Consider the following 144179-nt stretch of genomic DNA (forward strand, 5'->3'; position numbering starts at 1 on the left):
ATTTCCCTTTTCTCACAACTTGGATACAACTTGTGAAACTTTTGACAAACTTTTTGCAGTTATTTCCCATATTCCCAGTTTTTAGCCCGCACTGACATTATCTCACCCCCTGGAGCATGTGAGGTTAAATTAACCACAAGATAGTATTAGAATAACTCCTGACTCCAAAATAAACACAGTCAAACTGATTTACATCCCATGTAATTGTTTTTCAAAGCTGTCCTTTTTTTCCCCCCAAAACATACTAAGGTTAAGGTCAAAGGGATAGAATTTCTTGAAACATGTGAAGATTTGATCAGGAATTGTTCACATGACTGTCATCATGGTGAAAGTAAATCCCGTATTTCTGGGTTCACTGGTGCAGCGGAGCCAATGTAGCCAGATCTGTCTGGCTGCCATGAAACATCAAGTAAATAGATATGCCAGTGCTGACCTGTTTGGGCATGAGGGCATGAGTTAGTCCAGCCTCCAGTGTAACCAGAAGACTTGGAGAAGAGACAACCTGTTTTAAAAACCGAGGCTAGAACAAATGAGGCAAGCAGACATTAACGAGCTGGTTAGGAATCACATCAAGGTGTCTGCAGTGAACAGGAGGACTTGCCTGCTTGAAGGGGCAGAGACGACCTTTTTTCCTCTGTTTCTTCATCATTCTACACTAGCAGCGTACTCTTATCTGTTCGTGTCACATTATATGCGATTCAAAAGACGTCCACTCAAAATGGATCCTGGCTGCATACTTTGGGGGTATTATTTTTGTTTCTCAATATGCCTCAGTGTGTTCGACAGGAAGATAAGGAGTAAAAGTGTCCTGCAGCCACATTTAAGGTGGAACACCTTCAGTTAGTCAGACACAGCACAAGTGGATTTGGGTTGCAAAGTAGCTTGCAGATGTGTGGCAGCTGTGGGCAGTCTAAAGCAGATTTAATAAGATGCCCTACAAGGAATTTTGCATGTGGTGGGAAAGAGTATGACTGGCACTGAGATCAGCTGACCTGCTGGGATTACAGCAAAGTTTGATTGATAATGATAATGCTTAATTTATTTACTATGAGTAGAAAGTAATGTTTAATGTCCTGAGCAACATATGCTGGAATCAACTGCAATGTATTTTCCCCTTGACTACACAGTGTAAACCACGTGCACGTGCTGCTCATCGTGTATGCGATCACGTTCTTCTTCTCTTATAACAATTTTACAGTTACAGTAATCAGAGTTAGCCCACGCTGCCTTTTTTTATATGGCAGCCTACAGTAGAGGTTTTAGATATGGGCGACACGGGCGGTTGCCCGGGGCGGCATCCTGGTGGGGGGCGGCATCACGGGCATCGGCAAAAAAATAATAATTGCTCGTACTCATGCTGCCCCGACGTCAGCCAGCGCATACTGGGAATGGTACAGGCACCGATCGGTTTCCTATCGCCCATTTGCTGGGAGTAAGGGCGCCCTCCGTTTGCGAGGTGCGCCTGCTGCTTGCGGCGCAGAGAGGAGAGGGCGGGGCGGCGGGGGATTCACTGGCTGGCTGGAGCAGCATCTAATAACCAACTCGCAAAATAAAACAAAATAAAAACAAAACAACAAACAGGAAAACACCAGACATCATGATACAGACTTATAATTTGCACCGATGTTTTTTCGAAATTCTATACGCAAAAAAAAGCGAGAGCCCTCGGTGCGCCTGCTCGCTGCTGAAGTCAAAGTAAACTTTATTGTCATCTCCGCCACAGACAGTCCAGCATATAGAGAGACGCGACGACGAGGCTCCAGCTACAGCAGTGCAAGGAAACAAACAATAAATATAAGAAGAGTAAGAAAATAAATATACACTTTAGGACTCGGGGTAAAGGATCAATAACAATTTAAAATGTATAATTTAGAGTTTGATGATTTAACGTCACACACAACCCGTGGAAAGAGCTTCATAATGATGTAAATCCAAGCCCATTATGTATTCACGGTCTCAATCCTGGGTTGTGTGAAATCCCAGAAGTAAACCTTAGACAAAGTGAATCTGTTGTTACGCCCCAGTCTAGGGGTACAGGAACGCAACATAAGTTTGAAAAGACTGCCCCGCCCTGGTTCCCAAAACCATACACAGAGGGAAACCAATTCCTTAGTGAATTGTGATTTATTCTCTACACTGCAAAAATGAAGTCAGGAGGAGGTGCTATCTAGAACCCTATGTGAAATCAAACATCAAACAAAAGACAAGCGCTACACCTAACTCCCTAACTGAAATAAACAGGAGAAAACAGTGCAAGGAAAAACAATCCGGCAGCTCACCCCTTCTGTTGCAGTGCTATTTACAATGAAAACTAATGTACACACTATATACAAAACTCAGAAAAGCCGCAAAAATCACAGGCACAAAAGTCTCAGGTTTTGGAGGCCAGGGTCAGGTCTGCTGCTGCTGTCAGTGGCTGCCCCGGGACAACTGCTGGTGAGGGATTTGAAGAAGATCACATGGCCAGGGGACCAATCAGCAGCCGTCAGCTCATCCACTCCGGGACCTGCAAAGACTTAAAGGCACAGACAACAACAGCCACCAAAACAGATTATGGACAGGGCCATAACACCCCCCTTCCCAAAACCAAACATCTCCCCTAAAGATGTTTGGCGCTTAGGGGTTCCGAAAACCACGTGACAGCACATCTGCCAGTACATTCTGTGTCCCTTTTTTGTGATGGATCTCCAGATTGAAATCCTGTACTAAGAGGGACCATCTCATCAGCCTTTGGTTACCCTGGAGCTTCATTTTTGCAGTGTAGAGAATAAATCACAATTCACTAAGAAATTGGTCTTCCCTCTGTGTATGGTTTTGGGGACCAGGGCGGGGGCAGTCTTTTCAAACTTATGTTGCGTTCCTGTACCCCTAGACTGGGGCGTAACATAAAGTGGGGGCTCGTCCTCTTTTTTCTTTTGCCATTCTTTTTGCTCATTGTGTTTTGTGGATTGTCTGCAGTTTTTGGTTGGCAGTTTTCTTGTAGTGTTGGGGGTGGTCTAGTCACAATGACTTTTGACGTGGATGATTTTGCACTACAACCCACCGTGGATAAGTTGGATCGATGCACAAAGGCGGATTTGTTGTTGGTGGCAGATTTGTTTAATGTTAGTGTGCCTTTACATGCTAAAAAGGCAGAAATTAAGCAGTGCCTGACAGCTCAGCTGGTGGATAAGGGGGTATTTGCGAAGTCGAAACCTCGGCCGGGTGAGGCGACTGGAGGTTTGGTGGTGGATGCGGGAGCAGAAGCTGCTGCAACCATCCCACAAGCTGCCAGTGGACGGGTGTCGCCAGGGGCGGAGGCTCCTGCTGCCATTCAGGTCCCAAACGTTAGCCCAGCCGGACAATCAACAGGATTGGTTACGGAGGATCTTGGGCTCTCCCTTCACCTGAAAGAGGTGGAGCTTGAGGCTAAAGCCAAAGAAGTTGAGCTTATGCATCTCCGCATAAGGGATATGGAGCTGGATCCTCCCCGACAACGCAATGTTACCTCTACCCCAGTGAGTAAAATTGTTCATTCTCCTCTGACCAATTTGATGCAAGCAAGAAAATTGCTTTAGTGCCACCTTTCAGAGAAAGTGAGGTTGACTCTTACTTTAATGCCTTTGAACGCATCGCAACCACTTTGAAATGGCCCAAGGATGTGTGGAGTTTGTTGCTGCAGTGTAAATTGGTGGGGAAAGCACAGGAAGTGTGTGCGAGCTTATCTATTGATGACAGCCTGGATTATGAAATTGTGAAATCCACTATTTTAAGGGCTTATGAGCTAGTTCCAGAGGCATATCGCCAGAGGTTTCGGTCATGTGAAAAATCTGCCAACCAAACACATGTAGAGTTTGCCAGGGAGAAGACTGTCTTGTTTGATAAGTGGTTAGCTGCAAGTAAAGTGAAGGACTTTCCTCAGCTAAGAGAATTGGTCCTGCTGGAAGAATTCAAAACGTGTCTTCCAGAGAATGTTGTTGTATATATCAATGAGCAAAAGGTGGATTCGTTGTCTAAAGCTGCTGTTCTCGCAGACGAGTTTGTGTTGACCCATCGCGTTACATTTTCAGCTGTGCGCCATGAATGTGCCCCGTTGTCTAAACCTGCGAGGAGTTTGAGGGTTTCTCCTAAGCGTCAAACGCGCCCTGATCAGGTCCCCATGACTGTCCGAGAATGCTTTTATTGCCATGATACTGGCCATCTCATTGCCAATTGTCCATCGCTCCGTCGCAAAGAGCAAACTCACACATTGAAAAAGCCAAAAAGTGTTGGTTTTGTTCAGTCGGTTTCTCCTCCTTATCCCGTCAGTGATGAACCAGGAAATGACAGTCTTGACAGCAGTTACCGACCTTTCATTTCACAAGGGTTCGTCTCACTGACTGGAATAGAGGAGGATTGCGTGCCGATTGTAATTTTGCGCGACACTGGGGCTGCCCAGTCTCTCATTTTAAAAAGACTGTCCCGCCCTGGTCCCCAAAACCATACACAGAGGGAAACCAATTTCTTAGTGAATTGTGATTTATTCTCTACACTGCAAAAATGAAGCTCCGGGGTGAACAAAGGCCAAAATAACAAACAAAACAAGCTAAGTCAGGAGGAGGTGCTATCTAGAACCTCAGTCAAACAAAAGACAAGCGCTACACCTAACTCCCTAACTGAAATAAACAGGAGAAAACAGTGCAAGGAAAAACAGAGGGCAGACTGTCAGCAGCAGGCTCGGAAACAAAAACAAAATCATCGATGGGGTTTTCAATTACTTCAGGGATCGGGAAAACTTTTCCATTGGCTAGATCATTCCCCAGAATCATAGTAACCCCCTGCACGGGCAAGCGAGCGCGCACCCCAACTGTTACCGGGCCCGAAACGAGAGGCGACTGTAGGAAGACTCTGTGCAGCGGAGCTCGTAACACACTCATTTTCACTCCCCACACGAGAGCATCAGCACCACAAAACGAGTTACTTGAAAAAGGCAACGCGCTTTCCAAAATGAGAGACTGGGCAGCCCCAGTGTCGCGCAAAATTACAATCCGGCAGCTCACCCCTTCTGTTGCAGTGCTATTTACAATGAAAACTAATGTACACACTATATACAAAACTCAGAAAAGCCGCAAAAATCACAGGCACAAAAGTCTCAGGTTTTGGAGGCCAGGGTCAGGTCTGCTGCTGCTGTCAGTGGCTGCCCCGGGACAACTGCTGGTGAGGGATTTGAAGAAGATCACATGGCCAGGGGACCAATCAGCAGCCGTCAGCTCATCCACTCCGGGACCTGCAAAGACTTAAAGGCACAGACAACAACAGCCACCAAAACAGATTATGGACAGGGCCATAACACTGTGAACTAAGGTGTAGGTCTGTTACACAGCAAAATCTCCAGTGTTAAATTAACACTTTTGACAGTGTTATATGTGTAAAAGTAACCTAGTCAGTTTTGAAGATTAACAAAGACTAACACTGAGCAGTGCTGATTTTCTAACACTGGAAAATAACTCAAAATGTTAGAAATATTCCAGTGTTACAAAATCAGCACTGCTCATTGTTAGTCTTTGTTAATCTTCAAAACTGACTAGGTTACTTTTACACATATAACACTGTCAAAAGTGTTAATTTAACACTCAACAGTGTTGTATTTAACACTCAGAGGTGTGGACCCATATAGACACTCTCTAGTGTTAATTTAACAGTGGAGATTTTGCTGTGTAGGTTATGTTGTGGTGATCCTCGGGTTGGGGGATTTGTGTTCATACTGGAGTGCAAAATTAAAACCAGTGGAAGATGGACAAGAAAAGACAAAAGTCAATCAAGCCATCAGGTGCTCCGTTTAGAAAAAAGAGAAAAAAGAGGAGGAGAAACGAGCAAAAGATGCAGGTAAGCAGATGTGTGATTGGATAATGGCAGGTCATCCTGAACCAATCAGAATCAGAATACTTTATTAATCCTTAAGGAAATGATGTGCGTTACAGTTGAAATGAAGAAGAAATGGTAAATTGCTGATTTGTCCTGTTCTCATTGTGTGATGAATTATGATGGCTGTTTGGTAGCTGTTTGCATACAATGCATACTCTCTCTCTCTTCATGTGTGTGTGTGTGTTTCTCTGGTGAATTTCGTCCACAATCCTTAATATGTTTTATGTGTGTGTATGTGTGTTGGGAGGGGGGGGGGGGGGGGGGGGGCAGAGGGAGTGTTCGCCCAGGGCGCCAAACAGGCTAGGACGGCCACTGGCAGCCTATTTGATCAGAGAACGTTCAGCCAATGAGATGGCTGCAGAGAAGCTTGCAGAGGTGGGGTTAGGGGCAAGCAAAAAAAAAATACGATTATCATCAGGTTATTGATATCATGAAGAGTTTTGGTATTGGAAATGCCTCATAAAGTATCAAAAGTTCAGTTCTCTAAAACTGAGGATGTCCCCACAGATTAATAGAAAAGGTCATGACTCTAAAGTCAGTTCTAACCCTAGAGTGAGGTCACAGAAGTTTAAAAAACCCTCATACATTTAAAGGCACACTACACCACTTAACAAGCAAGGTTTGATGAGTAAAGTTCTGGTATCCTATGAGACAAAGCACCACTTATTTGTGCCTGCACCCATGCAGTTCTGAATGTAGCTGCTAACAAACCCTGCTTGCATTACCTGATACCGAAGCTTCTAAATGAGGGAACCAACGGCTGTATTCATGGTGGCCATCTTTTATATCTAGTTTACAGTCTTGACTCAGGCACTTCGAACACTGCTTTAGGTTTAGGCCTGGCTTGACCCTTAGTTTTAGCCCATAAATTACCCACGGTCCCTGAATTTCACTTCAGCAAAATACAAAACACAATCACTTTTAATGGCAGCAATGGTTAGTCTGGACTTCCAGATGCTTTTCTTTCCAAGCTCCTTAGGCTGGGATGACCTGGATGACTGAGAACCCTCACAGACATTACACTGAGAATATTAAAAATTAGCGGAGTCATATTTTGTTAACAACAAGATAATGAGACAAAGACTGAAAGGAAATGACACAAAATTACATTATCACTGTATTACTCCCATTTATGTATTTGATACAGTCATGGTGAAACAGGAAGTAAAATTAGACAAATACAATAAAACAGTTTGAAATGTTAACTTTTTATGCCAGAACTGATTGTGCCACAATATGAGTCTTTACAGTCAAATGACCCGATGCTAAATGCAAAGCTAACACAGTACCTCCTGCTGCCATACCTGCCCCTCCCAGCCAGTCGATATTTGCTTTCCCTGGAAAACAGCATCACTGCTGAAAACAAACACCTTCAGGCTCTCGCTTCCCTGTAAACTGCAGCATTTTGCCAAGATTGTCATTTGGCTGTCTCAAAGTGACCTTGAAATCATACACACAAACAAACATGACAGCGGGAATTTGATTTCTTTATTTATTTAGCGAGATGAAATCGCTCAGCTTCCCGTCTCGTCTGCTCCTGCTGCTCTGTGAACAGCTACAAGTGGCTGAATCAAAAGCATCACTGCTGCTGAGCAGAGTGACAGTGAAGTGTATTTGTTTGACATGAACTGTGCTTGTTAAAGTAAATGGATTGTTTACTTCATTTCCATACATAGTGCATGGACAGCTGTTCCAGGCAGGTGTGAGGTAAATGTTTAAAACAGACCAGAAAACCTCTGCGACCTCAGACTGTGTTCAGAGTTGTGATGCAGCAGGCAGTTATGGTGTTCACAGTCAGTTCATTGTGGTTAACTTCCTCTTTTGGAGTTTAGTCACTGGTTATACTGCAAGCACTCAAAACTGAATCAGAGTACAAACTCAGAACCACATTTATTTGTATTACATTTATATTCTGTTGTAAATATTACATATATTTTGTCAGCTTCAAAGGTCACAGATATTATATAAATTATATGCTTTTCTTTTTAAAGCACCAAAATCTCTGACTGGCTTCATGTTTTTCAGAACGCAGACAGAACAGGAAGTAAATTGCATTATTTACTCGTTCTGTGGTTATTTTCATACTTTTGCCCAACAAAAAGCTTTGAGCCTGACACAAGGGACTTTTCTTTTTAAAAAGCTCTTCATCAGAAATCATTTTAATTGTAAGACATGCTTTTGTCTATTAAATGGCCTAAAATAGCAGAATTTTTTTTTTTCTTGTTTACATGGATATATCACACTCAAATGCTCATTCCACACCAGGAAACATGTTTGAATATTTTATTTTAAAGTTTACTGAACAATGGTCAAAATATGTCATGAGAAAAAAACACACGCTTGTATGCATACATAACAAAGAACTATTTACTCAGCCATAATTTATTAATTCACCATCTAATGCAACTAAAGGCTAAAAACGATAGTAGAATACAAAGAAAAAGTGCAAAAAGAAAGTATTGCATTACACTACACTATTGTGTTGCTGCATGAAGGTGTGCAGTCAGCTGTAAAAATCTGGAGGCTAAATACAGTGCTATGCATGACCCTGAAACCGGTCTGACTTAGTCTATCTAGCAGCACAAATGGGAAACACCTGCATGTACTTCACAGTTCACTGAATAGCAACACGCTGCAAAAAAAACTATTTTTATTTTAGTAGCAGTCAGTGCCATCTGCTTCGTCCGTAATAGTTCAAACTAAGAAGTTCAGTTCTATCTAATCCTGTCTTACTTTTCTGTTTCTACTCAATAAGAAAGAAAACTGGAAGTCGTGCATTTCAGCACCACGATGCTGTTTCCACAGACGTAAACATTTACATCCTACTTAGGGGCGATCGTGGCTCAAGAGTTGGGAGTTCGCCTTGTAATCGGAAGGTTGCCGGTTCGAGCCCCGGCTTGGACAGTCTCGGTCGTTGTGTCCTTGGGCAAGACACTTCACCCGTTGCCTACTAGTGGTGGTCAGAGGGCCCGGTGGCGCCAGTGTCCGGCAGCCTCGCCTCTGGCAGTGCGCCCCAGGGTGGCTGTGGCTACAATGTAGCTGCCATCACCAGTGTGTGAATGTGTGTGTGAATGGGTGGATGACAGGTTGTGTAAAGCGCTTTGGGGTCCTTAGGGACTAGAAAAGCGCTATACAAATACAGGCCATTTACTTACTGTTTTTTCCTGGAAATGAAAACGTGTAGAATTTTACATTGTAAACTAAACACCAAGCTCCAACTAAAATCCATACAAATCATATTAATAACAATACAAAGACAGAAAAGACAGAGAAAATGTTCAAAGTCACACTCTGAAACTACACGTGTGTCATGGCAGGTCCAACAAGTCCATTGTTGTCATTATTGTGTGTTGTTGGATCCTGTATGTGTGCAGTGAATGATGCAAAGTGTAGTTTAATGAGAACAGCTGATGCAAAGAGGTTTGAGGATGACAGAGGGGATAGTGTGGCTTTGTGACTGTTTATAAAGAGTTATTGGCTGTGGACAGCGGTGTGGACTCAGACAGCACAGGCCTCAAAGACTGAGTGAAACCAAAGGGGTGTGGGGGGGGGGTATGACTGAAACATGAAAGATGAAAAGAGTGAGCAGTGAGCAAAACAGAGAAAGTCAGCCACCTGTTCATGAACAGTTATTTGTCTTTGTCTCAGTTGTCAGTTCAGCCCATGGGCTGTTTCTCATCACTGATGCTATCTCTGCTCTTTAAAGACTTTGTTAATAAGCCTGTCCCCACGAATGTTGTGTAATATGAATGCAAAAACATACTGCAAAATGATATCTGCAAATTATTATTGATTATTGGCAATCACAACATTTCAGAGTGAAAATAAATCAATGTGATACAACAAGGAGCTGGGATCTAAAATGGGCGCAGCGTCCTTATTGTAACAGACAGATTTTCACCATCTTAGATTTTAAGAATATCACATTAGGCTCGTTTCTAAATGAGGAAATAAGTAGAACAAGGCATTGATGAAGAGCCTTTTATAAGAATAAAGGAAATGATGTTACTTAAGCAACTATGACTGCTCTGCTCTGTATTCCAACATTGTCTTTGTGTATGCACCTAAAACGGCTTTTTTCAAACTGAAGCCTGCACCAAGGCCTGGTATAAATTGAAATAAGGATTATTCTTACTAGTATTATCATTTTGAACTCTAGTAGTGTTCAGTAATTCTAACCAAGAAGACAAATATTGAGCCCACAGCATACAGTCTGGTGAAATAAATCAGTGGTTTTACAGGACTCTGTGTGCCTGTGAAACAGTAAGTGCACCCCTACTTCTTAGTAGGGAAAGTAGCCAGAAGCTGAGCACAGTGGCAGTTTGAACATGATGGCACAATCTTCTAGGAGTGGACATCTTAACACCCCATGTTAAATGTTAGCGTTTATGGTGGTGCCGGTTTTTATGAGACTGATATCCATATTTCAAGATTTCAAAATCCAACATTTTAGCCAATATTTCTTTTCTTTCAGGCATGTGGAATAAAGAGACATTTCCCCTGTTGTGTCTGGTTACTGATATGACAGTACATGTTAGATGGCGCCGGTGAGGTCGGCTGCCGTCACGACTGCTCCGACCACTTTTTCTTTGTCTTTGTTTTTTTAAGTTAGTTTTCAGCGTTTCTAAATCGGCAAAATCATCACCATTGGGTACATTAGGTATGACAGTGACACTCTTGTTTCTATTGGTATACAATGTACTCACAATTCGAAGTTTTTAACTCCGGATCCAAGCTGGCCGAGTGAGATCTCGAGGGAGAACAAAGGGAAGCGGCGGCGTCCTAGAGGGAAGCGAGCCGGCGTCAGGAACAGGCTGAGAGCTCGTGCACACCGCACACCTCTGCCTAGCATCCTGCTCGCCAACGTCCAGTCACTGGAGAACAAGCTTGACGACCTCAGGGCCAGGATAAAGTTCCAGAGAGACATTCGGGACTGCAATCTCCTCTGCTTCACCGAGACATGGCTGAACCCAGCGGTGCCGGACCACGCCATCCAGCCGGCCGAGTTCTTCTCGGTTCACCGCATGGACAGGACACGGGACTCGGGGAAGTCAAGGGGAGGCGGCGTGTGTTTAATGGTGAACAACAACTGGTGCAACAGTGCGAACGTTGTTCCTCTCACACGCTCCTGCACACCAAATCTGGAACTACTGTCCATCATGTGTCGTCCTTTTTATCTACCTCGGGAATTTACATCGGTCATTGTAAGTGCCGTTTATATTCCACCACAAGCGGACACGGTCACCGCCTTATGCGAGCTGCATGAGGCACTCACACAGCACCAGACACAACACCGGGACGCTGCGCTTATTGTGACGGGGGACTTTAATAGCGCCAACCTCAAACGCGCAGCGCCGAACTTTTATCAACACATCTCCTGCCCCACCAGGGGTGAAAGGACACTCGACCACTGCTACACTACGGTCAAGGACGGCTACAAGGCACAATCCCGCCCCCCGTTTGGCAAATCTGATCACGCCGCCATCTTCCTCATGCCAAAATACAAACAAAGGCTGAAACAGGAAGTTCCGGTTCAGAGGAAGGTCGCGCGCTGGACGGATCAATCGGTGGCCGCGTTACAGGACGCACTCGATGACGCAGACTGGGGCATGTTCAGAAACAGCTCCGATGATGATGTCAACGTGTTTACGGAAGCGGTTGTGGGATTCATCGGGAAACTAGCGGATGATACCGTGGAGACAAAGACTATCACAACGTTTCCCAACCAGAAGCCGTGGGTGGATAAAACCATCCGCGACGCTCTGAGATCCCGCACCGCTGCCTACAACACGGGACTCACGACGGGGGACATGGACCCGTACAAAGCCGCGTCATATAACGTGCGGAGGGCGGTGAAAGAGGCGAAGCAGCGCTACGGGAGGAAACTAGAGTCACAACTCCAACAGAGTGACTCTAGGAGCCTGTGGCGGGGACTAAGGACAATAACGGACTATAAAGCACCAACAACCGGTATGACGAACGCGGCCGTGACTCTGGCAGACGAGCTGAACACTTTCTATGCTCGCTTCGAGGCTGCAGCTAAGGACTCCAACGATGCTAGTGTTAGCGGCGCTAACGGCTGCAGACAGGAAGATACTGCCAGCACCGGAAACGTGCTCGTCATCTCCGAGCATGAAGTAAGGAGAGCCTTCAAGAGAGTGAACACCAGGAAAGCAGCAGGACCAGACGGCATCCCAGGTCGTATCCTCAGAGACTGCGCATACCAGCTAGCTCCTGTGTTCACTGAGATATTCAACATCTCTTTATCTCAGTCGGTGATCCCCACATGCTTCAAAGAGTCCATCATTGTTCCTGTCCCGAAGAAACCCCACCCTGCTTCTCTCAATGACTATCGCCCTGTAGCCCTCACCTCAGTAGTGATGAAGTGCTTTGAACGCCTGGTCAGAGACTTCATCATTTCTTCACTACCAGACACACTGGACCCACTACAGTTCGCTTACCGTCCAAATCGTTCCACAGACGATGCCATCTCTCATCTCCTCCACACATCACTCACTCACTTGGACACTAGAAGGGGGAATTATGTTAAAATGCTCTTCATAGACTACAGCTCTGCATTTAACACCATAATTCCCTCCACACTCACCACCAAGCTGGAGCATCTGGGACTCAGCTCATCTATGTGTCAGTGGATCTCCAACTTCCTAACTGGCAGACCACAGGCAGTAAGGATGGGCGGACATGTCTCAGCCTCCACCACTCTCAGCACTGGAGCCCCCCAGGGGTGTGTTCTGAGCCCCCTGCTGTACTCTTTGTACACATATGACTGTGTGGCCACTACCAGCTCCACCACCATCATCAAGTTTGCTGACGACACCGTCGTGGTGGGCCTGATCTCTGATAACAACGAGACGGCCTACCTGAAGGAGATTAGGAATCTGGAGAACTGGTGCCAGAGGAACAACCTCCTTCTAAACGTCAGTAAGACAAAGGAGCTGATAGTGGACTTCAGCACTAAGCAGGAGAGGAACTACCAGACCCCCGTCATCAACGAGTGCCCAGTGGAGAGAGTGGACAGCTTCAAATACCTCGGAGTTCACATCACGCAGGACCTGTCATGGTCCTGTCACATCAACACCGTGGTGAAAAAGGCCCGACAGCGTCTCTACCACCTCAGACGCTTGAGAGACTTCCAACTGCCCTCCAAGGTGCTCAGGAACTTTTACTCGTGCACCATAGAGAGCATCCTGACGGGAAACATCTTAACCTGGTTCGGGAACAGCACCATGCAGGACAGACGAGCTCTACAGAGGGTTGTGCGGTCAGCTGAGCGCACCATCCGCTCCGAGCTCCCTGACCTGCACTCAATCTACAGCAGGCGGTGCTGGACCAAGGCCAGGAAGATGGTGAAGGACCTCAGCCATCCCAACAACAGACTGTTCTCTCTGTTGAGGTCAGGAAAGCGATTCCGCTCCCTGAAGACCAACACAGAGAGACTGAGGAGGAGCTTCTTCCCGCAGGCGATACGGTCTCTCAATCACACCACCACACAGTACTGACCCACACATACAGTTCTTACACACACACTGGACTTTCTGGACTTTGGTTTTGCACAACACTGGTCACTATATTCTTCATTTCCGGTTAATACTTGTACAGCTGCTGTTATTGTGTATATATTTATTTATATTTAGATTCCTTCATACATTCTTATATAGTTCTATATTGTGTATTGTGTATTTTGTTGTACAGTTATTTTATTTTCAACTTTAATTTATATATTTTATCTTATTCTTCCCAGTTAAATTTACCCTTCATTCTAATTTGTGTTGTACAGTTATTTCATTTTTAACCTTAATTTATATTTTATTCCTTCCTAGTTAAATTTACCCTTTTTAATTTTTCATATTTATTTCCTATCTTATTCATAGCCTTTTCCTTTTTTGTTTTCTTTAGGTCACGAGCAGTTGTCCAAGCATTTCACTACATATCGTACTGTGTATGACTGTGTACGTGACAAATAAAAATTTGAATTTGAATTTGAATTTAAAAATGAATTTGTTTTAGAGTCACATAAGGACGACTCACTGATGACTTGTTCATTGTTGTGTGTGTGAGTTGCCACAGGGAGGTTGCACAGTGTCGTGTGCTGGAAAACTACAGAACACATCATCAACACAACACGGAAAATGAGCTCTGTGGGGAATTAGTGTTTACATACAGGTTTAAAAGGCTACTACAGCAAGATGCCACCACAATAGCTAACACTGCATGTTTGAGTTGACAGGCTTTTTCAGCAACACAGGCCCAGCGGGTTCTTAGTTAGGAGATGGCAATGGAGAAGCTCGGGCGGCATGGCTGGAGGCCCAGGTCAGCCGAGGGTTGTCAGATGGCCAGCAGCGGTGGCTGGGACTCCTGGAATCAGGCTAAAGACCCACTGGCTCTGGATTAAACAGCCAGCTCATGGCTCACAGGATCAGGTGTCCTCAGGACTCTGACACAAACTGGAGATTCTTGCTCAAAGAAGTCTGTGTTGCTGTTGTCATGATGTGTGGAGAGTAGAGCAAACAGAAATTATTCTCACATATAGTGACAAAGGACACGTGTAATACACAGGAGGCGAATCAGCTGGGGGAAAACAGGTGAACAGAATCAAGCCAACAAGACAGAGAAGAAGCTAAACACGCACACAAGACGAGAACTAAAGAACACCTGAGGATATAACCGCTAAACACAAACAGAAAACCAAACGAGGACTAAACATCGACGCATTTGGACCTAAACGAGAAATCAGACTAATGAAAACCACCAAACGTAAACAATGATCAAAAAATAATAACTCCAAAGTATTAGATGAGTTCAAAAGTTCAAAACACTGTGTCAAAAACCGCGGATCATGACATGCTTGATTGTTTACTATTGCAGTTAATAGCATTTATGAGTTGAAGGAACTTGGACTCATGATCTCATGCTCCTCTAAAAGCCTGTCTACCCCCTCTGTGATCTCAGAGCTGCCAAATCCTTTAAACTGCCGTGACCTGTTTCTCTGACCTCTCACGGCCCCAGCGGGTCTCCCTGAGTGCTCGGTTTTTTCCTGTGTGTGTTTATTAAAATTGCTATAAGCCTGCAGTAAAGTCATAGTATGGTAGATAGTACTGTGGTATTAGTATTAGCAATATAAACAGATTCCAGATAAGGTTAAAAGAAAGGGCTGTGGGTGTGTGGAATGATTTTGTGTGCATGTGTTGCGTTCCTGCTCTTCTTAACCTGTGTGTACATGCCAAGCCTTAAAGGGTCTGAAACATGCCTCCACCTGCAGAGCAAACATCTTTCACTGGGGTCTGTGGCTTCACTTTCACCTTTCATTCACTACCTCACTCTGTCACGGACACATAGCATGTACACATGCATGCGTGTGTGCAGAACAGGACAGTGTCACCTGTGCAGGGGATTTGAAATCCTGCAACAAACATGCTGCTTCAGGGAAAAGCCGCAGTGCTCCCGTCTCATTAATGCTTAAGCAGCTCGAGAAGGTGAAAGAATATCCACCAGCACATCAAAAGTTCATAAGGTCACAGCTGCATGAGAGGAGGGAACAGTGAATGTTGTCACTCGATGCCCCCCAAAGGCTGCTGAAGAAAAACATGAAGCACAAGTGGAAAGTCCCATGCTAGGTTAATATTTGCCTACTGAGTAATGACAGGCCTTACTTCCACTGAAACAATAAAAATGATTTCAGTAACTTTTGATAGTTGAGCCTTTGAATTATTCATGAATAGTTTTCCTCATCGTGAGCTGATATGCATTAGCAGCACGAACCAGCTCTGATAGGGGAGTTCCCACACGCGCAATTAAACAAAGAGCTTATTTACATGAACAAAGCTGCTTTGCCACTACAGCCAAACACTGATTATTACCTGAGCAGGTGTGTACAGGTCTGCTTAATACATATATACATTAGTGCTGTCAATAGATTTTTAAAAAATTAACTAATTAATCTCACAATTTTCTGTAATTAATTGCTATTAATCCCAATTACTTGATCAATAGCCTGGCTGTAATTACACTTTATATTTAAGCTTGTAACAGACATTAATGCAATATAATGAAATAAATGGAGAATAAAGAAAGAATCTATGCTTAATAGTTTTCTTTTAGCACAGGCTCTCCTGTGAAATACAACGTTTTTAAAAACCTCCATACTAATAGCTAAGTATGCACTAATATATAATATATATTTGTTCTCAAATTACAATTTTTAATAGGATTCATCACAGGGTTACTGGGGATTAATTTGGATTTTAATCACAATTAAATATAATTAATTTTTATTCTATATTAACCTCTTAAGCCCCAAGCCTAACTGATCTCCTGCCTTTTGCCCCCGTAGGAGATCAGTTAGGCTTGGAGCTTAAGAGGTTAATCGCATTTCATTTTGCATGAGCAAACAGACTCGAGAAAAAAGGGAAAATATACAAACTAAACATGTTTATTGAACATCTTGAACATTCATGTACAAACTCTGTAAGCATTTATCCACTCTCTCTCTGTCACTCTTGGGGAGGCTTCGAGTCCTTGAAACGAGGAACCAAAGCTTGTAAAGCGCCTGTTCTCAACGATATTAACACGTCTGCAGTTTGTTGCAATCCACTTGGCGTCAGTCAATATGTCCGAGGTCGACTTGGACATATTGCTCTGTGTGACGCGTTAGCCAAAGTGCTAGCAGCATCCCCGACTAACGTATGCTTCAAGTCCATGTGATATTTTAAGCTGGGAGTGCTTCCACAATGTGCATGAGACTTTATGTTGGTCGACTTGTTATTTAATTTCCCATCAAGAGGGCCAATGTGCGTTTAGCATCTTCCATATTGAGTTGACTGGTTCAGCTGCCCGTCACTACCAGATAGTGATGTGTGGGTCGCGAACGAAACGGCTCTTAGAGCCGGGTCTTTGAAGTGAACGACACGAGCCGCTCCTTATCGCGAGCCGTGGGTTGTTTTCTTTCTCTCTCTCTTTTTTCCCGCTTCACTCCACAGCGAGCCTTGTGCTTTACGCTGAGCAGAGGGGGGAGGGGCGGTAGTTACACTCAGTAGCACAGGAACAGAGCAGGAGGGAGAGAGAGAGAGAGCAGGGACAACAACGTCACATTAGAAAGGTATAGTAATCATCCACAACTATTTTCAGTTGCAGATGATAAAGGATTCAGAAAGTTTATTCATGCAGGCCCATATGACAGAGAATATGCATCTTCTTTTTGTTTTCATATTATAATTTATATTTAATTGTGTTGTGGTTTGTAGTGTTTTGTGTTGTTTCACTTTAAATTTGTTTAAAAGGAAAAAGCTGAAAATTTAATTAGTTAAAAGTTGAAATGTGAATAGTTGGTTTTTGTATTATATGATTTATTTATTACATTTTATGTGGAGTGAATAAATAAAAGTATATTTACGGTGGCCCCCAGAGACAAAGCACGTAAAAACTCCAAAACACGTACAAACACAACAGAAGTGCTCCAGGATGCTAGGGGGCAGTGTTGAGCTTTTGTTACCTCGTGGCTACACAAGCCAGCAAGTACCAACAACCGGATTTGGTGTGTGGTAGTAACAGGTAAATGAACTTTTTTTTTAAATTATTTGAATATATATGAGTGCTTGTGTATAAATACACAAACAATACACACATGCTTTCATGCTTTCAATTGTGTAATTTAAGTGATCTAGTAGCTCTGTTATGGAAGTTCAGTTCATGCTAGAAATGTGTTTTGGAGTTTGTACGTGTTTTGTCTCTAGGGGCCACCTCATATATTTATATATAAACATATATAAATAAAACCACTTTTTTTTTACGTTAGTAATTCCTTTTGTGCATAGTTTTATATTATTGTTAATAATAAATTAATTTTAGCAACAAAACAACCTGAAGAGCCGGTTCGGAGCCGAAAGAGTCGGTTCTCTAAAAAGAGCTGGAATCCCATCACTACTACCAGATCGACTACATTGATTTGCGCATGTGTGAAGGTAACTCTACTTGGACAAACTGCCCGAAATGCGTTGACAGAAACATTTCATGGATTTTGAGTCATTCTGCACTCCAGATGCGTTAATAGCGTTAAATGTTTTGTATCGCGTTACTTGTGATGACAGCTTAATCTCAAGTGTTTTGACAGCACTACATAGTTGATTCAATATCTGTAGTTATGTCCTTAACCAGCTGACTGAAGCCCAACCTGTCCTGTCCCTCCACAGCTCAGTCAACCAGAGGGGTTCCATCTCCTCCACCAATCCCAACCTCCACCCAAGCCTCCTGAGAACATCATCATCATTGTCTACTCCACTGTCAGCGAGCCAAATTCCAATTCGGTTCAGATTTAGTTTTTTAGCGCCAATTCACAACAGCAGTCGCCTCAATAAGTTTTATACTGTAAGGTAAAGAACCCACAGTGATGGAGCAAAACCCCAACAATCAAGTGACCCCCATGAGCAAGCACATGACACTGGGAAGGAATAACTAATAATAACAGGAAGACACCTCGAGTAGAACCAGGTTCAGGGTGAGGCGGCCCTTGGCTGAGGGTGAGGGGACAAGAAGGAAGACAAGAAAAAGAGAGCACAGACTAACAGAGAGAGACGACGAAAAATGTAATGACATTATAAAGATGTGGGGAGTAAAAAGAGGTGAGGGGGAAGTGCTCAGTGTATCACTCAAAGTCCTGGAGCTGTCTGATCCTATATCAAACTCACCTGATTTAGGGGAAGAACATTTGGGGACATCCAAACCTTGTGTCTTTAAGGCGTTTCTGAAGTTTAATGGATTTGTCTCTGGCCTTATAGATAAATAAAGCTGGGTTTTGTCTGCATAGCAATGATGATGTTGCCTCAGGCAAACATTTCAGTGATAATGTATCGTTCCCATCACAGAACAAAGTGGAACTCCATGACATGATGTGAAGTAATGTGACAGAAACCCTGAATGAGGCCCATGAGCTATAACTGTGTCCAGGTCTTTAAGAGAGTGGCTACACCTCCTCTGTAGTCCACGCTTTCTGACAGTTGCTGCAGCCAGGTTCCAGACAGGAAAGCTAAATCAATATTTTGATCAATTATTAAATCATTTATCACCCAGGACTTAAAGGACAGAGATCCGGTGTTTAGTAGCCCAGATTTACAACATTTGTTTTATTCACTTGTGTTTTCTTTCTTTGTAATTTTTCATCTTTAAACAGATTTTTTGCTCACATGAACCAGAATGATCCGCCCATGTTTTGCACTATCTTCCTTTGTGAGGAGTTCCACATTGTCCGCCAACCGAACCACTTTTCCAGCAAAATATTTGTATTTGATATGTGGGACATCTTAGAAGACATCAAGAACCCTCTTCTACTTTCTTCTGCCTCTGGTCTGGATATGTGAAAACAAAAGCACCTGTATGGGGTCTTGCCTAACACCTCAGCCTGTCACTTCAGTGTACCGTCAGTGCAAATATTGGCCTTAAGCTTCATAGATAATTATAAGATCCATAGAATTAACAGGACCAAAGAGAAAACATAAAGCGTTTCTTGCAATATCATATCTCAAAGTCATCAAGACGTCTCTTAATATGGCATCCATATTCAGGAAGTTATGGAACTTCCCTTTTCAGTTTCTGACCAGGAACATGTGCAGTTGTACCAGGTGTTTTTACAGTTTATCTTAGTTAAACATCAGCTTCCCTGAGAACTGCCTCGTCCTCTTACTCGCTGGCATGGATGGGGCAGACAAACAGGTTGTCATCACACTGCATGAACTTGTCCCACTATGTTATTATTAAAGAGGAAAATGGAGGGATGGGGGTGTGCAGTAGCTTGCATGATGCTGTGGGGTACTTAGCTTCAATATAAAAAGTGCATGACTTGCAGGTGAGGTCAGGTCATCTGAGGAAGAAGCACAACTTTAAGTTGAAAAAGAAGTTCAAAAACAGTTATTAAGAAATGTGTCAGGTTGTAACAAGCTCTGTGCTTTTTGTTAGAAAGACTGATTGTTGACTCATAATTACTCAGTGTTTGTGCTATATCCGCTCATTTTGAGTGAGAAGTTAAATTGTTCCAAAATGCTGTGTTGACCCAAAATATGACCTCTTCTCACTTCTTTTAATAACTAAACATAAAAGGGAAAAGTCATGTAGCAAGACTCTATGAACTCTCGTTTGCACTGTGTCACATTTAGATCAGTTGCTCATCTCATACATTCATATTTTCTCTTCAATCTAAAGAGATTATTCAACGTACCTCCTTACTGAGGCTTTCTGTGACTGATGTCAAATGAATAATCCCAAAAGACAATGTTGCGGTCACAATAGGCTGACTACACTAAAGCCTGAACCTCTTGGACATTTTCATTTAATTAGTGAAAGCAGGGGAAGCAGACAGTTAAAGGCTGCTGCAGCATCTTTTGGGATGCCTGTCAATCAAACTTGGAGCCTTCATAAAATCTGAATGTTGTTTTTTTTTTTTTTTAATTTAAGTAATGTCCCCTCACCTTTCCAACTGCTGGTTATGAAGGAGTGAAACAGCAACGCCTTTCTTCTATTATTAACACAGTGTCGGTGTTTTCCCCCGCAGGTTTTTCCCTGTTTCCTTGAACTTTGAACGTGACTTTTGCCTTGGGTGGTGTTATTTGTAAAAGAGCAGTTCCACATTCGATGTTTAGAACTTGCATAACATCTTGGGAAACTACAATCTCGGAAGTGAATAATGAGAAAATCATTTTCCTTTTAATTTATGCTTTAAGCGCAAAAGAGCAGCGATCTACAAGTCTGTTCAGTCTCACCAAAGAAAGGTGTCGCAAACTGAACGAGAGGTGAAAGCAATACTTTAAGCTGCAAGCAAAGTGCTCTCAGGCTGCACTGAAACTCATTTAATGAACACTACCTGCACCTTCACACAAGTGGCAACTTGCACAGTTTCTACAGTAGGAACCAAAGAAAAACGTGACTTAATGCTCTGCACACACAGACACACACAGACTGTCCTGCAGGTCATACAGGGTACACACAGGGTACACACAATAGTTCTTTTATTACTCAAGCATGTTACCACATTTGTTTGACTGATATCAGTTGAAACTTGTTGTTCTTTGTGTGGCTCTTTGAAGGCAAAGACACCATTTAACAATGAAGCCTTTTATCAGGTTCACATGTAGCAAGTAAACCATACGTTTATCAATGCAGAGACATCATCAGCAGTTAGGAGAGAAAACTCAAAGGTGATATAGAACAGAGAGAAGGATATCAGCATAGCATACAAAGCTTGACAAGAAAATATGCAGACAGGCAAAGGTTAGCAGCTCCCAAAGGCTCTTTATTCTAATCCACTGCTGCCACCTGTTGGTAAATCCTCGCACATACACGTTCTCTGAACAGGGACCATGCAGTGAGTAATAGGAACACTAGATGGCTGCAGACGACTAGGTTTTCAAAACACTATATACTATCGTTTTAAGGTTAGGCTTCATGAGAAGATGATGCAAGAGAGGCTGAAGGTTCAATGGAAGCAGGCAGTAAAGACATCATTTCATGGCGGCAGTCCACATGCTGCTGCAGTCAAGCAATCCTCAGATAGGGCGCGGGGGGGTGCTCAAAATTAACCGGGCTGAGTCACAACAACCCACATTCATCAAGAATCTAATATGGAATCACATCTATCTGTCAGCAGGTGGAGACAATGCAAAGCGCGCATGTTTTGATTGACAATGTTGCTGCTGAGGGGTTACTGCTGCTGCTGCTGATAGTGCTGGAGGGCGGGGCTGTGCTGGGCTGAAAAAGTCCATAGGAGAGATGGTAGCTGATTACAGTTTTTTGCAGTCGCTAACAAGCGTTTGTCCAAACAGTTGTCACATTTGCAAAACTCTAAACACAATTAGCACAGCATCGGTCTGTTGTGGCCATACCATTCACACATTTCATGTCGTGTTCACCCAATATGCAGTCAGTGAACACATTTCCACAATGCTTACATTTTCTTAACAGACAAGCTATACCTCCCAACAAAATTATGGACTGTTTTTGTAGTATCTACGAATGTTAACACACAACATCCCACAATAGCAAAAACAATATTCCAAACCTTAGATACAGTATAAAAACCTCTGCCTCTGCAATGATATCAGTACAAAAACAATATCAATATCAAAAATATATCTCAGCTGATAATAAACAAACAATTAAATAATTGACACACAGCTGATTTATGTTGGGTAAATTGGACCAACCACAGCTTCTTCCATTCTGGCTTAGACTCAGTGGGGTTTATAAGGCAAGACCTTGAGGAGTGATGTTTTTGGAAACAAAAAAAAGACAAACACTGTAATGTCTGGTCGAGGAAGAGTAAGAGCAAGGGGCCCAGGGAGAAGAGCAGGCCCAAGGAGAGGGCAAGGTAGAGGTGTAAGAATGCGTGGTGGTGGCATTCCAAGGGCTGCAAGAACAGTAGTCAGTGATGAAATTCGTGCCACTATCATTGACCATGTAATCAACCATGGTCTTTCACTAAGAGAGGCTGGTGAAAGAGTGCAGCCCAATTTGATGCGGTCAACGGTTGCCTCCATTATACGCATCTTTCAACAAACCAACAGGTAAGTATTGCACTTTACATGGATTGTTTCTATTCTCACTTGACATGTCAATATGGTCATACAGTAATGCATATGTTGAATTGTCTGTCTTTCTAAAGAATGCAACGTCTTCCACCCTCTGGGGGAAGATGAAAGCTCCTCAGTAATGATCAGGAGCTTGCCATTGTGGAAATGGTTACTGCAAATAATGCAATAAAACTGCGTGAAATTCAAACTAGAATTGTGGCGGACCATGAGATATTTGACAATATCGATAGAATCAGCCTCACAACCATTACGCGGACATTGTCCAAACACAGAGTGCGGATGAAGCAGCTCTACACTGTTCCCTTTGAGAGGAACAGTGAGAGGGTCAAGGAGCTACGACGACAATATGTCCAGGTATAGTGTATATTCAATCCAATGTCCAGTTCTATAAGCTTTGCACTTTGCAAGTAGGTAACCTACACAATACTAGGTTACAGTACAGTATGGTATACAGTAATAACATGACTTACATAAACTTTGTTTCAGAGAGTTATGGAATTGGAGGCCAACCAGGCCCCTCATGAATTCATATACATCGATGAGGCAGGATTCAATCTGGCCAAAAGGCGTCGACGTGGACGAAATGTAATTGGAAAAAGGGCCACAGTTGATGTGCCAGGACAGAGAGGGGCAAACATTACCATGTGTGCAGCAATTGCAAATGCAGGATTACTCCTTCACAGATGTCAGGTTGGACCCTATAATACAGAGCGCTTGCTTGCCTTTCTCAATGATCTCCACCAGCGCCTGGTTCCAGAGCAGGGTCAGGAGGGTGAAAACATGAGGACCTTTGTAATTACCTGGGACAATGTGGCTTTCCATCACTCGCAAGCAATAACAACATGGTTTGAAGTCCACCCAAGACTGGTAAGTCTCTTCCTTCCACCCTATTCACCTTTCCTCAACCCCATAGAGGAGTTCTTTTCTGCATGGAGGTGGAAGGTTTATGACCATCAGCCACATGACCAGATGTCCCTCCTTGAAGCCATGGATGCTGGCTCCAGGGACATCACAGTTGACGATTGCCAAGGGTGGATCCGACATACCAGGCGGTTTTATCCCAGGTGCATCGACTTGGATAACATCAGATGTGATGTTGATGAAAACATGTGGCCTAACCCTGAAGATCGCAGAGATTAGATGCAAATTTTTTGCCTTTTTTTAGCCCCCCTCCCCCTCCCCCCTTTTTATCTTGGCTTTTTGCTGTTGTTTTTTTGTTCAGAATGCTCTTGTGTGTTTCATGGATATTTTGTTCACTGTAAGCAATACTGTAAAACTTTCTCTGTCCTATCATACCGTGTTTCTACTGTACCTCCTGTAGTAAACAGTAGAGAAACAAAAACTTGTTTGCTTTTTACTGGAATGCTTTTGAATGTGAACATTACTGTACATGTGGACATACAGTTACCAACCAAGACATTTCTGGTGTCAAAATGGTGGATTGCATGTTTCGCATGCAAATACCTGTAAAACTGAAACATAAAAGTCTATGCAGTTTTTGTAATGTCAATACAGTTTTTTTCAATCGCTAACAAGCGCCTACCCATACTTCAGATACTTTTTCTAAACTCTTAACACAGACTCACACCTACAAAACACAATTGGCCAAATGGATAATTTTCTTCTCAAAAATACATTTTGTTAAATATATACTAACTCTTCATTTCAAAATAGAACACATCTTTCTCTGCACACACTAACTGTACAAAAACACTATAAATCTGACTCAAAATGAAATTAGTCTGTCAAAGAATAACACTTGTTTTCACTTCACAAGGTACATGCAGTCAATCAAAGTACACCAGGTTTCAAAATACTGGCTATTATTGACATTACAAAAACTGCATAGACTTTTATGTTTCAGTTTTACAGGTATTTGCATGCGAAACATGCAATCCACCATTTTGACACCAGAAATGTCTTGGTTGGTAACTGTATGTCCACATGTACAGTAATGTTCACATTCAAAAGCATTCCAGTAAAAAGCAAACAAGTTTTTGTTTCTTTACTGTTTACTACAGGAGGTACAGTAGAAACACGGTATGATAGGACAGAGAAAGTTTTACAGTATTGCTTACAGTGAACAAAATATCCATGAAACACACAAGAGCATTCTGAACAAAAAAACAACAGCAAAAAGCCAAGATAAAAAGGGGGGGAGGGGGGCTAAAAAAAGGCAAAAACTTTGCATCTAATCTCTGCGATCTTCAGGGTTAGGCCACATGTTTTCATCAACATCACATCTGATGTTATCCAAGTCGATGCACCTGGGATAGAACCGCCTGGTATGTCGGATCCACCCTTGGCAATCGTCAACTGTGATGTCCCTGGAGCCAGCATCCATGGCTTCGAGGAGGGACATCTGGTCATGTGGCTGATGGTCATAAACCTTCCACCTCCATGCAGAAAAGAACTCCTCTATGGGGTTGAGGAAAGGTGAATAGGGTGGAAGGAAGAGACTTACCAGTCTTGGGTGGACTTCAAACCATGTTGTTATTGCTTGCGAGTGATGGAAAGCCACATTGTCCCAGGTAATTACAAAGGTCCTCATGTTTTCACCCTCCTGACCCTGCTCTGGAACCAGGCGCTGGTGGAGATCATTGAGAAAGGCAAGCAAGCGCTCTGTATTATAGGGTCCAACCTGACATCTGTGAAGGAGTAATCCTGCATTTGCAATTGCTGCACACATGGTAATGTTTGCCCCTCTCTGTCCTGGCACATCAACTGTGGCCCTTTTTCCAATTACATTTCGTCCACGTCGACGCCTTTTGGCCAGATTGAATCCTGCCTCATCGATGTATATGAATTCATGAGGGGCCTGGTTGGCCTCCAATTCCATAACTCTCTGAAACAAAGTTTATGTAAGTCATGTTATTACTGTATACCATACTGTACTGTAACCTAGTATTGTGTAGGTTACCTACTTGCAAAGTGCAAAGCTTATAGAACTGGACATTGGATTGAATATACACTATACCTGGACATATTGTCGTCGTAGCTCCTTGACCCTCTCACTGTTCCTCTCAAAGGGAACAGTGTAGAGCTGCTTCATCCGCACTCTGTGTTTGGACAATGTCCGCGTAATGGTTGTGAGGCTGATTCTATCGATATTGTCAAATATCTCATGGTCCGCCACAATTCTAGTTTGAATTTCACGCAGTTTTATTGCATTATTTGCAGTAACCATTTCTACAATGGCAAGCTCCTGATCATTACTGAGGAGGTTTCCTCTTCCCCCAGAGGGTGGAAGACGTTGCATTCTTTAGAAAGACAAAAAATTCAACATATGCATTACTGTATGACCATATTGACATGTCAAGTGAGAATAGAAACAATCCATGTAAAGTGCAATACTTACCTGTTGGTTTGTTGAAAGATGCGTATAATGGAGGCAACCGTTGACCGCCTCAAATTGGGCTGCACTCTTTCACCAGCCTCTCTTAGTGAAAGACCATGGTTGATTACATGGTCAATGATAGTGGCACGAATTTCATCACTGACTACTGTTCTTGCAGCCCTTGGAATGCCACCACCACGCATTCTTACACCTCTACCTTGCCCTCTCCTTGGGCCTGCTCTTCTCCCTGGGCCCCTTGCTCTTACTCTTCCTCGACCAGAAATTACAGTGTTTGTCTTTTTTTTGTTTCCAAAAACATCACTCCTCAAGGTCTTGCCTTATAAACCCCACTGAGTCTAAGCCAGAATGGAAGAAGCTGTGGTTGGCCCAATTTACCCAACATAAATAAGCTGTGTGTCAATTATTTAATTGTTTGTTTATTATCAGCTGAGATATATTTTTGATATTGATATTGTTTTTGTACTGATATCATTGCAGAAGCAGAGGCTTTTATACTGTATCTAAGGTTTGGAATATTGTTTTTGCTATTGTGGGATGTTGTGTGTTAACATTCGTAGATACTACAAAAGCAGTCCATAATTTTGTTGGGAGGTATAGCTTGTCTGTTAAGAAAATGTAAGCATTGTGGAAATGTGTTCACTGACTGCATATTGGGTGAACACGACATGAAATGTGTGAATGGTATGGCCACAACAGACCGATGCTGTGCTAATTGTGTTTAGAGTTTTGCAAATGTGACAACTGTTTGGACAAACGCTTGTTAGCGACTGAAAAAAACTGTAATAGCCAGTATTTTGAAACAAGGTGTACTTTGATTGACTGCATGTACCTTGTGAGGTGAAAACAAGTGTTATTCTTTGACAGACTAATTTCATTTTGAGTCAGGTTTATAGTGTTTTTGTCATGTTAGTGTGTGCAGAGAAAGATGTGTTCTATTTTGTAATGAAGAGTTAATATATATTTAACAAAATGTATTTTTGAGAAGAAAATTATCCATTTGGCCAATTGTGTTTTGTAGGTGTGAGTCTGTGTTAAGAGTTTAGAAAAAGTATCTGAAGTATGGGTAGGCGCTTGTTAGCGATTGAAAAAAACTGTATTCCTAAATTTATCAGACACTTTTCTTATACCTTGATCGAACCAAAATTTAAAACCTGCATCCGCCCTACCAGGAAGAAAGCTGTTATTTCCAAATATCAGAGTAAACCGAGACAGTTGTAACATTTCTCCCAAGTAGTTGTGTGTTTCTAACCAGATCATTATAGTGTTTTTTAAAAAGGGGTTCTTAGTTTGCATATTTAGTGTCTTCCTGTCGGCTGAGTAAAGATATAAGTTAGGGTTCTGTGAAGGTTCTCAGTCATCCAGGTCATCGTAGTCAAAGGAGCTTGCAAAGAAAAGCGTCTGGACTTCTTTAAGTTACTTGAAGACGTTTCACCTCTCATCCAAGAAGCTTCTTCAGTTCTAAGGTCAAATGGTGGAGAGTCCCAGATTTAAACCTAGTGGGAGTTTCCCCCCACAGAGGGACAAAAAGACCCCCTGATCGCCTGAGACAAGGTGTGAAACTGGGTGTGGGTCCCAATCAGCCAGAGTTTCGGGTGTGTTCATTGTGAAACCTGGCCCCACCTTATCATGCGAATTCCTGAGGTCAGATGGCCCAGGATGTGAGTGGGCGTTAAGGCGTCTGGGAAGGATCTCAAAACTGGATTATAGATGGCAGAGAGTTGGTGTCGTAAACCCCGCCTCTGTTCAAAGATGGTCGCTCACAGTGCACATAGATGGCTTCTTTCACTCCTCTTTCAAACCATCTGTCCTCTCTGTCCAAAATGTGAACATTGGCATCCTCAAAGAGTGACCTTTGACCTTAAGATGCAGATGGACTGCTGAGTCTTGTCCTGTGGAGGTGGCTCTTCTGTGTTGTGCCATGCGCTTGTGAAGTGGCTGTTTGGTCTCTCCAATGTAGAGGTCTGAGCATTCCTCGCTGCACTGTACAGCATACACCACATTGTTAAGTTTGTGTTTTGGCGTTTGGTCTTTCGGGTGAACCAGTTTCTGTCTGAGTGTGTTGCTGGGTCTGAAATACACCGGGATGTCGTGCTTGGAGAAAACTCTCCTGAGTTTCTCTGATACACCGGCTACATAGGGGATGACAATGTTGTTGCGTCTGTCCTTCTTATCCTCCCTCGCTGGTGTCTGGTCTTCTTTTCTGTGCCTCTTTGCTGACTGTACGAACGCCCATTTAGGATAGCCGCAGGTTTTGAGTGCTTCCTTTACATGTGTGTGTTCCTTCTTTTTCCTTCAGGCTTAGAGGGAACATGTTCTGCCCGGTGGTGTAGGGTCCTGATTACTCCAAGTTTGTGTTCCAGAGGGTGATGGGAGTCAAAGAGGAGGTACTGGTCCGTGTGTGTGGGCTTCCGGTAAACTTCGATGTTGAGTTTGCCGTTCTCTTCAATGTGCACGGCGCAGTCCAGGAAAGGCAAACAGTCGTCCTTTGTGTCTTCCCTGGTGAACTTGATGTTTTTATCCACAGCGTTAATGTGCGCAGTGAAGGATTCCACTTCTTGTGTCTTGATTTTGACCCAGGTGTCGTCCACATATCTGTACCAGTGGCTGGGTACTCTTCCTTTGAAAGAGCCAAGAGCCTTCCTTTCCACTTCCTCCATGTAAAGGTTGGCTACAATAGGTGACACGGGGGAGCCCATGGCACAGCCATGTTTTTGTCTGTAAAAGCCTTCGTTGTACTTGAAATATGTAGTGGTGAGGCAGAGGTCTAACAGTGTGCAGATCTGATCGGGTGTGAAGTTGGTCCTGTCCTCCAAGGAGCTGTCTTCTTGTAGTCGTTTTCTGACAGTCTCCACGGCCTCCGTGGTGGGTATGCAAGTGAAGAGAGAGACTACATCAAAGGACACCATGGTTTCATCTGGATCCAGGGTAAGTTTCTGGACCTTGTCAGTGAAGTCGGTGGAGTTCTTGATGTGGTGTGGGGTGTTCCCCACGAGAGGAGCAAGGATGGTAGCAAGGTGTTTAGCAATGTTATAAGTGGCTGAGTTTATGCTACTGACTATGGGTCTGAGTGGGACAGCTTCCTTGTGGATTTTAGGAAGTCCGTAAATGCAGGGTATGGTATCCCCTGGGTAAAGGCGGTGATATGTAAGGCGGTCAATGATTTTGTCCTTTTCAAGGTCTTGAAGGCTTTGGCTACACCTTAGTTCACAGATTCACTTTGTCTAAGGTTTATTTCTGGGATTTCACACAACCCAGGATTCAAATCATGAATACATAATGGGCTTGGATTTACATCATTATGAATGAAATGTGCTCTATTTGGAAGCAGCCGCCCCCCTATCGACGGGTTGTGTGTGAGACTTTAAATCATCAAACAAAATATAAAATAAATATAAATATAATAAACGTGCACTGAAGCCACAAAATTTAGAAATACACAGTTGCAAAAACTTCAGTGACCAATTACCTTTCCTGAATGACATATGCAATGCAAAAAATAAGAGTATTGTCAATAGGGACCAATTCCCAGTTTTTACATAATCAAAATTATTCACAAAAGGCTTCAATAAACAGAAAATGTGTGCCGACAAGAGAGCAGTGCACAAACATGAAAAGATATTTGAGCTCGACGCTTTAATGGGTTTAACATGACTTAGTCAGCACTCCGCACCGTACAGGTAGTACAAGCACACCTGAAAACACTGACCAGCTAACAGCTTTAAGCATTTGGGCGCAACCTCGGTAGTTCACCGATTCACCTGTTGCAAACGTCCAAGTTTCTATCAAGTCTCATAAATCCATCGGCAAATTACCTAACTAGTCTTTTGAGTCTCCACATTCATAGATATTGACAATTTGTCTTTAAATGACAATATACTGGTAGGGTAGCTTAAAAGTCAAAACAAACAGTACTAAGAACGCATTTTGGACTTCTCTCGAATAAGTGAAAAAAACACTTACCTTCAGACTGATTAGCAGGTTCCGATCCAACTTTAATGTGTCCCATGTCAGTCCGTTTTAGGGAAAAAGTGTTAAGTGGTTTCATTTAATTTTGAGATACTCCCGCATGGACGAGCAATTTGGAGTCTAGCAGAGTTACCACGAATAGCATACGACCTTCAGATATAATCCAATCAACCTTGCATTTAACCCGATTGAACATCCAGTTACCTCTGACTACTTCTAAGTTGCACATGTTAACGGTCTCATCATCACTCTGTGCTGCAGCGAACTGTATCTGTGGCACAGAATAGTTGATGGCCATGTCGTTCTCCTGCTTTGCAGCTTTTTTTGAGTCTGAATTGCGGCTTAAACGTGCAAAACTAAGAGAAGCAGATCAATATTTTCTTCTTCTTGTTATTTAATGGTGGTTGGCAACCAGCGAAAGGAGCATTAACCACCTCGAGCAATATTTTCTATCCCCATTGTTGTTTTGAAAGTGAATACCCGACGTGTGCGTCATACGTCACGTTGTACGTCAGGTGAAGGTGTGGCGTCGGCTATCGCACCTGTCACATTACAAAGCTTTAAAAACGTAACCCGACACGCTAAACATGAACAAACATGAACAAACATATGACGACCAGAGGTCGTCATATATTAGGTCAGTTCACTGTAGTTAGGCAGAGGTGTCTTAAAAAGTACCACCTTATACAAAACAAATGAAGGTCCAGTATAAGAAAGAATAAGAAGAGAAAAAAGCAACATCCTGCTAAATGAAGTCATTTTTAAACATTACTCTAAATGTAGCCATTAGTTTTTGTTGCTGGCCATACAAAAAACAAGCATACTTCAATTATATTTCCCAAGTATACCTTACCTAGTACGTATACTAATAATGCTTCTTGGGACTATATTGGTCCCCGTTTTAGTACATAACAGTATTCTTGAAATGAACTTTTAGATGTACTTTTTGTTCACCATAATTGTACTAGCATAATGTCATAATGTCTACAAGGGTATAATTAAAATATACTCGACTCTATCACAATACTAACCTTACAAGTATACTATTAATTAATAGTATTACTAATGTTTCACATTGTTTGAATAAACAAATACATTTATTAATATATGAGGTTCCACTCAGTTCAAGGAATTAAATTTTAGTGTGGCTGCAACTTACTCCTTAAGTTAAAAATGATGCTGTATATTGTAGTTTATATGTTATACTGCTTTCACAGTGAATCACATTTTATAGTAACACACTCTGAATGAGGATTTAAGTAATTACTCTTAGATCTACAGTAGAAAACAACATAAATCCGGATGGTGTAATAGTATAATCTCAGTAACATCACCAATTGTTACATTTGCTGTATTTTACAGCTGTTTCCATGAGTACGGTGAGTTACCGTAAAAATAATGTAATCTCATGGAATTTTCATGCAAATTACAGTACCAAACTGCTAACATCCTTTAGAGTTTTTTACTGTTGATTTTGCAGTACTAAGCTATGGACATTACTGCAAAGGCTAACAGTGTGGGCAGCTCTCTGGGTGCTCAGCACCCCCAAAGCTCTGATCCTAGAAACGCCCCTGGGTATGAGGACCACTGTGGGTTAATCTTTGTAGTGATACTCACTCCTTTTTTTGTATTTAGACCTGGTTTAATTCTGGTATAGTTGAATATTTGTATATAATCCTCGCAGCTGTCAGACTCTATAACAGGGGTCACCAGCCTTTCTTAAAACTGAGAGGTAGATAAAACTGTGAACAGTTTGGTTCATCTTTAGTTACATGGTTCTATCTACACTGAAAAAAATGCAATAGGGTGGTTGTTGAATCTGCATAGAATTACTTCATATATCCAGCATGACTAATTTAAATTTCACATCTAAACATATTTTTGTCTTTTAATTTTCACATATTCTTTAAGAATATTCATTCTTTTAGAACAAATCATGTTGAAAAGAAACAAGTTAGTCGTGTTTTATCCTCAAGCTCCGCCCCCTGGAAAGGAAAAATCGGCTGCACTGTCCGCCATTTTTGTCTCTCGCTTTGGAAAATCTACTACCATCTGGAGTTTTACACTTGAAGGTAAATAGGATTTTAAAGCTAATGTGGCGAGACGAGGTTGGGATATAAAGTAAATACTCTTCAGTTTTAAAGAACGACAACGCCACCCTGGGAATTTCACCCAGAGAATACTGGAAATGACACTAAATCACCAAAAAGGCACTTAGGTTCGCTATACTCAATCCAGAGACGAGGTTCAATAATAAACAAATTGACAATTTATTGGTAATTATTTAAAACACCGAATAAAAACATAATCATAAATATTCAAATACAAATATGCTTAAAAAGGTATTCAGAGCTGAGGCTTACCAGTGGAGGGGCAGGGATGCCACACACAACTAAAGAAAGAAAACACACCAAAACACAAGTGCAACACACTATCACACACTCACACTAATAAACTAGACAAGGCAGGTGTGTACACTCAAGGGATCCCACCACCAAGGCACCCTAGTCTCCTCCACGTCGGCACTCCGCATCTGAATAAAAGAAACAAAGAAAATGTTAATATATTACAACAAACTAATGTGTAGCACCGGGGGATAACCCAACTGCAGGACCACACTGGTGATCTACAGCTAGAAAAAGGGCCTCCCACCAGTGGTGTAACAGAAAATCCAAACTACAAATCAAAAAGCAATAAAACAACATACAATCTGAATAAAACTCTAAAATCTGGAGCAAACGGAATCGCCGTACTGCTCCAACTTGCCGTCCACACGACGATAAGTTAACAGTCAATCAATATGCACGCCAGCTGACTCCGATAACCGGCATGCATATGGCCGTTGTCCACGCCGACGTCCACTGTAAAAGCTGACAGCAGCAGGGAAAGAATTCTCACAACGGGAACAGACGGTAAAAGCACAGCAAGGCAAAACAGCAGCACTTCAGTTCGCGTAGCTTGGCGCAAAACTAAGGCCCACACTTCCAAATAAGCCGGGTCACAGAACGTAAGCAGAATAGCTCAGAGGAGGCTTCTATAGCTACGACCAGCCGCGATGGGGGCTTCAGAAGAATAACCCGCAAATGATCTCCACCACACCGAGGGGAAGTCAGGTGACCAAAAAGGAGATCACAGGCAAGCGACGCAGAGACACTCAAATGGCCACTATTTATACCAGCGCCCCCTAATGGGCCAGGCTGAAAGTGGGTTGGACCGAGGGATAACATTCATCCTGCCACATTCTACCCCTCCTTCTTGCATCGTCGCCCCGACGATGAAAAGACACCCAGATTAGTCCCAAGGCCTAAAAAATGCAGAGACAGCATGTACCCTAAGCTCAGAAATAGAATCAGCAGCCCCTTGTGCCACCTCCCCTGTTGGTCTTGGGAGATGATGGATGTTTGAATGCTGGCCAGCTGTGGACCGGGTTGTTTTTCGCACCACCACATTTCTTGTATCAGAACTCGTAGAGGGAGCAGGAAGAGAGCTAGATGGAACTGGTGCTACACTCGGAGTAACTGTACAAGTGGCTGGGACATCGGAAGTTCGGTCTTCTGGCCGGAGCAACAACTCAGGGCTACTTGGAATCACTGCCACTGGGCTGTAAGATGGTGAAACATTTACTTGAGGAGCTCCTACGCTCAGGAATAACAGGTCACTGTCACTTGATGAGTCATGTCCTGGTTCTGGGGAGGATATTTCTGGGCCACGTGGGCTACTGCTTGGAGCAGGCCCTTCTGATGGTGTGGCTGCCGTTATCACAGCCTTCAACAAGGTACGATGAACATGCTTCACGCTGCTGGGATCATCTGCAGGTGCGATGGTATATACTACCCCACCTCCTTTAGGTGCCTTCAGGATTCTATATACCGCTGGTTTCCATCGATCTTGGATTTTACATCTCCCTCTTCCACTCAAATCGCGCAGGAACACCAACTGGCCGTCGTTCAATGGTGCCTCTTTCACCTTTTTGTCATGGTGCCTCTTGCTGCGGTCGGCAGCCAATTGCAATCGTTCCTTGGCTCCTTCATGTACAACCTGTAGCCGGGCTTGATGCTCCTGAATCCACTCGTGCACATCTCCACTGATGGGGTCCGGTACTCTGCCCAACAGAAAGTCCACTGGCAACCTGGGTTCTTGCCCAAACATCAATAAAAATGGAGTTTCCCCAGTAGCCTGATGGGGAGTGGTATTATAACAGTAGAGTAACTGGGGCAAACATACATTCCAGTCTCTTTTTCTGGACACTGGCAGGGTCCGCAACAAATTGTGCAAAGTCCTATTAAAACGTTCACACTGACCATTTCCAGCCGGATGATAAGGAGTAGTGTGGGACTTCTCGATACCATAAAACCTGCAGAGCTGCTGGATCAGGGAGCTTTCAAAGTTACGACCCTGATCGGAATGGATACGCGCTGGTACACCAAACTTCGAAAACCACTCAGTCACGAGAACCTGGGCCACTGTAGCAGCACATTGGTCACGAGTGGGGACAGCCAATGTATACTTGCTGAAAACATCAGTCATCACCAAAACGTTCTCCAGCCCATTCCGGGAAGGTTCGAGCAAGGTGTAATCAATGGCCAAGATTTCATTTGGTCGAGAAGCCAACAAATGTCCCATGAAACTTTGAGCTGCTGGTTGGGTGTCTTTTGCAACTTGGCAACGTTCGCATCTCTGACACCAACGAGCTACCTCAGCAGACATACCTGGCCAGTAGCACCGTGAGCGGAGAAGCGCTAGGGTCCTTTCCACACCTTGATGGCCGTGCTCCTGATGAACATGAGTCAACACCTGCTCAATTAGTGCACTAGGCAGCAAAAGCTGAAGTACCACCTCGGCACCGTCAGGGAGATGAACCTGACGATACAGAACTCCTTCCCTTTCAATCAGACGATCCCATTGTCGTAGCAGCACCAGAGCAAGTGGAGCAAGCTGCTGCCGCTCCTCAAAGCTGGGTCGCTGCTTCCGTCTCCAGAACACCAAGATCTCCTTTATCACTGGGTCGACCTGTTGGAGGGCATGAAGATCAGGAGTAGTGAGATGGGGCAAAACCGTAATGGCAGCTTGTGATACCTCAGCTGGTCCCAGCCGCAAGGCTTGTTGAAGAGGTCCAGGCAAGGCTGTACCAGGAACCATGGCTTTAATCTCCTGAGGATCAGGGGGATGCTGGCGAGATAAAGCGTCTGCGTTCTTATTACTCCTTCCTGACCTGTACTTTAAGTCGAAGTCGAACGAAGCGAGCTGAGCTGCCCAGCGCTGTTCAGTAGCCCCAAGTTTAGCAGAAGACAAGTGACTAAGAGGATTGTTGTCGGTGTAAACAATACACTTATGGCCCAACAAGTACTCTCTAAATTTCTCAGTCATGGCCCACTTAAGTGCCAAAAACTCCAGCTTCATTGAGCTATAATTTAGCATATTGCGCTCAGTGGGCCTCAAACCCCGACTGGCATAGGCTATTGGCCTCACCTTACCTCCCTGCTCCTGGGAAAGCACTGCCCCTAGGCCGGCATGGCTGGCATCCACTTCTAAAATAAAAGGCAAAGAGAAATCTGCATAAGCGAGCACTGGTGCTGTTGTCAGTTTAGTCTTTAATGCCTCAAAACTTTGAGCACACTCTGCAGTCCAGTTCTCCACGACACCATGCTCTGACCTCTTCTTTGATTTTCTGCCTCCCCACTCTGCCACCAGTCTATGCAGAGGTGCCGCCAACTTGGCAAAACCCTCCACAAAACGGCGATAATAGCTGGCAAACCCAAGGAAGGAGCGTAGTTCCGAAACAGTCTTAGGAGGCTGCCAGTTAGCCACCACTTCCACCTTGCTAGGGTCCGTAGAGACACCTTGATCGGAGATGACATGGCCTAGGTAGCGAACCTCCCGCTGGAAAAAGGCACATTTGGCAAGCTTGGCTTTTAAACCTTCCTGCTGAAGCCGACCTAGCACCACATCCAGCCGCTCAAGATGTTGCGATACTGTTGATGAAAAGATTACAATGTCATCAAGATAGAGAAGCAGAGACTGGCACTGTTGATCACCGAAAAGGCGTTGCATTAGTCTCTGGAAGGTGCTAGGGGCATTACAGAGCCCAAATGGCATTCGGTTCCATTCAAATAGGCCGAAAGGAGTACAGAAGGCAGTCTTGGGCCTATCCTCTTCCGTAACTGGGACCTGATTACAATGCGCGGCAGGGGGAATGCATCTTTCCTTGTCTTGTTGTTCAGTTGCCGATAATCAACACACATGCGCGGGCTGCCATCCTTCTTCTTAACGAGCACAATGGGAGAAGCATAGGGGCTGCTACTCTCTCTAATCACCTCGGCCCCTAACAACTGGTTAATATGCTCTTTCACAACCTCGTACTCTGAAGGGGGGATGCGCCTATAACGCTGCCGCACGGGGATATCGTCTAAGACTGGAATGTCATGGGAGATCAAGTTAGTGCAACCCAAATCAGTGTCATGAGCAGAAAAGACCGAGCTGTATTTCTTAAGGAGAGACCTCACCTGTGCCTGTTCCTCTGCTGACAGTTTAGACAAATCAATCCCTTCCATCTGATCCTGCACAGTAGGAGTGGCGGTGTGAGATGCCATTGTGGCTACGTTAGGGAGTACTTCTGTCACACCAGCGGGCAAACTGACCACATGAACATCTTCCAGGGTCCCTATAACGGTCCTAGGGTAAAGCAAGACCGCCGTAGTCCCTACATTAACAACTGGTATGTATGCAGTACCTCTAACCACTCGAACCAATGCAGGGGACGCTAAAAGTCCAGCAGGCAAGTTAACATCAGTAGGTTCAAATAACACAGTGGCACCTGAATATTGCTCAGAACAGGTGGCGGCCACTACTTTCATTACACCACCCGGAATGCAACATGCTCGCTTACCCCTCACTCTCACATGGCCAGACAAATCCAGTGGGGCTCTTATACTAACGTCATGGCACTTTTGCAGCGCCTGCACAAGGGGTTTAGGGGCCTCGGTGACAAAGCCCAAACTAAACAATGCTTCACCGTGTTGCCCAAAAAGCTCGTGGTAACACTTCCGAATGACATTCATCCCCAATACACCCGGAACCGTGGAAGGTCCTGCACCTGGAGGATCTTTAACGACCAACACGCCACACTGTGGAAGAAACTTGTCACAGAGCTCTACACTTAGCTCGATATAGCCAAGGTAAGGAATGGACAACCCATTAGCCGCTTTAAGCTGCAACCAATGACAAGCTTGGAGACGCTCTTGACCCCAGGACTCAAAATGCTGGCGGAAAAAACTTTCAGTAATGGTAGAGACCATGGACCCCGTATCAACCAAACAAGGTACTTTTATACCGCCCATGTCCACATCTATATGAGGACAGGATGAAATTAATTTCGAGACTGCCTCTGGACCATTAGAAACAACCCTTGAGCCAATAGACACCCCACCCGAACTGTGGCTCGGCAATACGGAGGGTGCTAGTTTTCCGAAGCCGTATTTAAAGGAGAGTGCCTGCGATTATGCAGAGGGGCCTGCGAAGGAGGCCGGGAACGAGGAACGCGTTCCCCATCACACTCCCGAGCAACATGTCCAGGTTGCTGACAACGACGGCATATAATGGAGTCGCCCCGTCCTGAGCGAGGCATTCGATGGGGGCCCTGCAATCGAGCAATGCTCTGAGTGAGCTGATTAAGTTGCTCCTGCTGGCGCTTTAACAATTCCTTCATCTCGCTCATCTCAGACAAATGGGTAGACTGAGCTATTCCTGAGGGACCGCTATGGACCCCATACTGAATGCCATAAACAGAAGGGACAGAACTGCTTCTATGCCTAACGCCACTAGGCAACCCTTCACGTTCCCACCTAATAGCTTCCCCTCTAATCTCCAGCAATGTCAGTGTGGGCTGCCTCCTTACTAACTGCTTTAACTCCCGCCGCAAGGTACTATCTAAGACCTGTTCAACAAATTGATCTCTTAATAAAACGTCAGCATTGGGCATGCCATTGGGGGCACTCGATTTAACTTTCTCCATAAGACCCAAGAGAGCGAGGGAAAACTCTTGCAGTGTCTCACTTTCCTGCTGTTTTCTAGAGAAGAAAGCTTCCTGCAATGCTACATAGGATTCTGAACAGCCATAAAGTTCTTGCAATATAGTAATTATCTTAGCAGGATCAGTCCTCTCTGCACTAGAGCGATATTTAATCTCCTCACGTGCTTCTCCTTCTAGGTGGTCAAACAGGAAAAATGCTTTATCAGCCAAAGACAAATGACGTGCTCTAGCACAACCTTCTAATTCCTCCAACCATTCATTCAACCCTATACCTGATTTTCCTCTAAACATAGGGCATTTTCTGTCACGGGGCACAAAAACTAGTCTCTCTGCTACAGAGACACCAGCCGTTGGGGGGTTCACAGATGATGCAGTTGAAGTAGAAGGTGTAGCACTAGTACCTGACCCAACAGCCCTCTCCTGACGCAGCCTCTCGTTGTCTGCTTTCAGCTGCGCGATCAAGTCCCTGAGTTCCTGTAACTCTTCCTCCATCTCTGTAACACAGCTGTGAAATCCCACACCAAAGTAGCTGCTGCTTTGCCTTTATTCTGTACAAAATAATATAAAAAAACAATTTACGTTACACCAAACAAAAAAAAGAAGAACACACGTCTCTGTTTTAAAGAGTATATCCTGCCGACAACGCCAAGTTTGTGGCGAGACGAGGTTGGGATATAAAGTAAATACTCTTCAGTTTTAAAGAACGACAACGCCACCCTGGGAATTTCACCCAGAGAATACTGGAAATGACACTAAATCACCAAAAAGGCACTTAGGTTCGCTATACTCAATCCAGAGACGAGGTTCAATAATAAACAAATTGACAATTTATTGGTAATTATTTAAAACACCGAATAAAAACATAATCATAAATATTCAAATACAAATATGCTTAAAAAGGTATTCAGAGCTGAGGCTTACCAGTGGAGGGGCAGGGATGCCACACACAACTAAAGAAAGAAAACACACCAAAACACAAGTGCAACACACTATCACACACTCACACTAATAAACTAGACAAGGCAGGTGTGTACACTCAAGGGATCCCACCACCAAGGCACCCTAGTCTCCTCCACGTCGGCACTCCGCATCTGAATAAAAGAAACAAAGAAAATGTTAATATATTACAACAAACTAATGTGTAGCACCGGGGGATAACCCAACTGCAGGACCACACTGGTGATCTACAGCTAGAAAAAGGGCCTCCCACCAGTGGTGTAACAGAAAATCCAAACTACAAATCAAAAAGCAATAAAACAACATACAATCTGAATAAAACTCTAAAATCTGGAGCAAACGGAATCGCCGTACTGCTCCAACTTGCCGTCCACACGACGATAAGTTAACAGTCAATCAATATGCACGCCAGCTGACTCCGATAACCGGCATGCATATGGCCGTTGTCCACGCCGACGTCCACTGTAAAAGCTGACAGCAGCAGGGAAAGAATTCTCACAACGGGAACAGACGGTAAAAGCACAGCAAGGCAAAACAGCAGCACTTCAGTTCGCGTAGCTTGGCGCAAAACTAAGGCCCACACTTCCAAATAAGCCGGGTCACAGAACGTAAGCAGAATAGCTCAGAGGAGGCTTCTATAGCTACGACCAGCCGCGATGGGGGCTTCAGAAGAATAACCCGCAAATGATCTCCACCACACCGAGGGGAAGTCAGGTGACCAAAAAGGAGATCACAGGCAAGCGACGCAGAGACACTCAAATGGCCACTATTTATACCAGCGCCCCCTAATGGGCCAGGCTGAAAGTGGGTTGGACCGAAGGATAACATTCATCCTGCCACACTAACACACCAGTGAGAAAGAGTGTAGACCCTTTATATATGTGGACTTTTACTGGGGTGTTGTTATTTTACAGGTATGTGGGCTGTTTATCGAAAACCATGAAAGGCCAATGTTAGGCTCCAGTTAGCTAATGGTAACCGAAATTATGCGATAAGCAAATTAGTAATTAACATATATAATGTGAGTTAATATTGTTTGTATATTCTTTCAGTCTAAATTAACAGACTATTACAAACTTGCATCGGTGTCTGTAGTAAGTGGTGGTACCTGCAGTGTCTTAACCATTAAACAAGCTAATGTAGGGCCGGGATATGACTAGTTTGTTGAAACATGTCTGCTGCCAATGTGACTGCTCACACACGGTAACATTACCAGCACATAGCCACTAGGGGTGCAACGATACACAAAATTCACGGTTCGGTTCGGTTCGATACTTTGGTGTCACGGTTCGATATTTTTTCGATACAAAAAAAATGTTCATGCCTTTTTAATTTGTCATTTATTAAAATTATAAATATATATTTTAACTCAAAAGTACAGTTTTTAAATTTAACCCTAACCCTTGTGCGTGTTTTTTATTTTGACAGCGAATGCGCACCTGCGGACCACTTATGTGCAGCCCTGGTTATTTAGCTCATCATATTGCAGCCACAGAAATTCTTTTGTCCATAAAACCATAAAGCTGCACTTTCTTTTTGCCTTATAGTCTGATTTGTCATAACTTCTCCGTTTTGTGGTAAGCTTTTCTTTGGCTGTCACTTCTTCACCCTGACCTGTCTTATTTGGCTCAGCAGAACTAAAATATATATCCTGCTGCTTTTACACACGCACTCACATAAGCTCAGCGATTCTCTGCGCGATCAACCTCTCACATGTTTAAGCTTGCTGCGGGAGATTTCACTTGTCATGTTTGCATAGTAAGCTAACAATTAATAAGACGATGTCAGAGGAATTGGTGCACAAATTATCATCACTCACAGATCAGTGCTGTCGCTCTCTATACACAGTTCGCACGATTGCAAAGTGAAAGCAAAAAAACAAGCGCAAATTCAAACGCGATTTCAATGTGTCACATATTGACAGTGGCTCACCGATGCCAATGACATAATTACCCAGCTACATTTCTGAAAGAATGCAAAAGCATTGACATATATTTTTCCTACAATAGCCCGACGGGCAGGGAAGAGATAGATTTTGGTAGCCCGACTGAAAAGATCGCTAGCCCCGGGACGTCGGGCTAGCGATATTGCGAGCCCTGTATCTGATTGAGGAATCACTCATCTTTGGAAAAGAGAGTTTATTACAGAGAAATGGCTCTTTCCAAAATAAAAGCTATACTATCCGCTTCTTCTGGGCTATATTCTCAGCAGCATATTAAACACATAAGGAGAATCATGTGCTAACAGCTGTCTAAATGACTCGGCTAAAGTTAGTAGCATGCTTGCTTGTTTTTTTTCTGCTTCAACTTGTCTTTGCACTAGGATGATGTCGGCGTAAATGTGCAGTCATATTCGTTGTGTTCCCACTAGTGCTTTCAGGTTAATCTCGTTGAAATGACCTTAACGCCACAACACGGCAAATCTCCGTTAACGAGCTACCGCCGATCGCCCCGTGCATGGGGCTAGATGGCCAACATGTTAACGAGCTAACTGCGCTAACACACTAGCTCCCACCCATGTAATTGAGCATTGCATGGCAAACATACTGTTTTACTTTAGTCCATGACTCGCTTACCTTCAGGGTCATACGTCACATGAAAACCAAAATAATTCCAAACGCCAGATCTGAATGCCCTGCGCTCTTCCTTCTGACGATGCTGTCTGTGTTGAGTGCTCAGTGAATCTGCGTTCGACTACTCCGCCTAGGCTGCACTGTCGAGCCTAGGCGGAGTAGTCGAACGCAGATTCACAGAGCGCTCAACACAGACAGCATCGTCAGAAGGAAAGTTGATAAAATAAATTAAAAATTTTGTATTGTTCGATACATATGCGTACCGAACCGAAAGCACTGTATCGAACGGTTCAATATCGATACGAATATCGTTGCACCCCTAATTGCCACAGCCGCTATAAACATGCTGAAAGGTCAATCTAGCTTCTGTAGTCAGCAGCTGGAAGACTCAACACAGACCCAAGATTCAGTGTAACGGTTATCTAAATGTTGTGTGTCCTGTTTGTAAGCCCAGAAAAAGAAATTAAATAAAATGACGACCTTGAGCTTCAAGCTAATGTAAGCGTAATGCTATAGCATAAAGCGACTAATGCAATGATGACGTTGTTAAGTTAGTAAAAATACAGTAAATATATCCAACATGAATCAGTTATATTTTTGGTCTAAACATAATTAAGTCTCACGCCTTTCACTTGTTTTAGAAGGATGTTCAGTCTTTTAAAACCAGTCATATCAAAATAACAGAAAATAGTTGTGTTTTCTGTTGAAACTCCACCCCCCAGGGTGTGTTCTGCGAGGGAAAATTCACTGTGGCGGTCCGCCATTTTTTGTCGTTGCTTCGTTTACGTTTGGTGCTGAGCTTTACTTTGTCGAGGTAAACTGAAAACTACATGTTTGAGAGGAAACGAAGAGAACATCCATTATATGGGGAAGTTTTTCTCATGAATTCCTGTTGAGCAACATAATGGAAAAAACAAGTCATTCCTTAAGTTAACTAACGATAATGCTAGCTTAAGCTGCAGGACAATATTATGTGCATTAGCTTTTTTTCAGTGTGTGCCCAGTCACATTCGCTTGTTTTTTCTCAGTGAATACAGACTAACAAACTCGTGTCCATTTAGTTAACTGGTTGTACCTAAAATGTTTTAGTTAAACAGTTAAATAAGCTAGTTTGCCATGGGGTGGGCTCTGTTGGGGGGGGGGGGGGGGGGGGTGAAGATTTGCATATGTTATCTCACATTCTGTAAGGTAAATTTTCTGGAAAGGTCAAATTAACTAATTTAACTAAGTATTAATGAAAGACCTTGATGTGTATATGACAATAATAGATGTAGTTTCTGGGTCATTTGGCAGAACTGCAAAATGGCCAGAAGGAGGCAACTGCTGTGGTTGCAAACAGGCTTTGGGTGGTATGGAAGTAAGGGCAACTATGGAACTGCTCAGCAACATGGGACCCATAGCTAATAAATAGTAACATGACAAAAAATAACAACTTTGTGTGGATGTAACCTTGTGAGATTTGAGATTTTGACAGCATTTTTATGTGACAACTTGTCTTTTTAGATAAATGCAGAGTTTAAGCGCATTACCACCATGCCACTGCAGTCCAGATTACTCTCGCAGATAGATGTGCTATCTGACAAACTCATAAAGGGCTTCAAAAGGCGAGGAGGACAAATAGGAAGAAGACTGCAGAACATTCTGGAGCCCACGGCCCAGGTAAGAAAAAAATAATTTGTGTATACACTTTAGGGAAAATAATAATTTAAACAAAATGCTGCTTGTCACTCTATGCCAGGAGTATGTTGAAAATCACCTGGGATTTTCACAATTTACCATGGGTGCGTTTTTTGTTTTTGTTTTTTCTTTTACCTGCATCAGAACGATGTGTGGAGTTCATAGTTGAACACCTCTCTATGCTCTGACAGTATTCTGCTTCTTTGCATGGAGATTTCACTTCATTACCTTTTTAAGCATTCTGAGGACTCAAATCACATGCTGTAATGAATCCATTTTTGTTCACCTAATGTGTTAATGTTAACATTTTTTGGAATAGTGACACAGATTAAAATAAGATTTGGTATAATGTTCTTTGACCAGTGTTCTGTTTAATTAAATTTTGGAATTCTGCATTTTCTAGGCCACAGATGAAGCCATTATCCAACGATCTAATAAGGAAACAACCATGGGAATTTACATCATAAAGTCAAGAGATGCCAATGGCAGCCCTGAGGACATCGGGATAGTCCTTGAAGGCCAGAGAGTCTGGCAGGATTTGGATAACTATACCCTAGCAGCTGCAATGCTGTTTGGACTAATGTACACTTTGAACCTCACCTACCCACTGGAAAAGTATACCTTCGAGGTATTATAGAAACTGGTTATGGAGCTCAAAAGGAACAGCCTTTCAAAGAAGGCCCAGGTTTTGTATGATTGAACAGTTTTCCAGTTATGATGTGGGAACAACATGTTTACCTCTTCGAATATGTACCATCCTTTCTTTTAAGCCAGCACTGGTAAAGTTGCAGTACATAGTGAAACTTATTTTTCTGGCACTTTTCAACTTGGGGCCTTTATTACTGCAGTTTTCACTTTTCAAGCCATGGTTTGTTTGTTTTTTTAATTCAAACTTTGAATGTCCATTTTTCTCAATGGAAATGGCGCCTTGCACCAATTTCACCAATTTGCAATTTTTTTCCCAAGGTGCACCACTACAAACAGATTGCATCGTGTAGTATTAGTGATTGTGATGTTTAGTGATAGAAGCAAGCCAATACTAATCAGTTTAGGTCTCTTGGTTGTGTGCCTGTGGGTTATAATGTTATTTTAAGTCTCTTCTTTGTGTCATTTTAATAATTACACCCCTGTTGCCATATTACCTTACCTTATGGTTCTTACATTTAAAAAACTATTTTTTACATAAGAGCGATGTCACAAGGCCCCACAATGTTGAATTCAGGTTACAGCAGATAACTTTGAGGAATGTTATGGAATGTTTTTCAAGAGATGCATTGTACAAATATGACTCATGTATATTTTGGAAGCCTGAATTGAAAGTCCATTGTTACAACTGTGTAGTATTTTCAAAAATACAGGTCATTGTTCAAAAATGTTTTGCTTATTTCTTTGATTGAGAGAAAGTGTACAGTACATACAGTAAGATCAGCCTTAATTTAGTTTTATTTATTGAACACTCAATTATATATTAGATTATATATTATATATTAGAAATTTGTTATAAAATAAAATAAGCTTACCAGCCCTCAAGTCAGGCCACGCCCCCAGGGCTGAAGGTGCCTGTAACTTGGCCACAGAAGAAAGGCGACACACACACACACACACCTGCCTACATACAGATGTGCACAGGGGCAGTGCAGACAACACACCAAATAATAATAATAATAATAATAACAACAACAACAACAACAGTCGTAGTCCCCACTGCCCACGGACCACGAGTCCCCAGAGTCGGGTCCGTGACACACCGTAGGGGTAAAAGTTGTTACCAATCAAATTATGATATGTTAAAGTTAAAACAAAACAACTGTTTTAGATATGATCTAATATACATTTTGTAGTTATCCTTATAATTACAAAATGTTTCATGTAAGATTTAAGTTTTGTGATTTAAATCTGACATCACCAAAGTATTTTGGAATTTGAATAATGTATTTTGTAACTGCAGTACACATGGGACTGTCTAGTGGAGACTTCATGGCTGTGCCTTCACCTGGAGACTGGCGGTCCATCACAGAGGGACTCCAGGAGCGCTGGAACTTCCCTCTGTGCTGTGCAGCTCTGGATGGGAAGCACGTCCAGACAAAGGCACCCCATATATCATATAGGAGACACACACATTGATATACACTAAATATTTATTTCATTTCTTTTTTGTGGTGCCCAAATTGATGCACCTGCTTGATTTTGTTTAAACAATTATTGCACACTTTCTGTAAATCCAGTAAACTTCTTTTCACTTCTCAAATATCACTGTGTGTGTCTCCTGTATGATATTTAACTGACATTTTTTATTGTAACAACGATTTATACAGGAAAATAATGTCTATTAACAAGGTTGCCCAAACTTTTGCATCCCACTGTATTAGTATATTTTGTCATTAGTATAATATGAAATAAATTCTACATGTGTCAAGCCGTGTGCCAACATTTGCTGTGTAGTAGAACTGAGACATTAGTCATTATAAACATTTATTTGAAATAATATTAAAATTCTCACACAGAAATACATTAAACATAAATATATAAAATATAAGAATTTACAGAGAGACAGGAATAAAAAGGACCAGCTGCTCTCCAGAGCAGGAACCAGGCTGAGGAGGAAATGCTCCACTGGAGACTGGTGTGGACTCTTCAGGGACACCAGGGTGGCCAGCTCCACCGCCGATGGACCGTCCTGGGACCCGTCCCTCATCTGCCTCGGAGCCGTCCTCCTCTGTGGGCCTGTAAAACAGCACAAAACACAAAGAAATGAGAAGGCTGCTACTAGATTTTAATTTCAACATTGAAAAGAAAAAAAAAAAAAAACAGGATATAATCAGATTGGTTGTAGATATTTAGTAAAGGTGATCACAGGCAATCCCACCGACTAAAAAGGTATCAGTGCTTGCTGTACATACCTGTGGGTGCAGCAGCAGGAGCTCAGGGACTGGGCAGCCAGGAGAAGCAACAGGGGATGCTCTGCTGCAGAATCAGTTGGCTCTATCAATACAGTATTAAATGTTAACAGGTTGAATATAATAATCGTAGAGTAGACAGTGGTCCCTCATTTATTGCAGCAGGGGTTCTCAGAATAACTAGCCCCTGGCCACGCACTTTATACACTGTTTTCTCCACACACATGAACATTGGTCACAGTTCTCACAATTGATTCTCAAAGTGCAAACCTTTGTAGATTGCAAAACGTAAAAGTATTAATATGCCGCGGTTTGTCTTCATCTGCCCGCCACTTTCGTGCGCCTTTTTCCCTCGCGGTGCAGGTGTCTATTTCCGAATGAGGCTCATAGTTATGGGTGTTTTTGTGCTGTTTTTTCTATTGGACGTGATGGTTATCAAAACCAAACGTGACAAATTTGGCAAGCGCAGGAGATTTGTCAATCAGGCTGCAGAATGCAATGCTGTACTGTGCAATAAAAAAATCAGCGAAAAAGCGAAGCAGTGACGGATGAACAGCGGGACCACTGTGTGCTGTTTATTAATAAACAAAATATATTCCTAAATGACAACATGCATAAAAGCAGAACGGTATTTGTACGTCAGTGGGAAAATAGCGGTGGCTTGCTAGCTTTTGTGCGGCTTCCCCGGGTCAGTGAAAACTTTCAAAAGAGAAATGAATGAACTTACCAGGTTGCCCGATCTCTTCACATATCTTCCTCCAAGCTCGGTCCTTTTTATTCCTGTCTGGGTACTGAAAGCAGCTGGTGTCGTACAGCTCCGAGTTGTTTGCTACGCGTTGATGAGCCTTCCCTCCATTGAAGTATGAAGGGCTTTGGCTGGATCTGCCCCTTTGACCTAGGTCAGAGCCACGTCACCAGGCTCCTGATTGGTTGTCGCGGCGCGATTTGACGCTGGAGTTCAGATTTTTCCAACTCGAGCCGTAGACGCGAAACGCGCGTATGCACAAAATGCAACACAAAAACTGAGGAGCGTGGTTTTCACGCGTTTTTGCGACGCAAATCTGCTTCTGAATTTTTGCAGGACCCGCAATTGCGTGTCATCGCGCTTCTACATTAACTTTACATGTAAATCTGATGCTCTGATCGCGTCTATCGCGTTCGATTTGAGCAGACCGTAATTCTGTCGCACGGAGACCTACCTTAGCACTTGCGCAGGTGAAGCCAAAGGGAAGATGTGCTTCACCATATTTTCTAGTCTTTGGCTTGGAAGGAAATTGGTTTCTTCACCATATTTTCTAGTCTTTGGCTTGGAAGGAAATTGGTTTGGAAACATATTCAGCGATGCTTCATCTCCTGCTTTGCGTTTGTGTAGGAGCCCCATCATAAACCTGTCCATTATGCTAGCAGTGTCCAAGAGTTCTTTTTTTTTTCATACCGCGACCCCCCATAGGGGGTGGGCCCCACACTTTGGGAACCTCTGTTCTATGAGCAAGCACTTTGGTGACAGTGGGAAGGAAAAACTCCCTTTAAACTCGCCTGTCAGTGCGCCCCAGGGCAGCTGTGGCTACAATGTAGCTGCCATCACCTGTGTGTGAATGTAGTGTAAAGCGCTTTGGGGTCCTTAGGGACTAAGTAAAGCGCTATATAAATACAGGCCATTTACCATTTAACAGGAAGAAACCTCCAGCAGAACCAGGCTCAGGGAGGGGCGGGGCCATCTGCTGCGACTGGTTGGGGTGAGAGAAGCAAGGATTTAATTAAAAACTCAATTTACATGCATCCTATATGTGATCAGTATTAAAATAACATCTAATTTAGTAGAAATGTTCTCAGCCAGGAATAAAAGTAAGTCATGCAGGATGATGACATGGAAAAAAATCTGCTTTGTTCAACATCACTACTTTTTCTTGCCATTTGAAATAAGCCTGATAATAACTACAAGAAGTGCAAAAAATACGCTTTGCATGTCCTGGAACAGGGGTCGCCAACCTTTCTGATGGTGAGTGCCATTTAAAATTTCCTCAGAAGTCAGTGTGTCATATGATTGCATTAGCAATAAATTTAATAATGCTCTATATTAACAGTTACACACTATGTATCAGAATCAGAATACTTTATTAATCCCGAAGGAAATTATAGGTTACAGCAGGCAGCACGCTAATGGCGCATGCGCACTTACAAAGGAACCTTCTGACCAAACTAAACACAAACAACACATTGGGAAGACATGTCAGAGAGGTAGGCTGATAGGAAAAAACAACGACAATACATAACATGAGGTGAGAGGAGGAGAAAAAACTCCACTCAGACTGAGCTCCTAGTGGGAGAACAGTTTGATAACAGAAAAAAAACACCTCAGCACAAAAAGCACATGACTATCAATACACCATGAAACACAAGACAAGCAACAGGGCGGGTAAAGGGTAAGAGAGCCGGTGTAGACAGCGCATCCGGTCCTGCAGCATGTCTGCGCTGGTCCAGTCGACCGCCATCTTCCCCGGGAGGGGACAAGCATCGAAGGCGTTTGGAAAGGGAGGGGGGATGAGTGTGTATCAGTATATGTGTGTGTGTGTGTCCAGAGTTCAGCTGAGACAGTGTCCTTCGCCCTGCCAGGCTAAGTAAACCCAGGTGGCCTTGCATAGGAACAGACTCAACACAGTCGTCATCAGGGTGTTGTTGTTCGGCTCCAGCCTTGAGCCCACAGCTGGCGCCGAAGTGGTAGCCGGAATAAATGGTGATTTTTGTTTTATGCGAGCAACTCATGAGAATTTCAGAGCTGTTCTTTAACACTCCGACACTGGTCTCTCAATCTCCCGTTGGAGAGCTGCGAGCTTTTCCCTGATGTTATCAAAATTGTGCTCTGTGATGTTGCCATTCTTTTGCTCAAAGAGCAGATTTAGAGACCTCACGACCGCAGTGAGCTGTTCCACGATGTGATCCAACTTTCGCTCAGAGGTGTTATTCTGAGTATTCACGGCAGCCGTTAGCTTCTCTCAAGGTGTTAACCATGCTGCTCTCAGTGAGCCCGTTCGGAGAAGTCGCGCCTCGTCCCATCGTTTCAATCCCAGCGGGCAGCCTTGGGGTGTTTGAACAGCCGGTTCCGCTTCCTTAATTCTCCGATAAGCCAGGGCCAAGCCAGCTCCGATCAGCAAGAACCCTGTTATCATGGTTCCGAATAGGGAGATATCTTCAGCGTCCTTGATCGACAGTCCCGCCAGGCACATGATCCTCCATTTCTGCCACCCGTCCATCGTTTATCCGGCAGGGAAAGTCCCTCCAGGGCACTCAGGCTCACCGAGCCCAGACTTCTCGTTGAGAAAAGGGTGTCAATAGCATTCAGAGACCAGTTGATCAAATCCATAATTCCTCTTTTAGGTTTTAGAAACAGACTGTGAGAGAGTGTCCAGGGAAAGTAAAAACACAAGACAAGACAAGGACACAAGAGGCTAAGCAGGGAAGATAAGGGAGAGGAGGAGAGGAGAAAGGTGCGACCGCCTTCGCCGAGAGCTAAAGAAAGCTATATAGAACCACTTTATAGGATTATATTTGTTCGCAGATGTTGGCAGCTGTCAGCGAATAGTTTTCAGCTATTTTGAAACAAAAAAAAGACTTTTTATCCATAACAGCAAATGAACTGAACAACAGAAAATACAAATGCTATTTATGGTCTCCTCACAACAATGATAAGAAAAATAAACTGGGCCAATATGGCATGTTTGTTAATACAGAGACACACATGTTAATGTGATCTCTGGTGCCCCACTCAGAGACACAGGTCTCCAAGTGTCCAGCATTCAGAGGCTACCTGAGGACTCATGTGAGAGAAAACCTGCTCACACAGACATTCAGAGCCAAATACTGTCAATAAGGCCTCTGCAATCCATCACCAGTTCAGCTCTGATGATTCAGTAAGGACATCTCCTGGTCTCATCTTCATGTTTCCCTCTCACCACATATCCAAACCGACATCATGACCAGCAGCTTTACAGCTGTGGCTCCAGCAAACATCAGCTGATACTAGAAAGTGATATTAAATAAATTCTAACAACAGCTGATCAAACGTGCTGCTGTTGTTTAGCGCGACATCCGCTGGTTTCCTCTTTCTGTTGTGTTAACCAAGATGGCGCCAGTGTTCACGGCAAGCCGTCTCCTCCGCTTTTGTTTGTTGTTTATTGTCCTTCTCTCTATGTGCTGCCCTGATGTCTCCACGTTACTTGCCTATGATCGCCAAACTCTTTTGAATCTCCGGCCTTTGGACTACCAGACACAAGATTTTAAATGGAGATCTGACAATCCTCCTCCGCTTTCGAAGGACTTTCCTGATTACCTCCGCCACTTACCATCTGCCTTCTCTCTTTTTTTTTTTTTTTTCTAAATGACATCAGAAACAGCAGTATGCGACATTACGTGATGGCAGAGCTTCAGTTCATCCTTTGTCATTTTTTTTTTTTTTTTTTTTTTTTTTTTAATAAATAGGACAGGGGGAATGAATGAGAGAGAGAGGGGGAGAGAAAGAAAGAAAACCAAAGGGGAGAAGAGACGGTGAGAAGGGGGGGGAAGAGAGAGGAAAAAAAAAAACTCCTGGGTCACCTGTATGGAGAAAAAAAAAAACAAACAAACAAACAAAAACAAACAGAGGAGACAGCAAACAACAAAGAGCAACATAATAATAGAGAAAACAAAGCACCATCACAATAAACTAGCTAGTCATAGATATCAGTATTTACTAAGTAATAAACGATATTGTGCAGCACGCAAGATAGACAGCGCACAGTGTGCTTTGAGGCAGCAGCCAAGAAAGCTTTAGTCCGCGTCTGTGAATACCCATGTGTGCATACCTGTGTGGATCAGCATGCTTGCATTCCAAAGGTTTCTCCATGTAATGATCTGCTAGGGAGTGTGGGGGGGCCACAGCCCCGTCCTCCAGGGTGTGAAGCGGGTATGGAGGAGATCAAAACTCCAGACATCCAGAGGCCCCCAGAACACAAGAGACCATGGAAGACCAACAGAGGGGCAGCCGCGCCACTGTCCCAGTAAGAGCTGAGGAGAGTCCCAGATGAGGGCTCGCCCAGCAGCCGCGGAGCAGAAGTCAGGGGGAGTTGCAGTGACGCGCCCGTGAGCTCCGCCGGCCCCCAGCTGCGCCTGAGTGACCGAGCCCTAGGCCGAGAGGCCGGGGGCACCCCACCTCCAAAGGGGCCCGAGCGAGCCCCAGGCCCCAGGCCCCGACAAGCGGCCGCCAAGGAGTGAGCCGGTGTGCACCCGGACGCCCACCCCCAGACACAAAGAACCACCAACACACCGACACCTGAGGGAGTCCGCCACCGGCAGGGGAAGTGGTGGTGGGTGGAGATAGGCCTCCAAACCTTGGAGGGCCTGAGGTGTCCCCAGAGAGGTGGCGTCTGATACCCAACCTGACATATAGACACAGACATACAGGCACACACAGACACAAACATCCATTCCCACCCTCATGCTCTCATATGCACTCACTCCACACTCAACCAACGTGGAGACAGACATAAAGAGACGCTGTACACACAATCACACTCCCCAAGCGTACTCTACAAACCGGGTCTAGGTACCCTTGCCCCTGGAGGGGGGAATTGCACCCAGACCCAGGTGGTGTTACCCTTTTCCCTGCGGTGGGGAGAGGCAGACCACCCCGACTCCGCAGCAGCAGGGAGGCCCCACACCCCAGACCGCAGTCGGACGGCCAACTCCTCCTACTAGCCCTCCCGCTCCAGCAGGCCGCAGAGAATGGGGGTGGGAGAAGACTCCAAACCTCCCTCCACCCGCTCATTGTAGTGTTGATGCATATGTGTTCTAAGGTGCAATTAAAACCCAGGAGGGCATGGAGCTACCTGCCAAGGAGCAGCAGGTAAGCGCATAGTCCCTCCTGCTAACCCTCAATGACTAAGTGTATTTAAAATTGAGAGGTGGGCAACGACGTCAGGGGTGAGGTATACACCCTGATGGTGATTTGGACTCCGTGATTGTGCCCACCCCCAAGATCCTATATGTATGTGTGATGAGAGTGTGAATAATGTGAATGTCTAAGTTGTGGGATAAAATTGAGGCAGAGGCAGCCAGAAGGGGACGGGGGGGGGGGGGTAGCCTCCTCTGCACCCTGGTGACATACCCCCACTCCAAGGCCCTGCATGTGTGGGTGGTTGTGGAGGAGCGGGAAGAGGGAGGCAGCTGGAGATGGGGAGGGAAGGAAGGGAGGGGCAGGTAACCCCTCCCTGGGGCCAGCTCCCCCGCTGACCCCAATAGGCACTCCCACCCTCCGCGACCCGCCAGGGAAGGGGGGCCCAGGCCCATCAGACCGGGGCCCAGTGCAGTAGCGCCCCCCGGCTCCACAGAGCCCTGGACAGTCCACCCAACCCCACCACAGAGAAAACTGCACCCACCCCACCAACCACACATCTTCCAGACTACATAAGACGGTAAACGCCCAGGCTGAGATCTTCCTCCACCTCTCCTGTATCTCCCCCTCCTGCAGAGAGTTCCTGAGAGAAGAAAGCTCCTGCAAGATGTGACCATCCCCCCCACCAGTTGAAGAGCCCCCCAGGCGGCTCGATGCACCGGCGGCACCCTGCTCCAGGGCCGGGCCCCCATGCACCCACCCGCCCACAACCCCGGCAACACACCAACCAGGACCCGAGCCCCCGAGGCCCGGCCCGGGCCCCAGCCCAGAGACGGAGCGCCCCCAAAACCTCACGCCCATCCCGGACCCACCCAGGGGCAGCCAGGTTGCCAGGTCAGTAACCCACGTCCGTCAGCACAGACCCTCCCCTAGCCCCGCTGCACGCAGCCGCGAGGAAACAGTCACCTGAGAGCCAACAGAGCCCTCAACCGGACGTGACCGCTACCCCGGGTTGAGCCCCCCAAGGAAGATGCCTCCGGGGAACCCCCCGACGCCCTAAGCCTGTCCCTACCCCCTCACCAATCACAACAGTGAAGGCGGGACCAAACTATGACCCCCCCACCCCCACTAGGTGATGGAGCTGATAAAAGGGGCCCAGAGCAATTGATCTAATGTGGTGGCAGAGGCTGTGTCAAGACTAATGTAATCTAATAGATAATTTCTATATTGGTTAGAATTAAGATTATTTTTATTTTTCCAGTTCATGAGGACTGTTTTCTTGGCTATGCATAGGGCAGTGAAGATCATATGGGCTATATTCTTTTCTGAAGTGACATTATCTAAGCTGCCCAACAAACACACTAAGGGGGAGGTTGGAATGTTACATTTCAGACATTTTGATAAGTCTTCACATATCTCGCGCCAAAACTTTTGCACTGGTGGACAGAACCAAAGAGCGTGGATGTAATTGTCTGGTGTATTGCCTTGACAGTGTGAGCAGTTGTTGGAAGATGTAAAGCCCATCTTGAACATCCGATGACCTGTATAGTGCACTCTATGAAGTATTTTGTATTGTATTAATTGCAGACTGGGATTTTTAATTAATTTAAAAGTTTTTAAGCAAATCTGAGACCAGAAGTTTTGGTCTAGGTTGACTGATAAATCTGCTTCCCACTTTGCAGTAGGAAGGGATATTGATTCATCTAATTTAGAAAGTGTTCTGTATATTTTAGATAATAATTTGGGGGATTTAAGAGTAAGAAAATGTGCCGCACTTAGTGGTGTTTGTAATTCAACTTGACTGAGGTTAAATTTCTTTTTTACTATGGATTTAATTTGTTGATATTCTAAAAACCTTGTCTTGTTGATCCCATATTGTTCAACTAGTCTGTCAAATGGAATAAATTCTGTTCCCTCTAATATATGTTCTAAGTATTTAATTCCTTTACAACTCCATTCTGGGAAATTAATCATATTATTGTTTTGTAATATGTCAGGGTTATTCCAGATAGGTGTACGTTTGCATGGGATTAATGAAGACTCCGTTATTTTTAGAAACTCCCACCATGCTGTTAGAGAAAAGCTGATGTTGATACTTTTAAAGCATTCATGTCTTTTGATGTTTGAGCTAATAAATGGTAGGTCTGAAATCTCTAGATCCTTGCATAGTGCCTGTTCAACATCTAGCCAGGGCTCAACTAAGAAGGTATGTTTTGACCATTCTGAGATGAACTGAAGCCTGTTGGCTAAGAAGTATTGGTGAAAATTAGGCAGATCTAATCCTCCTCTATCCTTGGTTCTTTGTAGCGTTTTTAAGCTAATACGCGGGGGTTTATCTTTCCAAAGGAATTTGGAAATATATGAATCCAGAGATCTGAACCAATCTTGTGATGGTTTGTTAGGGATCATCAAAAATAAGTAATTTATTTTTGGCAAGATCATCATTTTTATAGTGGCGACCCTTCCCATGAGTGATATGGGTAAAGATTTCCATCTAGTCAGATCGCCTTCTACTTTCTTTAGAAGTGGGATGTGGTTTAGTTTAGTTAAGTCTGAAAGCTTAGGAGAGATATTAATACCTAAATATTTAATATTTCCGGATTGCAGTGGGGCAGAGGAAGAATTATGGAAGGAGCAGTTAATGGGGAGAACTGTAGATTTTGGCCAGTTAATTGAATAATCTGAAACTCTTGAAAACCAGTTTATTAAAGTAATTACCTCAGAGAGGTTGGTTTGTGTGTTTTGCAGAAAAAGCAACACATCATCCGCATAGAGACTGATTTTATGTTCTATGTTCTTACATTTTATGCCCTTAATTGTTGTAGCCTGTCTAAATGCTGCTGCTAGAGGTTCGATAAAAATTGCAAAAAGTGAGGGGGAGAGTGGGCATCCCTGTCTGGTGCCCCTCAGGAGACAGAAGCTGGAGGATGTCTGGTCATTTGTTCTGATACGAGCCGTTGGGGAATTGTATAATATTCTTATCCAGTTTATGAAAGAGTTTCCAAAACCAAATTTGTGTAAAGTTGCGAATAAAAATTTCCAATTAACTCTGTCAAATGCTTTTTCTGCATCTAGAGATAATATTATGGCTTCGATGTTTTTATCGTATGAGTAGTCTATTAAATTAAGTAATCTACGAGTGTTTGTTGAGGAGTGCCGACCTTTTATGAAACCAGTTTGGTCAGGATGAATTAAGAGGGGGGTCATTTTCTCTAATCTCTTTGAGAGAGCTTTGCAGATTATTTTAAGGTCTACATTTAAAAGAGAAATTGGACGATAGCTTGAGGGAAATAAAGGGTCTTTGCCTGGTTTTAGCAGGAGACTAATGTTGGCAGAATTCATATTTGGTGGTAGTCTGCCCTTTTCCTCAATTTCCTGCAACATGCTGTGGAATACTGGTGCCAAAATTGTCCAGAATTCTTTGTAGAATTCTGCAGGGAAGCCGTCTGGACCTGGAGCCTTATTATTGGGCATACTTATCAGGGCTTCCTGGAGTTCACTTGGCGTCAGTGGCGAATCCAGTTCCATTGCTTGACTGTCTAGTAATTTTGGAAGAGTTACGTTGTCAAGAAACAGATCAATTTCATTTTTAGATGGGTTTATTTGTGGTGAGTATAAAGTTTCATAGAAATCCCTAAAAATGTTGTTTATTCTTCCAGGATCATATATTGTGTTCCCCGATAAATCTTTAGCAGCACATATAGTTGTTTTTTCTTTATTTATTTTTAGCTGGTTAGCTAGAAATCGACCTGATTTGTTACTGTGTTCAAAATTCTGCAAGCGAAGTCTTTGTATAAGGAATTGTGTTTTTTTATTAATAGTTTCATTTAATTCTAGTTTTGTTTTGCATATTTTGTTCAATGTTTCCTGATCTTGGTGGGACGCGTAGGCTTCTTCTAGTGATTTGATGTTTTTTTCTAATTCCTGAATATTTTTGTTTTCTTCTTTCTTTTTGTGTGATGAGAAAGAAATTATTTTACCTCTCATCACAGCTTTCCCTGCTTCCCATAGAACAGAAGCAGATATTCCGGGAGTGTCATTAAAGTCTAAATATGAAGTCCATTCCTTTTTAAAGTATTTAATAAAGTCTTCATCTTTAAGTAGTGATATATTAAATCTCCAGTTTTTACTTCTCTGCCATCTGCCTTCTCTCAAAGGAAACGTTCACGGAGACGGGGTAAACGTGGCGGCATCCGTGTTCGTATCAAGGCCCTTTTAAAGTCCTATGTTGCAACAAATGATCGCTATTCTACAAACATTCTGTCATCTATTTCTGCCCTCCGGGACCATGCTAACTTCAGACTGTTCTGTCATCGCTGGATTCGCCCTGTTGGACCTTATGGTTACCTGAACCTCCCAGCTGATCTTCCACCCGGTCGGTGCTGGGTGCGGTCCTCCAGAGGAGGCGCGAATCTCGGCAACCTTCGCCTGCTGCAGCGTTCTCCTACCAGTAACAGTGTGACCACTCTCCGTATGGCCTTATTAAATACAAGGTCACTGACGAATAAGACTTTTATTTTAAATGACCTTATTCTATCGTCGGGACTGGATTTCTTATTCCTGACGGAAGCTTGGCTTCGCCCCGGCGAACTTTTTCCCTTCTCGGAGCTGCTCCCACCTGACCACGCTTTTATTAGCTCACCCCGGACCACTGGAAGAGGTGGAGGGCTAGCTTCAGTTTTTAAAAACAAACTTCGATGTCGGCAGCTGCCACCTGTTCTGTACCGCAGTTTCGAGGTGCAGTTATTGGAAGTGAACTGCGTCCCCTCCATCCTCTGCGCTGTGGTGTATCGTCCCCCGAAACTTATCAAGGATTTTCTTCCAGAATTTGCTGATCTACTGGGGAGCCTAGTGCTACGTTATGACCGTATATTAATTGTTGGTGACTTCAACATTCATGTTTGCTGTGAGGACAGTTCGCTAGCTAAGGATTTCCTCGCTCTTATTAGCACCCTCAATCTCACCCAGTGGGTAAGTGAACCAACTCACACTAAAGGTCATATACTTGATTTGGTCTTATGGTCTGGATATTTGCATCACGGACATAGAGGACTCTGGGATTTCAGATCACTTCCCGGTTTTTTTAATACTGTAGCGAGCGCTGTGGACTTGAACAGTGATGGCCCTGTGCGGCAATCGCGCACGATTAACTCCCAGTCAATCGCCCACTTCATTGATGCTTTCCTTGACTCTCCCCTCTCTGATGCTAACTGTAATGGGGTTTTATCAGCGGATGAGCTTGCTAACCTCTTTTATACTACATGCGCTGACATCCTTAACTCTGTGGCACCTCTGAGGATTAAACGTGGCAAATCCTCCCAACCCTGGCTAAATGATACTACTCGCGCCCTTAGGCGTGAATGTCGTCGTGCTGAAATAAAATGGAGGAAAGACAAACTCCACGTCTCTCTGGACATCCTCCATAATTGTCTAAGTATCAAAAGTCTGTTAAAGCTGCCAAATCTGCCTTTTTGTCTAGCATTATTATGACTAATAGCCACAACCCCTGAGCACTTTTTAATACTTTTAATTCTGTGATAAACCCTCGCACTACCACTTATAGGGATGCCTCCCCTGCTCTTTGTGATAAATTCTTAAAGTATTTCTCTGAACAAATCTCAGCTCTAAGGGCTTCTCATCCATCTCATCCATCATCAATTTTAGACCCAGTTCCAGCTTCTGAATGCTTGACTGTCTTTCAACAGTTTGAGCCAGTGTCTTATTCTGCTTTAAAAGATATAATTGATCATCTCAAAATCTCTGGTTCCCCGCATGATATTCTTCCTTCTCGTTTCTTTAAGGAAGCTTTACATGTTATTGGTCCTTGTAGCTTATCTCTGCTGAATGCATCATTGTCATCAGGTTGTGTACCGTCTGTCTTTAAGCATGCTGTTGTGCAACCTATTATGAAAAAGAAAAATCTTGACCTAATTGGTCTCACTAACTACAGGCCGATCTCCAAACTCCCTTTTATTTCCAAAATATTGGAAAAGGTAGTTCTAAAACAACTTCAGGCCTTTTTAGATGCAAATGGTATTAATGAAAAGTTTCAGTCTGGTTTGAAACCTCGCCACAGCACAGAGACAGCCTTACTTAGAGTTTTTAATGATCTTCTTTTAACTGTTGACTCTGGATATTCTGTGGTCTTAGTTTTACTTGACCTGTCTGCTGCTTTTGACACGGTTAACCACAACATTCTTCTATCAAGATTGGAACATGTTGTTGGTCTCAAAGGTACGGTTTTATCTTGGTTTAAATCCTATCTCTCAGAGAGGCCGTTCTCTGTTGCTATGGGGCAACACTCCTCGGCTTCTGCCCCTATTTATTGTGGTGTGCCTCAAGGGTCCGTGCTCGGTCCTGCTCTTTTCTCTTTGTACATGTTGCCGTTGGGATTAATTTTTAGAAAATACAACATCTCCTTTCACTGTTATGCCAATGATATCCAGATTTATTTACCTTTGAAATCCGATGTGTCTGCTTCTTTGCAACCTCTGTTCAACTGTTTGCATGAAGTTAGAATTTGGTTATCACATAATTTTCTTACATTGAACGAGAATAAGACTGAAATCATAGTCTTTGGTAGTCACACTCCGCTAGACCAGTTAGCTGATGCCCTAGGCCCTCTCGCTAGCCATCTTTCGTCCACTGTAAGAAACCTCGGAGTGTTCCTGGATGGCTCTTTTAAACTCGAGAAACAGGTGTCCACTGTGGTAAAAAACAGCTTTTACCAGTTGCGTCAGATTTCCAAAGCAAAGCCGTTCCTTCCTTTAAAGGACCTTGAAAAGCTTATCCACGCATTTATTACATCCAGATTGGACGACTGTAACTCCCTCTACTCGGGCCTCCAACACTCCTCTCTTTGCCGGCTCCAGTTAATTCAAAATGCAGCTGCGCGTCTTTTAACAGGTACGAGAATTCATGAACACATAACTCCAATCTTAGCCAAATTACATTGGCTCCCTGTTAAATATTGTATAGATTAAAATTAAAATTCTTTTGTTCACTTTTAATATTTTGAATAATTTAGCGCCCAGTTATCTTTCTGATTTACTCCATTCATACAATCCCAACAGAGCACTTAGATCGTCCAACCACAGGCTCCTAGCACAACCTAGGACTCGAATGAAGTCGAGAGGCGACCGGGCCTTTGCATCCGTGGCACCCAGACTCTGGAATAACCTCCCCGTTCATATTCGCACTGCCGAGTCTATCCAATCTTTTTAATCACGTCTTAAAAGTTATTTTTTTACTTTGGCTTTTGATTCTGTCTAGTTGGCTGTTTTAGCTTGTTGCGTTGTTACCTATTGTTTGTTGTCCTCTTTTATTGTTTGTTTTAACTGTCTCATGCTTTTACTGACTGTGAAGCACTATGGTCAACACTGTTGTTTTACTATGTGCTATATAAATAAATTTTGATTTGATTTGATTTCTGGCGCAAAGTGGGCTGTTACACCCCAGCCTAGGCAACCGGCGTGCAACGTATGAAAATAAAAATAAGAAAAAAAAAACACACGAGAAAAAAACTACAGCTCTCCACCAAAATCCCAAAACGAAGGTGTCACAAACGAACATATTAACAAACCCATTCACAGCTATGTACAACAGACTATTTATTTACAACAAAACACCAAACTACTTACAACACGGGGGAGATCGCAACCATGACCAACTGACACACAGGGGCCTGTTCTTCGTACCGCGCTAAGTGAGTTAGCTGGATGAGATTGTTGACGATTTCGCGTGATCCTGGATCGTTCGGTTCCCCGAAGCCCATCCGGGACTTGCTGTCATAGCAACAGAGCCGTAAGCGTAAACCTGCTGGGGAGCAGGTTTACTTTATGTAAACAGGATTAGATCGCGGCCACGCAGGTATGTCCGCGTCATTCATATGAAAGCAACAGCGATATTCCACCACTGTTTCACCATAAATAAATAACATCAATGTAACTAAAGATAATGCAGCACTTGATCTTTTTATTGATTTCACACAGATACATACAGGTCATTCCCTAAAAAAGGGAAATGTACTATTAACATTCTATTACATGTATGTGATTATTACAGATGTAATTCATATTTCAGAGTAGTAATTGTAAATTACTTCATGTAATCAAGATGAGAGACCACGGCTATAAAAGCGAAGGTGGATTTGGGAAGTCTGTCGCAGTCATATCCTGTCCGTTTACGCGAGCCACCCATTGCGGAAGGTGCAAGATTGATAAGGAGAGTCCTCAGAATCCAGCGTATATTGCGGGACAGACAGGATCCTTTAGCTCAGCGCGACAGTGTGCTCATAGAGAGATATCGATTTTCCCGTGAGGGTATTATTTACTTAACCAACTTGTTGACGAGGGGGTGCAGGACCACCACCTGTCTTTTGTTGCTCTGCCCTTTTCTTGGTTGCTGTTATGAACAAACAAACAGAGTATTCCAGGGTCTCTTTCCAAGAGACGACAAGCAATATAAGTGATAAATATTACCATTCTGTAGAATATTCTTATATTTCACTTTTACTTGTTCCCATGTTCTAGTGGGTCCTGTTGTGGCTCTAATGTGAAAGGGGATATAATATAACATATTATAATGTAATATAATATTGGATAATATGGTGTGATATGATAATTCTACCCTACCGCCTACTGGTGTTGGCCAGAGGGGCCGATGGCGCAATATGGCAGCCTGGCTTCTGTCAGTCTGCCCCAGGGCAGCTGTGGCTACAACCGTAGCTGCCTCCACCAGTGTGTGAATGTGAGAGTGAATGAATAGTGGCATTGTAAAGCGCTTTGGGTGCCTTGAAAAGCGCTATATAAATCCACTCCATTATTATTGTTATTATTGAATTACTTACGAGTTTAATTTGTCAGCAACTTCCTGCCAGCCCTCTCTCCTTGCTTTTGCAGCCTTTGCAGTGTTCCCTTGCGTTTTAATTAAACTCTGAAACTCCTGAAATCCCTCACTCAAGAGTTCTTGCTCTGCTGCCGAAAAATACCGAGCGCGCTCCTTCGACATTTTCGCCGACCAATCAAAGGGTTGCCGATCAATGTTTCTACTATCGATGCGTAGCCCCTGTTGGGCCACCCAGTGATCTCACATTACTTCATCCAGCTGTACTAATCGTCAACAACAGGTGTGTTCGGGGAACCGGAATAGCGAGCTCAGAGTTAGCGCGATGATTTGGTCTTGGATGTTTCATTTGATCTTGGATGTAGTAAGCGACGTACGAAGCACAGGGCCCAGGGCTTAAATACATAGAAGGAGCAATCAGGGAATGGACCACAGGAGGGAAACACAGCTGGGGCAAATTAGACCTGACGAGACAAGGAAACGTAAACTGAACACACTGAGATAACAACAGACCTTCAAAGTAAAACAGGAAACACATGACAGTCACGCAAAAACAAAACACTGACAACACCGAAACGTAACAGGGCGATAAATAAACAAGAGAGAAAAGCCGATCAGCTGATCATTGATCAGTTTCATGATTGAAGTAGCAACAGGAGAGGGAGGGGGAGAGGATGAGAGAAGAGGCAGCTGCAGCGTAACGACAGAATAACTCCAGCTTTGTGTCTTTTTCCATCCTAGACAAACTGCGTCCCTTCTCAGCTCAACATGAAACGCGTAATATTTTCTCTGAATGCGGGACGATTGTTTTTTAAGGAGCAGTTGGCAACTCTACTAACTAACCTTATGTTAGGTTTTGTATTGTTGATTGTCATTTATGCTTAGAAATATTTACTCATATATGCTTAGAAGTATATAATCATTTGTAGATTGAAAGAATGTCTCATCCTAGGAGGTCTGTAACAACTCTGTGTAGCATGAAGAGGGGAGTGCGTTCACTCTTCTACAGAGTGCTCTGGCATAGATCACACACCTCCTAGGAGAGATCGTATCTTCTCTTGCTGATATATGGCATAGCAAACACACGCATATATATCTTTAAGTATAAGAGCCTTTTGTTCAGATGGACCCGCTGGACTCCTGGCACCAGCTTTGGGGAGTCTTCACAGGGTCACATCTTGACCTCACACACACACACACACACACAAAGGCAAGGTACTCTTTGTGTGTATGTAGACGTCATATGTTAATGAACCTATGCATATTCATGTAACCTCAATAAAAGAGCAGTGTTACGGGAGAACGGACGAGAGCAACTGGGGTCAAGCGAAGGAACGGCGTTTGTCTGGTTCTCTCCCGTGCACGAGAAACATGAAGAACTTTGCCTACTTCGTGTCTTGCTTGCTGTGTAATTTTATTGCCTTCAACATTCCAGCGAATAGGTTCAAGCTACAAACCTATCATTAATTGGTCCTTCGAGAGCCGGAGCCCTGGAATCGGCATTCACCGAGGGGAGGAGGGACACGCTGAAAGACTGACGTCAGCCAGGAAGTTCCTGTGGATTAACTGTCTGTCTTTTCTCCTCGATGAATGACGATCGGCGGGATCCGAGGCTCATATTACACGCTAAGCAACACCAAGTAAGTTTAAAGAGCCCGACTCTATAACCGTGTGGTTGTGCAGTCTCCGCCACTTTGTGAGGCGTTGAGAAGTTCGCTACTTTGTGGAGCAATAAGTGAGTTTTTCGCTGCTTTGTGGAGCGATAACTGAGTTCCTCGCTGCTTTGTGGAGCGAGAGGTGAGTTCTCCGCCGCTTTGTGGGGCGTTGAGAAGTTCCGCGGGGTCCAGAATGTGCTGGACAAAAGGCCTATTTTGTGTTGTTGTTGTTGTCGTTGTCGTCGTTGTTGTTGTTGTTGTGTGACTGTGTGCGGAGCAGAACACGTGGTCTGTGACACCGACTGTTGTTGTTATCATGGGTTTCTAAGCAACCAAGAGTGAGTCGGAGGGAGACAGACGTTTATGCTGGACTTTGCTCCTGGCAGCGCAAAGTATTTAAAAAATAAAAAAAAAAAGGAGAGCGACGGCTCCTTAGCTGCGCGGGTTCACGCGAGCACGGTCGCGCGGGATTCACGCGGACCTGAGCCGTGCGGTTAATCGCAGGCTTATAAATGGAAGAGATTCAAATGTCAGAAGTTTTCAGAAAACACACCAGCCTTGAAGAGCATGTGGAGAAGGCCAGCCCACATCAGCAGCTATGCTCTGGTGGGTGGCTTTCCCTCCACCCCTTGCTGACACAAAATGTTTATTCTTTAACTTGCCCTGATCGACAACAGCCTGTGTGCCAGACCATAGATTTAATTGAGGTGGATAATTGTTAAAAGCAATCTGCATTAAGCTTAGGGTTGCTCAGATTTAGTACAATGACATATGAGGTGAAGTGATATAGATAAATATTTAAACTAATGAAGTGCATAGAGGCACTTGATCTGTGTGAAAGACTGTCGTCTTATTATGAGCTATTGTTGAGATATAGAGCACACCTGTGAAAACAACTAATATGCTGAACCTTGTATGAAACAGCTGAAAACTACATGATGGAGAAGCTGAATTGAATATGAAAGTGTAAGACTTTGCCACTGTGGGCAAAGCATGCAACCACTTTTCTGAGCTGATGAGCAAGCTACACATTATCAGATCAAGAGCTGTCTGGGAACTACTCAAAGAGAGGGGAAACAGAGAGTGTGCAGCGTTCCCGTGAGCAGTTTTCCTGCACCTTGACTCGTGTGTGTGTGTAGCATCAGCATCATGTTTTTGTTTATTTGTTCTGTTGGGTTAAAAATAATTTAATAAACTGGTGATTATATTTATGGATCACCATGGTATCATCGGCCATGTGATTTATTTATGCAAATGAAAAAGAGGAAGAATTTATATTGTAGATGAAAAATAAATCATAGGGAAAAGGTTTTGTGTTGATCAGCCAAAAACAACCATGATTTTATTTTTTGCTTTTAAGAAAGGATTGTTCACAAAAACAGAGAGAGAGATGTGTGTTGATTAAGCAGCGATGATAATAATGAAAATGTCTTAGTTTGTCACTTTCAGGTGAAAAGCAGACCTGAATCAATTTTCCACATGCAGCAGTCGGAAGAAAGTTATATTTCAACATCATTGGAAACATGCAGGCCAAGTTTCTGGCTGACGTATTTACAGCACCATGTGTCTCTCAACCTCACAAGCAAGCAAGCTCTCACCCCTCCCTGAAGACAAGGAATGCAGCTCCAAAGCAATAACATGATAAAGAGACAGCAGCAAGTCCTGAGCAAAGAGTCCCAGCAAAGCAGCAGCAGTGTGGACAAACAGCATCAGAGAAGAAGAGCAAACCCATCATCCTGACTGATCGGGTGAATGGCACTGTGTTTACAACAAGCTACAACTTCACTGTGCATGTGAAGAAAACTTTTGAGGAGAACTGAGGAGACTGTTGGAGTTTGACATTTGCCACCTTTGGAGTAAAATGGCAAGAAGAGACAGTGGAACACAGGACAAAGCTGAAGTGAGGTGATGGGGGTTGATAGAGGCCATAAAACTTGAGTGCTGAAGAGGTCTGCAGCTTTGGAGATAGCTGAGACCCATGTTGACAAACAACAAAACCAACTGGTATGTTTGAATGTCTATTCTACATACATTTGGACTCTGGTCCTATGGACAATGATGGAAACAACTGGAAGAGACATTTATGACGCCCTGCAGAACTCAAACCACTCTGCAGAGAGACATGTGATTTGCACACCCGGAGGAAGCACCACCAAGCTGAGATGTTTTTGAAAATGTTACTTTCTTATTTCAACTATTAAATTAACAATTTATTTGTTTGCTCGTAGGATGCAGGTTGCCATTGGATGAGATCAATGAGGAATGGGATAACTGCTAATACATTTGTCAAACTGTGTATTTATACAGTAATTTAGGGTGATTTGACATATGCTGTGTATAACAATGTTTGCATTGAAACTGTCAGACATGAGGTATTCATAACTGGGAGCTTTTCTAGCATAAAGGTCAAAAAGGGGGGAATGTTAGGTTTTGTATTGTTGATTGTCATTTATGCTTAGAAATATTTACTCATATATGCTTAGAAGTATATAATCATTTGTAGATTGAAAGAATGTCTCACCCTAGGAGGTCTGTAAAAACTCTGTGTAGCATGAAGAGGGGAGTGCGTTCACTCTTCTACAGAGTGCTCTGGCATAGATCACACACCTCCTAGGAGAGGTCGTATCTTCTCTTGCTGATATATGGCATAGCAAACACACGTATATATCTCTTTAAGTATAAGAGCCTTTTGTTCAGATGGACCCGCTGGACTCCTGGCACCAGCTTTGGGGAGGGTCTTCACAGGGTCACATCTTGACCTCACACACACACACACATACGTGTTTTCGTGATATATCAGTACGTATGACAAAAATGTGACAAATGGGAACGTGCCTTTCCGAAGGTCCTAGAGGCATGGGAATCTCAAAAAATTTGACCCATGCTTCCAGGAACACACCCATCTGTTGAGATTTTGGCTAGGGCTAAATTTTGGTCAAACCTGAATTTAATGCTACCTGTGAGGACACTGTCAGGTTTATGTGACTTATGAGTACCATAAGGTCACACACAGATATTTCATGTTTAGGTGAATTGTGAAGCCCATGGAAACACATAATTTTCAAGTATACATGACTTATAAGGACCAGGTAACGGTAGGTTCTGCATTTTTAGCTTGGCTCCTTTTGAGATTACAATATAATAGACATGGATGCACAATAGTAATGCTCATCAGTTGGGTAACTTCTGACAGAAATATCAGACATTTATGTGTTAATAAAACAGTAAATCTGAGCTGTGTAAAGACTTTAAAAAAAAAAAAAGACATGGGTCAAATGTGGTCAGTCTACTTTTTAAGTCTTGATATTGTAATGCATTAATTCATTTTGTAGTGAATGTTCATGTGAATAAAAACGTGGAACATTATCTGCCTTTTTTATCATTTAATTGCAAAAAGCACCCAGCATAAACCACAGATTTATGAGTAAGAACAATGCAATACAGAAAACTGCAATACTGACATAACTGTGGAAGTAACAAAGTATCTCTCTTGCTTGTTTCTTTTTTTCTTGCATCTTTCTTTTAATGCTATGATCCTGTTGTGGCTGTAGTACCTTATGACAACCCAGTCTCTGCCTTTCAGAGCTGCCGGCTCTGCTTGGAGGCAGCAGTCACATTCCTTTTTACCTGGTACTTTGCAGCTTTTTATGAAGTGAAACATGCCGCTCAGCAACCTTCACTTCATCATTTGTCCACTTGCTTCTCACCGTCCCAGCTGTCATAAATGGAAACAAAAGAAAATATCTTAATGTGAATGCAAGAAAAGATAGAAAATATTCTAGTTTATAATGTGAATACAAAATGTTCTTAAACCTTGCTTTCTACTGGAGCACTTTAAAGGAGCAATAAGCACAATTCATCATACTTAGGTTGAAGGAATTAAAAATGACTATGTGAAGAACTAGAGGTGTAATTACATCTGGAGTACAGCATGAAGTCACAATCCCTCTCTCTGTGTTGATCTCCAGCCATAGACTTTGGTTTGGTTCACAGGCAGTGCAAAACAGCACACCTAGCAGTGAAAAGATATTGCTTATTGCTCCTTTAAGGATGCTTGGAATGAACCATTTGAAGTGCTGTGTTCTGCTGGGAATCAAATAAGATGAAATGATTTATGATAAAAGCTCTGAATAGTGTCATGTCTGAAAACAAACTTGTTCTTTGATCACAAGTATATTAACCTAAAACATTTTGTATTTTGGTGCCTTTACCCCTTCTTGGTGAAGTGTTGCTAATGTTTTTGTTGTCCAGGGTGATTGAGGCAGAGGTGCCCTTCATGTTGTCCAGGGCAGCTGAGTAAAGCGTGTGGCTTGGAACCCCCGGAATACTTGGTCCTTGAGCCTTTGAAAAGTAACAGTGAAATATGAGAATCAATGCATGCAATAGGTCTGTTTGCTTTTTTCTCTGCATTGTAGGCAAAGTCAGCGTTGGGCAGTGTGTAATTCTACATTAAGGGGCTAAGGGGCGGTCGTGGCTCAAGAGTTGTAATCAGAAGGTTGCCGGTTCGAGCCCCAGCTCCGACAGTCTCGGTCGTTGTGTCCTTGGGAAAGACACTTCACCTGTTGCCTACTGGTGGTGGTCAGAGGGCCCGGTGGCGCAAGTGTCCGGCAGCCTCGCCTCTGTCAGTGCGCCCCAGGGTGGCTGTGGCTACAATGTAGCTGCCATCACCAGTGTGTGAATGTCTGTGTGAATGGGTGGATGACTGGATGTGTAAAGCGCTTTGGGGTCCTTAGGGACTAGTAAAGCGCTATATAAATATAGGATATTTACCATTTGATATGAATATTTTACATGTGAACATAATCTACTAATAATACTCATCACAGTGTGATTGTTTGAAATCGGATAGAGTGTTATTATCTTCATGACAAACATCCCTGCTGTTCAGTTTCAATGTAACACAAACTAGAGTTGTTGGTTCTACCAATTGAGAAAGGCTAAAAAAAACCAAATTCATGTCCTTCACAGCTTAAAACAATCTGAGGACAATGTAACACAGAAATATCAAATTTTGTCAGAATAAAGATCAAGCTGATGCTTTAAGGGAAAGTTTGGACTAACAAATGGTATAGACAATTACTTTATCCTAATGCTAATGTTGGTTTTGGTTAACTTCGACTAAAACTGATTGTTTTAGTACAATTAAAGTGCATTTCATTTATGCACTAGGCCCAACTGACACATATACTTGATGCCAAATACAAAAAAATAATGTGTAACCTGTTGGAAGAATGAAGTGGGTGTGTCACTCACCAATTGGTCTGAAGGAGGTTGAGGCAGGACCTCGGCACTTGGTGTCTGCAACAAAAGACAACAATATAACGTCAGAAACATTCTCTAGTATAAATCCCGACTATTTAATTAACTACAGATCATATTTGTATCAGTGAATATTATTACAGAAGGATCTGACTTCCTTATACCAGATTCTATAGAAACTTAACACTGTACGGTTCTGCTACCCAACGATATGAGGACAGTGTAACACACACTAGAGTTGTTGGTCCTACCACATGAGGAAGGCAACTGAAACACACTCCTGTCCTTCACAGCTTAAAACAATATGAGGACAGTGTAACACACACACTACAATCACTGGTCCTACCATATGAGGACTTCTACTTAAACACACTCCTGTCCTTCACAGCTTAAAACAATATGAGGACATGACGACTGAACACATGTAGAGTTCACATTCCTGACTTCTAACTTCTCCTGCTGTTGTCAATAAAAGCTCTAAACCCAACACTGATGTACAGCCATCTATTTCCCCAGAAATTAAATCATGTAAACTGATCAGCGGGAGCTTATTTTGACAAAAACATGTGTAAAACGACAAAAATATCAAATTTTGTCAGAATAAAGATCAAGCTGATGCTTTAAGGGAAAGTTTGGACTAACAAATGGTATAGACAATTACTTTATCCTAATGCTAATGTTGGTTTTGGTTAACTTCGACTAAAACTGATTGTTTTAGTACAATTAAAGTGCATTTCATTCATGCACTAGGCCCAACTGACACATATACTTGATGCCAAATACAAAAAAATAATGTGTAACCTGTTGGAAGAATGAAGTGGGTGTGTCACTCACCAATTGGTCTGAAGGAGGTTGAGGCAGGACCTCGGCACCTGGTGTCTGCAACAAAAGACAACAATATAACGTCAGAAACATTCTCTAGTATAAATCCCGACTATTTAATTAACTACAGATCATATTTGTATCAGTGAATATTATTACAGAAGGATCTGACTTCCTTATACCAGATTCTATAGAAACTTAACACTGTACGGTTCTGCTACCCAACGATATGAGGACAGTGTAACACACACTAGAGTTGTTGGTCCTACCACATGAGGAAGGCAACTGAAACACACTCCTGTCCTTCACAGCTTAAAACAATATGAGGACAGTGTAACACACACACTACAATCACTGGTCCTACCATATGAGGACTTCTACTTAAACACACTCCTGTCCTTCACAGCTTAAAACAATATGAGGACATGACGACTGAACACATGTAGAGTTCACATTCCTGACTTCTAACTTCTCCTGCTGTTGTCAATAAAAGCTCTAAACCCAACACTGATGTACAGCCATCTATTTCCCCAGAAATTAAATCATGTAAACTGATCAGCGGAAGCTTATTTTGACAAAAACATGTGTAAAACGACAAAAATATCAAATTTTGTCAGAATAAAGATCAAGCTGATGCTTTAAGGGAAAGTTTGGACTAACAAATGGTATAGACAATTACTTTATCCTAATGCTAATGTTGGTTTTGGTTAACTTCGACTAAAACTGATTGTTTTAGTACAATTAAAGTGCATTTCATTCATGCACTAGGCCCAACTGACACATATACTTGATGCCAAATACAAAAAAATAATGTGTAACCTGTTGGAAGAATGAAGTGGGTGTGTCACTCACCAATTGGTCTGAAGGAGGTTGAGGCAGGACCTCGGCACCTGGTGTCTGCAACAAAAGACAACAATATAACGTCAGAAACATTCTCTAGTATAAATCCCGACTATTTAATTAACTACAGATCATATTTGTATCAGTGAATATTATTACAGAAGGATCTGACTTCCTTATACCAGATTCTATAGAAACTTAACACTGTACGGTTCTGCTACCCAACGATATGAGGACAGTGTAACACACACTAGAGTTGTTGGTCCTACCACATGAGGAAGGCAACTGAAACACACTCCTGTCCTTCACAGCTTAAAACAATATGAGGACAGTGTAACACACACACTACAATCACTGGTCCTACCATATGAGGACTTCTACTTAAACACACTCCTGTCCTTCACAGCTTAAAACAATATGAGGACATGACGACTGAACACATGTAGAGTTCACATTCCTGACTTCTAACTTCTCCTGCTGTTGTCAATAAAAGCTCTAAACCCAACACTGATGTACAGCCATCTATTTCCCCAGAAATTAAATCATGTAAACTGATCAGCGGAAGCTTATTTTGACAAAAACATGTGTAAAACGACAAAAATATCAAATTTTGTCAGAATAAAGATCAAGCTGATGCTTTAAGGGAAAGTTTGGACTAACAAATGGTATAGACAATTACTTTATCCTAATGCTAATGTTGGTTTTGGTTAACTTCGACTAAAACTGATTGTTTTAGTACAATTAAAGTGCATTTCATTCATGCACTAGGCCCAACTGACACATATACTTGATGCCAAATACAAAAAAATAATGTGTAACCTGTTGGAAGAATGAAGTGGGTGTGTCACTCACCAATTGGTCTGAAGGAGGTTGAGGCAGGACCTCGGCACCTGGTGTCTGCAACAAAAGACAACAATATAACGTCAGAAACATTCTCTAGTATAAATCCCGACTATTTAATTAACTACAGATCATATTTGTATCAGTGAATATTATTACAGAAGGATCTGACTTCCTTATACCAGATTCTATAGAAACTTAACACTGTACGGTTCTGCTACCCAACGATATGAGGACAGTGTAACACACACTAGAGTTGTTGGTCCTACCACATGAGGAAGGCAACTGAAACACACTCCTGTCCTTCACAGCTTAAAACAATATGAGGACAGTGTAACACACACACTACAATCACTGGTCCTACCATATGAGGACTTCTACTTAAACACACTCCTGTCCTTCACAGCTTAAAACAATATGAGGACATGACGACTGAACACATGTAGAGTTCACATTCCTGACTTCTAACTTCTCCTGCTGTTGTCAATAAAAGCTCTAAACCCAACACTGATGTACAGCCATCTATTTCCCCAGAAATTAAATCATGTAAACTGATCAGCGGAAGCTTATTTTGACAAAAACATGTGTAAAACGACAAAAATATCAAATTTTGTCAGAATAAAGATCAAGCTGATGCTTTAAGGGAAAGTTTGGACTAACAAATGGTATAGACAATTACTTTATCCTAATGCTAATGTTGGTTTTGGTTAACTTCGACTAAAACTGATTGTTTTAGTACAATTAAAGTGCATTTCATTCATGCACTAGGCCCAACTGACACATATACTTGATGCCAAATACAAAAAAATAATGTGTAACCTGTTGGAAGAATGAAGTGGGTGTGTCACTCACCAATTGGTCTGAAGGAGGTTGAGGCAGGACCTCGGCACCTGGTGTCTGCAACAAAAGACAACAATATAACGTCAGAAACATTCTCTAGTATAAATCCCGACTATTTAATTAACTACAGATCATATTTGTATCAGTGAATATTATTACAGAAGGATCTGACTTCCTTATACCAGATTCTATAGAAACTTAACACTGTACGGTTCTGCTACCCAACGATATGAGGACAGTGTAACACACACTAGAGTTGTTGGTCCTACCACATGAGGAAGGCAACTGAAACACACTCCTGTCCTTCACAGCTTAAAACAATATGAGGACAGTGTAACACACACACTACAATCACTGGTCCTACCATATGAGGACTTCTACTTAAACACACTCCTGTCCTTCACAGCTTAAAACAATATGAGGACATGACGACTGAACACATGTAGAGTTCACATTCCTGACTTCTAACTTCTCCTGCTGTTGTCAATAAAAGCTCTAAACCCAACACTGATGTACAGCCATCTATTTCCCCAGAAATTAAATCATGTAAACTGATCAGCGGGAGCTTATTTTGACAAAAACATGTGTAAAACGACAAAAATATCAAATTTTGTCAGAATAAAGATCAAGCTGATGCTTTAAGGGAAAGTTTGGACTAACAAATGGTATAGACAATTACTTTATCCTAATGCTAATGTTGGTTTTGGTTAACTTCGACTAAAACTGATTGTTTTAGTACAATTAAAGTGCATTTCATTTATGCACTAGGCCCAACTGACACATATACTTGATGCCAAATACAAAAAAATAATGTGTAACCTGTTGGAAGAATGAAGTGGGTGTGTCACTCACCAATTGGTCTGAAGGAGGTTGAGGCAGGACCTCGGCACTTGGTGTCTGCAACAAAAGACAACAATATAACGTCAGAAACATTCTCTAGTATAAATCCCGACTATTTAATTAACTACAGATCATATTTGTATCAGTGAATATTATTACAGAAGGATCTGACTTCCTTATACCAGATTCTATAGAAACTTAACACTGTACGGTTCTGCTACCCAACGATATGAGGACAGTGTAACACACACTAGAGTTGTTGGTCCTACCACATGAGGAAGGCAACTGAAACACACTCCTGTCCTTCACAGCTTAAAACAATATGAGGACAGTGTAACACACACACTACAATCACTGGTCCTACCATATGAGGACTTCTACTTAAACACACTCCTGTCCTTCACAGCTTAAAACAATATGAGGACATGACGACTGAACACATGTAGAGTTCACATTCCTGACTTCTAACTTCTCCTGCTGTTGTCAATAAAAGCTCTAAACCCAACACTGATGTACAGCCATCTATTTCCCCAGAAATTAAATCATGTAAACTGATCAGCGGGAGCTTATTTTGACAAAAACATGTGTAAAACGACAAAAATATCAAATTTTGTCAGAATAAAGATCAAGCTGATGCTTTAAGGGAAAGTTTGGACTAACAAATGGTATAGACAATTACTTTATCCTAATGCTAATGTTGGTTTTGGTTAACTTCGACTAAAACTGATTGTTTTAGTACAATTAAAGTGCATTTCATTTATGCACTAGGCCCAACTGACACATATACTTGATGCCAAATACAAAAAAATAATGTGTAACCTGTTGGAAGAATGAAGTGGGTGTGTCACTCACCAATTGGTCTGAAGGAGGTTGAGGCAGGACCTCGGCACCTGGTGTCTGCAACAAAAGACAACAATATAACGTCAGAAACATTCTCTAGTATAAATCCCGACTATTTAACCCTCGTTTTACCCTAGCGAAAAAAGGGACCCGCTTGGGTAACTTTGGATTTTTGATTCTCAATATATCAGTCATTTTAAAGACTAGTTGCATGAAACTTGGCCAGGATGTGTGTTTTAGGATTATTTTTGAAATTCAATGATCCCCTCTATGGTGTGGTGTATAGTAAAGAAGATTCACATATGTACTACCTCCTTTTACCCTTGTATCCGTTTGGGCCCTATTGACTCCCATTATAATCACATATTTTCGATATACTGTAATCCTGACATGCGATAATGCCTTTCTCGTGAATACCTAATGGATCTAAGCCTCAGCCTTCAAAATAAAGGAAAAATAGGTTTTGGATCAAATGAGCACAATATTAGGTACAGCACCACCATAGACATTTTCAGTGCTTTTGAATGGAGGACATGGTTATCTTACTATGCAAAATACATGACAATAAAACAGCTGACCACCATAAAATAGTCTTGATGTAGTGGAACTGATATAAGAGAGTGGTGTGAATGTGATTGAGAATATATATATATATATATACTGTGTGTGTCGGTCACAAACAAAACGGCCCGTAGAGCCGCCTCCTTGAAGTGAACAACGGGAGCCTGCTCCGTTTTTTTCTCCTTTCTCTGAACCTCTGTCAATGTTATTTTGCTTCACTTTGCACATGAACCTTGTTTTTGCCCTCAGCAGAGAGGGGAGGGGTGCAAAAGCAGCCACGTGTTTGCAGAGCAGAGGGGGAGGGGTGCAAAAACAGCCACCTGTTTGCTGAGCAGAGGGGGGGAGGGGCAGTCGTTACTCTCCCAGTGGCATCTCAACAGAGCCGGAGGGAGAGAGAGAGATCGTTTTGGATTCAAGTGCACACTTGAAGTCTGTGAGAATAGTTTGCAGCCTTGTCTTACTAGTCATTTCTGCACAGACGCCACTAAATGCACAGACTCGCGCACACACAACACGAAGCGCACGGTCAATTTAGGGGAGCTTGGAAGCTGTGCTCATCGTGCAAACAGCGCGTTATTATCGTAACGGCTGCAAAAGTTAGGATATGTCCTGTCTGCAACATCCATCTTCACCTGTTGGAAGAATGAAGTGGGTGTGTCACTCACCAATTGGTCTGAAGGAGGTTGAGACAGGACCTCGGCACTTGGTGTCTGCAACAAAAGACAACAATATAACGTCAGAAACATTCTCTAGTATAAATCCCGACTATTTAATTAACTACAGATCATATTTGTATCAGTGAATATTATTACAGAAGGATCTGACTTCCTTATACCAGATTCTATAGAAACTTAACACTGTACGGTTCTGCTACCCAACGATATGAGGACAGTGTAACACACACTAGAGTTGTTGGTCCTACCACATGAGGAAGGCAACTGAAACACACTCCTGTCCTTCACAGCTTAAAACAATATGAGGACAGTGTAACACACACACTACAATCACTGGTCCTACCATATGAGGACTTCTACTTAAACACACTCCTGTCCTTCACAGCTTAAAACAATATGAGGACATGACGACTGAACACATGTAGAGTTCACATTCCTGACTTCTAACTTCTCCTGCTGTTGTCAATAAAAGCTCTAAACCCAACACTGATGTACAGCCATCTATTTCCCCAGAAATTAAATCATGTAAACTGATCAGCGGGAGCTTATTTTGACAAAAACATGTGTAAAACGACAAAAATATCAAATTTTGTCAGAATAAAGATCAAGCTGATGCTTTAAGGGAAAGTTTGGACTAACAAATGGTATAGACAATTACTTTATCCTAATGCTAATGTTGGTTTTGGTTAACTTCGACTAAAACTGATTGTTTTAGTACAATTAAAGTGCATTTCATTTATGCACTAGGCCCAACTGACACATATACTTGATGCCAAATACAAAAAAATAATGTGTAACCTGTTGGAAGAATGAAGTGGGTGTGTCACTCACCAATTGGTCTGAAGGAGGTTGAGGCAGGACCTCGGCACTTGGTGTCTGCAACAAAAGACAACAATATAACGTCAGAAACATTCTCTAGTATAAATCCCGACTATTTAACCCTCGTTTTACCCTAGCGAAAAAAGGGACCCGCTTGGGTAACTTTGGATTTTTGATTCTCAATATATCAGTCATTTTAAAGACTAGTTGCATGAAACTTGGCCAGGATGTGTGTTTTAGGATTATTTTTGAAATTCAATGATCCCCTCTATGGTGTGGTGTATAGTAAAGAAGATTCACATATGTACTACCTCCTTTTACCCTTGTATCCGTTTGGGCCCCATTGACTCCCATTATAATCACATATTTTCGATATACTGTAATCCTGACATGCGATAATGCCTTTCTCGTGAATACCTAATGGATCTAAGCCTCAGCCTTCAAAATAAAGGAAAAATAGGTTTTGGATCAAATGAGCACAATATTAGGTACAGCACCACCATAGACATTTTCAGTGCTTTTGAATGGAGGACATGGTTATCTTACTATGCAAAATACATGACAATAAAACAGCTGACCACCATAAAATAGTCTTGATGTAGTGGAACTGATATAAGAGAGTGGTGTGAATGTGATTGAGAATATATATATATACTGTGTGTGTCGGTCACAAACAAAACGGCCCGTAGAGCCGCCTCCTTGAAGTGAACAACGGGAGCCTGCTCCGTTTTTTTCTCCTTTCTCTGAACCTCTGTCAATGTTATTTTGCTTCACTTTGCACATGAGCCTTGTTTTTGCCCTCAGCAGAGAGGGGAGGGGTGCAAAAGCAGCCACGTGTTTGTTGAGCAGAGGGGGGAGGGGTGCAAAAGCAGCCACGTGTTTGCAGAGCAGAGGGGGAGGGGTGCAAAAACAGCCACCTGTTTGCTGAGCAGAGGGGGGGAGGGGCAGTCGTTACTCTCCCAGTGGCATCTCAACAGAGCCAGAGGGAGAGAGAGAGATCGTTTTGGATTCAAGTGCACACTTGAAGTCTGTGAGAATAGTTTGCAGCCTTGTCTTACTAGTCATTTCTGCACAGACGCCACTAAATGCACAGACTCGCGCACACACAACACGAAGCGCACGGTCAATTTAGGGGAGCTTGGAAGCTGTGCTCATCGTGCAAACAGCGCGTTATTATCGTAACGGCTGCAAAAGTTAGGATATGTCCTGTCTGCAACATCCATCTTCACCTGTTGGAAGAATGAAGTGGGTGTGTCACTCACCAATTGGTCTGAAGGAGGTTGAGACAGGACCTCGGCACTTGGTGTCTGCAACAAAAGACAACAATATAACGTCAGAAACATTCTCTAGTATAAATCCCGACTATTTAATTAACTACAGATCATATTTGTATCAGTGAATATTATTACAGAAGGATCTGACTTCCTTATACCAGATTCTATAGAAACTTAACACTGTACGGTTCTGCTACCCAATGATATGAGGACAGTGTAACACACACTAGAGTTGTTGGTCCTACCACATGAGGAAGGCAACTGAAACACACTCCTGTCCTTCACAGCTTAAAACAATATGAGGACAGTGTAACACACACTACAATCACTGGTCCTACCATATGAGGACTTCTACTTTCCTGTTGGAGGTTGAGACACGACAGAGGGACAGCAGGGTAGTAGCTTGCACAAATGATTCTATTGACACAACAGGGAAGTGAGATTAATGAACTGAACGCAACAGACTCTTTCAAAATAAAACAGGAAACATGGCATGAAAATACAAACGTGGTAATATACAGCCCTAACATAAACTCCTTAAAACGATATTAATAACGTTAAGCCAAACTCAACTAACCCGCCATTAAACATAAGAAACTCAAAAACCTTAGAATAACATCAGAAACGCTGGGCCAGAGACCCAGACCGTGAGCAAATAACTATAATATTATTGATTTGTGCTGAATAAGAAAACATTAATATTATCATTTAAATCCCCCCAAGCATATCTTGTGTTGAAAAAAAAAGAAGTGTGTTGCAGTTAGCTACACTGAGCTTAGACTGACTGTCTCTGCAGTTGAAGATGCAGAGCACATGCAAGGCCGCAGGTCCCTTTAACTCCGGTGGGAATTTAAAAACAGTTAAATTTAACTTCTAATATCTATTGTTAAAGATAAATCTTAAGTAATTTTTTAGCATTTATCATCATTCACCACTTTCAATTTGTTCAAATCGGTTGTGTATTGTTTTAATTCCGTTTAACTAACCTTAATTAGCTTGTTAAACATACAACTTTACCTCGCGGAGCTTGCGTCGACGCATGGATATCAAAGGTAAATACATACCTCAAGATAAATCTCTCCTGAGTGCTGAAGGTCCCGGATGTGCCGTTCACGCAGAGCTCCGGCGAGTTTGTATCTTGCCGTGACCAGCAGCTCTTTGGTTGACGCTTTCGAACAATCAGATGCATCTTTACTCACTTTTTGACCAATCAGAGACGTTGTTCTATGCTCCACTGACGAAATGCTGCATCCTCTCACCAGCCACCGGTCTCTCCTCGTCCATTTAACAACAAAAACACAGCAACACGTGCTGGATTTGAGGTAGGAACACTTGAGAACTGTCACAATGTTTTGCAAACTGCTGTTACAGTTAATTTCGTTCCGTTAATTTGTTTGGTTCCTATTCTGAAGTAACACTTAATACACATGGGGTTAGCTTGCTGGTCTAGTTTAAGTTAGCATGGGCATGCTGTTCACTGATAGAGTAAGGCTAAAATTGTCCTGATATTGTCAGTGTGTTATCATAAACATGCAGCACCCCTAGACCCCCAAGTTAAAATACAGATAATAGATAAGCAATTTAAGAAAATAAGTATAATGTGTATAATAAATGATTTTACTGTCACTTTCCTGGGTCTGTTGACCCAGCGTTTTAAGTTTTAGTTTGTTTAGATGTCGATGTTTATTTATAAGTTCTTTAGGTTTGCTAAGTTCATTTGTTTATTAGATTACCCTTGTGATGTCTGTTTTATTGGGAAAGTCTTTGTCCTATATGCAGTGAGTCTAGTTTTGTTTCCCCTTGTCCCAGCTGTTCCTCATCCCCTCATTATCTCTCTGTGTACTTGCAGTGGCTTGCAAAAGTATTCGTCCCTCTTTTCCACATTTTGTCACATTACTGCCACAAACACAAATTGTCATGGTCCTGGGTCGGTGACCCAGCGCTTTTAGTTTATTATTATTATGATGATGATGATGATGATGATTATTATTGTTTGATTTCTATGTGTTATATTTGGTCTGCCTCTGAGTCTGCGTCTGTGTCTCTGTCTATGCTGTCACCCCGTCTGTTTGTGAATCTGTCTGTTTAGTTCTGTGTCTTGTTTGGTTCCCCGTGTCTGAGTTTCCTGTTTTATTGTGAAGGTCTCTGTCTGATGTGAGTGTGTTCAGTTTACGTTTCCCCTGTCCCGTCAGCTCTGATTCCTCCCAGCCGTGTTGCCCTCCTGTCTCTCATCCCCTGATTACTGGTGTGTGTATTTAAGCCCTGTGTGTTCTCCTGCCTGTTACTCGGTGTCCTGCTCGGCGGCTGCCGCGCATCCCTTTGTTGTATGCACCCAGGTCTGTTATTTTAGTTCTTCCCAGTTTAGGTGTCTTCAGTTATTTGTCATGCCCCACTGCTTGTTTGCCACTACACCTTGTAAATAAACTTCACTAGCATTTTCATCCACTGCTTGCATCTTGGGTCCTCCTTCCTCCACACCACACGGCTCGCCTTCCCAGCCGTGACACAAATCAATTTTAATGGAATCCAATTGCAGCAAAAGGTGGTTCTACAAAGTATTGACTCAGGGGGCTGAATAATTGCGCACACCCCACTTTTCAGTTATTTATTTGTAAAAAATGTTTGGAATCATGTATGATTTTTGTTCCACTTCTCACGTGTACACCACTTTGTATTGGTCTTTCACGTGGAATTCCAATAAAATTGATTCATGTTTGTGGCTGTAATGTGCCAAAATGTGGGAAAGTTAAAGGGGGCCGAATACTTTTGCAAGCCACTGTAAGTCCTGTCCTCATTTGTTCAGTGTCAGGTCATCTGTTGTCTTTGGTGCCACGTTTCCATGTTCCAGGTATCTTTGTATCCATGTCAGGTTTCATGGTTTGTTTGTTTTTTTTAATAAAAAATATTTTCCCCAGGTTAGGTTATTGTTTAGCTTCACCTCTGCCTTTTGTTTTGTAATCTTTTAATTTAATTAAATTTTATTTATATAGCGCCAAATCACAACAACAATCGCCTGAAGGCGCTTTATATTGTACAGTAGATCGCACAATAATAGATACAGAGAAAAACCCAACAATCATATGACCACCTATGAGCAAGCGCTTTGGCGACAGTGGGAAGGAAAAACTCCCTTTTAACAGGAAGAAACCTCCAGCAGAACCAGGCTCAGGGAGCGGCGGGCATCTGCTGTGACCAGTTGGGGTGAGAAAAGGAAGACAGGACAAAGACATGCTGTGGATTAATAACAAGTATGATTCAGTGCAGAGAGGTCTATTAACACACAGTGAGTGAGAAAGGTGACTGGAAAGGAAAAAACTCAGTGCTTCATGGGAATCCCCCGGCTGCCTACGTCTATTGCAGCACAACTAAGGGAGGATCCAGGGTCACCTGATCCAGCCCTAACTATATGCTTTAGCAAAAAGGAAAGTTTGAAGCCTAATCTTAAAAGTAGAGATTAATAAACGGCTTGCTTTCTGTTAATATTCAAATTTTCTTTCACGTTCCTTTGTGTCAGCATTTTGGGTCCACTCCTCAAATTCATACATATGTCTAACCGTTTTTCCCCACTCGGCGACACACCCGTCGGGGGTCAAACTCTGGTAATTGGCAATTCTGTTCTCAGACATGTGAAGCTAGAGACACCGGAAACCATAGTCAATTGTCTTCCAGGGGCCAGAACAGGCGACATTGAAGGAAATTTAAAACTACTGGCTAAGGGTAAACGTAAATTCAGTAAAATCATAATTCACGTCGGCAGTAATGACACCCGGTTACGCCAATCGGAGGTCACTAAAATCAATATTGAATCGGTGTGTAACTTTGCCAAAACAATGTGGGACTCTGTAGTTTTCTCTGGTCCCCTCCCCAATCAGACCAGGAGTGACATGTTTAGCCGCATGTTCTCCTTAAATTGCTGGCTGTCTGAGTGGTGTCCCAGAAACGATGTGGGCTTCATAGATAATTGGCAAACCTTCTGGAGGAAACCTGGTCTTATAAGGAGAGACGGCAGCTCTCATTTCTAGAAATATGGACAAATTAATTAAACCCCCCATAATATGACTATCCAGAGTTGGGACCAGGAAGCAGAGTTGCAGTCTTACACGCCTCTCTGCAGCTTCTCTCCTCCTGCTACCCCCCCAAAAACCCATCTCCATAGAGACTGTGTCAGCTTCCAAAAAGACAAAAAACAATCTAAAAACCAGCAACAAACAACTTAAACATAAACAATTACAAAGAAAGAACAATACAGTATCCACATCCTAACTAAAGAGTAAAACAGTGAAATGTGGATTATTAAGTATTAGGTCTCTCTCCTCCAAGTCTCTGTTAGTACATGACTTAATAATTGATCAACAAATTGATTTACTCTGCCTTACAGAAACCTGATTGCAGCAGGATGATTATGTTAGTTTAAATGAATCAACACCCCCGAGTCATTCTAACTACCAGAAACCTCGAAGCACAGGCCGAGGGGGCGGTGTGGCAGCAATTTTTCACACCAGCCTATTAATTAATGAAAGACCAAGACAGACTTTTAATTCATTTGAAAGCCTGATGCTTAGCATTGTCCACCCCAGCTGAAAAATTTTAGAAACCAGTCTTATTTGTTATCATCTAATTGTCCACCTGGGCCTTACACAGAGTTTCTCTCTGATTTCTCAGACTTTTTATCTGATTTAGTGCTCAGCTCAGATAAAATAATTATTGTGGGTGATTTTAACATCCATGTAGATGCTAAGAATGACAGCCTCAACATGGCATTTAATCTGTTATTAGACTCAATTGGCTTCTCTCAACATGTAAAAGAACCCACCCACCACTTTAATCACACTCTAGATCTTGTTTTTAACATATGGCATAGAAACTGAACATTTAACAGTGTTTCCTGAAAACCCTCTCCTGTCTGATCATTTCCTGATAACATTTACATTTACAATAATTGATTACACAGCAGTGGAGAGTAGACTTTATCACAGATGTCTTTCTGAAAGCGCTGTAACTATGTTTAAGAATGTAATCCACCCACTGTTATCATCTTCAATGACCTGTACCAACACAGAGCAGAGCAGCTATCTGAACGCTACCCCAACAGAGGTCAATTATCTTGTTAATAATAATTTTACCTCCTCACTACATATGACTCTGGATACTGTAGCTCCTGTGAAAACTAAGGTCTCAGATCAGAAGTACCTGACTCTGTGGTATAATTCTCAAACACGTAGCCTAAAGCAGATGACTCGTAAGCTGGAGAGGAAATGGCGTGTCACAAATTTAGAGGATCATCATAATTGGAGAAATATTTTGCTGATTTATAAGAAAGCCCCCCGCAAAGCCAGAACATCTTACTATTTGTCACTGATTGAAGACAATAAGAACAACCCCAGGTTTCTCTTCAGCACTGTAGCCAGGCTGACAAACAGTCAGAGCTCTTTTGAGCCAACCATCGTTAACTAGTAATGACTTCATGAACTTCTTCACAAATAAAATTCTTATCATTAGAGAAAAAAATTACCAATAATCATCCCACAGATGTAACATTATCTACAGCTACTTTTAGTACCGTTGATGTTAAGTTAGACTCTTTTTCTCCAATTGATCTTTCTGAGTTAACTTCTATAATTACTTCCTCCAATCCTCCGTGTCTTTTAGACCCCATTCCTACAAAACTGCTCAAAGAAGTCCTGCCATTAATTAATGCTTCAATCTTAAATATGATCAACCTATCTCTAATAATCGGCTATGTACCACAGGCCTTCAAGCTGGCTGTAGTTAAACCTTTACTCAAAAAGCCATCTCTAGACCCAGCAGTCTTAGCTAATTATAGGCCAATCTCCAACCTTCCTTTCATATCAAAAATCCTTGAAAGAGTAGTTGTCAAACAGCTAACAGATCATCTGCAGAGGAATGGCTTATTTGAAGAGTTTCAGTCAGGTTTCAGAGTTCATCACAGCACAGAAACCGCTTTAGCGAAGGTTACAAATGATCTTCTTATGGCCTCTGACAGTGGACTCATCTCTGTGCTTGTCCTGCTAGGCCTTAGTGCAGCGTTCGATACTGTTGACCATAATATCCTATTAGAGCGATTAGAGCATGCTGTAGGTATTACAGGTACTGCACTCCAGTGGTTTGTATCATATCTATCTAATAGACTACAATTTGTTCATGTAAATGGAGAGTCCTCTTCACCCACTAAGGTCAATTATGGAGTTCCACAGGGTTCAGTGCTAGGACCAATTCTGTTTACATTATACATGCTTCCCCTAGGCAGTATCATTAGAAGACATAGCATACATTTTCACTGCTATGCAGATGACACCCAGCTCTATCTGTCCATGAAGCCAGATAACACACACCAATTAGTTAAAGTGCAGGAATGTCTTAAAGACATAAAGACCTGGATGGCCGCTAACTTTCTGCTTCTTAATTCAGATCAAACTGAGGTTATTGTACTCGGCCCTGAAAATCTTAGAAATATGGTATCTAACCAGATTCTTACTCTGGATGGCATTACCTTGGCCTCCAGTTATACTGTGAGGAACCTTGGAGTCATTTTTGACCAAGACATGTCCTTCAATGCACATATTAAACAAATATGTAAGACTGCTTTCTTTCATTTGTGCAACATCTCTAAAGTTAGAAATATCCTGTCTCTTAGTGACGCTGAAAAACTAGTTCATGCATTTGTTACTTCCAGGCTGGACTACTGTAATTCATTATTATCAGAATGTCCTAAAAACTCCCTGAAAAGCCTTCAGCTAATCGAAAAATGCTGCAGCAAGAGTACTGACAGGGACTAGAAAGAGAGCAGATTTCTCCTATTTTGGCTTCCCTTCATTGGCTTCCTGTTAAATCCAGAATTAAATTCAAAATCCTGCTCCTCACATACAAGGTCTTAAATAATCAGGCCCCATCTTATCTTAATGACCTTGTAGTACCATATCACCCTATTAGAGCACTTCGCTCTCACACTGCAGGCTTACTTGTTGTTCCTAGAGTATTTAAAAGTAGAATGGGAGGCAGAGCCTTCAGTTTTCAGGCCCCTTTTCTGTGGAACCAGCTTCCAGTTTGGATTCGGGAGACAGACACTATCTCTACTTTCAAGATTAGGCTTAAAACGTTCCTTTTAGCTGAAGCATATAGTTAGGGCTGGACCAGGTGACCCTGAATCCTCCCTTAGTTATGCTGCAATAGACGTAGGCAGCCGGGGATTCCCATGATGCATTGAGTTTTTCCTTTCCAGTCACCTTTCTCACTCAGTATGTGTTAATAGACCTCTCTGCATTGAATCATATCTGTTATTAACCTCTGTCTCTCTTCCACAGCATGTCTTTCATCCTGTTTTCCTTCTCTCACCCCAACCAGTCGCAACAGATGGCCGCCCCTCCCTGAGCCTGGTTCTGCCAGAGGTTTCTTCCTGTTAAAAGGGAGTTTTTCCTTCCCACTGTCGCCAAAGCGCTTGCTCATAGGTGGTCATATGATTGTTGGGTTTTTCTCTGTATCTATGAAGCGCCTTGAGGCGACTTTTTTTGTGATTTGGTGCTATATAAATAAAATTGAATTGAAATTGAATTGTACTTCTGTGACATTTACAGTTGCTTAGTTAATTAAGTGACTTAATTACTCACTTTTATTTACTAATTGAATTACTAAATGAAGCTGGAATTGTGCATTCTGCAGTTTTTAATAGTGTGTTATTAGTTTTTAAAGAAACAATATGCATTTTATACTATATTGTAAAAAGTATAAGGTAAGTTGAATTTAAAATATAATTAATAAAGTGTTGACTTTTTTCATCAATTCTTGTAGATACACAGAGTCGAGACTGAGCCTGATGATCATACTGAATCAGATGACAGCGGCAGGAATCTCCAAGTTCAACTGCAGATTGCAGATGCAATTATATTAATGTAGATTAATATAAACTCTTCAAGGGTCAAAATCTGCACACACATCATTCTGCATAGTGAAGGTCAGACAATTTGTGCATTGATCTTGAGAAGTAAGACTCATTAATTAATAGTAATATAATTAGACAAATGTTGAAACTTTATATTTCGATACATTTTGTCAACAACAAAAGAAACCAAGCTGTGCAGGTACTGATAACTGAATCTAAAGACCTTCATTTTTGTCAAGATTTGCCTGATTTAACTGTTGTTACCCTTGCTTATAGCTCACTTTAATATGTATAAAAATGTGAAAAGTTTTTGATGTGTGTTAGAATGATTGTTTAATTGGCAAGGTTTGAACGAACAATTTTCAGAAGCCTCAAAATTCATCTGTTACTATTCCACGAATGATTGAAATAAAGTTCACCTCCATTTCAACATTGAATACGACTTTGGACATAAGAACTAAAAGGTGCTGTCCACGCATGTGTCCGCTAAGCCCCAGAAGGGTATAACCTGGGTCAAATGTGTTATTGTGTCTGACACACCTACAATATGAGGACTCGCAGAGTGACGTCACTGAAAGTGTGTTTAAAGTGTGTTAAGTTCCAAAACTGGCCAGTAGGCGGCGAAACTGAAAGTGAGCAAAAACGCTAAACACACTTAAACACACTTTTTCATAAAATTGTGATGTTTCAGGACTTTCGAGATTTTTGGTTTGGGAGCATGTTGGGAGCCTCTAGAACACTTTAGAAGGCTCAGAAAAATGAGGACCTCAAAAATGTCCTCATTTTTCTGAGCGTCCTCATTTTGTGAGTGTGTTATCATAAAATTGTCCTAAGATGTCACGAAAACAAGTACACACACACACACACACACACACACACACAAAGGCAAGGTACTCTTTGTTTGTATGTAGACGTCATATGTTAATGAACCGATGCATATTCATGTAACCTCAATAAAACAACAGTGTTACGGGAGAACGGACGAGAGCAACTGGGGTCAAGCGAAGGAACGGCGTTTGTCTGGTTCTCTCCCGTGCACGAGAAACATGAAGAACTTTGCCTACTCGTGTCTTGCTTGCTGTGTAATTATATTGCCTTCAACGTTCCAGCGAATAGGTTCAAGCTACAAACCTATCACCTTATGAATAAAATAAAGTTCACTGTCAGTAACATCATAGCACCCGCCCAGCTGTATAGAAACTCCGTCATGCTAGCTAGCATGCAGTACGAGTTATTGTAACTGACTGTAAAAAGTCAACACAACAAAAATAATCTCCATCTAAACTTGGTTTATATCTGACCCAGATGGACTGCAGGGCATAACTTCTTACCTCAAGTTCACCTGACACTCAGACTGGCGGCCTCCTCCTGCCTCCCCTCTCCCTCATCCACCTGCTGGCCTCCACCACTTGTTAATGTTACTGAATCTGTGGAAGCTCTGCGATGCCACCACCAAACAACTGAGTTATTTTTACACACCGGCCATCATCTGGCCAATCCACCACCTCTCATTGTTTATACCTGTCCTGGAATGTGACACGTGTCACCAGTTTCTCCATTCAGATGGGATTGGTGTGAGAGTTTAGGTAACAAGATTTCAATGAGAGGTCTAAATAATAAACCTGAATACAGATCACATGGAAATTCCAGGCATAAATTTAATATAAAAATCTGAGCTGATCTTTCAGAAAATACTGATGATTCATACCAGAGGTGTGGACTCGAGTCACATGACTTGGACTCGAGTCAGACTCGAGTCATTAATTTTATGACTTTAGACTTGACTTGAAAAAATGTTCTAAGACTTGTGACTTGACTTGGACTTTTACACCAATGACCTGGGACTTGAATTGGACTTGAACCGGTTTACTTGAAAAGACTTGATATTTTACCCCAAATATAAAATTTAACATGCATATTATATAGAGATTGAAAATGTGACGTCATTCACGGGTAGAACCGCAAAGGATTCTGGGAACTCGTGGCAAGCGGTACTAGCGCACGCAGGCTTTCAATTGAAATCAGTCACACAGCGATGAAAAGAAACACAAAAATGTCAAGAAGCTGTTGTATTATTAACTGCAATAGCCGGTCGCATGACAGCCACGGGAAGCTGACGGGTAAAGAGATCGGTTGTTATCGGATTACGTCGTTGAAGAGAAATTGTTCGAGCCATGTTTCCGAAGTAACAAAGAGGCGACTGGATTGCAGCCATTCAAAGACCAAATATAACGTCCCAGAACCCTCCAGCTCACAGGTTAGTCTGCTCCAAGCATTTCCACAAAGGTCAGTCTGCTGTTGTAGTTAATGCGTCATTTTCATAACATAATTGGTGATATAGGTTACAAGCAAGTCTGGCGCTGAACAGAAATGGTCGCGCTATGCTCCTTTATTTATTGTGCATAAATAGTGAATTGTCCTGACACAATATTGCGTTTCGCTTCTGTTATTATGGCACATTGACAAAAACATATACTTTTATTCACAGGATAAAACAGGTTTTTTGTATCACTAATTGCCCAGTACGATTACAGCATACAGTATTATTGTCACTGCTACATTTCTGTGATGCTACCAGAAATTATTTCCACTGCTAATTAATTACCGTTGAGCTCAAAGGTCCTATTAATAAACGGTTAACGAATGTGTATTTATGAAGACGATTTGTGAGACTGGTAAACTTATGATACGTACGATGGTCTTTCGTTCTACACGGTGCATTTCAAGGTCCTGCACCCATCCGTCGGTAAACTGTACCTGGACTTGTTGCAGTGACCGGAAGTTACTAAACTTCATGAGTGTGTGCACTCACTCCAAGAACCGTATGATTATAAATATGCATATAAATATGCTACGATGAGATAGCTGACTTCATCTAACTAGCAAATGTTGTCCAGGCTACGTTGGTGATGCAGTTTTTTAAATGTGTATGATATTTTTGTCATGCGATTTTAAAGCCGGTCCTACAACCGCATCCAAGAATAACATGCAGCTTATCTCAGAACTGTCGGTGAAAATTATTCTTGGAGCTAGGTTTAATTGAGCTGCATTTTAAAGAGGTGCAATTTCACAATTTGTGTATATTTTCTACGTTCACTATTTTGTCATGTGTTGAGAAAAACACAGATTTAAAAATTACATGGTCTAATATTTACATTTAGCATAACTGCAACATGCTTTTTTCGTTTGGACTTGAAATTCAAAATTTCAGACTTGTGACTTTACTCGGACTTTTACACCAGTGACTTGAGACTCGACTCTGACTTGCCTGACATTACTTGAGACTTGACTTGAGACTTGAGGATAAAGACTTGAGACTTACTTGAGACTTGCAAAACAATGACTTGGTCCCACCTCTGATTCATACACATAACATGCTGGTTATTTGTTTTCTGACAGTTGGTTAAAATTTGCCCTACAGAATAAACAAAAGCTAATTATACAGATAGGGCTTGGCTCTAATATTCCTGATATATTTTATGTACATTAAAGTTAAAGGCACTTAAATTTCTTTAATTATGCTGCCTGCTAGCCTTTAGTGCCACAACAGATAGTGCCCTATCCACATGTGACACAAGTATTACAAGTATTTCACACAGCAACACATACATGTTTTCAACTTATTTTAACTTTTACTTATTTGTCTCCATGCTGGGGGAGCTGCTTCTGCTTAGCTCTGCTGGGAATCCTTAAAGCTGTTTGGGACTTCCAGTCAGCAAAATAATCAACCATAAGGCCACCCCTATAAAAGACATTCTGGAGACGCCAGATGGTTTCCTGTGTCAGCTGAAACACACATTATACAACTTATGAATCGTGTCTTTGTTGCTGTTTTGGTTTGGGGGGGTACGGATGTCAGTAGCCTCACCTGTCCCTGTACTGTGTCTGCTTTATTCTATTTTGCTTTTCAAATCTGCTTTCAGCACAGACACCAGACATTCCCATTGAAAAGATCTTTTTCAATGGGAATGTCTGCCTCGGGCAGAGTCTTCATCAGCAGTCATGTTCAAGCAGGTCTTACTGGATGCTTTGCATTTGGTTTGTTAACTTCAGCCCTGAACTAACATAGTCAGTCTCTGTGTATAACTGAAGCTTCTGATCACTTACGAGCTGAAATGGCAAATCACCATATCATTTATTTCAGTGCTTCACTGTGAGAATCTCCCCATCACTTAATACACATTTCTATAAGTACATTGCAATAATATGATAATTATGTAAAAGCATAGTTTTCTAGTCTTCTTTTCTCATATTCAAGTATTGCAAGTTATTTAACCGGTGAGAGTAAACGCTGTACTTGAGGGTGAGTTCATATTCTTTCTATGCGAAATCAGAGCAAGAGATTTACAGTTACATTAACATCGTGGGTCCTGTAGCCATTTCTCTCAGGGCGCAGTGTCGGTATAGAGGCCTGCTCTAAAACTGTAATGCAAACACTGCGTGACATTCACACTGCTGGGCGTGGGCATCAAGCAGCAGGCGGGATCGTCTTTGGTGCAGTTCCCGTCGAGCTGCCAGTGGGCAAACAAACAGGTGAGTCCTCAGCCGTGCAGCCGGTCGAGGCTCAGGTTCCGCCCAGCTACAGCAGCTGTCAGGTGTCAGTGCTTCAGTGGTGGGAGCCGTGTGTCGCTAACTCAGCTTTGTCTGTTTACGATATGAGAGGACGGTACAAAATAAATGAGCGCAGGGGCAGACGGGGAGAAGCCGACTCCTCTGCTCTGCTGGGGGACACCGCGGCGGGCTCACCTGTCCCAGGTGCAGCAGTGCGTGATGTGGGAGGCACTAAGAAAGGTAGGCGAGAAGATGTTTTATCTCTGAGGAAAATCTCTGAGGCAGAACATTTATTATTAAAGGACTTTATCGCAGCTCTTGTACTTTTACAGGAACGATGCTCGGCTTTTCTCTTTGTTGTTTGTGTGTTTTATCTAAGGAACTCCTAACAGCTTGTAGTAACTTTACAAACTCACCGGACACGTTTTTGGGTACACCTGTTCGACTACTAGTTACCACAGATATCCAACCAGCCAATGGTACACTGAGCTAAAGAAACACGACTTTAAATGTAGCATGGTCGTCAGATCGACTGTTTGCTGATCTACTGTCAGCGCCTGGGCGTGTGTTGTTTAGAGAGAGCGCTCCAGACAAGAGAAACTATGATGCGATAACAGACATCAGACTTCGAGCTTGGTCCTGCACCATGAAGCCAGGACTTCTTTACGTTTTTGGATTGACCCTAAAATCAGCCTAAACAGTCACATGAAGCTGGTTATCAAACGAGCTGTGGGCCACTTTAGTGTTCAAGTGGCACAAAAACAACCAAACAAACAAGAAAACAGCCACAAATATTTCAGAAAATGTTTTGTTTGTTTGTTTTTATTTCAAATATTGTATAAATAGACTCTTAACTAACTGAAGTCTTTCATTGAACAAACAAACAAACACACTGGTCCCTGTCATTGTGTTCATATTTAACAAAATCAAACTGCACACATGAGTTTGTGACTCTCTCACTGAGCGAACACAGCCTCAGCATGTTTGTGCTCTCTGCTCATATTGGTTTCAAAAAAGTCCCTTCAAGGGCCAAACTGCCTTACATTTATTCACATCGGTATACGGGCCACAAGTAGGGCCGACATGGGCTGCATGTGGCCCCCGGGCTGCGAGTTTAAGACCGCTGTACTAAATTCAGATTTCTGCAGCGCATCCATGTGAAGAGGGTGACGTTGGCAGCATGTGGCCAATCTTAAAGGGTCGTTTAATGGATCATACAACCTTTTTTTGCACAGATAGTGATCGCCTACTCCAGAGAGGTTAGCAAATGGTGATTGGAAATCTATAAAGAATCTAAATATATAATAGTCAGATATAACACTGTGGTTAATTATTAATCTGGGGGCACAGAGTGGTAAAATAAACATTTTATTTCCAGTGAATTATTTTAATACTGAGCTCTCAGTCCTGCCGTAGACGTCTATGGTGACAGGTCAGAGCTCTGAAACTTTAGCCTGCATCCATTTAAACGTTGAAGCTTACTGTTCCACAGCCCGATAAAGGAGGCATGGAAACTGGAACAAAGTTTGGAATTCTAGAGTCCTGACAACCCTGCTAAAAACAGGAATGTGAGGATTCACTTCACTCATCTAAAGGTGTTGTTTAAATGGGACCTGCTTCGTTCTGTGTGCATGTTTGAGGAAAAGACAAAAGTAAAGTGCAGGGAGCTGAGCTTGTACAGGTTACACTGTGAGCCACTTTACTCTTATCAGTCTGTGTTATGCTATTTATTTATTTTGTTTGCTTCAATGCATTTTATTGAGCTTTTTTTCTCTTTTATTGCAACTATATTTAGCCTTTAAAAACATATTTCATTTGATTGTATTTACTTGAGCTGCGTTTATTCTTTCTCTTTGACTGAGCTCTTTTCATTTCGGTCTTATTTTGAAAAGTTCTTCGACTCTATGCAGGCGTATATGTTGTAGGTTCTGTTGACTTTTTTGGCATCTGTAATGCAGAAGTTACCCGTCATTTAAACCTGACGCTATACTGTGTTGATGATACACTGACATTCAGATAGGTGTCATACAGTAGGTGAAGCACGGCCACATCTTACAGCTACAAGTCATTATGTGTTAAATATGACACTGTTGAGTGTTAAATGATCACTTTTGACAGTGTTATATTTTTAAAAGTAACCTAGTCAGAAGATTAACAATGGCTAACACTGAGCAGTGCTGGTTTTCTAACATTTTGAGTTACTTTCCGGTGTTAGAAAATCAGCACTGCTCTGTAGAGAGCTGGTTCTGTGTCATGGCGCCACAGCAGTCTGATCCTTCATGTTTTCCTGCAGGTGCCAAACGTTCCATTTATGGTAACGACAAGGTCTACCTCGGAGTCCGTGTCAGAATGCCAGTAAAGGATCTGCTGAGAAACATCCGCCTCACTCAAGGCTGTGGCCAAGATTTGAAGGTAGGCTTGAGGTTCAAAACACACGCGTACAATAAAAGTGTGACAAAGATACAGCCGCACAGAAACACATTTCACTGCTTGGAAAAGGAAATCTTGTGTTTTCTGAAATCATAGTGAGGTTTACAAGTTCCCCCAAACGCTGCACCAACTGAAGCCAAGGCAAAATAAGAAAGTGCGTGTAACATGTGACATGCTGTAGTCATCAAATGTGAGATTATCACAACAGCGTCTTAATAACTGATAACTGCAGGCAGCAGCACACAACCGGCTGCCGATCACACCCGTTTTATCCTCAGGTAGAGAACTGACCGTGTTCATAATGTGCAGCCGAAAACTGATCTAATGTATCGTCTGCAGCGTGAGCTCACTTCTCAGACGGCACGATGGTGGTGCTGGCTGTTTATGAGCTGAAAGTAAAGGTTCTGTTAATCATGCTTAAAGAGTGAAAGTGGCTTTGCATTAGGTTCATTGTAGGGTCAAAAAAATACTGCATGAATAGGTAAAAATTGGACTTCTGTATAAGTTCTGTATAGTATTATATTTAGATTTATATTCACACTGACGCACTCTTTGTTTTTATCCCTTCATCATCCAACTGTGTGAATGCAGGACAGATGCAGCAAAACAGCCAAAGGTCAGTGCAATCTTTATTTAACGCGGCAGTGTGCACCACGGAGGAGGTCGTGTGTTGGGTTGGTTGGCTTCTTTGCATGAAAATGTTGGCAGTGGTGGGGTTAGCCTATGTTGGATGGATGTGCGTCATCTCATGCGTGATGTTAAGAGAATTTTCCGTCGTGGCAGATTTATAGTGTTGTTTGGGGGTGTTATGGTGTCACGCAGGCTTTTGGGCCTGGCTTAAGAAGAAGCCAAACATCCTGCGTAGAGGTGTGCTGACTTATACTTGACTCTTTGTTCCTCAGGAGACTTAAAACGAGCTAAAACGAGCTCCAGGCGCCGAACTGTCAAGGTCAGTGTTATAAAAGACAGAACTCTGCTCCACCCAGAAGGTTTCAAAGTGCAACGCTTTGGTATGCTGTAAGCTACATGTCATTTTGAAGAGCAGCTCAAATACTCTGCAGTACTCTTTGGCTTTCAGACACAACAGCCGTCACAAAGCCTGGAGGAGCTGTCAATCATCGTCGAAGTACTGGAAGAAGATCTCAGGACTGGCAGCAGAAACCCATTGTCTCCCCCACCCCTGTCCCCCACTGATCCACCAGTTTCTCCTCAGCTGTCTCCAACTGGTAATATGTTTTTTAAAGCTACTCCTTAAAGTGAGACTGTGACTGGCAATTACTTCCACCCTTGATGTACCACGCTGTCTCCGCTCGGTGCAGGACTTAACGGTGACGAGTACGATGAAATCATTCCCAGCCCCCCGTCCTACATGACCTACTCCCCAGGCACAGCAGAGTACCACCAGACCCCTCCTGGCTTCATGTTTCCCAGCTGCCCGCCCTCGATCTTTGGAATTGTGAGCAAAAATGGTGAACAAAGGCAGGAGTGGTTTGGTCCCAGGAATTACAGTGAATATAACGTGAACGGCGGCGCTTTCTTCTGGACACAGCTGCAGAAAGAGGAGGGCCAGCTGAGGGATGTCTGCGATGCAGAACTGCTGTCCGCTGATGAACATGGCAGGACGTAAGTTTGATAGAAGACTGTCTCTGTATGTATGTTAAAGGTAATGGCCACCAAAGAGGAGGCGCTTTTACTGTTCACCTTGATTGGACGCCCACGAGCAAAAAAACTAGCTGAAATTTTCAGGAGACACAGAGGTGAAATGAAACTGCAGTAATGTACAGTATGAAATATAAATGTTGTTGTTGAACATTAAGTCTCATACATCTATCCTAGCAGAGCATCTACTGACCAGAACTATTTCAAAAAAGAGCCCTGAGGGTAAATTATTCGTGTGGACCAGATCGGGGTTAGTCAGCCGTCGTTATTGCACGGCTGCAGATTACTTTTTAACTTTTTAACAAACTAGAGCATTTAAGCTAGCCAACACATGTCATTAGCCTAATGCTACAGTTATTTTACAAATATAAAAACGACTGAAGAATTAAGAGTCAAAAAGGAACCAGACGATACTACGACTCGTTTGTCCTCCTGCAGTGGTAGGCAGGTTAAATCGTTTACGACCACTGTCTCTCACCTCGCACCGACGGCTGGGCTGCACGGTCCTGCACACGCAGTCGTTCCAGCTTTTACTGCAAAGGGACAGATTTTTACTACACTGTAAAAAAATTGTAATTGTAATATAAAAGTATTTTACTGCGTATTTTACAGTTTTGTACTGTTTTTCTTGAATATCATTAAATTCACATAAATAGACTGATTTTACATTTTTACTGGTGATGGTCAGAGGGGAATAGTAAAGTGGAATTGTAAAGCGCTTTGAGGGTCTCATAAAGCGCTATATGAATGCAATCCATTATTATTCAAACCAACTGTTAACTGTATATTTCTGTACATTTAATGGTAAATGGCCTGTATTTGTACAGCGCTTTACACACCCAGTCATCCACACATTCACACACTGGTGATGAAGCTACATTGTAGCCACAGCCACCCTGGGGCGCACTGACAGAGGCTTTAAGTATATATTGCTGCATTCATTGACTTTGTTTATAGGTAATTTCATTGTTTAATCACATTAAATTGTTCCTAATTTAATGTTTAAAAGCACGTGAAAAGGCAAAATCCCATGTAAAATTAGGGCAACAAACTGTATTGTCATTACTGAAAATAACCGTATTTTCATGGGAAAGTTATTTTCTGGTATTATTTTGGCGCCCCAGCTGCTGGGATATTACTGTTTTTTAGGAATTTTTTTTACGGTGCAGGGAACCTTATGCTGGAGCTGACAGTCGAAACTGTGCATGTACAGCTGTGGTCAAAAGTTTGCATCCAGTGATCATGGGCAGGAATGTCATGGACGTTCTGGGCTTTTAATGATTTCTTTTGAACTATTGATTTTTAAATTAATAGTTAAATTTAAACAAGAGCTGGGCGCACTCGTTTGAATTTATTTGGGATTTTCTCTAATCCACACAGGATCAAAATATGCATATACCCCCATTAATACTTGTCCCTTAGCATGTTCACCCTCAGTGACATCCGTTTGGCAGACATTAATAAGCTTCTGGATGAATACTTGCTCACTCTGCTTGGCAGATAACTATAAATCTCTTGTCTTAGCAGCAAAAAGATAGATGCACTGGAAAATCAACAAATGTGTCATTTAGAAAAAATCTGTATGCGTTTGTATTGAGGTAATGGGCCCTTTTCAAAATAAAAGTTTGAGCTTGTTGGCTACACTAACATAATGTACTGTTTTTTTATCATTGTGTTGACATAAAGGTAGACAGAGCCACTGTCTAACTTCAGCTTGTGATCTCACCTTTAAAAAATCCAGATGGTGCTTTCTAAACTGCAAATTTCGTGTCTTCTGCAAAGTCAACAAGCTGCCAGCAAATTTCTGTTTGGCAAAGATTCATGAGATCTTCTTCTTTCATCGCTCTCTCATTTTTTCAACCATGTACTTACGGGATCCTGTAACTGATGTCTCAGAGCTGTGCTGAAGGATTGACTTGCAAAACCAGCCTTCAACTAGTTTGGTCACATTTGTTGTCGTTCAACATTTAAGTTCCTTTTTTTCAAAGGGCGTTTTGACATGCTGGAAACTCACGCTCGGTTTTTGTCTTCTGCTGTTACTTACGTTCACCAGGGCACTGCTCTAATTAGTCTGCTGCAAGGAGGACACAAAGAAGCTCACTCAAATGTGCAGAAGTCCTTGGACACAAGACAAACTTTCAGTTTACACAGACACAGCTCCAGTTACATTTGCATTTATTGTATTTCATGTATTCGATGTTCGTGTATGAAAACGTTTTTTGTTAAAGAATTTGTCAGACCACAGGAAGAGTAGCTGCCGCAGAAGCTGATGGAGATCTTAATACACAAACAAATAAAGTGTCCATAACCCACCTTTACCCATTTCTGTAGCCCTGTGTCAGTAAAAACTTGAATCGCTTATTTGTGTTTCTCCTTCCAGAATTCTTCACAGAGTAGCATGTGTTGGAAAGAGGGCTCTGGGCTTTGCCATTGCTAAAAGGATGGCCACATTCAACAGCCTGGACCTAAAAGACTCAGATGGCATGGTAAACAGATTTCTATTTTTATGAATATTACAACTATCTGTTGCTTTATACAACATTTCCCTCCAGTGTTTTACAAGCCTGGCAACATGTCAGGCATCATTTTTCTTTGCTTTTAAGCCTGTAACCAGTAAGTTAGCTAACACCACAACGTGACCAGTTTATCAGCAGTACTGGGATTAATAACAGCCAATAAATGAAAATGACAATTGAGTGTTGACATTGCACAGTTTGTCTAACGGGGGAAATCTGCAGTTTACCTCTTGACAACCTGTCATTTAGAACACTTACAAAAAACAAGTAGTAGCTAATCCAAGCTAATCCGAGCTGATGTAAAACACATGGTAGGTGATGATAATGGTTCATCTGTTTCAAAGAAAAAATACCAGCCAGTATATCAAAATATCAGATTTTTAATCCACCAAATATTGCTATTGGCCTTTGAAATCCTGCATTAGCTAATGTGTCCTCGTGGTTTTCCCTGTTAGCCATGTGCAGATAACAAGCACGGGGGATAAAGACGTTTAAAATATGAACTTAATACTGTGTCACCTGTTCAACTAAGATTCTTCCAGCCCGTTCTCCCTCCTGAGGCGTAATATGATGACGATTTGTCACGTCCCACGGCATTCCTGAGGAGCGCGACAGGTGACCGCCCATGTTTTTGGTTTTTTTTGTTTGTTTGTTTTTTGGGGTTTTTTTGCCTGTCCTGTTTGGCTCTTTTGCATCAGAATTATTGTCTAAAGGCAAAGAAAGATGCCCAACGGATTTACTTTACCAAATTGACCATCCCAGCCTTGCCGTAATGGTCCATTTGATTCACCTTTTATTGTTTATTTTATTTTCACTTACTAAATACGGGACAGACTTGACTGGGGGAAAGAAGGGGAGAAAGAAAGAGGGAAAGAGAAACAGCTGAGAAGAGGGACGGGGGAGAAGGGCAAAAAACAAAAACCAACAGAACGGGCAGAGAAAAAAAAAATTAAAAAAAATGCATATATCAATCACCTGGATCACCTGCTGAGAAAGAAAAAAGAAAACAAGCAGAAGAGAACAAGAGTAATAGAATAAACAACATCACAATGATATATGGGAATATGACAGTAAATACTAAATGTTAAACATTATTGTGCAGCACATAAGATCAACAGAACACAGTGTGCTTTGAGGTAGGAGCCAAAAAGGGTGTAGTTTGTGGGTGTGATCACCCGTGTGCACACCTGTGAGCATGGACGCGCTTGTTTTTTTAAAAGGTTCCTTCATGTAATGATCTGCTAGAGGGTGTGGGGGGGCCACAGCCCCGTCCTCCAGGGCATGAAGCAGGTATGGAGGAGATCAAAACTCCAGACATCCAGAGGCCCCCAGAACACAAGAGACCAAGGAAGACCAACAGAGGGGCAGCCGCGCCACTGTCCCAGAAAGAGCTGAGGAGAGTCCCAGATGAGGGCTCACTCAGCAGCCGCGGAGCAGAAGCCAGGGGGAGTTGCAGTGACGCGCCCGTGAGCTCCGCCGGCAGCCAGCCGTGCCTGAATGACCGAGCCCCAGGCCGAGAGGCCGGGGGCACCCCACCTCCGAAGTGGCCCGAGCGAGCCCCAGGCTCCAGGCCCCGATAAGCGGCCGCCAAGGAGTGAGCCGGCGTGTACCTGGACGCCCATCCCCGGACACAAAGAACCACCAACGCACCGATGTCTGAGGGAGGGGGTAGGGGGTAGGGGGAGATAGGCCTCCAAACCTTGGAGGGCCTGAGATGTCCCCAGAGAGGTGGCGTCTGATACCCAACCTGACATATAGACACAGACATACAGGCACACACAGATACAAACATCCATTCCCTCCCTCATGCTCTCATATGCACTTACTCCACACTCAACCAACGTGGAGACAGACATAAAGAGACGCTGTACACACGATCACACTCCCCAAGCGTACTCTACAAACCGGGTCCAGGTACCTTTGCCCCTGGAGGGGGAACTGCACCCAGACCCAGGTGGTGTTACCTTTTCCCTGCGGTGGGGGGAGGCAGACCGCCCCGACTCCGCAGCAGCAGGGAGGCCCCACACTCCAGACCGCAGTCGGACGGCCAACTCCTCCTCCTAGCCCCCCCGCTCCAGCAGGTCGCAGAGAATGGGGGTGAGAGAAGACTCCAAACCTCCCTCCACCTGCTCATTGTAGTGTTGATGCATGTGTGTTCTAAGGTGCATTTAAAACCCAGGAGGGCATGGAGCTACCTGCCAGAGAGCAGCAGGTAAGCGCATAGTCCCTCCTGCTAGCCCTCAATGTCTAAGTGTATTTAACATTGAGAGGTGGGCAACGACGCCAGGGGTGGGGTGTACACCCTGATGGTAATTTGGAGTCCGTGTATCGTGCCCACCCCCAAGATCCTATATGTATGTGTAATGAGAGTGTGAGTAATGTGAATGTCTAAGTTGTGGGATAAAATTGAGGCAGAGGCAGCCAGAAGGGGACAGAGGGGGGGGGGGGGGGGGTAGCCTCCTCTGCACCCTGGTGACACACCCCTACTCCAAGGCCCTGCATGTGTGGGTGGTTGTGGTGGAGCGGGAAGGGGGAGGCAGCTGGAGATGGGGAGGGAAGGAAGGGAGGGGCAGGTAACCCCTCCCTGGGGCCAGCTCCCCTGCTGACCCCAGTAGGCACCCCCATACTCCGCGACCCGCCAGGGAAAGGGGGCCCAGGCCCATCCAGACCGGGGCCCAGTGCAGCAGCGCCTCCCGGCCCCACAGAGCCCGGGACAGTCCACCCAACCCCACCACAGAGAAAACTGCACCCACCCCACCATCCACTCTTCTTCCAGACTACATAAGACAATAAACACCCAGGCTGAGATCTTCCTCCACCTCTCCTGTATCTCCCCCTCCTGCAGAGGCAGCTCCTGAGGAGAGGAAAGCTCCTGCAAGGTGTGACAATCTCCCCCACCAGTTGAAGAGCCCCCCAGGTGGCTCGACGCACCGGCGGCACCCTGCTCCAGGGCTGGGCCCCCATGCACCCACCTGCCCACAACCCCGGCAACACACCAACCAGGACCCAAGCCCCCGAGGCCCGGTCCGGGTCCCAGCCCAGAGACGGAGCGCCCCCAGAACCTCACGCCCATCCCGGACCCACCCAGGGGCAGACAGGCTACCAGGTCAGTAACCCACGTCCGTCAGCACAGACCCTCCCCTAGCCCCGCTACACGCAGCCGCGAGGAAACAGTCACCGGAGAGCCAACAGAGCCCCTAACCGGACATGACCGCTACCCCGGGTTGAGCCCCCCAAGGAAGATGCCTCCGGGGAACCCCCCGACGCCCTAAGCCTGTCCCTACCCCCACACCAATCACAACAGTGAAGGCGGGACCAAACTATGACCCCCCACCCCCACTAGGTGATGGAGCTGATCAAAGGAGCCCAGAGCAATTGATCTGATGTGGTGGCAGAGGCTGTATCAAGACTAATGTAATCTAATAGATAATTTCTATATTGGTTAGAATTAAGATTATTTTTATTTTTCCAGTTCATGAGGACTGTTTTCTTGGCTATGCATAGGGCAGTGAAAACCATATGGGCTATATTCTTTTCTGAAGTGACATTATCTAAGCTGCCCAACAAACACACTAAGGGGGAAGTTGGAATGTTACATTTCAGACACTTCGATAAGTCTTCACATATCTCGCGCCAAAACTTCTGAACTGGTGGACAGAACCAAAGAGCGTGGATATAATTGTCCGGTGAATTGGTTTGGCAGTGTGAGCAGTTGTTGGTAGACGTAAAGCCCATCTTGAACATCCGATGACCTGTATAGTGCACTCTGACCGCCCATGTTCTTATGCTACGCGCCGGGTGAAATCCAGGAGAATGACGCTCCCGCAGTAACGCACGCTCCAGCCACGTCTTCCAGCACTAACCATAACCTTATCCCTAAACGTAACCAGCACTTTCACGTTACATACTGTTTTCCCAAACGATTGAACTAAAACGAACGTACATGTGTAGATTCATTCCAAATGGTTCTCATGTTTCCTCATTTTTCCGATCTGGTAATCTAGGGAAGTGTTGGGTGCGCAGAAGCGTAACATATCGGCGATACCTAGCGTAAAATGTTACACTCTGGAAGTGAGAACGTGTGGATTCTTCAGGCACATATGTGACTCATCGCTGTATTTCAAAAAGCTTTCGTATACTTTTTATTTTTGCCGTTGGTTTAAGTGGAGAATGATTGACACCCCCCCCCCCCCCCCCCACCACCACCACCACCACCACCATGACTCCCTGTGACGCTCCTCTCACCTCCTGCGTACAGAGCTGCACGTATTCAGCTTCACTGTTCTATCTGTGTGTTATTGCACATGTTAAGGTCCATATCAGGTGTTACCCATCAGTATGTAATTAACAGGTAACCACTAAGTCTTCCATCAGTTTGCACAACGTCTTGTTCCTAGATATTGTTTTGCAGCCACATTCATGGTAACTATTCAAAGACTTGAGTGCGTTCTGCACCAACATGTTCAGTTCATAGCTTCATGCTTTCCTTTGCTCTCTGTTCAGACTCCTCTTCTCTATGCATCAAAACACAACCACCACCTGATGGTGGCCGATCTGATCTATCTGGGAGCCAACGTCAATGAGACGAACAACGCAGGAAAATCATGCCTCCACCTCAGCGCTGAGAGCGGCTACATCAGAGTCCTGGAGGTCAGAGCCGTTATCATTTCTGCTTGTATAGAGAAAGAACCTGACTGTGTGACAGTACGTCTGCTGTTGGGCTTTTGCTTTTGTGTCCCATCTTTCTGCACAGTTTACAAGCAAGTCAAGAAGCATTACAAGTTACTGTCAGAGACGAGGCTTAGAAAACAGCTGTGATGAAAAATTAAGGTTGTGTAGTTCACTGTGCAAATTGTTAAAGATATTTAAAAAGTTGCCGTATTTTTATTTTTCTAAAGTCTGTCCTCACAGTACAAACATGTATGACAGAGGGCTCAGGCTAAAGGGCTCACTGAATTCCAGAGTGGTGCTGTAATGTAAGCTCTGGCTGTACTTTGATGCATGGCGTCAAGTTTGGGCTGATCAACCTTTGCTTCTTATCTACTGTATTCAATCCAGATGTATTCAAATGTTTTCTAACAGGTTCTAATGCGTGCAATGATGGATGGCATATATGTGGACGTCGAAGCTACTGATAACTCTGGTAAGTCCTCAAATCTTTAAAGCTTTCAGATCATTTTATTCGTGTATCACTGTTTCAAAAACATAATGAGACGATAAATGCAGAACATGGTTATATAAGAAGACAACACAGAACTAAGAGAGAGAAAAGTAAGAGCTTTGATGCCAAAGACGCCTTTGTCATTGCACGATCTTCTATGTTAGTGTGCCAGCAACATGTCCGTCTTTAAACAGCAGCACTTTCTTTGTGGCTTCCTCTCATGTGCTGTAGAACAAAGCCAAAGAAAGACATCTGGCAGTGCTTAAAATCCACAAACAGTGACCTCTTGTTTATTTAATGGCTTTAGTCATTACAGCATGGTTAGCCATGACTGACTAGCCAACTGTCATCAACTAGAATAGAACAAGGTTTCCTTTTTTCATCTTTAACACAAATGAGTGTAAAGAGCAAAGCACGCGAGAACAGAAGACAACAAAACTTCAGTCACAGTGACTAAAAACCTGAAAGCTGCACTTCCTGTTTTTGTCTGCAACTGATTGCAGTTATGCTTAGAAGCACCATTATCCTGCAGCCCTCTGTGTTTCTGCAGGGATGAGTGTGGTACAGTGTGCTTCCATTGCTCTGAAGGCCACCATCTGTGAGGTGGAAAGCAACGAATCCCTCGGTCACAGCAAGCTCCGCACACTCCGCCGAGAGCAAATGATGGAGACTCTGGAGTGTGTGCTGCAGATGTGCAGCTACCTTCATGTCATGGTGAGTCTCGCAGTAACCATGAAACACACATTGCTGCAGCACTATTCATACATTGTTTCTTCTGACCTCTCGAGCCAGGTGACATTTACACACTTAAATAGTCCTCACGTATTTCAAGACAAGCTGTTTTGTAAGGCAGCACTAAATTGTAAGAGTATAAAGAAATAACGACCCAGGATGAATCTGAGCTTCTGCGTGGACTTCACACCGAATCATTGGCCCCACTGATGCTAATCAGTTCGTAAGTCTCACACTTGACAGGAGAGACTAATGATTTTATCATCAACTGTAAATAGGCAATTATCCACTCATGCTTCCAAGTTTGGCAGAATGAAAACAAGCAGACTCAACAGCTGACTGAAGGAGTGTAAGAAACATCAGTATTTATGTTCCTGCAACAACAATGTTAGACTTCAGTCCATCCTTCACGGCAGTGTGGGACTGCTGACCAGCCACCATGTGGAGCAAAACATAATGAGAGACATGAAAAGTGCCAACGTGAAACTGATGTTAGTGATTTTATTGGTGCATTTGCAGCAGTGTAAAAGAGACTTGGCAACAGGTTAGAATCAAGTAGCAGAGCGTTCGTGTGTTTGCCACGTCACCAAAAGAATTCATGCACATTCGGCGCTTCGTTCAGCGGTGTTAGTAGGACATGTTTTAACAAATACAGGGAGTGCAGAATTATTAGGCAAGTTGTATTTTTGAGGAATAATTTTATTATTGAACAACAACCATGTTCTCAATGAACCCAAAAAACTCAAAGCTGAATGTTTTTGGAAGTAGTTTTTAGTTTGTTTTTAGTTTTAGCTATTTTAGGGGGATATCTGTGTGTGCAGGTGACTATTACTGTGCATAATTATTAGGCAACTTAACAAAAAACAAATATATACCCATTTCAATTATTTATTTTTACCAGTGACACCAATATAACATCTCCACATTCACAAATATACATTTCTGACATTCAAAAACAAAACAAAAACAAATCAGCGACCAATATAGCCACCTTTCTTTCCAAGGACACTCAAAAGCCTGCCATCCATGGATTCTGTCAGTGTTTTGATCTGTTCACCATCAACATTGCGTGCAGCAGCAACCACAGCCTCCCAGACACTGTTCAGAGAGGTGTACTGTTTTCCCTCCTTGTAAATCTCACATTTGATGATGGACCACAGGTTCTCAATGGGGTTCAGATCAGGTGAACAAGGAGGCCATGTCATTAGTTTTTCTTCTTTTATACCCTTTCTTGCAGCCACGCTGTGGAGTACTTGGACGCGTGTGATGGAGCATTGTCCTGCATGAAAATCATGTTTGTCTTGAAGGATGCAGACTTCTTCCTGTTCCACTGCTTGAAGAAGGTGTCTTCCAGAAACTGGCAGTAGGACTGGGAGTTGAGCTTGACTCCATCCTCAACCCGAAAAGGCCCCACAAGCTCATCTTTGATGATACCAGCCCAAACCAGTACTCCACCTCCACCTTGCTGGCGTCTGAGTGGGACTGGAGCTCTCTGCCCTTTACCAATCCAGCCACGGGCCCATCCATCTGGCCCATCAAGACTCACTCTCATTTCATCAGTCCATAAAACCTTAGAAAAACCAGTCCTGAGATATTTCTTGGCCCAGTCTTGTTTCAGCTTGTGTGTCTTGTTCAGTGGTGGTCGTCTTTCAGCCTTTCTTACCTTGGCCATGTCTCTGAGTATTGCACACCTTGTGCTTTTGGGCACTCCAGTGATGTTGCAGCTCTGAAATATGGCCAAACTGGTGGCAAGTGGCATCTTGGCAGCTGCACGCTTGACTTTTCTCAGTTCATGGGCAGTTATTTTGCGCCTTGGTTTTTCCACACGCTTCTTGCGACCCTGTTGACTATTTTGAATGAAACGCTTGATTGTTTGATGATCACGCTTCAGAAGCTTTGCAATTTTGAGACTGCTGCATCCCTCTGCAAGATATCTCACTATTTTTGACTTTTCTGAGCCTGTCAAGTCCTTCTTTTGACCCATTTTGCCAAAGGAAAGGACGTTGCCTAATAATTATGCACACCTGATATAGGGTGTTGATGTCATTAGACCACACCCCTTCTCATTACAGAGATGCACATCACCTAATATGCTTAATTGGTAGTAGGCTTTCGAGCCTATACAGCTTGGAGTAAGACAACATGCATGAAGAGGATGATGTGGACAAAATACTTATTTGCCTAATAATTCTGCACTCCCTGTATATTCCCGAGCACTGAATCGATTACACACATAAAAGCTGTAAACAAAAGAATCCATGGAAGTGTGGCACTGCTGACAAAACAAGACATTAAGCACAGATTGGAGAGGCAGCTGAAGGGAACTTCTTGACTTCAGTGCTGTCCGTGTTTCATATAGACTAAAAGTACAAAAGTGACAGGTCCAGTTAATGAGGATTCCAAGCTACAGTACACAGTTCGTCTTCAGTGCTTTAAAACTGAACAACATGGTTCAGAATGCTCTGGGTCTACATCTCCTGCTGAACTACAATTTTCTGTTCAGATTTTTTTGTTTTTACAAATTTGAATTTGAGTGAATTTGAAACGATTAACCCGACTGTCCTTCTTCCTCAGAGGGGGCAGCCCAGAACCGGCTGATCTGCCTGGCAGGGCGTTTCAGAGACCCCGACGGTAACGTTTCGAGTACATTCAGGCTTGTCTTTGTCTTAGAGAGGCTGTAATTACTGGTGTGTGTTTTTCTCTCCAAGCATGTGTTCAGGCCTGTTACAGAAACATCTGACATTCTGTGTTTGGCAAAAATGCCTGACTTGCAATCAGGTGTTTACTGTAACCTGCACAGAAATGTTAGGTTCTCATTAGCTGGTTTCTATGAAACTTCCATTGTTTGTTACATTGGAGTAACAACTTGTCCTCAGTTAGGGTGTCCAGCTGATCCAATCTCTTTAAGCTGTTAATGTCTCAGAGCTCTTTGAGGAGAGCTGTGACATTGTTACCTAGAACAAGCCATGTTGGATCTTTAACCTCTTGAATCCACCAGTCAAGCCTTAGGTTTGGGTTTGGTTAACATCCAGCCACACAAACACTGCTGTGCACGTGTGAAACACTTCATTCAAAATGTAACATCTTCTAGTTTCTGAAAATATGGCTGTTTAGCATGTGGCTAAAAACAAAACCCAGCTCTAAGTCTCGACGGGTGCCGGCGACGTGGTGGACGTTAAGAGGTTAAGAGGCTCTGATACCGGAGGACATTAAGTAGTGCCGGGGGACGAGGAGTCCCTCGATCTCTTGTGCATGTATAACTTTCTTTTCTGTCAAATATCATCTCTGTGTCTGTGAACAGTTGTCACTGATTAGTAATCTGGTTAAACACAGAAATGTACGAGTATTACTTCATTCTTGTTTCGATGTTTGAAAAATGAAACCACGGCAGTGAAAAGAAAAACAAAATGATCAAATAAAGTGTAGTCATGTTCATAAATGACATGAAAGCTCCTGTATGAGTCTTTAAATGTCTGATGTGTTTCCATATGTGCATGTGTAGTTAGCTCGGTCACTGCAGCAGATGGTACACTGGTTATAGAGGAGTAAAGACTGATGGAGGAACGTGGGCCGCTCTGCAAACCAGTGTGCCTGTGCTGGAAAATGATAAATATTGGGAATGCACCAGTATATTGGCTGATGGATATTTACCAGAAGTGTCCCATTATTTTTAAATTCCTATTGATATTCCTGCATAACTCACCACAAAGCTGAAAATAATGACTCTTAATGCCAGCACTTACTTTAAGCTGTGGTGAAAACGTTAACAAAGTCAAAGTCCATCTGCCAGCTACGTTTGGTGTTCCAGTCACTTATTGCTTTTTGTTTGATGTATTTGGAGAAGAATGTCAGCATGTATGTAAGACAGCTCGTTGTTAGCACGTTAGTTATCCTTTTAGTTTTCCAATAGTGCCGACAACATAAATGTGACATAAAATTAATATTTACTTATTTGTTTGGGGTTTTATTTTTCATGTTCCTTGTTTGTTCAGGTCTGTTTTAATACTGACTTTTTTCCCCAATTTTGTTTAATATGTTTTGACTCTTTGACTCTGTACATGTGAGTTTGAGCCATACAAAGAAACTGACCAGACCAAATATATGAACATATCTGTATATGTATATACAACACAGTCCTGAGCAGGCAGGGAGTCCACCTGCATCATGAATGAGAAACAGTGTATTTCAGGTGCTAATTTTAAACCACTCGGCTTATGTATTAAAAACAAATGACATCCTAGTTTTAAAAAACACTTTCCTTTATTGTATGGGATTTGTACTGCTGTTATTATGGGATATTATATAAGACATGGGGATTAAATGGGCTCAACTAGGGGCTCTATGTGTGTTTGTGTTATGTAAGCATTCTGTCTTTTGTTTGTGGACGTGAGCTCCAGTGTACACCTGTGGTTAACATGTGTTTGTTCGTTTGTTGTCTTATATGGAGTGGTGCCAACAATTTGACCTTTGGGTTGTTTTCACACGAGTCATAATGAGTTGGTGAATCATCAGGTAGAGCTGTTCCTGCACGTTTTACACTTGTGTGAACATGCTTTTGCTTTTTAAAAAGGTCAATAAAGTTTGGGTTGAGTAAACTTCACGCTGTCAGGTTCATTCATGCATCCGGAAGGGTTTCAAACGTTTGTCGTGCTTGTTTGACGCTGCTTAGCCAGAGGCTAGAAAGCAGAAGCCGTGAGCATTTCTCAGTGTCAGGCTCTGACAATAAATCATGTTTACGAGATCACATCTGCTGAAACCGTTTACTGGAATCAAACGATCCTCAGAGGACAGGTTCACACACAAACTCTCTGTAGTCATCTCCCCTTGCCCAACTTCTGATTACGCAAACATCCAGATTCTGTTCCCACTGCTCGAGTTCTCGTATGAGTCACTGATGAAATGATTTTGAAGCAGACCGTAGATAAAAATGGATGTAGCTAGTGTGAGTAAAGTCTAGTTAGTTCAGCCTAGAGCTGACTGTTTTACCATCAGCGTCTTGATGTTAAACCTGACAACTTTGATCTAACAAGAAGCCTCCTCACACACACACCAGCAGACCCTCGTCTTATGTGTCCTCCTGTGTCTCCAGCAACAAACAAAGTTACTGACTACTCTATAATGAGAACTGTCAATTGTTCCCTTTCAGTTTAAGGCAGAGCCAGCCAACCAGGAGCAGTCTAACATTTGGCATTTTTCCACCTCGGTCACTGCTGAGGTCAAAAATGAGAAATAACCTGATAACCTTCATCTCAGTTCAAAGATGTGACGGGGAGAGGGATCTAAGCTGAGGGGAAATGCCCTTTTGCACCACTAGATGGTGCTCATGACTTTGTCTTTTGTTGCAAATGGGGTTGTGAGGTGCTGTAATACATGCGATACAGTTTATTCCAGTCACATCACCTGGATGGACCCCTGCATTAATCCCTGGTCACTCAGTACTTGCCCGTGGCTCTTCAAAGTCTCCTTTATGGTGGCACAGAATTTACAGCGACTCAGTGTTTCGACCCGAAGCTCAGATTTCCATAGAAGGCCTTATATAAAAATAGTTATGGGTTAGACAATAACAAGCAGCTGGGCAGTACAATGAGACATCACTCACATAGCAGTAAGCAAGTTGGAGGTTTCAGTGCTCCAAACACGCCAATTAAACTGCAAAGACAGTCTATCTGTGGTCTACACCACAGGTCCAGGTAAACACTGGACTTACTGTATGCCAATGCTGAAGAGGCATACAGTTCATCACCTCTCCCTCCACTGGGCAAATCTGACCACAACCTGGTGCACCTTGTCCCTGTGTATGAGCCCTTAGTGCGCAGGGTGCCACCAGCCACCCGCACAGTGCAGAGATGGTCAGAGGAGAGCGAGGAGGCTCTTAAGGACTGTTTTGAGTCGACTGTGTGGGAGGTGATCTGTGACGACCATGGAGAGGACATCGACAGCCTTACTTCATGCATTACTGACTATATTAATTTCTGTGTGGATAACACTGTACCTACCAGGACTGTACGGTGTTTCTCCAACAACAAACCTTGGATTACCCCAGAAATTAAAGCTGTCCTCAAGCAGAAGAGGAGGGCCTTCAAATCCAAAGACAAAGAGGAGTTGAAAAGGGTGCAGAGAGAGTTGAGGGGACTGATAAGGAATGGGAAGGAGAGCTACAGGCAGAAGATGGAGAACCAGCTTCAACAAAACAACGTTGGTGAAGTCTGGAGAGGCCTCAGAACCATCTCAGGCCACAAACAGCAGAACTCTCTGCCTGGGAGGGATGTGAGATGGGCAAATGAACTGAATCATTTCTTCAACAGATTTGACTCAGCCATGAGGCAGTCTGCAACATCGGCTGCAGACTCACCCACCCCCACTGCTGCTGTTCCACCTCAGACACTTCACACCTCCTCTATTCACCCTGCTCACTCCCCCCCACCCCCAACAACAGCATCCAATACACACTCAACACAAGGCTCCAGCCTGTCTCTCTCAACCACCCAGGTTGCGGACCAACTGTGTGGGGTGATGGAGCACCTCTTCAACCTGAGCCTGAGGTTGGGAAGAGTCCCACAGCTCTGGAAAACCTCCTGTGTTGTACCAGTGCCAAAGACTTCACGCCCCAAGGACCTCAACAGCTACAGGCCGGTGGCTCTGACATCCCACCTGATGAAGACCCTGGAGCGGTTGGTCCTGGCTCAGCTTCGGCGCCTAATAAGCTCATCACTGGACCCACTTCAGTTTGCCTACCAGCCTGGCATTGGAGCGGATGATGCCGTCATTCACCTCCTACATCATTCCCTCGCTCACCTGGAGACCGCTGGAAGCACTGTGAGAATCATGTTCTTTGATTTCTCCAGTGCCTTCAACACCATTCTTCCCTCGGTTCTAAAGGACAAGCTGGTGAACTCTGGAGTGGACCATCACCTCACTACCTGGATCCTGGACTACCTCACCGACCGACCACAGTATGTGAGGACTCAGGGCTGTGTGTCGGACAGGGTCGTCTGCAGTACGGGGGCCCCACAGGGAACGGTTCTGGCTCCGTTCCTCTTCACCATCTACACTGCAGACTTCTCCCACAATTCCACCCAGTGCTTCCTGCAGAAGTTCTCTGATGACTCTGCAATAGTCGGCCTCATCACTGATGGGGACGACAAGGAGTACAGAGGTCTGACCCAAGACTTTGTGGACTGGTGCCAGCTGAACTACCTCCAGATCAACGCCAGTAAAACCAAGGAACTGGTGGTAGACTTCCGCAGGCACAAGCATTCTCCACTGCAACCACTGAACATCCAAGGTATGGACATTGAGGCTGTGGACAGCTACAGGTACCTTGGTGTTCATCCGAACAATAGACTGGACTGGACTCATAACTCAGACGCCCTCTACAGGAAAGGGCAGAGCAGGCTGTACCTGCTGCGGAGACTCAGGTCGTTTGGAGTGGAGGGCCCACTCCTGAAGACCTTCTATGACTCTGTGGTGGCTTCTGCTATCTTTTATGGTGTGGTCTGCTGGGGCGGCAGCATCTCTGCTGGGGACAGGAAGAGACTGAACAGGGTGATCCGAAGGGCCAGCTCTGTTCTAGGATGCCCTCTGGACCCAGTGGAGGTGGTGAGTGACAGGAGAACGGCGGCTAAGCTGTCATCCCTGTTGGACAACGTCTCCCACCCCATGCAGCAGACTGTGACAGCACTGAGCAGCTCCTTCAGTGGGAGACTGCGGCACCCACGGTGTGGGACGGAGAGATTTCGCAGGTCTTTCCTCCCCACTGCTGTCAGACTCCACAACAAAGACTTTAACTGAACAAACACACACATCCACACATGTGCAATAACACTAAGTGCAATAATCTTTTCTGGCATTGTTGTATTTTTACTCAGTTGTATATAGCATTCGTATTCTATTTTTATCTTATTGTATATTTTTATTCTATTTTATTCTACTGTATATAGTATATTATTTTATTCTATTCTGTACAGCTGTGTACTGTATTTATTCTTATTGTATTCTAATTTTTGCCTCATAACTTTTGCACTGTCCACTTCCTGCTGTGACAAAACAAATTTCCCACGTGTGGGACTAATAAAGGTTATCTTATCTTATCTTATCTTATCTTATAAAATGTAGTGAAATATACACACACTACACACACACCACAATAATTTACATCTTTGTAATGCATACATGTAGAGACTGATACGGGCTGGGAACCAGGTCCTTGCTGTTATACTTCTGCCTGAAGTCCACTTCCTGGGCACATGCATAATTGGTGCATTGAAATATAAATTCTCCATGGATCCTTGCACTCACCGTCAGATGATGTATGTTACTGGAAACCAGCCATACCTGCTGGACTTGCAGTCGTGGAAAATATATAATAAAAGTCACATCGCAGCACACGTCCAAGTTTCTTTGCATGTTTCTACATTCTTCCAGTCTGCTGGCTGCACTAATGTCAAACATCACATCAGAGAAATAATATGATGCTGATGACTGTGATGTTACAGACTGGTAATATGAAGTTATTTAGTATTAGACTTCAGTGTCTTGCTTTTTTTCTTCACCATTTTTTTGTTTTTTTCACTTCCAGAAGGATAACTGCTCTTCATTTTTATTGACTGGCATCCGTCACTGGGTTAGTTTGAACAGAATCATAAATATCAGTTGCAATATGAGTGGGGGGATTCGGGTGGAGTCGGGTGGGGCCCCATTAAAGAGGTCAGGCGTCTTTGATTGTTATGGCAAACTTTGCACAAATCATTGCTCCAGTTTAAAGCTTGCCAGCTCTCGGGGGCCTCCGTACTGGCCTGGGGCTCCGAGGAGCCGATGGTGGCAAGTAGCACCTCTGCTCCAACCTCGAGTCGTTAAACTGGACTGGACCAGTGTGTGTGTGCTGATCTGACTAATATCCAGAGTTGGTAAAAGTACAGACATTCTGTACTCAAGCAGAAGTACAAATACTACTATTAAAAAATATTACTGTAAAAGTTGAAGTACAGAATCAACTTCTTTACTCCAGTAAAAGTAAAAACGTACAGGCTCTGAAAAGCTCTTTGGAGGATGTTTCTGTTTCTGTGCAAAGCTAACTGAACCTTGTGCTATATTAGCATAATATTAAAATAATATCAGTAGATGTTAATACAAACTTTATTAAACTCTAAATATTCTCATCTTGAATCTGAAAAAAAGAAGTAAATAGAAAGCAGCTCTATTTTCTTATGCCTACATTATAGTTGGGGACTGTAAACAGGGAAATGTGCACCGTCAGAGGTTAAAGTGGGGGAAACTAAACTAAACTAAACTGGTTGTAATGGTTCAGTGTGGGGAAAAGAATCAAACTCACATTCATTTCCAGTAGATTTTCTTAGTGTACAGGCTGTGATCAGCGGAGCTGCTAACACACCTGGATTCAACCAGATGTTTCCTGCACTGACTCTACACTGTTTATGCCGCCTTTACGTTAGACTGGATGAAGTTGGTGTGAAGGTGGAATTCAGTAAATGAATCTGTGCTACACTGTGAGCTAACTGTGACCACGAAACACAGCCACTGTGCAGCAGTCACTGTTCTTTACTTTAAACCCATCACAGTGCAGCAAACTAACCTGTTTATCCTGCACTGACCTGTGAGTGACAGCAGTTAGTCTGCCCGTCGTTCTCATCTTTCTCCATCTCTGAGTGAAGCTAGCGCTCTTTCTTTTCTCTCCCTGTGAAATCCAGCAGCTGCACTTTAGCTGCAACACACTGTGAGACAAACAGCACACAGTTTGTGTGTTTGCTGATGTTTGTTGAGTTGTACTTCATTACCCACCACCTAAGGTAATATCAGAGCTGAAACTTTATCGAAAATGAAGCACAAACCTCACCATCACAGACGTTTGTGCTTCATTTTCAGTGAGTGACTGTTCAGAGTCAGTGGTGTCGTCACAGCTGCTACAGCCGTCCGTCTGCGGTAGCTCTCAGAACTTATTACCAATATATCAGGAAACATTGATTCAAACCAACAAAGTGTGGCTCAGTACTCAACAGAAACAAACTCTCACTTTGCTGATAAACTAATGATGACAGATACCATTTTTCAGCTTTAATATTCCATAACATAGTACTGACTCAACCAAGAGGATTTCAGTGACTTGGAACGTGGCATAGCTGTTAATGCCAAACACAGTGAGTGTTTCAGTACTGCGAACATCCTCGAGGAAATCTTACAACATGCTGGCATTTCTGTAGTAGTGTAACTAAGTGTAACTAATAAAGTGGCTGGTTAAGGCGTAATTATCAAATTAAAAAGGACATGGACTCAGATTTTTAGATGTATCATCAGTGTGCTCAGGTGGATTCAAAATGCTTTGAATGTCCTTCGTGTGAAGAACTTGGCTTACATCTTACAAGGGCAGACTTTTTTAATGGCATGGTTCTGAATGAGTGCGACTGCATTAGCAGACGTATAGCATTACACGCAGACATTCTGAGCTCTATATGCACACCTCCCGTGTTTCAACATTCTGGCAGACTTAGCCTGAGAGAATCACGCACAGCTGGTATCACTGTGGCATGAAACGATGGGTTCCAGGGGATGCCTAAGGGAGGGGGGATTTAAAATAAAACAAGACGCATAGGAGGCGCAACCAAAAAGCTACAAGACAAAGTTTACAAAGTTTGAAATGAGAGGAATGCAGCACGTTTCGGTATGCAACTTTATTCATTAATCATGACAAATGTGCTTCGTCTGATATTATGATACCTCTTGGCTCCTCATGAGATCCTGTCACACCATTGGTCCTTTTTTCCCCAGCCATGAATAATCTATTATTCTATTAATCTAGAATTAATTAATTAATTATCATCTATTACTTTAATCCCTGCTGCTGCCACTGTTGCTGCACATATTACCTTTTAAGTCTTTTCAGACATTGTTAGACAGTTTGGCTGGTTGCTGTTATAGGTCTCCTCGAGCATGAGTGTTAAACCCCAAGAACACAGACACACTCTATAGGAATAAATCTGCAATAAACTCCTGCTGATGTTTCAACAGTCATGTGTGAAGCTCTTCTACGCTATCATTTGCTGGGGAAGCAGCACTAAGAAGATGGACCCGACGCAGCGGGTCCAAAAAGAATACAAATCTAATTAATCTGCATTGTAACACAAAACATACCAAATGTTTTAATTGAGGCATTTTACGATCATGAAAATATTTTGCAGTTGGTGGCAATTAGTGGCGCAACGGATCAAAAATCTCACGGTTCGGACCAATTTTCAGCAAAAAAAGAAAAACGAAAAAAATTGAACATTTACTTATTAAAGTATTTTTTGCCTGTTAAAAACATTCAACTCAAGACTCAATTATTAAAAAGAAAATTATGGTACAATATAGGGCAGTACAGTCTTTGTATCTACCACTCAATTCAATTTTATTTACACAGCGCCAAATCACAACAACAGTCGCCTCAAGGCGCTTTATAATGTAAGGCAGACCCTACAATAATACACACCGCTCATTATATTGCACTCCGCTACAATGAGCGGTCACGGTCACGTAGCTTTCCGTTGCCCATTTGTAGTAGTTGGGCAATAGTGATGGGTCGTTCGCGAACAAAATGGCTCTTAGAGCCGGGTCTTTGACGTGTACGACACGAGCCGGCTCCTTATCGCGAGCCGTCACGTGAGTTTTTTTTTTCTTTCTCTGACCCTTTTTCCCGCTTCAGTCCACACGAGCCTTGTGCTTTACGCTGGGCAGAGGGGGGAGGGGCGGTAGTTACACTCAGTAGCACAGGAACAGAGCGGGAGGGAGAGAGAGAGAGAGCAGGGACAACAACGTCACATTAGAAAGGTATAGTAATCATCTACAACTATTTTCAGTTGCAGATGATAAAGGATTCAGAAAGTTTATTCATGCAGGTTCATATGACAGAGAATATGCATCTTTTTTTTGTTTTATATTTTAATTTATATTTAATTGTGTTGTGATTTGCTGTGTTTTGTGTTGTTTCACGTTAAATTTGTAAAAGGAAAAAGCTAAAAATTTTAATAATTAAAAGTTGAAATGTGACTAGTTGGTTTTTGTATTATATGATTTATTTTATGTGGAGTGAATAAATAAAAGTATATTTACGGTGGCCCCTACAGACAAAGCACATACAAACTTCAAATCACATAAAAACTCAAAACGTACAAAAGACATCAGAAGTGCTCCAGGATGCTAGGGGGCAGTGTTGAGCTTTTGTTACCTCGTGGCTACACAAGCCAGCAAGTACCAACGACCGGATTTGGTGTGTGGTAGTAACAGGTAAATGAACATATTTTTTAAAATTATTTGAATATATATGAGTGCCTGTGTATAAATACACAAACAATACACACATGCTTTCAATTGTGTAATTTTGTTAGGATGCCTGGGTCGTTGACCCAGGGTTGTTGAGTTTATTATTTATTATTTCCAGTCTTTGGTTTCTTTGAGTTCTGTGTAACCAACTTTAAGGTATAAAGGTGAATTACAGCGCAATAATTACTTGGGCTCGTAATAAGACCCTGGCCAGAATCAGAAGACACCAAGTTCGTATGGAGCCAAAGTATTGAGCAGCAATAATGACCTGGACACAATGTTAACTTTTGAGTAGCCACTCTTGTATTGTTACAAAGTATAACAGGTATGTGTCCAATTTGTACAGATAAAGTATAAAATAAAATAAATAGTGTGCACACTCAACAAAATAAAAGTACTCGTTGGGGCCCTTTAAGAATTTAGAGTTAAGCTGGCGATAGCCAACTTCAAAGGTCCTTGTGAATGTAACTGGAATGTATGAGTGTGTGGTGTGTATCTTCTTTGGGGTAGATCGTCCTCAAAGTGGTTGGCTCGCCATCTATCACAACCAGAATATCGTCCTGGTCCTTGGACTTTTCCGTCCTCTCCAAAAAACCTGACCTATAATCCAGGTCATAAAATGTACATTCTAATCAGTCTGTTTCAGATGCATTGTTTAAGGTTAAAATACAAAATCAAAATATTGCATCACCTCATATTCATTGCATCAACATCTTAAATCTTATCAAATCTCACAGTTCTGTTGTACAACATTCAATTTTCAAGCATATCAAATATGAGAACTAAACATCTAAGTTGCTCAAATATTTCTCTATTCATGTAAACATTAATTAAACAATACTTATGGTAAGTAACCATTGACACTCAAAATACAATACACCATAACAAATTCAGAACTATGTGCAAATAAGCAACAAAATATACATATGAGTTCAGTTCAGAGGCATTAAAGCAGTGTGCTTAATTTCTCCATGCTATAGGCCTATTCGTGAGAGAGAAATGCACTAAAAATTACCCTCTAGATTACTTTAACCTCACAGTGAACTGACAAAATTTAGCTTTAGAGCAGCTAAGAACATGTTGCTCACCGTTGCTCTGTTTCACAAAAGCCCAACACACACTGGCGTTGGAATTGCAGCAGCTCTCCGGATGAAAAGTGAGTGGTTAGCCTGTGAGACACCGAGCTAGCATTAGCATGATCGCGACGGTAAGTCTCTACAAGTTTTTTTTCCATCAGAACAACACTCGTCTTACCGACGTTGCCTCTCTCCTTCATCCAGCCACTCGACTCCGGACTTCCAGCAGGTAAGTAGGCTGGCTTTCCTTCCTCTCAATCCTGAGTTTTCCTCTCTTTTGTCCGTGGATTTCTCGGTTTGAGTAGCAGATGCCTCCACTCCTCTTGCTGAGATAAGAAAAACCCGGGACACCATGCACCTCCACCTCACTTCCTGGCTGACAGGGTCAATGCGGCCTGGGTAGGCTCTGATTGGTTGCTGAGCTAGGTGCCCTCACGTGGGGTGAACTGAGAGGTGCATTCAATGGTCATAGGAAATACGACGCTTGTTGATGTGGACAGTTAATATAAAGAGAATAAGTATGATATTTTTCATCTGGGCTACATCTGTCTTATGGTTTATGTCTCTGTCTTCTCTAGTTGCTCTGTCTCCCCTGTCAGCTGTATCCCCTTGTCTAGTTGGCGTCTCTGTGTATCCTTAGTTGCTATATCCCCGTGTCCAGTCAGTGTCGGTGTCTGCCCTGGTCCCACGTCTCTGTTCCCTCTTTTGTAGTGCCTGCATGTGAGTCTGTGTCTTTTGTTCAGTCTGTGTTATGGGTTTCCTGTTTTACTTTGAAAGTCCATGTCTGATGTTAATGTGTCTGGTTTTGCTTCCCCTTGTCTCGTTAGGCCTGATTTGCCCCAGCTGTGTTTCCCTCCTGTTACTGTTGAGAAATCAGTTTTACCCCGGTTCTTTTATTCGTCGAAACTTCCAGAGACGGCACTGGAACTCAGTAGTCATTTCACAAAACCTTTATTCATCTTTATTCATCTTCATCTAAGCATGCACTTCTAGAAGGGAAGACGAGGCCGGTGTCCCTCTCCAAATCTTCACCCCTTTGTTAGTTACAGCCAGCTTTATAGAGGTGATCCCATCATAAAACCCCCTACGGTGTGCTGCAAACTCTGTGTCTGTGTCTATGTGAGTGCTCGTGTGTGCCTGTGTATGCATACCTGTGTGTATGTGTGAGTGCACATGAGTGAATATGCGTGTGGATGTGTGTGCGTGACAGTTAAAACACTGTGGGTGTAGGTGACTCCCTAGAGGTCATAAAACCCCTCTCCCTTCCAGACCACAGTTATCCAGTTACAAATGTTGAGACCCCCACCCCAAACATCCTCTGGGGAATTTCCACTCAGTGGGGGAGGTCTACAATCTACTCCTACAATCAACCTTTATTATAGTGAGGGCAGTGTCAGTGTCTCTACAACAGTTCTACATTATATTTTAACACATTTCTAAACTCTAAATCAGCTAAATATTCTACATTACCCATTCCCTGATTGCTTCCTCTGTGTATTTGAGCCCTGTGTTTCTCTGTGTCTGTGTTGTGATCTACCGTTTACCTAGCTGTGTGTTCTGTCAGTCCTCCGGTTTAAGTAGTTTGATTTTTATCAGTTATGTTATATTTTGAGTTTTACATTAAAGCTGTTTTGAGTTCACGACTGTCTCCGGAGTCTGCACCTTGGGTCCTATTCCTGTCTGCACACAGCCACTCATAACAAATTTAAGTGATCTAGTAGCTCTGCTTTGGAAGTTCAGTTCATGCTAGAAATGTGTTTTGGAGTTTGTACGTGTTTTGTCTCTAGGGGCCACCGCATATATTTATATATAAACATATATAAATAAAACCACTTTTTTTTACATTAGTAATTCCTTTTGTGCATAATTTTGTATTATTGTTAATAATAAATTAATTAAAGCAACAAAACAACCCGAAGAGCCAGGTTGGAGGCTCTTTTTAGTGAGCCGAACCGAAAGAGCCGGATCTCTAAAAAGAGCCGGAAATCCCATCACTATTGGGCAACAAAGATGCCTGGGACAGTTCAGCCACAACTTAAATCTTTTCCTGCTTGTCACTACCCGATCCGTACCGGAAACCCGATCGGTACCCCGCATGCGCAAATCTTACGTCACTTCCTCTCTTTGCCAACATTGCGACATTCAATATATTTGAATGATACGGTTAGCGCCCAGTTAGCTCCTAGCATTTCTCAACAGCTCTGCCTTCTTTTCGACTGCCCGGGACATTTAAACAATGGATAATCCGTATACAAAGAAATTCATGCTTTTCTCCTCAACAGAGAGTGTCTCCCGATTGAGCAACAGCGCCGTAAAATAAGAAGAATGGCGCCTAATTACAGAGTTAATAATGCAGACTTTGTAATATCTCACGTGTAGATTCATCAGCCAGATGAAGTGTTTACTGACAATTGACAGTGATAGCGGACATCATCATCACTATTCCAACAATCCTCTCCTCACAGACAAGCATAAACACACTCGACTATCGCTAAATCAAATTTAACACACGTTTGTAATGACGATAATTCAGTTTATAATAGGGTTTATTCGCTCGGTCAGCAGGTGGCGGTATCCTCGTACACTGGGGAGTAAACTGCCATTAAACGAACAGAAGAAGAAGAAAACATCTGCACATGCGCGGTACGGATCGGGTATGTCACTACCCGATCCGTACCGGAAACCCGATCGGTACCCCGCATGCACGAAAGGTTTCTACTTCCGGTCGTAGTGTTTTACGATAGTTACAGCCCAGAGTATCTGTTAAGATGTTAAGAATAACAAGTATATCTTAAAATGTTTGCAATAATGAAGCATTTCAGTACAATGTAGACAAAAATGAAAAATAAAAAGATAGTTACGGATCAGGACTCCCCGATCCTTACTGCGCATGTGTAAAGTCTGACCGTACAAATCGGGTCTACCCGATCCGTACCGCGCATGTGCAGATGTTTTCTTCTTCTTCTGTTCGTTTAATGGCAGTGTACTCCCCAGTGTACGAGGATACCGCCACCTGCTGACCGAGCGAATAAACCCTATTATAAACTGAATTAGCGTCATTACAAACGTGTGTTAAATCTGATTTAGCGATAGTCGAGTGTGTTTATGCTCGTCTGTGAGGAGAGGATTGTTGGAATAGTGATGATGATGTGCGCTATCACTGTCAATTGTCAGTAAACACTTCATCTGGCTGATGAATCTACACGTGAGATATTACAAAGTCTGCATTATTAACTCTGTAATTAGGCGCCATTCTTCTTATTTTACGGCGCTGTTGCTCAATCGGGGGACACTCTCTGTTGAGGAGAAAAGCATGAATTTCTTTGTATACGGATTATCCATTGTTTAAATGTCCCGGGCAGTCGAAAAGAAGGCAGAGCTGTTGAGAAATGCTAGGAGCTAACTGGGCGCTAACCGCATCATTCAAATATATTGAATGTCGCAAAGAGAGGAAGTGACGTAAGATTTGCGCATGCGGGGTACCAATCGGGTTTCCGGTACGGATCGGGTAGTGACAGGGTAGACACGATTTGTACGGTCAGACTTTACACATGCGCAGTAAGGATCGGAGAGTCCTGATCCGTAACTTTCTTTTTATTTTTCGTTTTTGTCTACATTGTACTGAAATGCTTCATTATTGCAAACATTTTAAGATATACTTGTTATTCTTAACATCTTAACAGATACTCTGACCGGAAGTAGAAACCTTTCGCGCATTCGGGGTACCGATCGGGTTTCCGGTACGGATCGGGTAGTGACAGACACTGCTCGTACATGCTTGGAACGATCTTGCCACTAAAGTGGACTCGAACGGGAGCACGTTCATCATAGTTCAATCCAGTGGCGGAGGGGGGGGGGGGGGGGGTATGGCTTACTGGGCTTAAGCCCGGGTTGTTTTGTCAGAAGCCCGGGGTCTTTTGGAGTGTAATTTTTTCATAGTTAGATACCTGGCTGACAACTGTATAAAACAAAAACTACACACAATATTCGAAGCACATAGTGCACACTGTGGGAATTTACGACTGTGCGTGAATCCCCCCTGATATTGGTATGATCCGAGCTCAGGCACTAAGCAACTGAGCGAGGGGGCGGGGCAGCTGCTGCCTGTGAGTGCGCTGTTAGAGAAACGGAGCCAGGCAGACAGAGGAGAACTGAAGTTCGACCAGGTAGCAAAGCAAATCATTCGTACCGTACAAATAATGTAAATATGACGGTGTATCACGAAAGATTGATATATTACCTTACTTGCTCTTTGAGTTAATCAACAAATGGCGAAATGAAAAGCTGAACAACAACAATGCTGTTTCTTTAGAGAGTCTTAGCTTACGTGTGTTTATTTCATATTTTCAGTTGTTACCCTCCATGACTAAATAAATCGGTTTCAGTAACGCACTGATATACAAGAATGGACATAAGGAGCTTCTTTCAAAGAAAAAACTCTGGTAGTATTTTATATATTATGCTTTGTATGTTGTTCAGTATATTTCTATGCAAAACAAGAGGAACTTCAATACACAGCAGGATATTCACAGTTTAAACCAGATATTTACACTTTATGGAAAACACAAGAACATTGTTTTACTGTACAACATCAATTTAGAGTAAACTTGTTTTGTTTTGGATAAATAAATATTGAAATATCTTTTGAATTAGTTAAATGTCAGAATAAAGAGAGACAGAGCTTCTATTTTTATCACTTTGATCAAATTTAGGAGTACATGTACACTAAGTTTATTGTTAATTAATAAGAAAACTGCAGACGATTCCATTCTGAGCTGAAGAAGCTTCTGATTGGTTAGTAGAGTCCATGTGAGTAAACTGGTGGCACAGCTGTGGATGCATATAAGGCAAAACACAGAGGCTGTTTCTGTGACATGGGAACATCAGGAGATGTCAACCAAAACACCAGGAACAGAACTGTGGAGCTCCATAAGTGTGGCTCAGTTTGAATACAATTTGGTGCCATTTACAATTAAGAGGGGGAGAGAGAGGAACAGGGAGAGAGGAAGAGAGAGGAGCAGAGAGGGAGAGAGAGGGAGGAACAGAGAGGGAGAGAGAGAGGAACAGAGAGAGGAGAGAGAGAGGAGCAGAGAGGGAGAGAGAGGAGCGGAGAGAGAGAGGAGCAGAGAGAGAGAGAGAGGAAGAGAGAGAGAGGAACAGAGAGGGAGGAAGAGAGAGAGGAACAGAGAGAGAGGAAGAGAGAGAGAGAGGAAGAGAGAGAGAGGAGCAGAGAGGAACAGAGAGGGAGAGAGAGAGGAACAGAGAGGGAGAGAGAGAGGAACAGAGAGAGAGAGGAAGAGAGAGAGAGGAGCAGAGAGAGAGAGGAAGAGAGAGAGAGGAGCAGAGAGAGAGAGAGAGAGGAACAGAGAGAGAGAGGAACAGAGAGAGAGGAAGAGAGAGAGAGAGGAACAGAGAGAGAGGAAGAGAGAGAGAGAGGAAGAGAGAGAGAGGAGCAGAGAGGGAGAGAGAGAGGAACAGAGAGGGAGAGAGGAGCAGAGAGGGAGAGAGAGGAACAGAGAGGGAGAGAGAGAGAGAAGAGAGAGAGGAACAGAGAGGGAGGAACAGAGAGAGAGGACGAGAGAGGGAGAGAGAGGAGCAGAGAGGGAGAGAGAGGAAGAGAGAGAGAGGAACAAAGAGAGAGGAACAGAGAGGGAGGAACAGAGAGAGAGGGAGGAGCAGAGAGGGAGGAAGAGAGAGAGAGGGAGGAGCAGAGAGGGAGATAGTGAATTGGGGTCTACTCCTCGTGTCTTGATGCAGCCTGACTTTGTTCTTTCTTGCTGCTTAATTAAAAAACTAGTCTAAGGTGTGCTGCACATGTGATATATATGTTTCCTTATATGAAGTCACTCTTTTTTGAACAAAACTCAAAACAGAGCCTATAAATCTTTCACTCATTTTCATTTTCATTACCCTTCATTAGAGTCATGGGAACAAATTATAACATTAAATTGATGGTACAATTTTACAGTAACGTTGTGGCATATGGTGACTTAGAGAAAGGCAAGCAGAGGCGATGCTGATGTCTTCACCTTCCTCGCTGTAGAACTGTGAACTATTATTACTTTTACGGTTATTATAAAAGGCTTTACCCTTACCTCACAATAATGAGTGATGGAGGAATTTTATTAAAAATTCCAATAAACACGCACACACACTGTGAAAACACTCACTACACGTAAAAGTGTTTAATTGGCAGATTTCATGGAAAGTGTTAAAGGTTAAAGGAATTATTATGCATAAAATATCTACAATATCACCATATGTTATAAAATGGTAAATGGCCTGTATTTATATAGCGCTTTTCTAGTCCCTAAGGACCCCAAAGCGCTTTTACACATCCAGTCATCCACCCATTCACACACTGGTGATGGCAGCTACATTGTAGCCACAGCCACCCTGGGGCGCACTGACAGAGGCGAGGCTGCCGGACACTGGCGCCACCGGGCCCTCTGACCACCACCAGTAGGCAACGGGTGAAGTGTCTTGCCCAAGGACAAAACGACCGAGTCTGTCCAAGCCGGGGCTCGAACCGGCAACCTTCCGATTATAAGGCGAACTCCCAACTCTTGAGCCACGATCGCCACGATTCGATTCATATGTTGAATAAAACATCAATGAAAAACGAAGACAGTGTATTAACAACATCTTTTGTTAAACCCATCTTACCTATAAGCAAGTAAATGAATCCTCTGCAGTTTATCATTGTTAAGCTGATAGCTGTTTCTACACAGTGTGGTAGATGATAACTGACCTCAGATCAGTGAAAGCAGTATCACCAGCAGCTTCTCCATTGTGCTCATCTCTCATCAATCAAAACACTAGAGGTTTATCCACAATACGGAGATGCAGACAACCAGAAAAAGCCTCTGGCCTCACAGCTTTGCAACATCAAGCTATTAATAGTGGAACATCGACAATCACATGAAATTAACTGGTACCAATGGCTTGTAGTCACACAGAGTTAACCCTGCTTCCAGAGACAATAGCCAACTGCAGCCACAAGATGGCAGTAATTTAAAAGACGGATGCAAACAGGTGAAACGCTTTATGACAGGAAGTTGTTTGAGATGACTGGGGAGCGAGATCACTTTGACTCTGGTATGTTTATTGATGGCTATTTTTTCATTTCAGTGGACTTCTTGCCTTGGTTGCCCTGACAGACTTCGTTATATATATATATACTGCCAAACCCAAGGGCGTAGATTTGGTTTTGGCATTGGTGGGGACAGATGATTCAACCACTGAACCTGCTCTGTTTCTTTTTTCCCTTTTCGTCTTTGCTTCTTGATAAAAGGAGAAATATACTTGTCTACATATTGTTACAGGCATGGCCCTTTAAGGATGAAGCCTGATGGGAAATGTATTCGGGATGTGTGTAGCGGGACTGTCTGGTGGGTGTGCGAGAGAGAGCGGAGAAGGAAAAAAAGTAACGGTTAGCTACGGAAGAGACGAAGAGAAAATAAATAAAAGGAATATAATAACTCCCTCGACAGCCAGAGTTGTGTCGGCGATGCTCGCTGTGAGTAAACTGTTTCAGCCCACTGTACGCGGTGTTCGTGCCTTGGAGAAGAAATAAAGTTCGGTGAAGCAGTTTCCTACGCCTCCTTCGATCATTTTGCTAGCGGAGTTGACCTGTATAGTAAGCTGTTGCCGGCTACGAGTCAGTTACGGAACCTTCAAGTAACTGCCAGAGGTTTCCTTACTACGGTTCGGGGCCGCGGATCTGGCACGGTAACACTGGGGGCTCTTTTCCGGGATTAAACTCCGCAAAGTGCCGAGAGAGAGGGAGCGAACTTTTTTTTTCTCTTTTCCCTCGGACGACAGAGAAAATGGCGGCTCCGGGAGATGCTGAAGGGGATGACATGGTAATGTACTTCAGTAAGAGCAGCAACCCATTTTTGTCAGAAACCCCAGAGAGTGGCACAGCTAACGTCGACCGTGCCACTTATGTAAACAATAGAATCCACAGCAGCAACCCCTTCATCACAGACATAGAGTTAAGGCCAGCGGCGAGCATAGCAGCAGTCGATACGACAGAGTTTGAGGCTGCATGGCATCTCACCCTGCCACCTTCAGCTCACACCAACTGTTACACCCCGGCCTAGGCAACCGGGGTGCAACGTAGAAAAACAAAGATAAAGAAAATAAAACCACGAAGGCTCTCCACCAAAACCCCAAAACGAAAATATCCCATAACGAAAGTATTTACAACAGACTATTTATTTATAACAAAACACCAAACTATTTACAACACGGGGGAGATCGCGACCATGACACACTGAAACACAGGGTTTAAATACATAGAGGGAGCAATCAGGAAAATGGACAACAGGAGGGAAACACAGCTGGGGCAAATTAGAACTGACGAGACAAGAAAGCGTAAACTGAAAACACTGAGATAAGACAGACTTTCAAAGTAAAGCAGGAAACACATTACAGTCACGCCTAAAACAAAACACTGACAACACCGAATCGTAACAGTTCCCCCCACCCAAAAATCAAACATTTAACACCAAGTGAAAAGTTTGATCCAGACAGACGAAGCCGATGAAGGCTGGAGCGGTCCCACGGACCCTCCAGCGACGACGAAGGCTGGAGCCGTCCCTCGGACCCTCCAGCGAAGGCGGATGAAGGCTGGAGCGGTCCCACTGACCCTCCAGCGAAGGCGGATGGAGGCTGGAGCAGTCCCTCGGACCCTCCAGCAGACGACGAAGGCTGGGGCGGTCCCTCGGACCCTCCAGCGAAGGCGGACGAAGGCTGGACCGGCCCTCGGACCCTCCAGCGAAGACAGACGGCTGAAGCGGGCCTCGGACCCCACAGCGATTGGACGAGCCCCCATATGTTACACCCCGGCCTAGGCAACCGGAGTGCAACACAAAAAAAAAGTAAAAATAAAGAAAAAAAAACACACAAAAAAAACCCCCACTAAAGCTTACCACCAAAATCCCAAAACGTGCTGTATGATAAATACGTGAAACCCTGTCAGCCTGTCACAGACTTCAGGACTCGCTGGAGCGGCATCCGAAGGCATCATCTCCTCAACGCCACACCCTTCATTCAAGCCAGAGAAGAGATCCTCAGTATACTTGAAGGCAAAGTGGTCGTGGGCCACTCCATCTATAATGACTTTGAGGCACTGGACATGGTTCATCCCTGTCACATGGTCAGGGACACGAGTACAACGCGTCTCCTCAGCCGGTTGGCCGGTTTCCCCAGTAAATGCTGTCCCTCCCTCAGAACGCTGGCAAATAAGCTGCTGAACAGGAGCATACAGGTTGGGAAGCGAGGTCATTGTTCAGTGGAGGATGCTCAGGCTGCGCTCGACCTCTACAAGCTGGTGGAGGGGGAGTGGGAGCAGGAGGTGCAGAACAAGCTGAGGGATGACGACGCTCCACTCGAGCCAAGCTTCTCCTCATCAAAGCACTACATGCAGGACGAGTACTGGCCGGATGACATCATTGCTGATGGCTAATAGGAGAAAAGTAATGGTGGGACAGTGGGAAATACCTCAGCAGGCTCCTTTTGCGTGATGATGTTCGTAGTCATCAGAGCAGGTTCAGAGAGTTAATGGAAGTCCGATCTGAATGAATGTTAGAAATGTTAAATTGAAGGTGTCCTGAATCACTTTGGAGAGAAATGCCTTTAAAATGTGGAACAAAAACACTGACAACACCGAATCGTAACAGTTCCCCCCACCCAAAAATCAAACATTTAACACCAAGTGAAAAGTTTGATCCAGACAGACGAAGCCGATGAAGGCTGGAGCGGTCCCACGGACCCTCCAGCGACGACGAAGGCTGGAGCCGTCCCTCGGACCCTCCAGCGAAGGCGGATGAAGGCTGGAGCGGTCCCACTGACCCTCCAGCGAAGGCGGATGGAGGCTGGAGCAGTCCCTCGGACCCTCCAGCAGACGACGAAGGCTGGGGCGGTCCCTCGGACCCTCCAGCGAAGGCGGACGAAGGCTGGACCGGCCCTCGGACCCTCCAGCGAAGACAGACGGCTGAAGCGGGCCTCGGACCCCACAGCGATCCCGGACGAGCCCCCATATGTTACACCCCGGCCTAGGCAACCGGGGTGCAACGTAGAAAAACAAAGATAAAGAAAATAAAACCACGAAGGCTCTCCACCAAAACCCCAAAACGAAAATATCCCATAACGAAAGTATTTACAACAGACTATTTATTTATAACAAAACACCAAACTATTTACAACACGGGGGAGATCGCGACCATGACACACTGAAACACAGGGTTTAAATACATAGAGGGAGCAATCAGGAAAATGGACAACAGGAGGGAAACACAGCTGGGGCAAATTAGAACTGACGAGACAAGAAAGCGTAAACTGAAAACACTGAGATAAGACAGACTTTCAAAGTAAAGCAGGAAACACATTACAGTCACGCCTAAAACAAAACACTGACAACACCGAATCGTAACACCAACCCTTTCTTAACACCAATAGCGAAGCAGAATGCAGTGTGCAGTGAGTTTAAGCAGTTTCAGTGCTCAGATTGCGAAGGCCCTGGTAACACTACATCTACACCGCTTACAGTGGGATAGCATGGCACACATGATCACCTATCTCGGATTGTTACATCTCTGCCAGGCAGCCAGCCATTCACCGCCATGAACTGTACCTGCAGTGTCCCTAGAAAAACACAGTTTACTGAGCCAGCGAAGCTACACATTATGCCGGGTACACCCCAACCTGCGCAATACAGCTATGAAATGCAAGCTCAGGGCTATTTTTCCCCAACACCTCGCATGGTAATACCAGCACCAGATGGGGGGTGTGGGCTTTGTAAGCATGGCCAGGGTCACAGTTCAAAACAAGCCACGCCAGGGCCACGCAGCTGTTTTCCTTGTGCAGTGCAAGACGGTGGTTTTGCAGATTGTAGTGCTGATGAACAGACGAGGGGCAAGGAGAAAATTCCCACATTACAACCAGACCAGTTCGATGGGTCAGGGTCATGGAAAGACTTTCTTTATCAGTTCGAGACCTGTGCAAAGGCCAACTGCTGGACGGAGAAGACCATGGCTGTCCAACTGAGATTCAGCCTGAGGGGCGCAGCTGGAGCCATAATCCACAAAAACCCCAAATCTGCTCGCTGGAGTTGCCAGAGGATTGTGGAGGAGGTGGAGGCTGCCTATGGGCCGTGTTCAGAGCATGCAGCAGCCATTGGCATTGAGCTACGGCAGAGAATCAGGAAACCAGGTGAGGCCCTGCACACCCTCAGAGATGATATATATGAGAAGGTTTCCATTGTGTATGCCAACCGCTCCGAGCTGGAGCAGGACTGTATTGCTGTAGAGATCTTCACTAATGCTTTGGCAGATGCTGAAATGGTCCAGAAATTGTTGGAAGAACAACCACGCACCCTGGCAAGAGCCTATGAAATCGCCCACATGTTCGAGACAACGAAAAGGGCCGCCAGGGCAGTCACGCAGCTTATGCAGCCAGGGCCACGAGTCTCTGCAGCACAGGGGGCCCGAACAGCTGCATTACGGGAGAATGTTCATATGCTAAGTTATGAACCACCGGAGAGAGCTCAAAGACCTATCCAGCGTGGGCGCCAAAGCTGGAGCACATTTAACAAGTCAAGCAGGAAGGAGGCTGTTTGCCATAACTGCTCCGGCATAGGACATCTACAGAGGAACTGCCCCTCTCCTCGCTCACCTGCCCAAAAGCCTGTAAAAGCTGCTAGAGGCCCAGCCCCTGACCCAGGCACAGTGTTCCACAACGGAGGCCAAGATGTGATGTGTGTCCAGATAGTAATACAGGGACGGGAAATACGGGCCTTGCTGGATTCTGGTGCACGGCGGAATGTGCTGCCCCTCCACTATTTTAACACCATCCCCGCAGAGTCAAGACCCCAGGTGCAGGCATTCATTGCTCAGACTCTACAAGGCATTGGTCCAGAGGGATTGGCCGTCCTGGGCGAGGTCATCCTGCCTGTACATGTGGGGAGTAGTGTTAAAAATGTAGACTTTCTTTTGGCCGACATGGCTGAGGGCACTGAAGTTATCCTGGGGCACCCTTTCCTGCAACAATCGTGCGCTTGCTTAGACTACGGCCGCCAAGAGATAACCCTGTTTAATGAAAAGATACCATGTTTTGGCTTGTGCCCTCAACCCCAGGTGCTTGTTGTTAGGGTGGCACGCACTACGGTTTTGGAAACAGTATGTGGTCCCCGGGTTTTCCAGCTTCCATTGTGCCGCTCATAGAGACATGATGCTAAGCCCCACAAAGGGCTTTGTGGAGAAGCACCAAGTACTGGTGGCTCACGCAGTTGTGCAACCTCGTAAACCCTCTAGCATCCCAATCAGAGTCTTTAACCCTGGGGCCGCAGCTGTCACCTTAAAGCGGGGTGCCGTGGCAGGGGTTCTTCAGCCGGTGCAGGTCCTGGAGCGGTCGGGGAGTCACCCACCAAGGGTCTTGGCAGCCCTCGAGCTTAATGGTACTCCCCCTGCTTCTGTGCCAAGCCATTTGCAGGCCCTTTACGCCGAGAGCAGCCCCGGTTTGACTCACGTTGCCCGCTGCGATCTGGCAGGCCTGCTGAGGTCCTATGGTGATGTCTTCTCCACTGGCCCAAATGACCTTGGTCGCACTGGTGTTGTCCAGCATGACATCCTGACCACGCCAGGGCCACCAGTTAAGCACCCGCCGCGCAGGATGGCAGGGGACAAACAAATAGCGGCCGACCAGCAAGTACAGCAGAGCCTGGAGGCTGGGCTAGCTCAACCTAGCAATAGCGGCTGGGCTGCTCCAATTGTGATGGTGAAGAAGAAAGACCAGAGTCCCAGACTATGTGTGGACTATAGACCATTAAATGAGCGAACCCTTAAAGACGCTTATCCCCTGCCACGCATCCAGGACACCCTTGACACGCTTTCCACTGCCAAGTACTTCAGTACACTAGACCTGACTTCAGGGTACTGGCAGGTAGAGATGACCCCCAGAGCCCGAAAAGCAGCTGCATTTTGTACCCGTAAGGGATTGTTTGAGTGGAATGTGATGCCGTTTGGACTGTGCAATGCACCGGCCACATTCCAAAGGCTTATGGACAGAGTCCTGGCTGGGCTGCAGTGGGAGACGTGCTTAGTGTACCTAGATGACATCATTGTCCTGGGTCAGGATAGCACCCAGATGCTGGAGCGGCTCGAGCAAGTGTTCATCAGATTGCGTGGAGCCAACCTAAAACTGAAGCCATCTAAATGCTGCCTGTTTCGGGAGCAGGTGGCCTATCTGGGCTGGAGGTATTTCCACAGATCCCCAGAAAGTTCAGCAGGTGACGGACTGGCCTGCACCGCGGACCGTCACAGAAGTGGAGAGGATTGCAGTCGATCTGATGGGACCGTTGAACGAAACAGAAAGGCATAACCGGTTCATATTGGTGGTACAAGACTATTTCAGCAAGTGGGTGGAGGCTTATCCAGTCCCCGATGGACAAGCACCCACGGTGGCAGAAAAGGTTGTTGCGGAGTGGGTGTGTAGATATGGAGCCCCACAGTCTCTGTATAGTGACCAGGGCACCAACTTTGAGTCAGCTGTGTTCCAGGGGATGTGTGAACTGTTCGGAATCAAAAAGACGCGCACCACGCCCTTTCATCCACAGTCCGATGGCCAGGTAGAGCGTTTTAATGCTACCCTTCAGAAGGCCTTAGCCACCACCGCGGAGCGCTGCCACTGGGACTGGGATATAATGATCCCATATGCTGTCATGGCTTATCGGGCAACTAAACACAGCTCCACAGGACTGACCCCAAACATGATGCTTCTGGGGCGAGAGATAACCGAGCCTATTGACCTGGTCGCGGGTCTGCCGGCTGACGACACCCCCAACTGCACTGCACCACAGTATGTGGTGCAACTCAGGGAAAGGCTGGAGCTTTCCCACCAACTGGCACGGGAGGCTCTCGGGAAATCTGTTGAGCGTGCTAAGAAACAGTACGATAAGAATATCTGCCAAGTTCAGTATCAAGTCGGCGCTGCAGTGTGGCATCTGATCAAAGGGACCAAGAGAGTGCGGCACAAGGTTCGCAAGTTTCTGCCTTCCTATGAGGGCCTCTACTTCGTAGTGGGCCTGCTGGATGATTTGGTCTACTGCATTAAAAAGGGGCCCCGAGCAAAGGCTAAAGTGGTTCATCACGACAGACTCAAGCCTTATCACTCAAGAACGCCGTTGGACAACAGCTGGGTCTTCCAAGACTCCGACCAGGCAGCACCTATCGAGGTGCCTCCTCCAGCGCTCGATGAAAGCGATTCTGACATTGATTTCGGTCCCTTCGATTTGTGGGAGGCCCCAGCCGGGGCAGATCAACCAGATACTGGTGCTTCCCTGAGAACTGGCTCTCCGCCACCCGCTCTAGGAGACGGTAGCGGGTTGCCAGCCAGCCCTGTTCAGCCTTACGTGGATGGGGCTGAAGGACCAGGACGTCACCCTTCCTTCAGGTCCACACCCTGTTCCAGACCACAGCGTGTGCGGCGGGCGCCGGACATGTTTGGTGACTGGGTCAGTCACTAGGCTAGTATGTCCTAACTGAGTCGGGGTGTAGGCGGATCGCTGCCCTGCTCAGTCGTTCAAGCAAAAAAAAAGAAAAAAAAATTGTTCATGTTACATATATTAAGTGATATGACTGTTGTAGATTGAGTTGTTACAGGGGGCTATTCTTACATGTACTGTTGGGCTTGTTTGTCTTGCTGTTTCCTGGTAACATGGCTGTCGACGGGCTGCAAGTTATTGTTTGAACTGTTTATACTAATGAAGTAAAGCTAGATATAGGGGCAAACGTTCAGCTGTAGTGCCTTAATGTCGTGCCGCATCTTGGATAATATGGGCATCACCTCTGAACGCTCATGGATCGATGTAAATGCTGTTGTGTGTGTGTGTTTTTTGTCTTTCTTTATGAATACTGTATATGTGAAGGACGGGATATGGACATTGACTTGCACCCTCCTCAAAGTGAACCCTGTACATTCTATGTTTTTTTTTGTGCGCAAGATATGGACAGTTGTCTACTTCAAGATTGTTCCCTTCTAAGGATCGCCATTTATGGACTGGGGGCATGACTGCTGTCCCGCATAGAATGCTGTATGTTTCCTTGTTAATGGGGGGTTCATGTGCTGGAATGATGTTAAGGGTTTAATTATTTTATGTCCATAAAACTACTCATCTACTCATCAAAGTAAAAGATCTCTCAGCAACATTATGCAACATTTTAGGCACTATTGCCCCGATCAGATCAGTGAGCTGGGATGTTTTATTCTAAACATGAACTACTGTTACAGCAACAGACATGGACTACTGGTGTCCCACACAACAACTCAATGTCCACTATGTGAAGGAGCCAAACACATGCCTTCTCCTCTTGTTAGCTGAGATAAACTGAATCTATACTGTCCAGTCTCTCCTGGTGGACATGGCAACACGTTATTCATGGTTACATACAATTTTAGACTGATGTGGGCCAAAGCCTAAAATGATGTGCCGGGAGTTTGCTGTTCTCCCCGGTTCAGATATTTGAAGTTTACACAGCTACATTCTCGCCTGAAAATTTTTTAAAAGTTTATTTTGCAACCCAGAAAGAGTAACAAGAGGGGCACTGAAATTCGGGATTGTCCGAGAAAAAACGGGAGGGTTGGCATGTATTGCCTTGCATAGCCTGTAACGTTATTATGATGGACAGATTTTATGAGTGAACTTGACTTTAAGTGACTTACAGGTTTCCTTGAAAAACACTTTCTTATATCCAGGTTCTTTTTGCTGCCGTCCTCCTCGCAGCGCAGGATTGCTGCTGCTAAAACTAAACAGAGCTCCCTGAAAGGCACAGCCAATCACATTGGCCATATTTGTCACATGATATAGGACTCCAGTAGAGAACGTAATTCAACTCTTTCTGCACCGCTGGGTGAATGAGACGTTGACAGATCGCTTTTTTTATTTCTATCGGTTTTGTTTTTCTTTACTCGCAGAGATCAAATTATTGGTGGGGACGATTCAATAATCGCTGGATATTGGTGGGGACATGTCCCTTCCGTCCATGCCAAATCTACGCCCTTGGCCAAACCCTACCCATTACCTTGTGTGTGTTATGGCATGCCTTGCATTGAAAAACCATCAATAGAATCATTTCTATTGACTTGCTCTGAAAATTATGTTTGTCATTCTCATCATATGCAGATTTTTGCTGCACCCACCAACATATTAGCATGGTGCTGGTGTGCTACTGCTGGTTTTAGTGTTGTGTTCAAATAAAAATAATATTGAATGAGTACACTGACATACTGTAGACTGATCCTGTTGGCATATGTTTTTATTGTGACAGAGAGGAAGTGCTGGACTATTCCTGTTATTTGCAAGTTTAGCGGCCTCGACAGAATTTGAACAATTCCAAAACTTTTTCTTTTGCACTCATCACGTTGATGCTCTCTGAATGATAGTGCTTTCTGGATGTTTCACATATTTACTGACTGGTGATTTTTGCAAGAATCCAACAATTCTACAGTTCTAAGGTTTAAATTTAAGATTTAATCTATTTTTTTCATACCGACCAACACAGCCAACTTTACCCTCACCCCCTCCACCTACCACCCTGTACAACTGCTCATAATGAATTTACAGCTTTCTCACTGGTATACATGCAGGCATTGAACAGAGCTCCAGGCCATTCATCTCATTGCGGCCATCCCCTGTACTAAAATGCACACACACACACATTTTTCTTCTCTATTTTCCTGCTCCTCTTGCATCACCCCACCAGCCCCCTACTTCTTTCTCGCCTACTGGCTCTAATATCATTCTGTCTTCCTTTCGTTTTACTTCTTTAGCCAGCATGTCTCAATATGACCGAAGCTTTACTGAGCATGTAAATTCATGGTGGCTGTGTGTAACCACTGATGCAATATGTCATGTTTTTGATATTCATCCTCACCAGTGAAGGTCCAGAGTGGAACCGTTGATGTCACTGCTCCAGTGACTGGTGCTGCATCTTGATTTTATCGTATTTTCAGTAGCCTGGTCTAAATTCCCATTTATCCATCTTCTTAACTGCTTATCAACTCAGTGCTGAAATCTAGTCCAGCTGTCATAGGGTGGAAGGTCGCTGGACAGAGCCATTCCTGATTACATTCACAGCTAAATAAACACCTGTTGGGTTTTCTCTGCCTGTATTATTCTAGGGTCTACCTTACAATATAAAGCTCCTTGAGGCGACTGTTGTTTTGATTTGGCGCTGTGTAAATAACATTGAATTGAATGAAGGAGAATTAGTATCATGGGATATATCAAACTTGGATATTGAATATGTGCTTTTTGGCTTTACATTTGGAATGGAAATATAAGAATGTGTGTGACCATGTCCTGATTTATGAAGTTATGAAAGATTCAAGGCTGTAGACATGCAAACGTTTTCACAATGCTCTGCCAAAGCTGTTGTACAGAACAAACCCACACACACACATAGCTACAGACACACATAGGTCAGTCGTGGGAACGTTTTCCAGATTTGGTTTCTCTTATATGGAATGACCAATTCTTGCTCCATGTCAGGAATGAGTAGTAATGCATTGGGACTAATTGTTTGTTCACTTACTGCCCCAAGCTGACAGAAAGGCAACAGAAACTAAAAAATAACACACAGTTCAACCAATGTAGGTGCCACAACTACAGGAAACAGGAACCTGGGGCTGTATCAGTGGTTCAGGCTGCTGCTGGTGTAATCGTCTTGGGGAAACAGTTTTGCCCCACTTTGGGCCCCTTGATACCAGCAGAGCATCATTTAAACACCACAGCCTACCTGGGTGTTGTTACTGACCATATTCACGCCTTTATGACTGCAGTGTATCGTCTGTTTCCAGCAGATTAATGCTCCAGAGTAAGTCTGGACAATTGTAACAAGCTTGAAAGTCGATACTTAGCATGACTAACTTTATTCTCTAACACAGCCTGAACTCTGTTGGGCAGGTAGTCAACTTTTCTCAAGTAGTCTTGAGCAATAGTTCTTCCTTGTATATCGGATGCCTTATTAAGATCCTGTGTCAGGTCCTTGTTGGCTTTTTTCTTGTTTCTTACAGTCATGACTGTTAGATGCCGTTTGTCTGCTGTAGGCTTTTCCCATATGGGAAAGAAATAGTAAAAACTTATATGTGATTACTCATGAAAGTGGCCACTTTCTCATTACTTTCATACATTGTTTTAGTAAGTATACAAAACATACAAGTTTCATTATATAACTTTTTAAGGGATCTTATATCTGTTTTCACTCTTATATGCTTTTCATACAAGTTTTTTCAAATCAAATCAAATCACTTTTTATTGTCACATCACATGTGCAGGTACATTGGTACAGCACATGTGAGTGAAATTCTTGTGTGCGAGCTTCACAAGCAACAGAGTTGTGCAAAATACAATAATGTAAACAAGCAAAATACAAGAATGGCTACATCTGAAACTAATAAATATATGTACAATATATAATAGTATATGCATTTCTGGATGTGTATACTAAATATTTTTCTACGTGTGTGTGTGTGTGTGTGTGTGTGTGTGTGTGTGTGTGTGTGTGTGTGTGTGTATACATATTTTACAAATTAAATAGAGTAAACAATAAATAAAATATATAAAATAAAATATACAGAGTTGAGACATGTGCAAAACAGTGGCATTACTGTACAGTATGGAGTGCATAATGTTAAAGTTCCAGTAGTGAAGCTGAGGTGTCTATGACGTGTTCAGCAGTCTGATGGCCTGATGGAAAAAGCTGTCTCTCAGTCTGCTGGTACGGGACCGGATGCTGCAGAACCTCCTTCCTGATGGAAGTAGTCTGAACAGTTTATGGCTGGGGTGACTGGAGTCCTTGATGATCCTCCCCGCTTTCCTCAGGCACCGCTTCCTGTAGATGTCTTGGAGGGAGGGAAGCTCACCTCCAATTATCCGTTCAGAGCACCGCACTACTCGCTGGAGAGCTTTGCAGTTGTAGGTGGTGCTGTTGCCATACCAGGTGGTGATGCATCCAGTGAGGATGCTCTCAATGGCACAGTGATAGAAGGTCCTGAGGATGCGGGGGCTCATGCCGAATCTTTTCAGTCTCCTGAGAAAGAAGAGGCGCTGCTGCGCCTTCTTCACTGTTTTGTTTGTGTGTACTGACCACGTAAGATCCTCAGCCAGATGTACTCCAAGGAACCGGAAGCTGCTCACTCTCTCCACAGCAGCGCCGTTGATGGTGATGGGGGTGTGTACTTCTCTGCACCTCCGGAAGTCCACTATCAACTCCTTTGTCTTTGCGACGTTGAGGGTGAGATGGTTGTCTTGACACCAGTGGGTCAGGGCGCTGACCTCCTCCCTGTAAGCCGTCTCATCACCGTTGGTGATAAGACCCACCACTGTAGTGTCGTCCGCAAACTTCACAATGATGTTGGAGCTGTTAGTGGCTGTGCAGTCGTAGGTGTAGAGTGAGTACAGGAGAGGGCTCAGTACACACCCCTGTGGAGCACCAGTGTTCAGTGTGATGGGGGATGAGGTGATGCTGCCCAGTCTGACCACCTGGCGTCTGTCAGACAGGAAGCTAAGGATCCAGCTGCAGAGGGAGCTGCTCAGTCCTAGATCCTGCAGTTTCCTGTCCAGCTTCGAGGGAACGATGGTATTGAATGCTGAGCTGTAATCTACAAACAGCATTCTCACATACGTGTCTCTCTTCTCCAGGTGTGACAGGGCAGTGTGTAGTGTCAGGGCTATGGCATCATCAGTGGACCTGTTGTGGCGGTATGCGAACTGTAGAGGGTCCAGTGAGTCGGGTAGTTTCACACAAGACAGATACAAACTTTATAAGATTTATATATTTCTTTTCCATATGGGTTAGATCTGTCACGAGACAAAACAAGCTCTGGGATTGGACTTTCATACCACAATGTAATGTTGCAGAGTTTTTGATTGCAGAGCAAGTCTTTTGCTGAGCTTGGAGAGACACCTAGTGGTGAAAGGGTGTTACATATGGTAAAAATCTGAAATACTTTGAGTGCTCACAAAAATGGATTTAGAAAGAACCTAACAACAACTTTGGCATGTATACAATTATATATGAACCTTAAATATATATGTAATTAAAATAAAACAAAGAATATAATCAATGACATTTAAATATATTGGATATGATACTATACAGAATGAAAACTAGACTGTAGAGAATTAATTATGAGAAATGTGGAATGAAAATGTGAATATACAAATCTGTACAAACCCATATTATTTCCTTAGGTGTTGCTAGGAGACTGGGAAGTTGTTACAGTGATTTATTGAAATCTCCAACATACATGCATGTACACGTCAAAAACTTTGAGCTTTAAAGTCAGTATTTATTAGGACGACTTTTACTGTTCTGCACAATCTGACATTTCTAAGGCAAACATTCTTGTCATGTGTTTAATTCGTCTCCAGGAATACTTCTCCAAGCTCAAACATTGCTTCGTTCTTCCCTGCTTTTAATACAATCCCACAACGCTTTAATAGTGTTGAAGTCTGGACTCTGATAGTGTCCCAGTGTGTGTTTCTGTCCAGATATGCTTTTATTTCATTGCCCATGTCGTTGGGATCAGGCTAAGAACAAAAGTGAAGCCACTACCAATCAGACATTACTTTCTGGGCGATCGTGGCTCAAGAGTTGGGAGTTTGCCTTGTAATCGGAAGGTTGCCGGTTCGAGCCCCGGCTTGGACAGACTTGCTCGTTGTGTCCTTGGGCGAGACACTTCACCCGTTGCCTACTGGTGGTGGTCAGAGGGTCCGGTGGCGCCAGTGTCCGGCAGCCTCGCCTCTGTCAGTGCGCCCCAGGGTGGCTGTGGCTACAATGTAGCTGCCATCACCAGTATGTGGATGACTGGATATGTAAAGCGCTTTGGGGTCCTTAGGGACGAGTAAAGCGCTATACAAATACAGGCCATTTACCATTCTGTTTTCATAATTCCATCAATTTTGACAAAAACGGTGTAAACGACCACGGCAGATCCAGTGGCATTTTAACCATTCTTTATTAATACTGGACGGTTGCTGTTCACAATACACGTAGAGCTGCAGCTCTCCCGCTGCCCGCTCAACATCACCACAACAACAACGCCAACCACAGGACCCAGTATAATATTTAATTCGGCGGGGCGTGATTGCGGTTGCCATGCAGGTGCGTCCGCCTCCTCTGCACAGCACCGCAGGCCACGCCCCGCCACAACCGGTAACACCACTGACTGAAATGCAGCCGAAACCATGACAGGCCCTCCACAGACGGTGGTGCACAGAAGTTTCCCTTCTTTGCAGCCAGTGAGATCGTTTCTGCTGATGTTTCAGTGAACAGTGAATGCATCACTCAGTTTCTGTGTCGGGTGTTCTTTCTCCACTTTTCAAATTTTTAATTCACTTGTTAATTAATGCAAATCTTCCACTAATAGGATTTTCCATAGATTCAACTCGAGAAATGCAAACAAATGATGTGTTTTTGCAAATCCTGCTGTAACAAAGTGTTTAAAATGCAATTTAGAATTGGATCTCTGCTAAACTGTTTACGTGTAGACGCAACACTGGTTCATCCTTTGAGTTGGACGCCTTTTCTCCTTGAATGATTCAGAGGTCAGCGTTGACTAAAATTAAGAACAATAATGATACAAGCAGCCAGCGTCTTTAAATGTCTGCCTCAAGGGAGACAAATTATAAAGGCTCAAGATTTTTGCACAGTATGAAATAAAAACTTAAATATGCAGCGTATCTACGGAAACTCTGAACACGTACAGTACAGCACCGATTGAAAATGGGGGTGAAATTTATGCGTTGGTTATATGTAAAGAAAACTACTCAATATAGCGTTAAGCTAAACAATATAAACACTTTACTCTTGTGAGTGTTTGAAGAATGAAAACATAACTCGTCTCTTAATGAGGCTAAAACCTCAAATCTGTGGTATGACACAAAATTTCATGGTAAGGAGAAACACAACTTTTCTTCCATATATTAAATTTTATGACTCCATATGCATGTGATCGTTTTCCTAATAACTGTGCGTGCGCGCGCGCGCGTGCGCGCGCGTGTGTGTGCGTGCGCGTGTGTGCGTGCGTGTGTGTGTGCGTGTGTGTGTGCGTGCGTGCGCGTGTGTGTGTGTGTGTGTGTGTGCTGGGGGATCATATCTGCCAGCTCTTGCATCGATGCTGTAGAGAGACATGGATTTATTGTGACGTATTCTCCATCAGAACAGCTTCACGCTCTGTTTTTACATTGCATCAAACAACAAACAGAAGCCTGAATCAATAGATTTAATGGCGCTCTCTGTCAGCCCAGTACTTTTTTATTCTGATAGTTCACTTGCATCTCTCTCCTCCTTCTGCAACTATTGTGTGATATTGCCTCATGCACTTGAAAGGCCTACGACTGCTAGGAGAGATACCAAGAGATTTCACACACACGCCTTCATACACGCACGCCCTCTACGAGCTGGGACACGAGATAGGCAACTTGTGTTTTCTGTTGACTGCCGGAGCTCGATACGACTCCACTCAGCCCCGGGGATCAATCAAAACACAGGAAACGGCACTAAAATATTAGGGGGGGCCGTACTTGTGAATTCTCTAAACGCACTCTCCGATTGTGCGGTTGTTTGGACTCGGTGCGAGCTCCTCAGGCTCCAGGGAATAAGGTTGTTTTCTCACAAAATGGTCAGGTGTCAGTCAGAGCCTGCCATCCAGCGATGAATCCTGGGACTAAGACTGACTGCACTGCAGCCAAAATCAGAGGGCTGAGACCTGCAGTTTGGGGGCAGGGTGGAAACATAAAGGGAGGGGCACGGGGGCTTTCATCTCCATCTCTTAATCCCAGCCCGCTCTTATTCGCTGTGTGCGCACTGGGCCGAACGGGGCTCAGGGTGTCGTGAGCAGAAAAACAGTCAAAGGCAGAGGTGGATGATACTACATAACTGGTTTATTTGGCTGTCATTGACCTGATGTTTCATTTCCTGACATTGACATCGACTATTAAAAGGACCTGAATTTCAGATACATCAAATTGATCAATTGAAAACAAAATTCCCACAAAGTCGTACCCAACAACCGTTTATTGTTGCGTCAACAGGTGATTGTTCATTCGCAAAATACAGCCGGAAGAGAGGGAGAAGGACAAAAGAAAGCCAGCGAACGCTCGTGTCTCGGAGCAGAAAGCAAAACCTGAGCATGAATCACACTGACGGAGGGAGAAAAGTCGCCAGCTGATGAGAGGGAGGAAGTCAACTCAGTGAAACTGACGCAGTGGAGATCTTGAAGCCATGCAGTTAACAGAATATTGCCTTCAAATAACACTCGCACATGCTTTTCCAAAATCAAACATGCATTGGGTAAAGAGGTGTAAATACTCAACAGTTTAGCAATACAAATTCTCTAAATGTTGCTGATAATGAATATTTGTAGAGCATGTTACAAGTTTTCCAGCAATCCCTTTATTCGGTTGATTGTTGTAAGCAAATGATAAATGAACATCATTAAGTAAAAATAAAATAGAAAATAAAATCTAGATTTCGCATGGTTCTGCCTCGATGCTGCTGCTGCTGACGCATGTCACAAAAAACCACAAGTAAATTCAGTCACTACTACTAATTCAAAGAGCGTTTTGTAAACGATCCTTCGTCGTGAGCGCAAACTCAGTCGTCACAAGGCTGCGAGTGCAGTTCGGATCACAGTGGTCACGGACAAGTTCAGCATCTCCTCTGGAAGCCGCCTGGCTAAGGCTGGTTATAGTTAGGTCACCCATTTGGAAACGTCTGGTCTGTACGATCAGTCATCCTCTCAGAACAATTACATCATTTTATTTGTTTTTAAGAAAAGAACTACCAAAATCATGCAAACTACCATTTGTGAGACAAAAACCAGTTGGTGCTCTTGACTTGATTTTTCTCTTGGTGCTGGCTGGGCAGGTTTGGAGGTGAGGTCGGCGTGGGCGTCGGGCTCCTTTCTTTCTTTTAGGCACTGCCGTCCTGTTTGAGCCGCTGGCTGCGAGCCTTGTAGACCTCGATGAGTAAATCTTTGACGTACTGTATTTCTCGCTCCACCGATTCCGCCTTGTCACGAAGCTCCCGGTTCTGCCCCTCGAGACCGTGCAGCTCCTCCTCCAGAGAGTCCAGCTCCGCCCTCTTACGCAGCCTGTACCTGCAATTAGGAACAACGTGTGTGGTTGGTTTCACAGATTTTGCTGCCTTGCAACTTTAATGTGGAGTTGAGCGTGCGTGGCCTCTGAAGCTAAATGACGCAGAGGCAAACAGCTCCCTCCCTTGAGACAATTCAACTTTATTCACACGGTCCCGAATCACAACAACAGTCGCCTCAAGGCGCTTTACATTTACATAAGGTGGACCCTGCAACAACCAACTGTAGTTATTGTACAACTGAAAAACCCACTGTAGACTACAACTGTGCTTGCTATTTTAAGTGAAACATGCCGAGCTGCCAGACTTGTAGGACTGCTGAGGTGGGGCTGCATTTGGCAGACAGCGAGGGACTTTCCACGTCCCTCCTACATTTTTCAGGACATTTAAAGCAATGCGGTGGCTGCTTTATGCAACACCATGCTGTACATTTAAACTACTATTTCCATCACATCCTGCACATTTGAACAAAGTCAAAGCGTGTTTACCTGTGAGCAGCAGTTTTGTTCTGGTCTCTCTTCTTCTGCTTCCTCTCGCCACTGCTGCCATCCAGAGACACTGCACTCATCACCAGAGCTGGTTTCACAGAGCAGGGCTCATCCTTTAGCCTCTGGGTGGGGCGATGGATGGGGCCACCCAGCAGCGGCCCCTCGCCCTCCCCTCTGGACAGACATTCGTAGCTTTGGTCTGCAAGGCATTCCGGGTAGAGGTAGTGGCCGTGTTGGGGATCGACAGCCTGTGCTTGTGACGGCTGATCTAGGTCACCTATAAAGCTATGGTAAGGTTCTGTGCTGGCCATGGACTGGTGGAAGTATCCGTCACCGGCCACCATTGTCTCTTGGGGGATACTCCCGGAAAGTCCTCCGTCTTTGCTGCAGTGCAAGACCTCAAGCCCCGTGCTGTCGTAACTTACATTGACCTTCACATTGTGCATCAACTGTCCCTCTCGCTTGTGGTGGCCGTCGTACGAGCCACCCAGACAAAAACCTCGAGCAATCTCTTCGCTGCAAAACATTCCTTCTGAAAAACAATAACTCTCCTCTTCCTTCAAAGATAAAGCACATTCTCTCACCTTCTTGATGCTGCCCAGGCTGTTCTTGCTCACCGTCTTCAGCGTCGAGTAGTGGTTCACAGACAGCTCTGTACTTCCTGAGTAACATCCCCTGGAGCCCCACGTATCAAGTCCAACTTCATCGGCAACTTTCACGGTCTCGCCGAGGATTCTTCGCCCGTTGTTGTGGTGGTGGTAGCGGTGGTGGTAGTTGTATGGAGCGGGTCTTGCGATTTTGCTTCTGCTGATGGGTCCGCCGCAGAAGCTGGCCAGGTCCAGCTCCCCTGTTGCCAAGGTAACAACCACAGGGCTGGCTTCTGATTGGCCGGTCCCATACGAGCCATAGGGTAACTGGTAGTAAGACTGGGAGCCCATGGCTTGGGCGCCCTTATCACATTTTGAAGATTTCTCCAACTTGTTTGCGGTGGATGTGGACTCGGAGCGGAAGTAGTCCTCGAGCTGAGCCAGCTCCTCCTGCAGCAGAGAGGTCATGACCTCCAGATCCGAGGGCACCTTGACATCTTGTTCTAACGGCGAGGGCGGAAGAGATGAGCTTGGAGAAGACTCGGTCGTAGAAACAAATGAAGACAAATCAACTTTTTCCGTCATCCAATCAGAGTGACCATCACCTAGAAAAATTCAAAACCAGAGGAAAGCGTAACGTAACGAGCAAAGCAATCCATTCTATTTTCAAGTGTTTGCAAAAAACGACTGAAATTAAATCTTGAAATTTAGAAAAAAAAGGAAAAAAAATGTGAAATAAGCAAAGGCTGAGAGAGTAAACGGAAAAATAAAATAGTTTAAATTAAGCAATACATCCAACTAACCGATCATCTGAAAATGATTGAACAGCATCGTCTGCATTCGATAAATATCCACTTAGCTGTACTCACTGTACGACATTAGCCCCGTGCTGCACTGCGGCTCCGACCTCGGGATGTGGAAAAATAAAAAATCGTCTTGGCCAAACTCACCAATTAAGTGCTGCCTCTCCACTGGCTCCGCCCCCGTCCGTGGCCGTGATTGGCTGGGGCTAGCCTGTCGGAGAAGGGGAGCGCTGAGCTCGCCTGTGGAAACGGGGGGAATTTTCCTGCGAAGGATCGATGCCGCCATTGTGTCTTCTGCTTCGATCGAATTGTTCAAAAGCACGAACCGTGCGCTGGCTGGATGAAAGAGTTCTGGAAACACCTGAAGACCTGCGGGAGGGAAAAATTAGAACGTTGCATTTTTTATTAGCCTCCAACGGCCCATTTCAAACTTTAAGTAATTCAAAAAAAATTAATTTATTATTTTAAAAAGGTAATTACAAAATAAATGCACATTAATTTTTCATCATTTTCAGTTTAATGAATCACCCAGGTTTTCACCTCCAACTTAAAACAGACTTTATTTGAAGCCATTCCTGACTGATGTCACAATTTCAATTTAAAACTCTCAGTTTAAAAAAAACATTTCAAAATATTAAAATGATTACAAATCTTATTTTTTAACTTTTTCTATAAATAACATAATTTTACAGAATGTAGGCAGAAACATCTGTTGCGCACTTTCAAATCGAATCCATTCAGCGTGTTTACACTGTAACAAGCCAAGTTTGACCAGGTCACTTTACACAGCAACGAAAACGCCCGCAAACAGCGGGAAACAACCACCGGACTCACCGCGCGGCGTAACGCTGGCTGCAAAGTGTCTAAACGTGTTTGTTAAGTAAGAAAAGACGCGTTTCTCCCAACTTTCTTTTACTCCTACGAGGCTAAAAGGCACTTGTACTCACCCCATAGTTTCTGAATGAGTGGTAAAAAGTGCGCTGCGGGAGCAAAGCACACGAAGCTTTAGGCTGACGAGGACGACAGGCACCGTTTAAAAAGCCATCATTTCCCTTTAGGAAATCAGGGAGTCTTCATGAAGCGCTATTTCAACGGACAACACTTGCAGACAGAAAGTTTTTAAATCCGCTACTTCTCCAACTCCTAATGCCCGGACCGCATCACAGCAGATGGGATTAATCCGCACTTCACCGAGTTCACCGGGCCGTTACGTCATGAAGCTGGGGGACTTTCCCGTTATCCAGAGACCGCAGCCCGTTTGTGCGCGAGCTTCACTTTATTTCACTAGCTCGTTTCACTTTTATTCACTTTAATTCATTCGTTTGTTGTTTCACATTAAATCATTTATAAATTAAAACAAAGTAAATTTTCTTACCATCTCTTGTTAGAAAACATCACGTGTCTGTTGGAGCACTAAACATTCACACCAGCACTTAAATACGTCATCAGATTCTTTCCAACACAAACCGTGCACATGTGAGGCGTTCGTGAGACGGTACAGTAGGCACTAGTTTTCAGCGCGCCGCAGCGGAAGGACACCGTGTTGCAGTTCGAAGGTGTAACTTTAGTTGCAGCCCTGTTGCATCAGATCCGCAGGGGATTCGCTGAGCGCGTTAACAATGTGGCCGCACCATTGGTTTATGAAGGGGAACTTTTCTGCTTCCATTGGCCTGCTATCACTCTTACACTGATTGCTAATCATTGCGCATTAACGGCGACGCGTCACGGCCGTAACTGGAAAGGAAGTGGCCAAGGTGTGGTGAGGAGACGAAGTCTGACCTCCAGCAAAAACTCCCACAAACATTTTTACTCTTTTTTTACGCTGCGGGCTATTCATGTCTGTTAGTTTAGTTAGTTTAAGATACTTTATCGAACTTCTGTTAAAACATAACTACATGGTGAGCAGAAATGTTAAAGTTCGATACATAATTTGTAGTTTAAAGTAAGAAATATGAAAGATCTGTGTGAGCACTTGTGTTTTGTTTGTTACAGTTTCCACAGAGTTTATCTGCTAAATATTCCAAAGAAAAATAATAATAACTAAATAATAAACATGTAAATTGTGAATTCTGTCAGCTGCTTGAGGTTGAGTGGAACCGCCAACAGTGGAAGGACCTCACAGACAGATTTACAAACTGCACAGAGGTTTGGTGTACTCTTTAACACTAAAGAAAACATTGTGTGAGTAACCTGTTTGCTTACTCATTCCTCACATAACAACAACACCAAATAAGGTTACAAACTAATAGGATCACATTTTGTTTATTATGTTTTCTCTTTCTTGGCAAATGAATGAAACGGACAGTATGTGTTGCACAGAGGTGATGAGCGCGCTCATGGCCATAAGCACACACACAAGAACAATAATAATTATGTGGATTTCATTCCACGAGGTAAACACATCACAGCCGGTTTGAAGAGTTCACGTGTGGGTGAAACCTGAATGGTGCCTAATTAAAGAATAATACAAACTGTCTGCACTGTTTTTTTAAATGAAACTTTTCAGCATGTTAACGCACCGTTCTCACACAGATCTGTAAAGTCAGCAAGATGCAGAAGTGAAAAGTACTCCTCTGATTTTTTATTCTGCTTAGAGTTGCCTTTGGGCTGGAGCCTCTCCCAAATGACACAGGGCGAAAGGCACAAGACATCCTGGACAGGCTGCCAGTCCATCACAGAGCTAACAACACACACACACACACACATTCAGTCCTAGGGCCAACTGAGAATCACCAGTTAACCTAACAAGCATGTCTTTGGACTGAGCGCAGGGAGAGCGGATGCAGGGAGAACATGTAAACTCCACACAGGAAGGTCGCAGACAGCTGGCAAACATTATTAAGTCGTATTCATTAGAATTTGTTTTTAGTGAAAAAAGAAATGATTTTGGAGTCTTTGTAAATTAGAGAGAGTACGTTATAATGATAATATGTGTTTGGCTTCCTGCACATCGTTACCGAGCATCAGTTGTTGCTGCTGTTTTGCAGTAAAGCTTTCAGGGAGCTTGTTTAAAGACTCAAATATCTGGAAGTAATTCATTCAGTGTAATTAAGTAGTGTTGGCTCTGTTCTACTTACTTCAATGTTTTGGGTTTAAAAGACATTTTCTTCCTTTTTGAGTTCATTAAACTTACTATTATTGACCGACTTAACTAAGACTAACTTGTTTAACAAACACAAAGGTTGACGTTCACTTCGTTCTGTGGTTTGTCTCACGTCATGTCAGCGAGTGTGACGCCGGTTGGCTGAGAAGCATTAGTGAAAGTCCTTCATAGCAAAGCAAGACAGTAACCATTGTGTTTTTCATGTTGTGCTATAGTAACACATTATATTCACTGTGAAGTTACTGAGGTTGTGTTTCTTTTACCATCATGTAGCAAATATGGGACGCAGTGAGGTGAGCCTGCAGCTCAAACAAGAATCATGCAAGTCCCGCAAATGTTTCCAAAACACACAAGCAAATTAAAAAGAACGAATCTGAGTACAAATACAATAAAACGTCAGGAATTTCAGCTCATTATTTGTAAGTTTTACTAACTTAATCTCACTGAGAGGCGTAAGGACTTACTTGTACAGCTGCTGTTATTGTGTATATATATTTATATTTCTCATACATTCTTATATAGTTCTATATTGTGTATTTTGTTGTACAGTTGTTTTATTTTCAACTTTAATTTATATATTTTATCTTATTCTTTCCCAGTTAAATTTACCCTTCATTCTAATTTGTGTTGTACAGTTATTTCATTTTCAACTTTAATTTATATATTTTATCTTATTCTTTCCCAGTTAAATTTACCCTTCATTCTAATTTGTGTTGTACAGTTATTTCATTTTTAACTTTAATTTTTATATTTTATTTTATTCCTTCCTAGTTAAATTTACCCTTTTTAATTTTCATA

The 144179-nt window shown here is 43.4% G+C and overlaps 5 protein-coding genes and 2 long non-coding RNA genes across 30 annotated transcripts; 3 read left to right on the forward strand and 4 right to left on the reverse strand.

Annotated features, from left to right (window-relative positions):
• Window positions 1–5825: 5825 nt before the first annotated feature.
• Window positions 5826–44692, forward strand: LOC308401149 (uncharacterized protein). Of its 2 annotated transcripts, none has more exons than XM_080889250.1 (3): window positions 5826–5844; window positions 42861–43016; window positions 43438–44692. In XM_080889250.1, exons 1-3 carry the CDS (start codon window positions 5839–5841, stop codon window positions 43669–43671), a joined length of 396 nt encoding a protein of 131 aa, XP_080745376.1. In that variant the 5' UTR covers window positions 5826–5838; the 3' UTR covers window positions 43672–44692. The 2 variants fall into 2 exon arrangements, 1 of the variants encoding a protein (XP_080745376.1); XR_013972474.1 differs by lacking the exon at window positions 5826–5844 and adding an exon at window positions 31621–31871.
• On the reverse strand, window positions 31904–39585 carry LOC308401285. Its single transcript, XR_013972514.1, has 3 exons — window positions 38750–39585; window positions 38230–38376; window positions 31904–32332 (listed from the first exon to the last, which is right to left on the reverse strand). It is a non-coding gene; the product is annotated as an uncharacterized lncRNA (long non-coding RNA).
• An 18761-nt stretch (window positions 44693–63453) lies between the features above and the next one.
• LOC308401731 (uncharacterized protein) lies at window positions 63454–80215 on the reverse strand. 22 transcript variants are annotated; one of them, XM_080890101.1, is made up of 15 exons: window positions 76970–80212; window positions 76265–76322; window positions 75894–75938; window positions 74644–74688; window positions 73804–73848; window positions 72590–72634; window positions 71750–71794; window positions 70910–70954; window positions 70070–70114; window positions 69230–69274; window positions 68390–68434; window positions 67550–67594; window positions 66508–66637; window positions 66214–66308; window positions 63454–66011 (listed from the first exon to the last, which is right to left on the reverse strand). In XM_080890101.1, exons 1-15 carry the CDS (start codon window positions 77092–77094, stop codon window positions 66000–66002), a joined length of 870 nt encoding a protein of 289 aa, XP_080746227.1. In that variant the 5' UTR covers window positions 77095–80212; the 3' UTR covers window positions 63454–65999. The 22 variants fall into 22 exon arrangements, with proteins under 22 accessions (XP_080746227.1, XP_080746212.1, XP_080746218.1 ...); XM_080890086.1 differs by having other exon boundaries at window positions 76244–76322; XM_080890092.1 differs by lacking the exon at window positions 76970–80212 and adding an exon at window positions 76892–76943 and having other exon boundaries at window positions 76244–76322.
• An 8014-nt stretch (window positions 80216–88229) lies between these two features.
• Window positions 88230–103403, forward strand: LOC308401613 (uncharacterized protein; the record flags this gene model as incomplete). The annotated part of the gene is made up of 11 exons (XM_080889882.1): window positions 88230–88593; window positions 90647–90765; window positions 91375–91399; window positions 91686–91732; window positions 91862–92009; window positions 92103–92406; window positions 94823–94928; window positions 99462–99608; window positions 100041–100101; window positions 100670–100833; window positions 102089–103403. 11 exons carry the CDS (start codon window positions 88230–88232, stop codon window positions 102116–102118), a joined length of 1515 nt encoding a protein of 504 aa, XP_080746008.1. The 3' UTR covers window positions 102119–103403.
• An 8112-nt stretch (window positions 103404–111515) lies between these two features.
• LOC308400957 lies at window positions 111516–114778 on the reverse strand. The gene is made up of 3 exons (XR_013972454.1): window positions 114418–114778; window positions 114252–114332; window positions 111516–113763 (listed from the first exon to the last, which is right to left on the reverse strand). It is a non-coding gene; the product is annotated as an uncharacterized lncRNA (long non-coding RNA).
• Window positions 114779–122068: 7290 nt separating this feature from the next.
• LOC308401614 (apoptosis-enhancing nuclease-like) lies at window positions 122069–123746 on the forward strand (the record flags this gene model as incomplete). The annotated part of the gene is made up of 2 exons (XM_080889883.1): window positions 122069–122241; window positions 123171–123746. 2 exons carry the CDS (start codon window positions 122069–122071, stop codon window positions 123709–123711), a joined length of 714 nt encoding a protein of 237 aa, XP_080746009.1. The 3' UTR covers window positions 123712–123746.
• Window positions 123747–137172: 13426 nt separating this feature from the next.
• atf5b (activating transcription factor 5b) lies at window positions 137173–141796 on the reverse strand. Of its 2 annotated transcripts, none has more exons than XM_080888472.1 (4): window positions 141654–141796; window positions 140426–140647; window positions 138889–140080; window positions 137173–138404 (listed from the first exon to the last, which is right to left on the reverse strand). In XM_080888472.1, the coding sequence occupies exons 2-4, from the start codon at window positions 140562–140564 to the stop codon at window positions 138218–138220; spliced, it is 1518 nt and encodes a 505-aa protein (XP_080744598.1). In that variant the 5' UTR covers window positions 140565–140647; window positions 141654–141796; the 3' UTR covers window positions 137173–138217. The 2 variants fall into 2 exon arrangements, with proteins under 2 accessions (XP_080744598.1, XP_080744597.1); XM_080888471.1 differs by lacking the exon at window positions 141654–141796 and adding an exon at window positions 141226–141441.
• Window positions 141797–144179: the final 2383 nt, after the last annotated feature.

The sequence above is a fragment of the Rhamphochromis sp. 'chilingali' genome (assembly GCF_963969265.1).
Source record: "Rhamphochromis sp. 'chilingali' genome assembly, chromosome: 8".
NCBI lineage: Eukaryota > Metazoa > Chordata > Actinopteri > Cichliformes > Cichlidae > Rhamphochromis > Rhamphochromis sp. 'chilingali'.

Coding starts and splice junctions, on each gene's coding strand:
- LOC308401731 (XM_080890086.1), bottom strand. CDS start 77,094: ATGCATCTGATTGTTCGAAAGCGTCAACCAAAGAGCTGCTGGTCACGG. Junction 70,115..70,909: donor AACCTCCTTCAGACCAATTG/GTGAGTGACACA, acceptor CTTTTGTTGCAG/ACACCAGGTGCCGAGGTCCT. Junction 69,275..70,069: donor AACCTCCTTCAGACCAATTG/GTGAGTGACACA, acceptor CTTTTGTTGCAG/ACACCAGGTGCCGAGGTCCT.
- atf5b (XM_080888472.1), bottom strand. CDS start 140,564: ATGGCGGCATCGATCCTTCGCAGGAAAATTCCCCCCGTTTCCACAGGC. Junction 140,081..140,425: donor GGAGAGGCAGCACTTAATTG/GTGAGTTTGGCC, acceptor GAATTTTTCTAG/GTGATGGTCACTCTGATTGG. Junction 138,405..138,888: donor AACAAAACTGCTGCTCACAG/GTAAACACGCTT, acceptor TCCTAATTGCAG/GTACAGGCTGCGTAAGAGGG.
- LOC308401149 (XM_080889250.1), top strand. Junction 43,017..43,437: donor TTCTGGAGCCCACGGCCCAG/GTAAGAAAAAAA, acceptor TGCATTTTCTAG/GCCACAGATGAAGCCATTAT.